Genomic DNA, 144,179 nt, shown 5'->3' with positions numbered 1-144,179 from the left:
AAGGGAAAAATGAGCATTTGTTTCTTTGTGAAAACTTACAAATATGGCACATTACCATTTCATATCTCATATGATTTAGTGGAAAATAAATTAGACAAAAATGATAAATTCCCCAAAAGGATCAAGTAACTCAAAGTTACTTGATTGAAGTCCAAACCATATCGAATAGCGTTTGAATTCATATCCAACCACACATTATTCAATAATGCGTGTTAAGAGAGATTAATTTGTGATACTATATCACATTTCCTTTGGCTTATGTCAAAGTCTTCACTTTGATAATCCCATCACGACTAAATCGTGATTCCTTGAACTCTTTGAAATTCTTCAAAGATTTCTCCTTTTACCTTATTAAGTGAACATATTAGCGTCAACTTAAATCGTTGGTAAAAGAAAATGATCAACCTATTTTGGATCGATGATATACAACCTCGATTTCCTTTTCAACCAAAAGACACGAGACATCTTGCTTTGAATACAAGATACGCATATACCATTAACAATCTAATGGTTTCAAGAGTACTCGATAACTCTTTGCGTTCATCTTTCCAAAATATAAGGTTTAATCTTGGGTTACCAATTTGAATCTTACATCATCTTCATGATATATCATTCTAGTTTTGGTTTAGAATATAATCACCTTGATAATGGGCTAGCCATACATCAAATCGTGGTGTATAGGGTCACAAAAAGTGAAAACCTCTTTTGTATCTTAACAAGTTTATATTCTTATTTAGAGTTTATGCACTTAATAGTCACAATTAAGTACTACTTTAAATCCAAAAACTAGATTGAGTACACAATTACTCTATCTCTCGATATTGTTGTTGCTAGTCGTCATATTCTAATCACTCTATGTATCTAGTACAATGATGAAAAACCTCCACTGGTTTCTAATATTGACGAAGTGGTACTAGCAAAATTTATGTTTAATTAAATAAACATTTAAAGAAGAAGGTCCCATTAGATGTCCCACAACTAACTTGTTGATTCTTCAATAATTTGGGGTAGTTTCCTTTCTCGTGTCCAACATTTAAGACAATGGAAACTATATCGGTCGGGATTGATAGGTTTAGCATCGTCATTCTCAACAACTTTACCTTTAACATTACCTTGTATCAATTCCATTATAATCTTTACTTTTTGAACCTCGTCCTCATCTTAACGGTTTAAGAGAACGCTCCCACTCATTTCAATGAGTCTTTGCTTTGAGAAGCAAAAATTGAATTCATGAAGATTACTCTTCATTTGTTCGTTTTAGTCTTAAAACTTTCATTGAAGTGGTTGCGTTATTTTGGTCAATTACGAATTCTTACAAATCTAATTACCAAAACAATTTATCGCTTCAAGGTACTTAATTCAATTAAGTATATGAAAAAAAAAACAATCCATTGTAAATAGATGTGTTAGTCTAGAATCAAAAACCTGTTTGATAATGAATAACTTTAATCTAATCTATACTCTTTTACAAGAGATCCTTAGCAATGGTTCATTTGAGGTTTTAGAAGCAAATTCATATTTGTCTTTAGTTACGATATTTTAATGGAGATTTGAATCAAAAACGAAATGATATCGTATATGAATTGTGGTAAAGAAATAGAACAATATGATAACGGAATAATGGAAAACTTAACATTTATCGTTTTATTAATACTTGTAAATAACAAGTAAAGCATTTACATAGTGACCTCTACCCAACTATGATAAATGATTCCAAGACCCAAATTCATATTAACTTGGGCACGGTGTGGCCGATGAAACCCTTATCAATATAACTCGGCGGATTAACGCTTTAATCGATTCTACTTTTAGAACTCTTGGTCGATAATATTACATTAACATATATCTTTAACCCAAAACACATTCAACAAGGGGACGGTGTGGCCGATAAAACCCTTATCGAAAAACTTTTGTTGAGTTCAATCCAAATTTCGAATAAATGTGTCCATGATCCAAACCCACATTAACTTGGGCACGGTGTGGCCGATGAAACCCTTATCAACATGAATTCGGTGGATAGACATTTATCACCCACTTCCCCTACGTAACAAGGTTTGTACCCCGGTGTGGCCGAGTGCACTCCCTCACGAAATAGGTTTTCATGGTTTCTACTATTTGGTAAGGCTATGTCTCAATTAATTGTTTTAGCGAGAGGTCATGTCAATTTATCATCTATCACGTTTTAAGTGAACTAAAGCGGTGAACTACGATAATTTTAATTGACACGGTCGATAAACTCGATAAAATGACAATGCATGTTTAGTTATGGCGATTTAGCGATGCATGTGACATAAAATAAAATGCAAGCATAAACATAAATAAATCCTAGTATGGCCTTTCCTAAAATAGAAAAACTCTTTAACTATTACATATTCGGAAACCAACTCCATTGGTCCCTGAACTTCGGTTGTGGCACGCATATCGAGGTAACACCGTCTTTATGTATCGCCATTCTTGAAGAAATCCGTCTTTAGGAACTCCGGAATGAATAAAATTACATAATAAATTACATAATTTCCTATTATACATTTGTAACTAAAATAAAATAAATCTATTAAATTACAAAACGGTGATACGAGATCACAATAAAATTACAACCGAATCGATATTCCCATACATTTCGGGAAATACCAATTAAAATCTAAGGCCATACTAAGTAAAATTACATAATTCAAAATTACATAAATTAAAATTATGACAATCATAAAGAAAAATGCAGCATTATAATATGTATGAACATGCTTCATTTTATGCTAAATCGCCTTTAATTAGCCAATATCGTATATTACTCGGTTTTTACGGATTTGCGTGATTTCAACATTTTATAATCACAAAAATTACATAAATTCATATTTATGCACTAGTTAATTACCCTAACCACTTAGGACTCAAAATTTAGTCTTCACTAATAAATTGACCATAATTAACTCAAAATTCTAAAATTGTTCATTAATAGTCCAAAATTACAAAAATAAGCTATTAAACTTCAAATAAATCACTAAACTTCAAATAAATTTGAAATTTGAAATTTAAACTCATGAACATTCTGGAAAAATACCATGACACTCATAATGTTCAAAATCTTAGGTTAAAAATTTCGAAATTTTCCGGAAAAACAATGTTGCGGTTTATCGGTTTTAAATAAAATAATCATAAAACATGATAAAAATTATATCCATTAACTTTTCAATTTTATATCTGAAAATGATAATAAAATGCAACATTTGATGTTTTTCTTAAGTCATAGATTATGTTTTATTAATTTTTCACTAATAATGTCACTATTTATGCTATTTTTCTTCAAAAATCCATAAATCATGCAAAAAGACTTCTTTATAGCCAATTATTTTACACACATCTTGTAAAATTGTATGTGACAACATATTAAATTTCCATGACCATATTCGAAATTTAACTCATATTAACCTATTTTTCACCTAAATCCGAATTTAATAATGAAAAATCCATTTTTCGAGCATAAAAACTCATAAAATTATGAAAATTTCCAGATCATCTAAAAATAATATATGTGAAAACATATCCAAAAACCACTGGAAAATTCGAAGTATAGCAAATTTTAGACCGAAAATGACATTTTTACTCATAAAATCATATTTAAATGTCATTATAGTATAATATGAACAATAAAAATCCGTAAAATTAACCAAAATATCCTAAAACATTTTAGGACCAGAAATATTAACATGCATGGATGAATTTCGTGATATATCATAATAACACAAAATATACAAGTTTTATATGTTATTCTTTATAACTCGGAAAAACTTTTTAACCGATTTGCATGCAAAAACCTGGCTCTGATACCAATTGAAGGAAATGTAGATCTATATACATACTAACATACTCATATATGTCGAAATTAATTTGTCATAAAATTAAATGTGGATTTTATGCATGCAAACATTAAAAACAATTAGAGAAGAAATCATATTCTTACATTTGATGTATCGGTTTTATGGGCACAAAAGAAATCTCCTTTTCTTTTGTTCTTGAGCTTTCCATTAATGGATGAACATACATGACCTCAAAATAGAAGCCCTCCAATTAGTTGCACCCAAAACTATCCCTTAATCCCACAAACTAACATGTACTAGATGTTTATATTGTGGTTTACCTTAAATTCTATTACTAATACTCATATACTACTACTAGTAATCTTAGTAATTCATATGAACAATTTGAATCAAATACTCATCTTTTTGATGAAAATTGAGGAGAGAGAAGAGAGAATATTCATGAACATTTTGCATGGTTTTTGAATGGTAGTGTGAGGAAAAATAAAGCAACCAACACTACTCAATTAAGAGTGTGTGTGCCGCCCAACTCTAGCCCAAAGGAGCATCATTGCTTTTCTTTTTCTCTTATCAAAAATATAGGTGTGTAAGAAAGTGGAGTAGGTTGTAAGACTAGTCAAGAGTAGTCATCATGATGTTTATTTTATCAAATAAAATAAAACAACCAAAACCCACTAACACACCCTCCATTTTCGGTCCATTCACTTAAAATGGACTACCATTTTATTTTGTCAATTTGTCATTTGTCACACAATATGTCACATGTAGTATGCTACATGTTATTAATTAATTTTAATGCATATTTATCACATAAATATCATTTTATGAATTAATTAAATTACATACAACAAATTGACAAGTGATACTTGATCACATAAATAAAATGGGTCATATAGTTATAATTCACAACTTCTTGTAATTATAATTAACCATTCATTCTTATCTTTATTGTTTGTCAAACAATAAATAATTTTAGCAACAAAGCATTTCATTACTAAAATAAATCTTATTTAATCCCATTACAATAAGATGTCAATATTCTCTCTCACAAATCGAATTGTTCAATTTTAAGGAATTAATTAATCTGTATCGGTATACAACTAATTAACCTTTTCAATTAAGGGAATCGTCCTTTAGGTGTGACCTCGAAGGATCAATCGATCACCACCGTCAAGCACGACAAAGAATGTCAAACTCTAGCCAGCCAATCATTACCGATATGTGTGGACCAGTTGACTATATATATATGTAATGTATCATCCCTTCCGTATTCTTGAAATGAGATTTAATAATGATATTTAAATCATATGATCGCACTATTGTTGAGGACACATTTCCCAACATTTAGACCACCATCTTTCTACACATTCTACATATAATTCTCTCTAAATTTAGTAGTTAGTTTAGATTAGCTCTTAGTTTAGTTTAGTTTAGATTTTATTTATGTTATTTATATTTCCCATTTACACTTCCATATTATAAAACAATTCACATTTACAAGTTTAATATATTATAATTATTGTCCTTCCATCTCCATTTCCATATTTCAAGGTAATTTTTATTTACATTTCCATTATGTTTATCATTTTATTTGTCATTAGTTTAGTTTGCATTTACATTATGTTAGAGTAGTTTACCTTGTTCAGGGAATGAAGGAAGTCATGCATAAAAAGTATTTGTAACATGATAAACTAGGATGATATAATTTTGTCTAATTGTTTCTATCACATGTTTGCACCATAATGTTTAATCTTTGTTTAAGGCCATATTCATTAATTAAGTTTGTTCATTCGTTCTAAAGTCGAGAGACACGGAATTGAATTAGACTAAACATGTGTAGTAGGACGACCTAGTCATGGACGAGAGTTTCTCTAGGACCCGGTCTATGGTTGACACTAATGTCGTAAGGTGGGTGTCTCTAAGCCTAAACAAATTAACATTTATCAACTCCTATGTTTAATTTGAGCATTTACATAGTTTGCATGTGTGACCCGACCTCCCTAGACATTTTATTTTTATTGTTGTTTTTACTTTACATCAAAACAATCAACCAAAACAAACGTTAATCTACCAAGATAAAATTCACTCCATAACAACTAATTAACAACTCCCGTCTCTTTGTGGTTCGACCCCTACGTACTACGTTAATTTGTGTCTAGGGTATAAATATTATTTTTGCATAGGTGTGCGATAGCCTATCAAATTTTGGCGCCGTTGCCGGGGAGACGGTTTTGTTTGTTATTAGTTTTTGAATTTTATCTTTTTATTTTGTCTCGAGGAACACTTGTTCCTTGAGATTCATCTCACCATTTTCTTGTAGTTTTAGTGCCTATTTTGTAGGTAATAAAGCTTGACCTTACATAATGAGTTACGAATTTATTCCACAACTCCAAGATGAGCCTTTTCCTAACTATCTTGATCGATTCTACAACTTTTGTGATGGTCTCATCTCCCTCGGACATGTCCTTGATGGGGATTACTTGGATCATTTCGTGCTTGGTGGCATGGATTCCGAGACCCGGGGATTGACTCTAAAGTTGAGTAATGAGAATCTCTACTACATGGTCGGTTCAGAACTTTGGAATTTCTTAGATTTCATGCCTTTCGAATGTAGGGAATTAGCACGCCAATTCCATTATTGGCGCATCAAAGAAGAACTTAAAGTGTTATAGGCTCGTTTGGAAAAAAATTCTCAAGAAAAACCGAGACGACGTGAGCCTATCTTCTCTCGTTTTGCTTTTCTACCTCCCCAATGTGAGTCTTTTCAATCTAATGATTTTGAATTATTGGATGATGATGACGATGGTCCGACTCTTTCTTTTAAAATTCCCCTTGATGTCACCCCAATGGAAAATTTAGAGACTGATGTTGAAGAAAATGACCTTGTAGTAGATGAGACACTCACCATGGATGATGTTGGGACCGAATATAATGAAAAGGATGAGGTTTTACCCGATACCTTAGACTCCTTTGAGAATCCTTTCGTGGTGGATGTAGTTGACCCCTTTGAGGTTGATGGAGGACTTAGCGATTTTCATTTAAAGGATAAGTGGGATGAACCCCCCATTTGTGATGAGTCCTGCCACTTAGAGTTTTCATACCACCAATTTGAGACCATTCATGATTATAATTTATGCACTAACGGTTATTTTTATGGTCTTAAGCATGATGCTCCTTATCTTGCTGACGAGGGGAGTATGGTGGTAATATTTGAAGTCTTTCTTGCGCCCATCGATAAGATTTATAAATTTTTACCCTTGCTCTTTCATGTTTTGATCTTATCAATTGCGTACATATGTTTTCATGTTGCTCATGCGCAGGTATATGATAGACTTCTAAGGGCATTGACATGCTTTTTAGAGGATGATGGAGGATTCATTAGAAAATAACTAGTTTGTTTTTGTTTTAATTTTTACGCAATTTCATGTTTTATTAGAATTAGGAATAAATTTTAGACTAATTAGCTATTTTGAGTTGTGACTTGTAGGTGTTTGAAGAGGAGAAGAGGCGTTTTGAAGGATAGCATACTACCCCATGTTGTAACCCCGTTCGGGGTCGTAACATTTCCGTTTTCAAGCCAAAAAAAAAAAAGTCAACTGTCAACCCCCCTGATCGGGGTTGACCACCCCGATCGGGGTCGTGGTTTTCTTCCTTATTATGCGTTTTAATAAAAGACGGGATATGCTAATATTTTCCATATGCTTCAAAAGCAAAGGTCGGCACTCCTTCTCTCTATTTTTCTTCATTTCTCAATCAAATCACCTCCAAAAACCTCTATTAGCATCAAGGACCTCGTACCCACCAGAATTTTGACCCATTTTTTTCGATGAGATGCTAAGTGGAGGAATCCCCTAATGTTTATGCTAGCTTGGGGGAGGCTAGTAAGTCTAATAAGTTTTCTTTGCTTTGCATTTTAGTTTAATTTCTCGCAACCCATTAAATATGATCTCTTGTCCTCTTGTTTATGTGTTTTGCGCCATTTTTATGGTTTAATCGGGTAATTTGATTGTTAGCACATTGAGGAAAATGTTGTGTTTAGCTTGGGGGATATTGCATTTGCATATTAGTTAGTTTGCATTTAGTTAGTATAGATTTAGTGAGAATTTTTGAAAATTTGTGTGAATTTTTGCTTCTAATCTTTTGCTTGTCCTACTTATGCCCCTTTGTTTATCCCATGTTTAGCTTGATAGCTTTTGATTCACTATGATTGACGGGATTTAGCATGCATGGGGATGTCTTGACATAGTAGGTGGAAGATGAATTTTGGACCAAGTAAGCTTGATCTTGACTTTTGGCAAGCCACAAGATGGTAAGGTAGGGCTTCCTTAGGCCGGTGCATCCATACCCGGTCTCACTTAGGTGAGTGATAGGTCTCCTTATGGTGGGTGTTACATTAAGACGCATAAGTATGGTCTTCTTTTCATCTCTTTTAAGCATTACTCTCATTTTGCTATGCATTTTAGAAGCCAAATTCACATTGATAAATTTGCCAATTTTCTAGCCCCATTTCACATGTTATTATTCCCTAGCAACATTAAAAATAGCCTACCCTTGTTAAAGCTAGTAGCTATGTTTTTTTGGTGATGGGATGCTCAAAATTGGGATGTTCTTTAAAATTTATGTCATTGTGAATTTGTTTGCCGGATGTCATTGTTTTCCGGTTGTGCTATGAAAGAAAGAATTAGAGTTGAAGAAAAAGAAAAAGAAAAAGAAAGAAAAAATGAAAAAAAGGATGAGGAAAAAATGAAAAGAAAAGAAAAAAAGAAAATAAAAGATTTGTTTGATGAAGTTAATGTTAATAATAAGTGGTAGAAGAAGAAGTAGTTAAGATTTCTCATATGGTTAATTATATATTTTGGAGAAATTCTTAAGGTTTGTAATGTAAGAAGTCATTTGTCTTCTAATTGGGTTATTTTGGGTTGGAATGAGCATTTTCAAATGGTTTTGTTGCTAGCTTAGCATTAGCTCCACATATCCATAATTATTTGTCCCCCTTATGTCCCATATCACAATAAAGCCTTCTTCTAACCCTTTGGCTTTACATTTTGCTTGCGTTTGATTGTTTTGGCTTATGATTTGATTGATTACCATATTAGATTGCGGGCACACTCTCATGAGTCGAGGATTGTTGAGTGATTAATCACAAAATGTCCTTTTACACAAAATTGAGTTATGAGTGGATTGTGAGAGTCCGAAAGTCAAAAGATCATGGAAGAGCCGAAAAGTTTACTTGAAATCGACCACGCTACTCCGTCGTGTAAATCTCAACCATGACGTTTCTTATCCTTATGCCCATGTTGTTTAGGGATTTGGATCATTTTGCTTGTTAGCTATTTTGGGATTTGCAATGTTGGGATGATTTCTTGCTTGAGGACAAACAAGAGTTTAGCTTGGGGGAGTTTGATAAGTCCAATTTATATACATTTTATCCCCATATTTTAGATCCAATTTACATGTCATTATGCACTAACCTTAGTGATATTGAGCTAATATTTGCTTTCTAGTTCTATTTGTATGTTTTGTCATGTTTTGTAGGTATAAGAGCTTTTAGGAGCTTAATCCTACACATTTGCAAGTAAACTAGAAGTTTGGCTTACAAAGAAGTAAGATGGACAAACTTGAAGTGATGCTTGGACTTGTATGAACAAATGTTGTGGATTGAAAAGAGAAAATGGAAATCAAAGTCAAAGGAAGTCAAGCCCAAATGCAAAGTCCACACAAATTTCCTAGGATTGTCAAAATGGGATGCTTCATAAGATGCTAAAATGATTTCAATACCGGAGATTAAAGGCACATTAACAACAAACTTTGGATTCCACAAGACTTTAATCAAGCATTAAATGGAAAATACCCGGACAATGCTAACCCCGATCGGGGTTGCCAGCCCCGATCGGGGTCGTGTGATTTTTGGTTCTTTACGTTTCACTTTGTGTTCCTATAAATAGGAGCTTTGGTCGACACCTTTAGACCACCATCTTTCTACACATTCTACATATAATTCTCTCTAAATTTAGTAGTTAGTTTAGATTAGCTCCTAGTTTAGTTTAGTTTAGATTTTATTTATGTTATTTACATTTCCCATTTACACTTCCATATTGATACGTGCATTTTATATAGTCTTTTTAGCCTATTTTATGCACGCATCTCTATGCTTTTATCGTGGTTTTATGCTACGAAATGCCCCGAATATGCTACTTTGGGTTATTATGTCTTATTTGCAGGTATGGACCCGAAAGGAGTGAAATCAAGCTATTTACCGCCCGTTTTGCATGCATTTGGAGGAAGAGATAATTTGGAGCGGGAAATATTGCTGTCTTGGGATACGTGAAGCTATTTCGGGAGCTGAAAGGACAAGTCAAAGTCAAACTAGCGTGAATGATGAGCTGCTGAAGTCAAGTTTTACTCGATCGAGCACTTAACTAGTCGATCGAGTGGTTGTAGGTCATTAAATAAGTCGATCGAGCACTATTCTAAGTCGATCGACCAGTTGCTTAATTATGCTTACTCGATCGAGAGCTTTTCTTGCTCGATCGAACGGTTTTGGGTCAAGTTTGCTCGATCGAGTGGTTTAATCCACTCGATCGAGTGGATTTCGCTGATGGGTTGGGCTTTTTGCTCTAATTCCGTCGTTAGGTTTAATCCTACTCCTATTTTCTTATAAATAGGAGTTAGGATGTCATTTGTAATCATCGAAGGATCACGTTGCTCTTCTCCTCTCTCTCAGACTGTTACTTTACACTGTTACTTTGTTCTTCCATTTCCGGACTATTTAATTCAGTAATCTCTCTCCCTTTTTCTCCTTAATTTCTTAATGTTATTTATTGTTTCCCCTTTATTTCTTGTTCTCCCTTTAATTATGCATAGCTAATTCCCCCTAGTATGTTAGGATTAGGGAAGCCGTGGTAGCGATGTTTTAATTGACTTATATTGATTAGTCTTGCGATAGGAATTGTATTGGGCAATTTAATTGTTATCCGGTCGAATGAATGCATGCAGGAGACCATAAATCTAGTTAACCCCGACCTGGATCGAAAGATTGGAAGGGAAGACTTGCTTAATTACAATAGGTTATTGCAGTGAGGACGAAAGTTAAGCTGTTTACGCTCTAGGGCGGTTTAAGGACCGAAAGGTGACGACCATAGCTCTTCTTATCAATAGTCTAATCGCCTTAGTATTCCCGATAGTATAAGATCTGATAGCTGCCACGGTAGACCGACTCCTAGCATACTTCCTTTCTCTTATTCTTAATTTCCTTTATTCCCTTCTCTTGCCTTTAGTTCAGTAAGTTTAGTTAGCTTAAATCAATTCAACCCCCAATCGTGACATTAGACAGATAGATAGACAAATAGATAGTACACCGCCTCCCTGTGGAGATCGACCCTACTTACCGACTTCATTAGTTGTACTTAGGTATTTATTTTTGGTACGAAACGACAAATATCAAATTTTGGCGCCGTTCTTGCGGGGAGGCAATCTATTTATTTATTTGTTTAATTTTATCTTTTTTAGCCTCGGGATTTTTCCCTTGAGGCCGTTTTAATCTTTTGTTTAGTCTTTGTTTTGATAGGCCTTACAGGTACTACCTAGACAATTCTAGGTGAAAGACAGTCAAAGGGAAGGCTTGAGTACCTTTGACCCATCACCAATGTCCCATTATATGGAACAAATGTAGGTGATCTCACGGGAGATGTGGTTCTGCACGAGCACAATGCACCGTAGTTGTGCCGCCACATCCACCCTATCAATGGCCACCGCAACAAGACCCTCCAGATATACAAGAAGAAGAAATTGCGGAGCTGAAATCTTATTTGGAGACACTTGCATCTCAAGTGCAAGCTCAGCAAGATTTTAATAGACAATTCCACGCTCAATTCCTTGAGCTCGAGTCTGTAGTTGCTCAGATAGCAGCTGAGATGGAGCTAGAAGAGATCGCGGAGTGGACATATTCAGTGGTGACGCTCGTATCACAAATGCAAGAGAGAAGTAAAAATATGGACGCTCGATTCCGTGAGCTCGAGTCCGTAGTTGCTCGATTAGCACCGAGATGCAAGAAGAAGAGGTATACCTTCTTTGAGAGCGGTTTCTCCCCGAGAAAACCGTGTTGCCCAATCTTGAGGATGACCTCTATGACTCGGATGACGAGTTCCTATCATATTTCACCGTCCCACGCGAAGATTTCAGCCAGACGAGGAATCACTCGATCGAGTGACTAAGACTAGTCGATCGAGTGATTTTCCAGAGAAAAGCAAATTTCGATCAAGAGAAATTGTCTCGATCGAGTGGAATTCAGGAGGAAGTTGGTCGATCGAGTGACTATCCTACTCGATCGACTGACTTGGCCATTGGGAGCATTGATGCGTTACTTGGGGTCGTTTTAGACGATAATTTTGATGATAATAACGGATACGGTGAGTCCCCCTTATTCAAAGCCGAGCTGGATGCGCTTGAGGCTGAGATTTACGGGACGAATTCCACTGAGGGCGACGAAAGGACAGCTGAGTCAGAATTTGCTCCTAGCACGGATGAGGTATTACATTCCTTTGTCAGTGATTCCGTCGTTGAGAGCAACCAACCTGAGGTAGTAAATGGTAATTTTATTATTGTTTGTATACTGCCTCGTCTGATTCATGCTTTTCCTTTTAATGTTTTACCCCCTCCCATGTGGACGAATAAATTAGCAATTATTCACCATCCTTGTCGTCTCAATTTTGTCAATCTGAAATGGAGCCCTACTTTATTGACAATCGCTCCCGCGCTTCTTTATTTTGTGGATAAATTTAGGAGCGCACATAGGAAACTTGTTAGACTTAAATGTTTACATATTTTTATTTCCTATTTCTGTAATCCACTTTTGTGCTACTTATGCTTTTGTGTAGCACATGCGCAGCTATTTGCCAGGTTGCTGCGCGCTTTGAGCTGTTTTGATTGTATTTGATTAGAGAGGCTCAAAGAAAAAGAAGGTCAAGCTGGGACCTGACTGAAGCTAGCGCTATCCGGGAGGCAACCCGGCGATTTTAATTTTGCTTTTTATTTACTTCCAGTTGTAATAAATGGTTTTTATACCATAGACGGTCTCAGTTAAGCTTGTCTTTGTTAGTTGCGGGCTGTTTTAATTGTATTTTGCAGGAATTCATCGAGCATCACTCGATCGAGTGGTTTTTCCTACTCGATCGAGCACTGTAGCTAAAGGATTCACTCGATCGAGTGGAATACTTACTCGATCGACCACGTGCAGAATGAGAAGCTACTCGATCGACCAAGATTCCTTTCGATCGAGCAGTTTTTGGATGCCCTTTCACACTTTTGACTTGGATTAGCTTCCTGAGACGGTTTTCCGGGCCCTTAGCAACCTCCCATTTCATGGTCGGTTTGGGGAGGTCCCCTTATTCGCGCTATCTTGTAAGTTTTTCCGTATTCACTCTCTTCTCCTTTAGTTTGCATTTCCTTTCCATGTTTTGGTACAATGGGGGCATTGTACGGTTTGGTTTGGGGAGGTTATGCATCCATATCTGTGTCTGCATATTGTTTTTACTGCATTTCAGTTATCACGTTTAATTTTATGCTTGCATTGTTGTTTATTTTTGTTAAAATTCATAAAATTCCATAAAAATTAAAAAATTGTTAAAATTCAAAAATTTCACGTTTAATTTAGCATATAGGTTGAGTCGGAACGGTAGATTTCAATGATGAAATTGCACTGCAACTGTCCTTTTGCTTAAGCCTTGCATTAAACTGTTATCTTTTAGCTTTGTCTTTTGCATAATCTACGAGTTTATGTTAAAATTTAGCTGAACATATAGACTTGACCTGAAATTTTGGCAACCTACTTATAAATTCTAAGGATTAGAACCGTATAAGCTGGTGTCATTTATGACCAGTTTCATGTAGGATTGTGAGTAGTTACTCCTTGCATAACATGTATCATCAATTTGCATGTATACGAAATTCAATTGCTTTTTGTCGTCATACATTCGGGTTAGTGGTTGGTATCACATGCAGGGAGGTGCTTACAATTTCCCCTTTATTTCATTTTTACCCATTTAACTCCACATTAGCCAAATTTGCCAGTTGACCCTTAGCTACATCCAAATTTAGCCTGCCTTGTCAAGCTAGTTTAGATTGTTTCTGCGGTATTTTGTCTATTGTATCAAGTTTGGCCTGTATTCTATTGAATCGGAGTTGGTAATTTATGAAGAAAAGGAGGTTGATGAAAAAAAAAGACGTGAAAAAGAAGAAAAAAAAAAGACGTGAAAAATTCGAAGAAAAGAAAAAGAAACCGAAAGAAATAGAAAAAAAATAGAAAAAGAAAAAAAAAGAATGTTGTTTGATGAGACGGTTTATGCTCCTATGCTTTATTTACATTATTTGAGGAGTAAGTTCAGTCTGGTTTAGTGAGATTTTATGCCAATTGAAGGGCATGTGCTTAATTCATAATTGCCTAAGAATCGGATGTTGATATATGGTTTTGTTTAGGTACTAGCTTGGCCGCCTATACCTCCACATTTCCATAAATGTTTTGCCTTTTCTTACCCATTGCCTCACTTTACCATATTTTTGTAAGCCCTCGGCTGTGACAGGACCTTGTTTGGTTGGAATGTGTGTACGGTAGTTAGAATTGTCTATCATATTAGTTGCATGCATGTTATGTGGGTCGTATTTTAGGTGAGCGACTATTTTTCCTTCTCTCTTATACATATATGTTCACCCTTTGCTTCATGAGAGAAAGAGTGACCCGCGAGAGTCCATCATTAAAGGTCTTGCAAGGTCGACGGTTCAGCTTTGTTTATAAACATCCTATAACTCGTTTGCATTTGACTGTTGAGCTATAAGTGTTAGTATGCTTGCATTAAATTGGCTTAAGTGGGCATTTGTAGCTAGCTCTGAGTTATCTTTTTCCGTTCCTTTAGTTGCATTTTAGTTTACTCTAGGACGAGTAAAGGTTTGGTTTGGGGAGATTTGATACGTGCATTTTATATAGTCTTTTTAGCCTATTTTATGCACGCATCTCTATGCTTTTATCGTGGTTTTATGCTACGAAATGCCCCGAATATGCTACTTTGGGTTATTATGTCTTATTTGCAGGTATGGACCCGAAAGGAGTGAAATCAAGCTATTTACCGCCCGTTTTGCATGCATTTGGAGGAAGAGATAATTTGGAGCGGGAAATATTGCTGTCTTGGGATGCGTGAAGCTATTTCGGGAGCTGAAAGGACAAGTCAAAGTCAAACTAGCGTGAATGATGAGCTGCTGAAGTCAAGTTTTACTCGATCGAGCACTTAACTAGTCGATCGAGTGGTTGTAGGTCATTAAATAAGTCGATCGAGCACTATTCTAAGTCGATCGACCAGTTGCTTAATTATGCTTACTCGATCGAGAGCTTTTCTTGCTCGATCGAACGGTTTTGGGTCAAGTTTGCTCGATCGAGTGGTTTAATCCACTCGATCGAGTGGATTTCGCTGATGGGTTGGGCTTTTTGCTCTAATTCCGTCGTTAGGTTTAATCCTACTCCTATTTTCTTATAAATAGGAGTTAGGATGTCATTTGTAATCATCGAAGGATCACGTTGCTCTTCTCCTCTCTCTCAGACTGTTACTTTACACTGTTACTTTGTTCTTCCATTTCCGGACTATTTAATTCAGTAATTTCTCTCCCTTTTTCTCCTTAATTTCTTAATGTTATTTACTGTTTCCCCTTTATTTCTTGTTCTCCCTTTAATTATGCATAGCTAATTCCCCCTAGTATGTTAGGATTAGGGAAGCCGTGGTAGCGATGTTTTAATTGACTTATATTGATTAGTCTTGCGATAGGAATTGTATTGGGCAATTTAATTGTTATCCGGTCGAATGAATGCATGCAGGAGACCATAAATCTAGTTAACCCCGACCTGGATCGAAAGATTGGAAGGGAAGACTTGCTTAATTACAATAGGGTATTGCAGTGAGGACGAAAGTTAAGCTGTTTACGCTCTAGGGCGGTTTAAGGACCGAAAGGTGACGACCATAGCTCTTCTTATCAATAGTCTAATCGCCTTAGTATTCCCGATAGTATAAGATCTGATAGCTGCCACGGTAGACCGACTCCTAGCATACTTCCTTTCTCTTATTCTTAATTTCCTTTATTCCCTTCTCTTGCCTTTAGTTCAGTAAGTTTAGTTAGCTTAAATCAATTCAACCCCCAATCGTGACATTAGACAGATAGATAGACAAATAGATAGTACACCGCCTCCCTGTGGAGATCGACCCTACTTACCGCTGACTTCTGTTAGTTGTACTTAGGTATTTATTTTTGGTACGAAACGACAGTATCACATATTATAAAACAATTCACATTTACAAGTTTAATATATTACAATTATTGTCCTTCCATCTCCATTTCCATTTCCATAATTCAAGGTAATTTTTATTTACATTTCCATTATGTTTATCATTTTATTTGTCATTAGTTTAGTTTGCATTTACATTATATTAGAGTAGTTTATCTTGTCTAGGGAATGAAGGGAGCCATGCATAAAAAGTATTTGTAACATGATAAACTAGGATGATATAATTTTGTCTAATTGTTTCTATCACATATTTGCACCATAATGTTTAATATTTGTTTAAGGCCATATTCATTGATTAAGTTTGTTCATTCGTTCTAAAGTCGGGAGGCACGAAATTGAATTAGACTAAGCATGTGAAGTAGGACGACCTAGTCATGGACGAGAGTTTCTCTAGGACCCGGTCTATGGTTGACACTAATGCCGTAAGGTGGGTGTCTCTAAGCCTAAACAAATTAACATTTATCAACTCCTATGTTTAATTTGAGCATTTACATAGTTTGCATGTGTGACCCGACCTCCCTAGACATTTTCTTTTTATTGTTGTTTTTACTTTACATCAAACCAATTAACCAAAACAAACGTTAATCTACCAAGATAAAATTCACTCCATAACAACTAATTAACAACTCCCGTCTCTTTGTAGTTCGACCCCTACGTACTACGTTAATTTGTGTCTAGGGTATAAATATTATTTTTGCATAGGTGTGCGATAGCCTATCAACGGAAAAGGGTTTAGGGTTGGATTAGGTGTCAATGACCCTAAACCCTTTTCCTTAGATAAGTTAAAATAGTAACACTGTTACTATCAGCATATATAAGGATTATTAATTTAAAAGGTATTAATATTAGAGAAAAATGTGAAGTTAGATGGATAAAACAAACATACTATAGTTGAAATGTTAAGTTTCCATGTCAATTCTTGAATGAAAAATTATTGTTTCATCATCAGAAATTGATTACTTTTTGCTATGGTATGTTATTGTCATAGCAACAGAGTATCCTACTATTTCTTGATATGACATGTAACTGTAACAACATGGGAGTATCAGACTACTATTTTTTTTAAGATGCTTTTGGAGCTGCTTCTTCAGCTATGCGAAGAGGGCATGTTCTCTTGTCGTGGTCAACTTTTTCTTTGTAGTATGCACATAGTCTCTTTGACTTTGCTGCATTTCAATGGCTTGTGTTTTTGCTGACGTTAAAATCTTTTTCCGTTGCCCTTGTTGTGTGCTTTAACCGATGGTCGGATAATGACTTCAGACGAAGAGCTGCAGCCCAAGAGCATCTCCACTTCTTGATCTTTTGTAAGTGGTGTAACAGATAACTTCTCGCGGAACTCAACTAGGAGGGATGCTAATTCGTCCATGTGAACCGTAGGCAAAGTTTTGAGAACTCCAACGGTTGCACTTAACTCTGCCCATAGCTTGCACACATGGCTGTTATCAAAGTGAGCTATATTTGAATCCTCGATGACATTCCCATTGGAATCAAGCCTGATAATGAAACAACAAGTTACTGTTTTATATGGTAACAATGTTACTGTAATAAATTATTGGAGTGAGGGCTCAAATTAAAATAGTAAACCTGAGTTCATAATAAAACACTGTTACTGTCACAATATATTTGAGTAAGAAATTTTAAAGGGGGAGAAAGGAGATGTGTCAGTAATAATGTTTTAGAATCTAAACTGTTAGTTGCGTGAGAGTTTTTGGTCCAACGATCTAAAATGTACTTGTTAGTATTTGACGAATTCCTTTGCCCTTGTACACCCACGCAATATGTCTGCAAAGTAACCCTATTCTTTCGAAGAGTTTGTAAGCACATTCTGCATCCGTGGTTGAAAGGTTGAATGTCACCTTGAAAGTTTTGTTTGATTCAGCATCTTCCACAAAAATTATCCGCAGATTGTCTTCCTTGTCAAAGTCAGCGACACCACATAACATAGCAGCCTTTACTTCCACTTGGAACATCTTAAACACCGCATGTGTGTATACAATAGCACCATGTTTTTCTAAATGTATGGTTGTGACTAGGTTAGGTAATGAGTGGTCGCTGTCATAATCATCACACCTTTGTGTGTAGCGCTGCTGGTCCATAACAGTTTGGAACCTAGTAATAATGTAACAAGGGCACAACAATATATGAATTATGTAACAATAATGATACAATAATGGTGCTACTATAACGTAATTTGTTTACAGAGATTGTAACCAAAGGAACAGAGATGTTTGTTTACCTCATCCAAAACTCGACCAATGTACCAAAGTGATTCTCATACCGCTTGAAAAAAGAATTAGCACTTTCGGATCGTTGTGTTGTTCTTAATATGCAGCCCATGAGAAGGTCACGATGTTAGGCAAGAATCGAATGATTTCGGTCAGTGAACATTGTAGATAACCAGTCATTATCTTCCAGTTGAAAATCTGAAATAAGTTTATGCCACTTTTCTTCAAACTCAAACGGTTCCAAATCAGAGTCTCAGGCGACATCGTTGAAGCGAGTAATAAAGTCGGTGTCTTTGCAAAGTGCCGAACCCACTTTGTTTGTGATCTTTTGCGTTATATGCCACATGCAATAATGATGCCGAACTTGCTTGAAGACAGAGGGAAATGCCTTTTTTATACCCCGAAATTAAAGCAAACGATAATGGTTGTAAATGTAGATGGTAACGAAAGTAGCGAGGTAGTAAACTTGTGAATTGAATTTTGTAGGTGAGTAGGTGATGGTAATAGTCGACCAAACATTAATCTAATAGTATGCCAACATTTACCCCGAAATTAAAGCAAATATCAATGAGTAAAAGTGGTTATTAAAACATCTTGTCTTACGATAAATTTATGTATAATCGTCTTTCAAAAGTGTTCAAGGAAATATTTCTTTGGAAATTGGAAGTGGTGTTCAATGGAGATTGATTCAGTCACTAGTGTATGATATGTTTGAATTGTATAAATAAAATGTTGAAGGTCCTAATTCAGTCACTAGTGCTGTTATTGAAAATTGAAGTTGCAGAAGATAACAATAACACTACAATAACACGAGAATAATACTCCAATAACACACGGATAACACTACAATAATAATACCATAATAATACTACAATAACAGCATAATAACATGGGAAAAAAAGAGTGAAAAAATCAAAATAGTAAAAAAAAAAAAGCAAAGTGACACCGGAATAACATCACAATACCACCAGAATGACAGCACAATAACACGTGGTAAAAAAATAGTAAATAAATCAAAGTAGTAAAAAATCAAAGTGACACTGGAATAACATCACAATAACACCATAATAACAGCACAATAACATGTGGTAAAAAAAAGAGTAAAAATATCAAAGTAGTAAAAGAAATCTAAGTGACACTGGAATAACATCACAATAACACCAGAATAACAATAATATCAGAATAACAACACAATAACACGTGGTAAAAAAAAATCAAAGTTGTAAAAAAAACCAAAGTAAAAAAAGGCACAATAATAGCATAATAACACGAGGTAAAAAAAAAGAGTAAAAACAATTAAAGTAAAAAATCAGAGTAACTCCAGAAAAACAAGTGGTACAAAAAGAAAAAAAAACATAATGGGGGGATGTTTGGTTCAGTCACTAAATGTATGAGGTATGGGTTTGGAATGAGCCAAACCCATACCAAGTGTTTGTTTGGCGAATTCGCGGGTTTCATACTCATACCTCAAACCCATGAGGTATGGGGTTCTCATACCCAAGGAGGGGGGTGGGTATGAGATTGATACCCATAGGTATGATTCCTGATTCCAATCCAATACCCATACGCGAAACAAACGCCCCCTGAGAAAATTAGAGAAAAACATAAGAATTTAAGAATAACACTACAATAAGAGTGTGAGCACAAACTTATCATAAGAAACCAAATTCACAAGATCACAACTCTATATAGAGAGGGGTTGTCATAAGTCTCTCACATTTTAAAAGATCATAAGTCTTATTACGAGTCTTTGATGAAGGGGATGGAGGGATGAGATTACATCTCATTGAAGGCCTACAAAATAAAGGGGATGGAGGGATGATATTATTATAACTGAATACTATTCAATAAAATTTAGGCAAATTTACCAAAAATAACCCAACCTTTGATATGTCTTCCAGAAATAACCCAACCTTTTAACTTAAACAATAATAATCCAACCTTTGTATTTTTGTCACAAAAATATCTCAAAATCTCACCTAAACTAATTTCTACCTAATATTGAGAAATGATGTTTTGTAAAATAGTTTCATAAATCTTTATATAAAGTTAATAACACTACATAAAATCAAATAATAAAGTAGAAAATTAAAAAGATCCAAACTTTCATCTTCGCCAAACTTTTTATTCATTGACAAATCACAAACATGGCTATCAACTCTACAAATTTTCGCTAACATTAAAAAAGTTTGAAACTTGCAATCTTTTCCAAACTATTTTCTTTTTCAAAAAATTATATATTTGTTTTATTAATTAATTTTCCATTTATAACTAAGGAAATTATAATTTTTCAAATTTTTTGGTTATGATTTTTTTTTAAGTATGATATCGCAAAATAAACTTTATATAAAGATTTATGAAACTATTTTACAAAATATCATTTCCCAATATTAGGTAGAAATTAGTTTAGGTGAGATTTTGGGATATTTTTGTAACAAAAATACAAAGGTTGGATTATTATTGTTTAAGTTAAAAGGTTGGGTTATTTTTGGAAGACATATTAAAGGTTGGATTATTTTTGTTAAATTTGCCTAAAATTTATAACTTGTATTTATATAGATTATATATCTAGTTCCAACAACAAATGTTTGACATCTCGTGTGTTTGTGTTAACTAAAGGTTAGCAATCGTCCTGATGAGATTTTGAGAAGTATTTGGAAGCAGTCTACAACAAGAAAAGATGATTGTGTTAGATGACAATGATATCCCAATCGTACCTTAGGTATGATAACTATTGTTAACCTTTACTTATCACATTTTATTTTCTTTTTGATGGGTTTGTATCCCTTACTTTACATACCCTTTTTTCCACCTCTTTTATTGATCAAGTATTTAAACAGACGAATCTTGGTTGATTTACAATACAACAAGGTTGTGTACATTTGTTCCCCTCTTACGCTGCCATTAGTAAGAGCCTTTTCTGGCATTGGTTTAAAGTTGTTGTTCTTAATCCAAATACGGAATACTTTATATATAACCACATTTTACTAAACGTTTGCCACTGCTAATTAGTATTTTGTCACGAATATTGTAGGTTTGTTAGCGTTTTGCAACGATTATTGTTATTATTGTTTTCTATTTGTTTCTTTTTTTTTATTATGCTCCATCGATCTCGGTTATTTATCTACCATATATTGTTATTCATTAAAAAAAATTGATATGTGTAATTAATTCAACCTAAAAGAATATTTTCGAAATATAAATTTCTATATTTTTATTTTTATTTGCGAACTATAATTCAAGGTAGATTGAACGTTTAGCATTCTCCACTACAGTGTATTTTTGTTTAGTATATTTTCCCTCTCTTTGTAATACAATTCTTTTTAAAATATCTTTGCAATACAATTTTTTGTATTGTACGATAATTTGACTTTAGAAACTTCGTTTTATTAAACTATATTATTCTTACAATTGCATGCAGTCAAATGTGGGTATGTACTAAAAAAACTCTTTGACATATTAGACGAAATGTATAAGTTAATTAAATTAGGAAGTTTATAACAAAAAGTGGGAGCTTAATATATAAACAATTTAAAATTAGGGTATTATAATTTTTATTTTCGTTTCATTTATTCTAACAATTAACATCGTAATTTAATGTTGAGTTTGGATATTGATTATTTAATTTTTCTAATTTATATCGATAATTAAAACGCCAAAGTTAATTGTTTAATTTGCTATTATTAATTTGCATTTAACATTTACAAAAATGCATTAGTTTCTCATAGCATTAAATTAGAATGATGTATTTTTTTCTTTATCTTATTCTAACGATAATTAGAAATTTAAATTTTAGTAAGTATCTTAATTTTTGATTGTTGTTTAAATTATTTTAAAGTTAAATAGGTCAAAATTTAATATTTATTATGCTAGTTATTTGCATTCAATGTTTACAAATTCATTTTTCTTTTTATTTTTTTTTTCAAAATAAAAAATGGTCATGTGGCTTGATAAGTTGCTCTTAAATAGTTGAATGGTGAAATATGATGATTTAGATTGTCTTTTTTTATTATATTTATAGATAGATGTGTACTAGTTTGTCAATGTATGTATCACAAATATGGAAAACGGTTTCACCATAATATCAAGTTTATATATTTATGAAAAGGATTCAAGGCTAAATGGGTTAAGAATTATGATTTGGATGATTAATCATATATTATATTAAAGCTGAAACCACCAGCTCCTTTGATCGCCACGTGTCACCACTTATTTATACGCTACGTGTAATTTGCTAAATTTTTAAGACGTAAATTTTAAAAAATCATATATTATATTAAAGCTGAAACCATCAGCTCCTTTGATCGCCACGTGTCAACACTTATTTATACGCCACGTGTAATTTGCTGATTTTTTAAGACGTAAATTAAAAAAATAAAAATAAATGTAGAGACAATCACGTAAAATATTTTTATTCCATATAAAGTCAAACTATAAGACTAACAAATGGCGCGATCTTAGCTTATAATTGAATTATTTAAGGAAAAATCATAAACTAACAATATATTGATTAGGAAGATTTAATAATGAGTAGAATTATTCTGTAGAATATTTTAGTAGAAATTTTTTCTGTAGAATATTTTAGTAGAATATTACAGTAGAATATTCCGGTATTAAAATGACATCACTATATAACAAATTATGAAGAATTAATATTAGTAAAATATTTTGGTAAGATTGTTTCCTATTTCAACTCTACTTAATTTGGGTAAAGATATTTAAGAATAATAATTCTCCGTCAAACATGAATGAAAAATTTAGTCAAACATATAGTCAAATATAACATATAACATATGATATGATGATATGATATTCTTTTTGAGATGTAACAATTTTTTTGCAAAAGTAAACGTCAATTCCCTTACCCAAGTACGTGATTGTGCTTGACATATAACGTACGATCATATATTATATTAAAGCTGAAGTCGGAAGGTCACGTGTCAATGGCAAAAGCATTTGTCCACGTGTCACTTCTAGATTCGAATGCTATCTTTTAGTTAAGTTTGAAATTTTTTCCTATCTACTCCGTATAAAATCACTGCAATTTGAATAGGTCATCATATCATTGATATTATACGTTACTTTTTTTTAACTACTAGACTCCACACTTGCGGGACGTTACTTTTATTCCCATTATTGTAGGATTTCCATTTTTTTTTATTGCATCACTCAATCACTAAGCCTTACGAGTCAATTACGGCAACTGAATATATGTTGAACAATTACTACTAATTTAACAATTTTAAATAATATTAATATATTTACTTCCTAAGATTAAGTGGATTCTCTATGTTATTCCCAACTCTATAATAACATCCTAAAATATAATCTTTGTAATTTCGTAATTCAACTCTACTTAATTTAGGTAAAGATATTTAAGAATAATAATTCTCTGTCAAAAATGAATGAAAAATTTAGTCAAACAAATATAGTTAAATATAACATATGATATGATGATATAATATTCTTTTTGAGATGTAACATTTTGTTTATAAAAGTAAACGTCAATTCTCTTACTCAGGTACGTGATTGTCCTTAACATATAACGTAGGATCATATATTATATTAAAGCTGAAGTCCGAAGGTCACGTGTCAATGGCAAAAGCATTTATCCACGTGTAACTTCTAGATTCGAATGCTATCTTTTAGTTAAGTTTGAAAATTTTTCCTATCTACTCCGTATAAAATCACTGCAATTTGAATAGGTCATCATATATTCATATCACTAATATTATACGTTACTTTTTTTAACCACTAGACTCTACCCTTGTGGGCTATACGTTACTTTTATTCCCATTATTGTAGGATTTCCTTCTTTTTTTATGACGAGGGGATTGAATCCCCCCGGGTCCATGCATTCCCGCACCACCACATGGACCATGTAAGCCACCCCTTTTGGGGGCTGCAGTGGCCAAGTGATAATCGCCCCAGCTGGGAGTCAAACCCGAGACCTCTCAACTCTTGCACTTCTGCAAGTTTCAAGGTTTAACCCGACTACCACTAGACTAACATCACTTGGTTAATTTCCTTTTTTTTTTATTGCATCACTCAATCACTAAGCCTTACGAGTTAATTACGACAACTGAATATATGTTGAATAATTACTACTAATTTAACAATTTTAAATAATATTAATATATTTACTTCCTAAGATTAAGCGGAACTCTATCTCGGAGAGATATCTTATTCCCAACTCTATAATAACATCCTAAAATATAATCTTAGTAATTTCGTAATTGCTACTAAGATAGTTTATTACTTCAATTTTGAGATTATGTCAGTCAGATAATGTATATTTTAACATTTTACATACAACTATATTAACTTTTATTAGCGAAAACAAATCTTTATTTGACCGTTTGTAAAATGTCTGAATTCAACGTTTGGTTACTTAAAACAAATGAGTATTTAAAATACTCAATGTAAATGTTTAAAGAATATGTATTTTAGATTTTCTGGTAAAAACTATAAGCATCAATTTCATTGCTCAATCCTTATTCTCCACATATGATAGTTAATGCAGCAAATTATTTTCATATGTTAATGTTTCCGTCTTATTTTTTTATCATGCTTTGTGTTTTCCTTTTAATTCAGTTTATATTGATTGAATGATTTTGTCGTACTTTCAATGGGGTGGATTTTGAAATCAGATCTTTTGATACAACAAATTTTCAATATAATCATCTTAATTATAGAATGACTTTCTTGCAACAAATATGCCCTACTCCCTTTCATTTGGGAAATACTTACAAAATAAGATTTAAAGAGTAAAATATACTCAAATATATAATTCGATATCCCAAAAAAAATAAAAATAAAGTATGTTTATGTCATATTAGGAAAAAAACAAATCAAACACTGTTGGAAATATAGTATCACTATAGGGGCGAAGATATAATTAGAGAATATTTGTTGTTGTGTCGTGGTATGGAGGCCACTGAATGAGAAACGAAATCGCCCCGACTACCTTACAAATCGATATAGGCGTCGTCCCCCAAGGTCACACAACACTCCTAAAAGTTGTGTACATAACCATTAGGAGTTGGAACTCATATGGTATGCTCAAAATTATCATAGAGAAGTAGTAGAGATATATGGAAGATGTGTGTGTCAAATGACTACATCCGATCCTTCTCATATTTATAGTGATTAATTAGCACTATAAAGAGGCATAACCACTATCATAAACATGAAGTTAGTGGGGTTATAAACATGCATTTAGTGGAGAGAGTGTAGAGATTCTCTTACGAGTTAATGTAAGGCTTCTCTACAATGCAATGTATCTAGACAACATTACTAGCCTTTTGCATTACTTCCAACAATCCCCCGCTAATGCAAATGATAGACAAAATTCTGAGCATATTAATAAGAATTGATACTTAAGCATTAATATCTTTCGATTTGAATTAACACATAGTGAAATGGAACAATTCTTTCATCACCTAGAGAGTGAACGAATCTTGAACTCCTAGACTCCGGGGTAAATTCCAAACACATATCTCACCTTAAGTTCCAGACGAGTTCCACGATACAATTCAACAATTTATGGCCGAATGAACCTTGGGATTCTCACGAGTGCTCTAGAGAGATAGCCTAGTCTCTCATAGAAGGAGGCCAATCCTTCACACTCACGTAGGTGATTCCAACAAGTCTATCTCCATATAAATCACTCACGCATGAGCTATAGAATCATTAAGAGCTCTAAGGCTCAACCTCTCAACATAGCGGTGAATCCATCAGGTCCTTCTCAATAAGACCACCCAAATAAAGGGATATAGATTCATTAAAAGCTCTAAGGCTCAACCTTTCAACATTGCGGTGAATCCATCAAGTCCTTCTCAATAGGACCACCCAAATAAAGGGATATAGATTCATTAAGAGAAATATCTTAACCTCTATCATTACGGGGATCTCATAAAGTCCGTCTCACAAGGACCACCCAATTTTGGGCTATAAGACCATTAAGAGCTATATGCTTAACCTTCCAAAATAGTGTACATGTCATAGGAATGGGAAGTGTACACAAGTATGAGTTATCTATGGCTTCGTTAGACCACCCTTGCATAACAAGTTCCGGTATCCACCATAAATTCCTCAACTAATAGGCTTTTACCCCAATCCCCTCGACAATTTTAGGACTTCTTTCTTTCTTAGTTCATTAGCTTAAATATGCTCCACTCAAATTTCACAAAGATAATAATTTGTGAGCATATTATTCTCAATCAACTTTCTCAAATCTCAAATCTACATAAAATGTGTAAATCTGCAAGTCATTATACACATTATTTTAGCATTATTAAGTTGATATTAGCATTATGCTAAAGATAAACATTACGCAAAACTCCATGCCCTCACAATTAAATAGTAGCTAATAATAGCTTCACAATCAACCCGCATCTTACCCAGCAAGATTAAGAGTAACATAATATGCTTACACAATAGACAAGGTTATAATAGTCTTCTCAATAGACTTAAAACAAAGTCACCATTAAAGATGGAAATGTATAGTACTCACCATAGATCTCACCTTGTCGATCGTCATTACCTTTTGGTCGATCCAATATCTTTCTAGATATCCAACATAATGCAATTCTTAATATTGCACCTTAGGCACTTCACCAAATGTGAATGATAACTTTGGTAATGAATACACAAACAAAATGTACTTAGCTGCATAAGCTACATTGAAGCAACTATAATTATAAATACACAAATTCTTGTTTGTGACAGACACTATCCGTCACAAACAAGAGACGGGTACCATTTTACCTCATAAAGTACCCACTTTTTCTCTCTCTGTAACACTATTCATGTTGTCCCCTTTCTCCACTAACCCATTTTGTTACCATTTTATCTCACAAAATATCCGTCACAAATGGTAACCCGTCACAAGGGAGACCAATTGTTATAAATATTAGACTTCTCACAATAGTCAAAACATATTCTCTTATAACTCATTAACATCACTGTTCTAATTAAATAGAGAGCTCCACTCTCATGTCGTTTAAAAGAACAAATAATATTCTTTATTATTTTCTCTTATTGACATAGAATAAAGCATACACGTAGTGTTTGTGATTTTGCACCCAAAATCATATTATTTACTAAAAGCTCTATATACATCATCATTCTTATATTAAAAAACAACGAATTTCGATGATTGTTTCACTTATATTTACTCTTTGCAAAACCACAATATTTTACAAAAAAGAATTTGACTTCTTACCAACATAAAATCAATCATCATAATCTCATATAGTGTGGTGTAAGCAAAATGTAACATAAATAATTGAACCTTACGCAACCATTATTTATTGACATAGCCATTATCCAACAAATTAATACTTCTAATTTTGGCTCAATTAGTCACGTATAAAATATGCGATTATCATTTTCTCTACACCCCCACAACCAAAGATATACATACTCTTCACAAATTATAAGATATCAACTCTAAACTTGATGAATAAATTTATCAAATAAGTTGAACGTCTTCCCCCACATGTTGTCACGCCACAAATTAGTGACAAACATAATCGTTCAAACAAAATTTACACATTATTCATTCATTCATAATCTCAACTTTTTTTGAATCACATAGTCATTGACAAATAATATTTTCCATAATCTACTTTTATGAAGTTTTGACAAATAATCATTTCCAATTTTTGTCACACATTTCCAAGATATTATATCAATTTAGAAAAAAAATATTTAATCCCCACATTTGGTTCATAACTCAAATATTAATTTTAGTCTGTCTCATAATCAAAACTAAATAACCAATCCAAATGTGTGAAATATTTTGATTAATAAACATATTGTACACATAACAATATCTTGGACACTTCATCATTCTAGCTATACATGTCAATCAAAAATCTTGGAATAATTTCATTCACATATTCTTGAAATCAATTATCAAAGAGTAATTTTGCCAAGATTATAGACATATCATACCAAATAAAGTAGTAGCTTAAACATACGAACGATTAAGGCATGTATAATTTGACCAAACCTTCATATTTATCATCATAAATATTTTTAAAGGAAAGTCTCGAGAACATACCTTAACCACAAGAATGGAATTGAGCAATAAAATTATAGATAATACCATTCTTTTATAAGTCTTCATAAAAACTTTCAGCATACTACCATGATATTGTTGTCCATTTTAAGGATGGTACATGACCGAGTATGCTCACGGCTTCAACTACAAAGTTGTAGCCCTTTTTCTTATCTTTCCAACGCCATCTTACACGCCTCAAACAAAGCTCTAGAGACCGAGTTATGGCCAAAATACCAAACTGATGTCTCACCCTCCGCCGCCTGATTCTTATACACGAAGAACAATATTTTTGACCAATATAAATAATTCCAATGACAAAAATAATGAACACAACAACAATAATAGCGATAAAATTTCGTTTCTCAATTGTTGGAAATATAGTATCACTATTGGGGCGAAGATATAATTAGAGAATATTTGTTGTTGTGTCGTGGTATGGAGGCCACTGGATGAGAAATGAAATCGCCCGACTACGGTACAAATCGATATAGGCGTCGTCCCCCAAGGTCACACAACACTCCTAAAAGTTGTGTACTCAACCATTAGGAGTTGGAACTCATATGGTATGCTCAAAATTATCATAGAGAAGTAGTAGAGATATATGGAAGATGTGTGTGTCAAATGACTACATCCTTCTCATATTTATAGTGATTAATTAACACTATAAAGAGGCATAACCACTATCATAAACATGGAGTTAGTGGGGTTATAAACATGCATTTAGTGGAGAGAGTGTAGAGATTCTCTTACGAGGTAATGTAAGGCTTCTCTACAATGCAATGTATCTAGACAACATTACTAACCTTTTGCAGTACTTCCAACAAACACTAATTAGATCGTACATTTAAAACGGTGAACAATACTGAAAAGTATTAAAAACCAAAGGTCTTTTAAGAACAAAAATGTAATTGAATGGTATTCAAAACTCGATTGGTTTTTGATATTTATTTTTTTCATTATTTTTGTAGCACTTACCATTCTCGTAAAAAACAAAAAAAAAATCATTTTCTCATATTCTTTTTCTTTTAAAAAAAATTGTAGGCAAATTCAATAATTATGCACCCAAATTAACAGTTGACCAAGTAATATTTTTTTTTTTCAATCCTAAAGCATCAACTTATCACTTTATTGTATCAATTTTAAAATTAAGGTTCAAAAAATATTTTGTTATTTACTTCAAACTAGATTAGACCCCGTGCATTAAATGCACGGCTTATATAGTTTATTTGATTTATACTAAATTAGATATATAATAGTGGTATCTCATTAGTTTTTAATTTTTCTCATGATTGCATTTTGCTTTGAGAACTAAAAAGTTGAAATTGAAAATTGATTAAAAGAATTGAGTAGCATGTTGAAATGTATTTTTGTAAATATTTTTTTATACCGTGTCTCAAAAGTAACTAAAACGGTTTATATGTTGTTTTATACATAGTATGAGTCAAGTCATTCTCAAATAATAGAATCGGTAAAATATTTAGTAAATCATAGTTTGATACAATTTTTTTATTAAAATATTTTAATTAAAAGATTATAGATTGGGGTTAGTTAAAAAAATATAATTTGATGAAAAGATTAATTTTTTTGAAAAGATAAGTTAATGAAATAAATTATATAATTATTAGTTACCTTACTTAGTTAATTTATATATAATTGTTATTAGCTACCTTATTTAGAAAGATGCTTTTTGGAGAGAAAATTTGTAAGGTTGCCTATTCATTTACTAAATAGGGGATTAGAGTTTTATAGGGGGGAAAGGTGTCTCGGGAGAGGGGTGTTGGGGAAGAGCGAGAGGTTGTGGACAAATGAATAGGACTTGAGGAAGGGTCGGTAATGGGTGGTTGGGATGACGGTTGTGAAGAGGTTCATGTGTTGGGCATTGGAATTGGATGGTTAGATTGGCGAGGGGGGTTGGTTAAGTTTATCGACGAGGGAGGTGAGCAAGAGCGGGAGGATGAAGGGTCTAAGTGGCGGTTGGAGGAAGGGAGAGTATGGCACAACGTAGGGGGAAAGGGGACGGGTGGAGATGGGGGAAGGCTAGGGTTGGTGAGAGTAAGGGTCAAGGTTGGTTGGTGGTTAGGTGATGGCGACGGGTGTGGTGGTTTGATAAAGTTGAAAGAGAGAATTAAATGATTTGGATTTTAATATAAGATAAGTAAAGTGAAAAATTATGTAAGTGATTAAATAAATCATATACATAAAAAAAAAAGCAACACCTTTAAGGAAAGATAGATAAAGATAACTGTTTAATCAAATTTTAGAATTTTAATTCTTAAGATGAATATAATTAACATTTGAGAAGACAAAATAATAACCGTAAATCTCCCTTAAAACTCATATAATTTAACAAGATGAAAAGAAAAAAAATCACAAAATACTAATGAACTAGTATTGGTGCCCGATCGCCCGGGCTACCTGTACTCACCATTAATATTTGTTTTCATTAAATAAAATTATTTAAAGTCGTATACCCCACAAATTTATCATTAATATATTTTTTATAACATATCCTAAAATTACGATGAAATAAATTTTGAGACAAATTCACTACTCCCGCTATTAATATTTTACTCTTATTAATGAAACAATAGCAATAACATTTCACTACTTGCCCGTAATGATTGTTACTTTCACTACTCCCGCCATAATTATTGTTACTGTCACTATTGTCGCATTAATATTGATACTTTCAGTACTCCAGCAATAATTATTGTTACTTTCACTACTGCCGTATTAATATTGATTATTTCATTACTCCCGTTGTTGTTTCTACCACTCTCACTAATCTCGTTGATAATATTGTTACTTTTACTATTCAAATGAGTGATTACTATCATATAACTATATCCAATGTTACTACAATTCTTTTATTTACTGACGAAATTACTTTTCCTACTTAGGCATGCAATTTTAAGAGGATTATATATTGATATAAATATATTACATATATGCATTAAACCATATCGAAAGAATTATGCAATATTATATACTGATATAAATATATTACATATATGCATTAAACCATATCGAAAGAATTATGCAATATTATATATTATGGAATCTAACTTGAATTATTTATAACCTAATTATTATATTTTGGTATGTTAAGTAATTAATATTTCTATACATCTAATCTAATAAACTATAAAGTTTAATAAAATTGCATAAATTTAAATTTAATATATAATTTTATGATGATAATAATTAATACCATAAGTGTGCATGTTTATAATAATTAATTATTTTATTTTAAAAAAATTGACCATCTTCTAGTCTTCTATAAATATTTAGGAAAATTACTAAGCATGTTCTTTTTTTTTTTTTTTTTTTTGAGAAAAGATCATTATCATTAATAAAAAGTCATACGACATCTACAACAAATGCCAAGCTCAATCGGATACAAATCGATTACAACCATAGAAAATAAATTCTTGTTCAAAGAATGAAACACTGCAACAGAGTCTCTATCATCGATTCGCCGCAAAAGGCTTTCATCCATCAGAGGGTCTCCGAATCTTCCTTGACGAGTATCCATTTCTTCTGACGTGATTGATTGTAGCCATGAATCGGACAAAATATGTAAAACCATATAACGATCTATAACAACGCTGATCTTCTGCTGACTTATTAGAAAACTGCAAATGAACCAGAAAACGAAAGCTCTCAAACTGAGAGAAGGACACCACCGATAGACGGGGACGGAGCCCTCAGAAAGAGAGACACAACAAAAACGAAAGCGGAAATTAAACAAAAACATAAAGGAAAATAGATTGCAAACTATTGATTGAAAAATAAAGCAATTTTGGGGCTTACCATCGATTGATGATCGATGGGAGCCCCGTATAATTGATGGAGGCTAGGATTTTTAGAAAGAGTTTTTTTTTAGAGAGAAGTAGAAAATAGTAGGGTTAATATAGTTAATCGTTAAGCATCTTCTTTCTTTTAGTTTCCTTGAAATTGATCATCTTAATTAATTATTTTATTTTAAGGAAATTGACCATATTTAGGAAAATTACCAAGTTTATATATAATTTAATTTAACCCAAACTATATAATATTTGCATTGAGAACCCTTAATCGGGTCCATCACACGGTGCTAGTGATTTAAAACTATATAGTATAATTAATTTGTATAACTTTCTTTAATTACATTGAAGTTCCTTGGTTTCTAGAATTAATATATAGTATTGATTGATTGATTGATTGATTGATTGATTGATTAACCTTACATCTTCACTCCAAAAGTTATATATTTAAGTTCTACGTTGCCATCCGTGCAGTGCACGGGCTCAAAAACTAGTTAATTATAAAGTAATATATTTAAACATCATTTGTTTCCATTTCGTTCGAAAGTAAGTAAATCTTCACTTAATATAAAAAAAAATGCTCGTGCCTCTTCGTTTGAATCGGTCTTAGGCTGAATTCCTTGAACCTTGACTTATACCTAGGCTATCCTCTTTTTTACAAGTCCTCGATGATATTCAACCTAATGTTGATAAAGTCTCAAGGCAAATTTAGAATCTGAGGCAAGTTATCCACTTGGAAAAACCAGCTTTCTTTCAAAAACGAGTAAAATTTGTCTCTAGGTTACATTAAATGATTCGGAGTTCGGACCCCCGATCCCCGAACCAGGTTCGTCGTACCCGAACTGGAGTCGTTCGCGAACCACGTTGCCGGAGTTCGCGACCGAGGCCGTTCAGAGCCACGAACTGTGTTGACAGAGAGAGTTAAGACCATATAGCTTTGCCGGGGAAGGAGTTAGAGCATACACATTGAAGAGTATGTTATCTTTCTCTTATTTCCTCTCTTTCCTTCTATATTTTTGACACCTCATTTCCCACTATCTCCATCCTCTTATTTATCCTCTCTTAAATTTTTAATGACCAAAAAATAAAAAATAAACAAATTATATGCCACATTGTGGAAATGCATGACTAATTGGCACAAGGGCCTAGGTTGTACTTCCTCTAAAAATAGAGGAAGTCTTCCTCTTCCTCTTTCAAAGAAGATGTCTAAATTGATCCCACATTGAAGAGGACATCCTCTTAGATGAGAGAAGGTACTAAGAGGATGCATCATCCTCTTCAATGTGGGTGCTCTTAAGACCATTTAACACGAAGTATTTTCTAAACTTATATCCAACCCTAAATCCTTACTCTTACTTTTCCAAAGATTATTTTGTATAAATCATAACTACTAAATTTGAAATTGATATGAACATGTTCTTTATAAACAAATTAAATCATAATCTCGTGAATTTTACGGGTTTAAAACTAGTTAAAGTTGAATATACGTATCGAATTTCATTCCTACCGTCTCCAAAGGGCAAATAAAAAAAGAAGCAAGAAATATACGTGGTTTGCAGGCTATTACGTACACCCGAGAGTTTACCTAGTGCACATCGAAAGTAGCGGCTTGGGTTCTCTCGTCACAACAAAAAAAAAAAAAAAAAAAAAAAAAAAAAAAATCCACATTAACGGAAATTTAGCATAATTAAAGGCTCTAATTATAAATTCATTCCATTCAAATTTAGTGATTACCTATATTTACATGAAGAGATCAAACCGAACTTTTCCACAAACATTTGCACAATTAATGTGAATTTTTTTTATGGTTTTTCAGAATTTATTCTTCTTTTCCACACATCATTTATTGAAAAGTATAACCATGGAAATTATTGAAGCATTTGAAGATAAATTAAGCAATTGCACCATGCAATCTCAATGGCTTCAAGCCACCATCTTAGGTAACATTATTTTCTCGTCATTTTCAATTTCATTATGTTATTAATCCATAGCAAATAAAATTTTGTTTCGAGATGTAGGAAAATCGTGAGTATTATTAGTAACGGAGTCAAGATTCACAGTTTTGCCACTAAACGCTATAATTGTTTGTAGCGTTCAGTGGCTAAACTTATGTAAAACCGCCTTACACAATTATTTGTATTGTTTGTCAAGGACGAATCTAGGATATTAATTGTCGTTGTTATTATAGGGGTGAGCGAGAAAATGAAGGAAGTTACGAATCTACTAGAAGACGATGATTGGTTTTCGACACAGAATGTAGAAACATATAACAGCCGAAAAGAAGCAATAACAGAATTAGTTAAGGAACTTTGCACATCATATTACTCCTTAGCAGAGGAGTACGATCATCACTTGCAATCGACAAAACAAAAGATAATTGTTTCAACGAGTTGGGATGATTCGCAGAATGATGAGAAACCGGAATCAGTTGTGGAATCAGTCGTAGAACATTCCGACATTGATGAATTAGAAGAAGACGTAGATGAAAACTCGACGTTAAATGAGAGTAATAAGCCAGAGAAAATAGTGATGGTTAATTCTATGAAATTACAATTTACGAAACTTGTAGAAGCGAATCAGGAGCTTCAATTGGAGTTGGTGAGAAGAAACGATGCGAAAAGAGAGTTGATAAGTAAGCTGCAAGAAGAGGTAAGTCGATTAGTGGCGGAAAAGGATGCATTGAAGCGTCATTTAAGTTATATTGAACGACGCAAGCCTAACTTGACGTCTTCAAGTCGGGGAGTTTTAGATCGGCTTTTTAGATGCTCTTTTTAATAAGCTTAGGTTTGCTTATCGGAAATTTCAGTCAGTCCATGTATGTACGTCTCGAGACGCAACGAAATTCATACGTAAATCGTAATGCTACTTTCATAGTAATAAGTAAAAGGTATTTTAGAAACGGAAGGAGTTACAATGAAACAAATTAAATAACTAGAACATAATCTAGTAAATATAAGACACTCTAATTAATTAAAATCGATACATGTTGAAAACAAATTAAAATTTACTGAAATAATTAATCAGGGATATTAATCTTGTAGCGTATGCTTTAAGCTATAATTTTGTTTAGTTTGGCCGTTGCAGTAATGTGGTTAGTCGAGGCTTTTCGTCGTAGAGTAGCTGTCTTTGATCTTGTTCTTTCAAGACATCTATCGAACTTGCGATCACTAGAGCCATACCAAAATTCGTCCTCTCCGTTATCATAATCAATAAAACCATCTTCATATCTTGACGATGATTGCTTCTTCAACTCGGGTTCACTTTGATTATTCCCATTGTTGTCCTTTTCTTCCTTGACGACGACCACCTCCGAGGCAACAGCCTCTTTATGATGCTTCTTCTTAGGGTACTTTCGTTGCTTGACCTTCAAGGTAACATGACCATTATCCTTAGGAGTACTCTTCATCAAAGGTAGTAGTAGTGACGATGATATGTCGTCGTAAATATTAGAGGCATTATCATCCATGAGATTAGATAACAAGAAAAAGGGATTATCTCTTGAACACTCCATCATCATCATGTTTATGATCGAGGTTGTAATTTGTTGGCTGAGGTAAGACGAATGACCTAATAATATTAAGGTGAAGACTAATTGTAAGATGGATGAATGAATATTGGTGTTAATAGATACGGAGGAGTAAAGTATTTATAGGAGGAACGTAGGGAAAGTTTCCTAATTATTAGAAGAGTACTCCGATCCTAATTAGAAAAGTATTGGCATTAGTTGAAAAAAAAAAAAAGGGAAGTTCTCTAGTTGAAACTAGGCAACTTTGTATTTTGGGCGATGGAACGGAATTAGATGTTATACCAATGTGGAAATGGATTTTAAATTTCATAGTTGTTTTAGGTGTTGTTTGGCCTAGTTTATGTGAAATAGCTTTTACTTTCTAGAATGAGTTTTTTCATAAACTACTTTTTGAAAAAGTTGTGGTTGTTTGGCCTAACTTTTGTAAAAGTAGTTTCTTAACAAATTGATGTGTTTGGCCTACTACTGCTTTTTTGTTTTTTTTTTTAGTTTCCATAATCCTAAGAGTTTTTGGGAGAAGTAGAAGCAGAAGCATCAATTTGGTGCTTCTGTTTCTAGTAGCTTTTTATTAACTTCTGACTTTTAAAAAATAGTTTTTTATCTCCCTAAATTATAGTGTTTGGCCTAACTTCTACTTTTACAATTAGAAAAGCACTTAGAAAGCTTGGCCAAACACCCCCTTATATTTGTTTGGTTGGACTAGACCTGGCAAATGTCGTGTTCGTGTTTGTGTCACATGTAAGCGGGTCACGAACCCTTTAACTCATACCTGACCCAATTAAATATCGTATCGTGTTGACCCACTTACATAAATGGGTCATTAAGTCTCAACCCAAACCCGTTAATTTCGTGTCGAGCTCGTGTCGTGTTTTCGTGTCATATAAATATTTGGAAAGTTTATTTATATATATTTAGGTAATAAGAGTACTAGTATACACCCCGTGCAATTTATGCACGATATATATAGTGTTTTACCATTTTAGTGTATTATTTATAAATTTTAAATTGATAATTCATTTATTTTTCGTGTTACTCATCATTGTATTTTGATTTAAAAAATAAAATTAAAATCATGAGAAGTCATGACTCGACGATTTTAAATGAAAGTTTTTCTTCTACTGAGAAAGTAATGATGTTATTTTGTTAAATTTTATAATAACATGGAGTACTTTTTTAGGCACAACTTCTTATCATAAAATGTTGATGAATTTTATCGTAAATTCTTTAAAAAATAAATATAATTTTCTTAATTCTTATCATAAAAAAACTGAAATAAACTTGTGCGGAAGGTAAAATATTGAATGTTAAAAATATTTTCATGTGGTTTTTAGTATTTGAGGTTTTTTTTTTTGACATGTTTGGCCTAACTTGTTGAAAATGAGTTTTTGTTTTTTAATTTTTTAAAAGTGTTTTTCAAAAGCAAAAGCAATTTTTTGGCTTTTGAGAAATTTTGCTTTAGCTTCTAAACAATGATGTGTTTGGCCAAAAACACTTTTAAAAGTCCGGCCAAACACACCCTCAGTATTTTTATTTAATTTTTTTAAAAAAAAATATTTGTTCTTCTCTCCTTTATTACACTTTTTTACCAACCACTTTCTTATATATTTTACTTGGTTTACTTTTAAGGCATTCCGGATCTTTAATTCTATTTCGGTTTTCAAAATCGTTTTAATCTCTATTCTCGATTTTAATTTTAAGTTTTTATAAAACAAATCCGGAATTCGATTTTAAAACTTGTAAGTTTACCTTGACTTTGTATTACATTTCGCTCTCCCTTTTGTTTTTCATTGTTCTCTTTTCTATTCGCTTTTTGAGGTGTGCGTTCACCCATGAGCGGTTCTAAAGGATGATTCATGTCAGCCGACCCCAAATCATTTTGGGATTAAGGCTCTGATGATGTTGTTGTAAAAGATTATGCCCATTATAACCCATCCGATTATAATATCCATAGTAAAAAATACTACGCTAATTTTAGGAAATATATTTTAGGCGGGAAAAATGGGAGTTTCTCCTATTCTTTTAGTAGATAAGGGGAAGGGGATGAAGAGAAAATAAGATTAATTTAGTAAACATGTCATTCGTGTCGGTTGCGTGTTTGGAGAGGTGAACCCAAACGCGACCCAGTTAAATCGCGTGTCGTGTTCGTGTCGGTCGATCCACTTGCATAAATGGGACATTAAACTTCAACCCAAACCCATTAATTTCGTGTCGGGTTTGTGCTGTGTTTCCGTGTCTTGTCATTATTTTACAGCTTTAGGTTCGACCTTGAAAATTGCAATAGAATGGGATAAAATAATATGGAACGGAGTTTGAATCTTGGAGCCATGCAAGGGTTGGGTATGAGATTCAAGAGGGTTGCAATGGAGTTAGAATCCATCAAGTATCTAACTCCATTCTAAAATGTTCCAAGCAAACATCGGAATGAAAAATTCTTAGGTTCTCCGGGAGGACCATTATTAACGTGTCCTCCCTAACCAATAAGAAGTATTCAGGCCTATTTAAAAGCAATAATTATAAAGGTAAATAAATATAAGACAAATATAGGCATGAAGGCTTCTTATTGGTTAGGGATGACACATTAATGATTCTCCTCACATAAGACATAAGAATTTTTCCATTGTAATGGATTGAATCCATTCTAAAAACTGCAACAACCATTCAATCAATTATAGTCTTATTTATTAATTTCTCCTCTCTTATTTTGTATAACTATGCCGAGTAGGGTTTACACGCAGAGAATAAGGTAAATTAATTAAATTAGGTTCTATTTTTTAAAATCCATAACACTTTTAATTAGATAGTAACTGCAATGAGATGTTTTTTTGTATTGGGTTTGTAAATAAGAACCTCTAGAAAAAGTTTATCGCATTGCAAAATAAAGTTTGTTCTTAAATGAACAAATTAAGTTTGAAAAGTAGAATTAAGTTTTTCCAAATAAACAAGAAGAATTATTAGACATCCCAAATTAATAGTAGGTCATTAAAGGATTGTTAGAACTTTATGTTCTTCCTTTGTTACAAAAAGTGCTTACTCATCAAGATTGTCAAAATACTAACATGGCAATAAAAAAAATTTCCATTGCACTTACACTTAGGAAAAATAAATTTTAACTCGGTTAAATCTAAGAAAGTACTCTGTATTCAGTATAAGGTGTGAGTATTGCGTAAAATAAAACATTTTGTTTCAGTAACCTAACATCATCGGGGTGTTTTAGATCGGATTTTTACATTTTGAGTCATCTGAAAACATAATTTTTATGTTTGTTACCCGAATGGGTAGAGGCGGTGTACAAATCATGGTCCTATATCTCGCCACAAACGGAGCCAAATACCTTGTTCAACAGGAAAGGTCTTAGCCTAATAGTTTAGACGAAAGTATATGAACAATAAGTCTCAGGTTCGAATTTTTCGCTCTCCCTGTCATTGTAGCCAGTAGCGAATCTAGGATTTACGAAATAGGAGTGTTTAGTAAAATTCATAACATAAAAAAACGCTAATATATAATTACTCGATCAGGCCCGCCGAGACATTTAACAAAGAATATGAATGGGAATATGTTTATGGTTAGACGGTATTACAATAACTTACGGGACATCATTTTACAATAAAAAACGAAAGATACACACATTTGTAAAGATCTCACTTTAAAGTTTTTCCTAAATAAAAAAAATGCTTACACAATCATAATAAATGAAAAAATCACTTTAAACTAAGGCAAAAAATTTCAGGAAAAAATTATTGAAAAAAGGTAAGACCGTCTAGTAATGAACTCATTTTGCATGCCATGGTCCATTGGGCTATGTAAAATTGAACGAAAAAAAATGCAGTTGTTACTTGGGGCTTGATTCTAGGTCACTAGGACGGTGGATGATAGTTTCTACCAGTGAGTCACCAAGATTTGATATTGTTGGGTTCCTTATGTTGATGATAACATGCCCATTTGATTTGTGTTATCTTAGTTTACCTTTTCAGGATTAATGATGTAATCAAGCTTGGATTAAGAAGTGTTGAAGTTGTTATTATCCCATTGTAATTAGTCGTGTGTCATCTAATGTACAAGCGAGAAAGTTAAGTATAGTAGAGTAATAGAAACAGTCCAGACGACTGTTGCTTTCACACGCAAACAGCTGTTTGGATTATGCCACAACTCGAGAAACTTGAAGCCCCTTTTTATCTTTCAAAAGCTTTCACGTGATTATCTTTTTTCAAAGATAAAATATCAGATTTTTATTAAGGAGTAGTCTTCTTTAAAGAGTGGTTTGAATTATTCAAAATGTTTCCTCTTTATGCAAATTCAATCCCTTGGTTTTTAAGAAAACAAAAGTTGCTTTTTGCCATATTTGTGTTAACTTGTCATCATATGACTTGTCTCACATCCTTTGTTTTTCTGATTTTGCATGAGCATTTAAGGTTATCTTTCAAACCTTCTTTCCCTATTCTTACCTTTGCAAAAGACTCCTTTTTGGTGCTAGTTTTGGGTGGTTGCTATTGCCCTTTACATGCAAGGTCTTTGACCCTTCAAAACCCTAGCAATCCCTTCACTCACCTCCTCTATAAATACCGAGTCCCTCCCTCATTAAATCCCCAAGACTTTTCTGAATTAATTCTTTCATGTTTTGCAAATTGTTTTAAAGCTTAAAACCGTGTTCTTTGCAAAATCCTTTAAAAAGTCTTCAAGTGTCTTTCAGTTTCTACAGTCGTGGCTACTGTTGCTTCTTTATACTAAACTCTCTTGCTTAAAAGTGTTGATCTTGTAAAAGTTGTCCACCTCTATTCTTTGTTAAGAATGTGTTAGTGGAAACTTGATCCTTTACATTTTAAGTGTGTTAGTAGAGTTTAAGACGGAGTAGTCTTTTACTCTTGACAACCGGAGTAGGTTGTGTGTTGGCAATCGGAGTAGATTGCGAGTTGGCTTGTCATAGAACGGAGTAGTTCTTGTACTAGCTTTGCAACCGGAGTAGGTTGGCGTCTTTTATTACAAGGGTCTTTTAGTTTTCGGAGTAGATCACTAAAGGAAAGTAATAAAAAGGTAGATTGGACGTAGGCACTTGAGTTTCTTGCCGAACCAATTCAAAAATCCCGTGTTCAAGTGCTTACTTTATTTCCGCTGCTTTATACTTTGTTTGTTTGTTTTGTTTCGCTTAAAATTAGAAGTAACAGTTCATCATACTGTCGCATTTGGTCTGCAGTCACAATTCACAAACTGAGACAAATAGATACAGGCAGAACGATTGTTGCTTTCATACTTCAGCAAACACTCATCGTAATACTTGTTCAATCTTTCAATATTATTCAAAGTATTCTCTAATCTCCTTTGTTCACTTAACTTACTTTAATCCAATAAAGTTGAAGTTATAAATTTTAAAAGGGTACCTAATTCACCCCCTCCCCCTCTTAGGTACTTGAATCCATAAACTCAACAATTGGTATCAGAGCCTCGTGCTCTTGATAGAGGCTAATCCCCTTAGAGTTTGATTCGTGGGTAATGGATTCCGAGAAACACTCCAAGATCCCGGTCTTTACCGGTTCGAATTTTGGATGGTGGAAACTCAAAATGGAACATTACATCAAAAGTATCGATTATCAATGTTGGAACATCATCCAAAATGGACCTCTTGTCATTGAGGAAACCGATATTCTTAACGGTTTCACCAAGACAAAAGAGGAAAGAAATTACAATGAGAACGACTTCAAGCTTGCCGAAAAGAATTCCAAAGCAATGTCGATTCTTCAACGTTGTGTTGGTGAGGGGGAAGTTAGTCGAATCTCCGGGTGTCCTACGGCAAAATCCATTTGGGATTCCCTTGTACTTGCATATGAAAGGACGTCCCAAGTAAGAAAACACCGTATTGACCTTCTCATGCAACAATATGAAATGTTTAGAATGTCAAAGGACGAGTCTTTAAATAATTTTTCTTCTCGTTTTTCTTGTATAATTAATGAGCTTCAAAGTCTAGGAAGGAATTTCGAGTCCGAGGACATCATTCGAAAAATCCTTCGTAGTCTAACCCCTAAATGGCAACCTAAAGTCACCGCCATAGAGGAAGCTAAAGATTTGTCAACCCTATCTCTTCATGAACTAATGGGATCACTAATAGCTCACGAGTTTAATCTCGATAAGCATTCTAGTGAGTCATCAAAGGGAAAGAGTCTCGCCCTCACATCTTCTCCAAGTGATGAAGAAGATGAGGAGGAAGACGAGTTTGCTATGTTCACAAGAAACTTAGCCGGGTTGGTAAATGGACAAGGTAACAAAAAGTTCACTAATAATTACTCGAAAAAGCGCTTTCCTAAGAGACGACCTACTTCCACCGTGGGATGCTTTAAATGTGGTGACAAAACTCATCAAATTAAAGAATGTCCCAAGTGGGAGGAAATCAAATCTAAGGAGAGAAGAGAAAAGGTTAAAAAAGACTATAAACATAGAGTCATGAGTGCTATATGGGGAATGTCCGACTCCGAGGAAGATGAGGAACTCATCGAGGAGGAACTTGAGGCTAAAATGTGTCTTGCAAATCATGGTAAAGAAAAAGTCTCTAAAACCTCAAAACTTGAACACTTAAGATGCCTCATGGCTAACCCCGACGATTCCGACTCCGATTCCGACAACGAGGTAAATCATCTAAAGGCCAAGGCTAGAACTTACTCCAAAGAGAAAGTATGTAAGCTTCTTGATCAACTTCTTGATAAGTGTCGGTCTCAAACAAATAAGCTTGATATAATGCAAAATGAGATTGAGGAAATTGCTCAAGAGAATTTTAATCTGAAAAATGAACTAAAAGCAACAGATCACGTTCTTCACTTCGAGGCATATAATGAAGTCAAAAGAGTCAACAAGTTAAACAAGCATTTGACTAAAGAACTAGAGCGTCTTAGGTTGACCCCCACGGACGTCTCTGACCTTGAGAATGTCAACACAACTTTGGTGATGCAAGTTTCCCAACTAACCAAGGAACGTGATGACATTTTGAAGGACAAAGATGCTCTTGAAAATGAGATCTATGACCTTGTAGTTGAAGTTGTAGACTTAAGAGAAACAGTCTCTAAGACTGTTGCTTCTGACCACGACTTAGACAAGTTTAAAAGAAAAGGTGAATGGTTGGAAAATGAAAATGAGTGTCTCAAAAGTGAGGTTGTTTGTCTCAAGAACGAAATAGAAGATCTCCATGATAGGCTTACTTTCTTTCAAAAAGGTATGCCCGAATGTAGCACTTCTAGGTCTTCTTCTCACCATAGATCCGATGAAGTCGTTGATCTAAGCAAGAGACTTGACGAGATGACATCTAAATATGAGGACTCCAAAGAAAGAATCATTTATCTCGTGTCTAAACTCAACAATCACACCCATGACTTCATTGTTGAGAAAACATTGTCCATAGAAAGTGCTAAAGATGATGAACTTAAAAGAGAAAAGGAAAAGAATTTGCATCTTCTCTCACGTGTCCATGACTTGACCAATGAACTTGTTAATGCTAAGAACATCACTGAAAAATGGGAAGGAAGTCAAACCGTGTTAAACTTCCTCACGAATCAAACTGAGAAATGCGATAAAACTGCTGGTTTGGGGTTCAAATGGAACAGTCAGACTGACTGTTGCATCCAGAAGCCTAAAAACGATTTTAGAGGAAGGAAGTATGTAGGTCTTCCCGAATATATCATTTGCCATTATTGTGGTGACAACGGTCATGTTTTTAATGGATGTACAAAACGATTTGATGACATTGACAAGAACACCAAAGCATTAAATGAAATGAACATTAAGAAAGACACCACAAGTTATGTTGATCACAAAAAGGGACCCAAATTCATTTGGGTTCCTAAACTCAAAAACTAATCTTGTGTAGGGCTTGGTGAGAGGCGGCCGCAATTGGTACTTGGATAGTGGATGCTCTCGTCACATGACGGGTGATAGAAGCCAATTCCTCTCACTTAAAGCGTATAATGGTGGCACGGTAAGGTTTGGTGACAACAAGAAAGGTGAAGTAATTGGTATTGGAAAAGTTGGTAAGTCATCCTTACTTTGTGTCGACAATGTGCGGCTTGTCAAAGGTTTGAAACATAATCTCCTTAGTATTTCTCAACTTTGTGATAAGGGTAATGTTGTTGAATTTCATGCTAATGTGTGTCGAATTTTTGATGCCATTACTAATGAACTAATACTCGAAGGAAGACGTGTCAAAGATGTTTACTTAACTAATTTGAACTCTCTATCTGGTCACACCATGTCTTGCATGAGTGTAATGAACAATGATCCTTGGTTATGGCATAAAAGGTTTGGTCATGTTAGTACAAAAACTCTTAATACCCTTAAAAGACTTGATTTGGTTGAAGGCATTCCTAATATAAAATTTGAAATTGATAAAGTATGTGATGAATGTGCTAGAGGTAAACATGTTAAAAGTTCCTTCAAATCCAAAAGAATTATGAGTACATCTCAACCTTTGCAACTTTTACATATCGACTTGTGTGGACCAATGAGAACTAGAAGTAGAGGTGGTAGTCGTTATGTGTGTGTAATTGTTGATGATTACTCTAGGTTTGTTTGGGCACTCTTCCTAAGCTCTAAGGATGAGACATTTGATGAGTTTCTAATTTGGTTAAAGAAGATTCAAAATAAACTTGGTTTAAAACTTGTTTCAATGAGAACCGATCATGGAACCGAATTCGAAAACTCATCATTTGGTGCTTATTGTTATGACAATGGTATAGACCATAACTTCTCGGCTCCTAGAACCCCACAACAAAATGGTGTGGTTGAAAGGATGAATAGAACCCTTGAAGGAATGGCTAGAACAATGTTATTAACTAGTAAGTTGCCTAAGAACTTTTGGGCCGAAGCGGTAAATACCACTTGCTACATTTATAATCGTGTCATGATAAGGAGTATTTTAAATAAAACTCCCTATGAATCATTGCGTGGAAGAAAACCCAACATTTCATATTTTAGATGTTTTGGAAGCAAATGTTTTGTTCACAACAATGGTAAAAACAACTTGGGTAAGTTCGATCCACGTAGTGATGAAGGAGTATTTATTGGATACTCCGATCAAAGCAAGGCCTATAAAGTTTACAATAAACGAACCTTGTTAATTGAAGAAAGCATCCATGTCATTTTTGATGAATCTAGTGTGCTTGGACAGGTACAAAACATGGATAATGATGATGAAGACGAGGATGATGAGTTTGAGATTGGTCTTGTTCGAAAAGACTTCGTGTTCACGGATGAAGAAGCTCCCAAAGACCGAATTGCAACAGATACGAGAGACTGTCACCTTCAAAGGAGAGCAAAGAACTCGGGGGGAACACGTAATACTTGATTCCTCTCTGGAAGCAACAGACCCAACGACTTGTTGCATCCACCTCCAAATCAAGTAACCCAAAACAGTGAGGATGAAGAACCTTCCAGGCCAATAGAAACAGATCCATCTGGATCGATCTTTGTTGAGGGGAACAAGAAACCATTGTTCCAAAGAAGTGGAAACATCAAAGCTCTCATCCACTCTCTAATCTCACAAGTGATCTTAACTCGGGAATTCGAACAAGATCATCCGTCAACCATCTCGCTCACCTCAATGAGTATTGTGCCCACAATGCGTTCCTTTCTCAAATTGAACCTTCAAATGTAACAATCGCCTTGATGGATGCGGATTGGGTGCTTGCCATGCAAGATGAGCTCAATCAATTCAAAAGAAATGAGGTATGGCACTTAGTCCCTAGACCGCCTAATCGTACCATTATTGGTACTAGGTGGGTCTTTCGCAACAAGCTTGATGACTCGGGAGAAATCGTAAGGAACAAGGCTAGACTAGTGGTGCAAGGTTATAACCAACAAGAGGGTATTGATTACGATGAAACCTATGCACCGGTAGCTAGACTTGAGGCCATACGATTGCTTATAGCTTTTGCGGCTCACAAAGGCATTAAACTCTTCCAAATGGATGTCAAAACCGCTTTCTTAAATGGATATTTGGAAGAAGATGTCTTTGTAGAGCAACCACCGGGTTTTGAGAACAATGATTTGCCTAACCATGTTTTCAAATTAGACAAAGCTCTTTATGGTTTAAAACAAGCACCAAGATGTTGGTATGATAGATTGTCTAAATTTCTTATCGAAAATGGTTTTAAAAGAGGCTCCGTTGACAAAACATTGTTCTTGAAGCAACAGTCAGACGAACTGTTGGTTGTACAAGTATATGTTGATGACATTATATTTGGTGCAACAAATGAACTCCTTTACTTATATTTTTCGGAACTAATGAAATCGGAGTTTGAAATAAGCATGATGGGTGAGCTAGGATTCTTCCTTGGGCTCCAAATTAAGCAATCAAAGGATGGAATCATGATCCATCAACAAAAGTATATCAAAGAAATGCTTAAGAAATTTGGGATGACTAATGGTAAGCCTCATGATACACCTATGGTAGCCGGGTCCAAATTGGACAAGGATGAACTCGGTAAGAATGTTAGTGATAAGGTGTATAGAGGTATGATAGGCTCACTTCTCTACTTGACCGCAAGTCGTCCCGACATTCTCTTTAGCGTTTGTTTATGTGCTAGGTTCCAAGCAAATCCGAAAGAATCACATTTCAAAGCCGTTAAACGAATTCTTCGGTATTTGATTGGAACACAAAATCTTTACCTATGGTACCCTTTACATTGTCCTTTTGATCTTATAGGCTTTTCGGACGCGGACTATGCGGGGTGCACGGTGGATAGAAAGAGTACCTCCGGAATTGCAACGTTCTTGGGTCCTTGCTTGACCTCTTGGGCCTCAAAGAAACAAAACACGGTAGCTCTTTCTACGGCCGAAAGTGAGTACGTTAGCGCGGCACATTGTTGTTCTCAACTCCTTTGGGTAAAACAACAACTCTCGGATTTTGGTATTATTTTTGACTCCATTCCTTTAATGTGTGATAATACGAGTGCAATAAATATTTCCAAAAATCCTATTCAACACTCTAAAACCAAACATATTGATATTCGTCACCATTTTATTCGTGATCATGTGGAAAAAGGACATATTAAACTTATCTTTTGCAAGACCGAAAATCAAATTGCCGATATTTTTACTAAGCCACTTGCAAGAGAACATTTTGAGAAATTTAGACATGAAATTGGGTTAATTAATAGCTTGTGATTTTTAGTGTGAGTATTACAAAATTCCTTAATTGATTAAATTAAACTTGGATATATGTTATTAAGTGTTCTAAGTGCATTGACATCATGTTTGGACCAAAATTGACACCGTATTTGTGAGTCGGTAATCACTCAACCTCATATCTAAATTTACGTTTATTATATGCTACCTTGCGTTTTTATTTCGAGTAATTGAATTTGTTTAAGTCGGGCCAACCACCTCTCTTACATCATTAAATGGGCCATTAAATTCCTCAACCCACTACCTATCACTACCCGTCCAAATCGCCTAAACCCAATTACCCTTCCATCTCCCAAAATCCATTAACACCATCAAAGCTAAACTACCCTTAACTCACAATGGTAAAAACCTCCTTTAACACAACCATACCCATTAAACCCACAAAAATTACCTCCCCTGTCACATCAAATCCGCCCACATCACCAACCCCAACCATGCCTCCAGTCAAAACATCTTACGCCTTTCCTCCACAAACCTCAAACACGACATCAACAAACCCAGATCCACCTAGCCCTCAACCATCACCAAAACCCACTGACCCTCCATCATCCGACGACATACCCATCTCCACAATGGTAGGACGACGCACTCGTGGTGGTCGGAAGAAAAGCTCCACTGTTCCGAGCTCCTCCTCTGAACCGGTTACTGTTTTGGTTGAAGATGTTGAAGATGAAACCGAATTTGACTTGAATGAAAATCCGTCGAAATCCGGCGAGTCCGACTCGACTCCGGCGAAAAAGAACAACAGAAGAAAAGAAAAAGCCTCCTCCTCTCAATTACCCCCAATATCAGAAACTCTCGAGCAAAGTAATGTTGATAACCCGACTATTGATACCCCAATTGAAAATCCCAGTGAACCTCCTCACAAAAAATCGAAACCATTGAAGAAAAAGCTTGTATATCTTGCTCCCTCCGACCCGGTATCCCTAACCTCGAAGTGGGATCTAGCCATTGTTTGGGCTCACCTTGAGAGTATCGACCTCCCTACTTCCATTTACAAAAATTGTGAAAGGTTGATGAACATCAAAGCAATTCACTCTCCTCGGATGTATAATCAAACATGGTTCGAGCCGCCTGCTTTTCACTCTGTCCGTGATATGGTTTTAGCTCAAGGTTGGGAGAAGCTGTTGGAAATGCGTGAGCCGGTGTTTGTGAGCGAGGTGTTTCAGTTCTTCGCAACTGTTCGGGTTGATAAATCTGGTGAATTCCTTACGGCAAAGGTGAATGGTAAGCCACTTAAACTTTCTCAAACTGATTTCGCTACAGCCCTTGGTATTCCAGTCGGAGGTTATGACAAACTTCCCTCCGAAACTTGGGTAGCTTTACCTTATGCCTCACCTCTAAATATCGCCCAAACCGTTTGTCCCAAAACCGTTTCACCCGGACCCGTGAGCAACACCCAAATCCCACCTCCTCTTCGAATTATTTTCAATATGCTTTGTAGGTCAATTTACCCTTCGGGTGATAGAGGAAAACTCACCATTGCCTTACAATATTTAATCTATCACATTGCTACCCATAAGAAGGTGAACCTAGTTGGGCTAATGTTTAAACGTTTTCATCTTATCTCGACCAAGCTTCGTCGACCTTCTTCTAGCTTGATTCATTTACCCTATGGAATGTGGTTATCGGTTGTGCTCAAGGCACACGGGGTTTTAGTGAATACTAGCTTGGGTTCATTGGATATGTGTGATGTTATGAGTGATGGGCAAATGGGGAAGATGCTTATCAAGGTTGAGAATGATGAGTTAATTTCTGTGAAAATTAAGAAGGACCCGGAAGTTGGGTCATCTAGTCAAGGGAATACGGGTAATATGCGGGATGTACTCAATGCCGTGGCTGAGTTAGGTGCGTGGATTAGGGAAGATGCTCGTCAAAAGGACTTGGCAATCTCGGCCCTTGCTTCTACTTTGGACCTCATCCGTGGTGAGGTGGATATTATTTCCACCCTTGTGTCAACAAAAGAGGTTGGTGAAGATGCTAATGTGGATGATGATCCGTTGGGTAGTGGCTCGGATGGTGAACAAGCCTCCTCTCCTTAGCCTTTCCATTTCCTCTCGGCCTATTAACCCTTACCCGTACCCCCTTATTTTGTCCCACCGGTTGTGCCTTTCTAAGACTTGTTTTATTGCTTGTTATTTTGAACATTTGGTGGTGTATGTTAAACTCTATTTAGCTTTGTTGAACTTTGATTAACATATGCTTAATCCTTGTTGATGTTGACCTTGTTACCTTATCACACTTCCATGTGTCTTTTTGTGTTTTCTTATGAAATATCTGCACTCTAATGCTTGTGACATCCCTATCCTTTTGATGATGTCAAGAGGGGGAAAAGGTAAACTCATGCTTTAAAATCTCCTTGCTTATTGATTAAACTAATGGCTTGTCTAACCTTCTTAGCTTGATTCTTGTTTTGGGGCAATGTAAAATTGTCAAGGTAAGGTAAGGTAATATTGTCCCTTCTCTATCATTTGATCTTGCTTGCTAAAATCTTGAATTAAGGTGTTTACATTGCTTATACATTCGTTTGGGGCTTGTCATCATCAAAGGGGGAATTTGTTGGGTTCCTTATGTTGATGATAACATGCCCATTTGATTTGTGTTATCTTAGTTTACCTTTTCAGGATTAATGATGTAATCAAGCTTGGATTAAGAAGTGTTGAAGTTGTTATTATCCCATTGTAATTAGTCGTGTGTCATCTAATGTACAAGCGAGAAAGTTAAGTATAGTAGAGTAATAGAAACAGTCCAGACGACTGTTGCTTTCACACGCAAACAGCTGTTTGGATTATGCCACAACTCGAGAAACTTGAAGCCCCTTTTTATCTTTCAAAGCTTTCACGTGATTATCTTTTTTCAAAGATAAAATATCAGATTTTTATTAAGGAGTAGTCTTCTTTAAAGAGTGGTTTGAATTATTCAAAATGTTTCCTCTTTATGCAAATTCAATCCCTTGGTTTTTAAGAAAACAAAAGTTGCTTTTTGCCATATTTGTGTTAACTTGTCATCATATGACTTGTCTCACATCCTTTGTTTTTCTGATTTTGCATGAGCATTTAAGGTTATCTTTCAAACCTTCTTTCTCTATTCTTACCTTTGCAAAAGACTCCTTTTTGGTGCTAGTTTTGGGTGGTTGCTATTGCCCTTCACATGCAAGGTCTTTGACCCTTCAAAACCCTAGCAATCCCTTCACTCACCTCCTCTATAAATACCGAGTCCCTCCCTCATTAAATCCCCAAGACTTTTCTGAATTAATTCTTTCATGTTTTGCAAATTGTTTTAAAGCTTAAAACCGTGTTCTTTGCAAAATCCTTTAAAAAGTCTTCAAGTGTCTTTCAGTTTCTACAGTCGTGGCTACTGTTGCTTCTCTATACTAAACTCTCTTGCTTAAAAGTGTTGATCTTGTAAAAGTTGTCCACCTCTATTCTTTGTTAAGAATGTGTTAGTGGAAACTTGATCCTTTACATTTTAAGTGTGTTAGTAGAGTTTAAGACGGAGTAGTCTTTTACTCTTGACAACCGGAGTAGGTTGTGTGTTGGCAATCGGAGTAGATTGCGAGTTGGCTTGTCATAGAACGGAGTAGTTCTTGTACTAGCTTTGCAACCGGAGTAGGTTGGCGTCTTTTATTACAAGGGTCTTTTAGTTTTCGGAGTAGATCACTAAAGGAAAGTAATAAAAAGGTAGATTGGACGTAGGCACTTGAGTTTCTTGCCGAACCAATTCAAAAATCCCGTGTTCAAGTGCTTACTTTATTTCCGCTGCTTTATACTTTGTTTGTTTGTTTTGTTTCGCTTAAAATTAGAAGTAACAGTTCATCATACCGTCGCATTTGGTCTGCAGTCACAATTCACAAACTGAGACAAATAGATACAGTCAGAACGATTGTTGCTTTCATACTTCAGCAAACACTCATCGTAATACTTGTTCAATCTTTCAATATTATTCAAAGTATTCTCTAATCTCCTTTGTTCACTTAACTTACTTTAATCCAATAAAGTTGAAGTTATAAATTTTAAAAGGGTACCTAATTCACCCCCTCCCCCTCTTAGGTACTTGAATCCATAAACTCAACAGATATTATATTAGCACACACAATTATATACTCCCTCCATACCAATCCAAAGGTAACATAGGGAAAATGGGGGAAACCAAGAAAAAAGTGTAAATGTGGGGGCAAAAGAGGAAGGCAAGCTTAAAATGCAAAAATATAAACAAGGACAACTTGGTTTTTATGTAAATATATGGATGAAATGAGGGTATTTTTGTCATTTTTCAGTTCATTTATGGTATGTTACCTTTGGATTGGTATGGACATTTAAGGGAAGTGTTATCTTTGGATTGGTACGGAGGGAGTATGAGTTATTTCTCAAATTAATGGGGTGAGGATTTAGTATTCACCCCATCACCCCCTATAAATCCGCCCCTAATTGTAGCTCATCTAACAAAAAAAGCTACAATCACAAATTCACAACAAGCTCATACAAATCTTCAAAATATAAAGAACAAAAACTGATGATCCCTAACTTCTGATATATACAAATACTAGGTTTGATGTTTGGTCTCGCTCGAACTACCTCTATTTATCGTTAACTGGGTCAGATTTGGGTTGGTCATTTCGGGTTTGAAGACTTCGGGTCGGGTCATTTTGGGTTCAACTTATTTTCGGGTTAACTATTATCAAGTTATTTATGAATAAATTGATAATAATTCGTAGTGGTTAAGACGGAGGTATTGTGGACAATAGGTTCCAGGTTCGAATCCCCCCTCCCCTTTATTGTAATGCGACTTTGTGCTGCGCGCTTCGATTGACCAAAAAAAAAAAAAAAAACAAACATTCGAGTCGGGTCAATTCGGGATCAGGTCTAATTCGGGCCTTAACTTTGGATATCGGGCCAATTAAATACCCATTCCTCCCGCTTGTAATGGCACGACCAATTAAATACCCCTTTCTCCCGCTTGTAACACTAATCTTTTATCTTCTTAAATATTGTGCCATTAATCAAATAAACAATGACAAACCCCCAAAATTCATCAAGTATCAACAATCAGTTGACCCAAATTTCAGAATTCAAGTTCTTGCCACCCGAAATCTGGTTTGAGATTCTCGCAAAATTGCCAGTGAAAACCCTAAAATTGCCAGTGAAAACCCTATTAAAATTCAGGTGCGTATGTAAATCTTGGTGCTCTATTATCGATGATCCTAATTTTATTCACATTCATTTTCAACTTTCCCAGGTTTCTGCGAATCACAATAGATCATTTTTAACATTTGATAGTTTGGATTATCGCGAACATCAACACTTAGGATGTTTATTGAATGTTCGTCATTCCAAAACCCTTCGAGAAACCGGTCTCATTTTCAGGAAATACGATTTGTACTCTTATATTAGTATAGCTAGCTATAATGGGTTGATCCTTGTTAGTAAATATGAGGGTTATCATCTAAAAGAATTGCGATTATGGAACCCTTGTATTCGTAAATCATTGGCAATTCCCGCTTGTCCATTTTCGCCGTCTTTGTTGGAGAATTGCCAATATGTGTTTGGGTACGCTTCTGTTAGTAAGGATTATAAAGTCGTTGCGATTGCATTGGGGAAAGATGTGGGTTAAGATGCTAAGAAGATGTATCTTGCAGTTTATACACTCCGTGATCAACAATGGACTGTTAGAAATGATGGGTTGAGTTTCGATTTTCCAAATACTTGGAAGTTTCTGCCATTTTATTGTTTAGGGACTGCTGTTTTCTTGAAAGGAGTGGTATATTGGCTTGGGATTATTGATCAAGATAGGAATGGATATAGTCATTTGGGTTCCTTTGACTTTGATAAGGAAGAAATCGCTTTTTCGGAATTGCCAGCTAGTTGGGATGAAAGAGGGTCAATTTGGTTTCTGTTTCTTCTTGGGGAATCACTAGCGATTTTCAGAATTTCTAAGGTTGCTTCCAGCATATGGGTGCTAGAACAGGATAACAGAAAGGGGACATGGACTCAAAGGTTCTCAGGGAAATCAAGTCCGGATGGTTATCGAGTATTTAGACTTATGGATAACACAAAGGTTTTGTTTTGTGAGAGTGATGGTGGCTATTTTATTTGTGGGAATAAGTCGTATAATATAGCTAGTTGTGAAGTGCAAGAGTCGTATAATATGGCTAGTTCGCCTAGTTGTATAATACAACTAGAAATGTACTTGGAGAGCTTGGTGTTGTCTAAAGGATACGGAGCACTTGATTTGAGGGTTTTCCCATAAATGAGTGAATACTACTGCTGCTGGATATGTCAATTGCTACTAACTCGATTTGTATTATTCGGACATATTCTCATAGCTTTTTAATTTTTCTTTGTTTGGCAGTCCAGCGGCTTTGTGTGCCTAGAATTCTGCAGACGGGTTTGTAAGTTGTATCAGTGTATGGTATACTATGTATATGCATGTGTCTGTTACTTATACTGCACCTCTGCAGACTGCAGCGTATATGAAACTCGCTGTCCTGCTTGGGAAGTAATCTGAAGTTGGATAACTTGATGTACATCTGTGATGTTTGCATGCTGAGAAGTATAATATCGTTCCAACTGATCAGACTTGGTTACTTGATTTTTTCTGGCTACTAATTTTGACGTGTTAGCAGGAAACTCATTGAGAAACCTGGAGTATATGATTGTTCTTGAATCGGAGCTGCAAATGATGATTTCAAGTTTCACGTCTTGTGTGAATGTGATTCATTTGCAGGCGCAATGATTTCAACTTCTGATGTACTGTTTAGGTTGCTAGATTTGTTACCATAGTTCATTGTTCACGTAACTTCTGATCCTACTGTGTGCCACAAGACGCCCTTATCAGTCTGGATTCGATTCGTAGGGGTCAAAGTTAATTAAAGCTGTTAACAATCTGGTTTCGGTTTGTAGGGGTCAAAGGTAATTACAAAGTTAACTACTGTACGTGCCATAAGACGCCACGCGAAGGACATATACAGTTTTATAATGCCCTTATCCTTCTGGAAGCGATTCGTAGGGGTCAAAGTTAATTATCGCTATTATCAATCTGGTATCGCTTTGTGGGGGTCAAACGTAAATTACAAAGCTAATTAAGTTATGGTATTTCGAGTTATAACTGAAGTTACAGTAAATAGGGTAAAACAGGCCTAACACAAATCATCTAAACCGCGCTACTATCCATACCCTGATAAACAAACTTCAATATGCACTTGAGTAGGAGGTCCGAAGTACAACCCGGAAATCTTAATAATAAAAAAGCTAAACCAAAGGAAATTGCAATTAAATTAAACAAATTAAATACGAGTAACTTAGAACATACTGAAATCGAAACATGTTTAAATCAAATTAGAATTTACTGAAATAATCAGAGGGATATTACTCTTTAAGCTATAATTTTGTTTAGTTTGGCAGTTGCAGTAATGTGGTTAGTCACGATTTTTCGTCGTAGAGTAGCTGCCATTGATCTTGCTCTTTCACGACATCTATCGAACTTGCGATCACCAGACCCATACCAAAATTCGTCCTCTCCGTCATCATATTCAATAACACCATCTTCATATCTCGACGACAATTCCTTCTTCAACTTGGATTCACTTTGATTCTTCCCATTGTTGTCCTTTTCTTCTTTAACGACGGCCACCTCCGAGGTAACAGCCTCTTTTTTCTGCTTCTTAGGGCGCTTTCGTTGCTTGAACTTCAAGGTAACATGATCATTATCCTTAGGTTTCTTCTTTAACTGTAGTAATGATATCTCGTAAATATTAGCATTGTCATCGTCCAGATTCGATAACAAGAAAAAGGGATTAGCTCTTGCACACTCCATAACGCAAGATGAATGAATGAGTTAATAATAATAATAATAAGGTGAAAGATGATATTGGTGTACGTTATACATAGTAGAGTATTTATAGGAGGAACCTAGAGCAGATAGTTTCCTAATTACAACTAGAATTGGAAAACGGAAATTCTCAATTTTAAACTAAAGGTAACTTTGTGTCTAGAATTTACCATATTTTCTGCGTGAAAATCAAAAAAAAAAAAAAAAAAAAAAAAAAAAAAAAAAAAAAAAAAACTAGAATTGGAAAGTTCGGGTCAATATTATTATTGACGAAATTTCTAAAACCGAGTTACCTAATTTCAATTAAACTTTCCTTTTTTAACTACTGCAATGTTTTTCTAATTAGGATTTGGATTACTCTTCGAATTAGGAAACTATCTGTAGGTTCGTCCTATAAATAATCTACTTTGTATAACACCAATATCATTCATCTTAAATCTTAAAATTACATCAAAATCAAATATTCTATCTTACGTAGTTAGGCTTCAAGAAATACAAATTATTACAAACCCAAAAAAAAAATTCAATTTAACCCTAGAACATCAAAAACAAGATGATGATGGAGTGTTCAAGAGATAATCCCTTTTTCTTGTTATCTAATCTCATGGATGATAATGCTACTAATATTCACGACATATCGTCACTACTACTACCTTTAATGAAGAGTACTCCTAAGGATAATAATGGTCATGTTACCTTGAAGGTCAAGCAACGAAAGTACCCTAAGAAGCATCAAAAAGAGGGTTTTGCTTCGGAGGTGGTCGTCGTTAAGGAAGAAAAGGACAACAATGGGAATATTCAAAGTGAACCCGAGTTGAAGAAGGAATTATCGTCGAGATATGAAGATGGTTTTACGGATTTTGATAACGGAGAGGACGAATTTTGGTATGGGTCTAGTGATCGCAAGGTCGATAGATGTCAAGAAAGAGCAAGATCAAAGACAGCTACTCTACGACAAAAAGCCGCGACTAAGCAAATTACTGCAACAGCCAAACTAAACAGAATTATGGGTTAAAGGTAGCATACGTCCCAGGACTAGTAATGTCTCTGTTGAAGATATTACGGTATATTGTAATATATACCGTAATCGTAATAATATTATATTATAGAATAAGAATATTATGCTACTACTATTAGAAGATACGATTATTATATTTAGATCTTTATCCGTACTATAAATACGGAGCTATTGTAAGTGTTGAAGGGTACGAACAATTATCAATAATACTATGCTTTCCGCTCTCTTCGATTTCTAATATGGTATCAGAGCCTCACGCTCTTGAGGCCTAAATACACAATATTTTGCCGCCTGCCGGTGGGCATATGATATACAACGCCCACCGGCGGGATTTCAATACCGATTTCAATCTACTCGTACTTTCATCTTTATTTAAAAAAAAAAAAAAAAAAAAAAAAAAAAAATCGACGAATCCAAGGAAACCACACCAATCTTTCACGCCACTTGATGGTGTGATACTGTGATGTCAATTTGATAGTAGCATTGGAGTAATCAATGGTGGTTTTGATTTACTTCTTTGCCATTCAACATTTAAACGGATGATTTTCCGTTAAATCGAAATTTGTCAGATTCGAAAACTTTGACATTTCTGACACGAAATTTTAGCGAGCTCGAAAGACGAAAAAAAACAAGATCGACTTTCTCGTTTCGTTTGAATTTTAACGGGTTCGAAAAGCTACGACGTTCCCGTCCGACGATTTACAGGTTCGAAAAGATTGACGTTTCTGTAGAAGATTTGAAGATCGAAAATTGAAGATCATCGGATTTTTCTCCTTTCCAAATTTGGCAAACCCATGGAAATTTGATAAATTACCATGAGTTTGAGGGGGGATGTTACGAGATATCGGTATATGTCGAGATATCGACATATTCATATTTAGGAAATACGGTATCGTGATATATCGTAGAGAATAATATTGATATTATATTTTATAGTGTTTCCGGTAATAGGAGATCTTAAGTCTACTATATATACGACATCTTATTGTATTGGTAGAACCACGATTGATTATCAATAATACAACGAATCTATCTTTATGAATTCTCCTTCTCCGATTTCTAATATATTAGAAATCGGAGAGAGCGGAAAGCATAGTATTATTGATAATTGTTCGTACCCTTCAACACTTACAATAGCTCCGTATTTATAGTACGGATAAAGATCTAAATATAATAATCGTATCTTCTAATAGTAGTAGCATAATATTCTTATTCTATAATATAATATTATTACGATTACGGTATATATTACAATATACCGTAATATCTTCAACATCCCCCCTCAAACCCATGGTAATTTGTCTAAATTTCCATGGGTTTGCAAGGTAGACAAAGAGAAGCGGCTCTCTTTTCGAATTGGTTTCGTCGGGCGGGAACGTCGTCGCTTTTCGAACCCACCAAATCGTTGAAATTTCGTTGTCAAGAACGTCGCATTTTTTCGAACTTGACAAATATTGGTGCGTAACTCGCCAGTCGATGCGTATAGGACTCGCCAGACCGAGTTCGTGTAAATCGCCAATAATTATGAAAAGACCAAACTTTGTTGACCTTCTTTTGAAGAGGATGGATTCAACAGGGAATAGAAATATAATCATACGAAATACTACGGAAAAGATAAACATTTTTTTTTTTTTTTTGCAAGTAATTAATTCTAATTTGCAAGTAATTTGTATGGATTTCAATAATTTGGTATTATCTTTATTTACTAGAATAGTTGTTTAATTTGTTTCATTGTAACTCCTTGTGTTTCAATTAGTAATACCATGAGTAATACCGAGTATCATGTTTGTTAATAGAAATATGGACGCGATCAGTGGCATGTATTTAATCCATCTCGTACAATCTTTCTCATCGAGGGATGACGATATCCAGGGTTTTGATTATATACGTTGGTTGCCCGTAGAAATCTCATCCATGATAAACTTAATCCTTTTGAAAGTAATTTATTTTAGTAGTATTGGGCAATGATCAACAGGGACAAGATTCAACAATGTTTGTGCATAGCCAAAAAAACGATTATATATACCATCAAGATGTAAAATAATATTGTACAACCATATAAAAATTTAATCGAAGTTATGTGTATGGAATACTTGTCTAGGATTTTAGCTGCTATAGCTCATCAGGACTCTTTCAAGTTTCACCGACTTTGCAATCCTCTGCAATTAAACCATTAATTATTTGTTGATGACCTTCTTATGTTCTGTAAGGGGGATGAATCATCTATTATGTGGCTATTGAGAGGATTTGCCACATTCTCTGCTGCTTCAGGTGTGGAGTTAATTTAAATAAAGAGAAAACTAATACTTATTTCAATGGAGTGGCTGCTGGTATTGTGACTGATATCCTTCAAGTCTCGGGTTTTAAAAAGTGTAAGTTGCCTTTTAAATATCTTGGGATACCAATTTCCTCTAAGAAATTAACTAAGAATGAAGGCTTGAAGCTGAAGGACAGGATTGTAGCTCGCATTAGAGGGTTGGGGACTAGGAAATTGTCATATGCTGGTAGGCTTGTGTTGGTTAATTCTGTTCTGTCTACAATGCACTCTTACTGGTCCTCTATTTTTCTCATTCCTAATGGCATCATGAAGAGGATTGAAGCTTATTGTAGGAATTTTCTATGGGGTGGGGCAGCTGAATACAAAAAAGTTCCTAATGTCAGTTGGGGGATTTGTTGTCTACCAAAAGAGGAAGAGGGATTGGGTATTAAACAGACAAAGAATTGGAACAAGACTCAATTGGGAAAGTATGCTTGGTGGGTGGCATCAAAAACAGACCATCTATAGGTTCGATGGATTAATCATGTTTATATGAAAGGGGGAGATTGGACAGCTTATGTTTCTCCCTCTGACTGTAGTTGGTCATGGAGGAAAATTAGTCACATTTTCTCCACTTTCAAACAAGCATACACTAACAATATATGGTTGAATACTGATGCTGAGTATACTGTTGCTGATGGATATAATTGGTCAAGGCAGACTGCTCCCAAAATATCATTGAGGTATGTTTGCTGGAACAGACTCAATGTCCCAAAGCATTCGTTTATTTTTTGGGCTTGGATACATCACAGGCTGCTCACAAAGGATAGAGTGATTGCTATGGGTTTACAGATTGATGGCAACTGTGATTTATGTATGGCAGCACCTAAAACTCATGATCATTTGCTCTGTGACTGTGTCTTTAGTGGGAAGTGTCTGAAGATTTTGCAGGACCTGATTTGTGCGCAGTTCCCATTAAAGGACTTGGTTGATTGGTATAGAAATGGAAGGGAAAAATCAAAGCTGGTGAGGAATTATATTGGAGCATGTCATGTTGCTCTGTTGTATGCACTGTGGAAAGCTAGAAATGATGCACAGATGCATCAGGTGGGTACTAGGCCTGAAGTCATTATCCAACAGCTTAGGAGGGAGATCAAAGCCAGATTAATGAGGATGAATGCAAGCACTATGAAGCCACGTGACTGTAGGTGGTTGGCGAATTTGACTATTTAATTGATATTTTTATACAGTTTTTGCAAAATATAGGCACTGGTTGTAACAATTTTGACACTGTGTATTTTTTTTTTTGAGATCAATATACTTTACCTTACACAAAAAAAAAAAAGGTAATAATGATCGTTAATAAAATTATGTTAGCATAAAATTTTCTTACAATCCTCTTTACACAATAAAGGTTAAAACATCCTTAGGGAATCCACAATAGATGAACCTCTTTAGAGGTTAGTCACTTGACACATCACCAAATTAACAAACCTCTTCAATAACAAACTTATACATAACAATAGACAAACCTTTTCAAAGTTCATGTTATAGGACCCACTTCAAATTATCCATTTTTTTCTCTCATATGTTGGGTGCTTTTTATGGACCACCACTTGCCATGTCATCCCACAAACCTGTATACAAATATGTAACAATTCTCATCTATGAACCTCAAACCTCATCTCCAACAATAGAGAGCTTTGTAATAAATCTCTAAAAAGTAGACAAACCTTTATTAATAGGGTTTTTCTAATGCGTGCCCTAAGGGCACACATTAATAACCTAAATGTGGTAAGATTTGAAGAGATTCTCATCAAATATTCAAGTATAAACTCATTTTTACCATAATTAGTGAGAATCTCTTGCAAATCTTACCACATTTAGGTTATTAATGTGTGCCCGTAGGGCACACGTTAGAAAAACCCTTATTAATAAACCTTTATTATTGATGCTCTTACACTATGAAGCCCAGGTAGTCTGATAGACGGGCAAGAAAAACATTGGCCCACTTAGTTAGTGGGTTTGGCAATGTTACGGTTAGATCTCCAATGATTGTCTAGTTTCTTGTAGGAAATAGTTAGATGGGCTTTGTGCCTTTGCTTAACCCAATTGCTAAATATTGTCGACAAATTACTTTAAAACGTCCATAATTTTAATAAAATACTCAAATTATCTTTCTCACCCATAATATTTCTATAAACTATCGATAACGACAACCAATTAAATTGATAAATCGTCGTTTTGATTTTAAAAAATGTCAATCCATGCATTCTAAGTCGCTTGACTTATCTTTTTCAATAGGTGGATCAAATTGTAGATTCTTTAATTGTTGTTATTCTTTATTCGTTGTTCGATTCGATTCATCGATAAAATTGTTTTCCGATAGTATAAGTTACATGTTTGGGATGAGACGGCTAATTTGGTAAGTTCATTAAACTTGTTGATGATTCAAAATAATGTATCGATTACCTTAAGCAATTGAGATTATATTCCACGGTTAAAACATGAAAATAATACGAAACATGAAAATAGGACAAACGATCTACCCGTACCCGGATCGCGACACGTAATTTACTGGTCTATGTGACAAAGTCTATCTACAACAAACCAAACATTCTATCATTGGAGATGAGAGCGAAACTTGGCCAAACCCACCATCATTTAATGTCAATCTATTTATTATTGCCAGTCTACAAAACTATCTAGGCTTTTTATAGTACGAGCACTTCACTTCGAGTATGTTTGATCAGAGGTGATAATGAGATGAAACAGCTAGCGAGCAATTTTAGCTCAGCTCGGTTAAAATTCTATTAAAATTTGGTTCGTGCAAGCTTGGTTTGAGCTTGGGAGCCGAATTAATATTGGCCCGGTTTGAAAAGCTTGCGAACGACTTAAACATATGTGATAAGATAATATACTTATTTTTATTTTATATCATGATTATATCTTCATATAACAATATTAAGTGTTTTCAAAAGTTTGTCTGGTAATCATATTTATGAAAATATCAAAAGAAAACTAAAATAACTTAACAATTATATATGGGCTCAAATTGAGTTGATCTAGGCTCGAGCTCGGTTTAGCTCGCGAGCATGGTCATGAGCTCAATTTTTTGAAGCTTGGGTGAGGTAGAGATCGGCTCGAGCTCGAGTTTTGTTTCATAAGCACAAGTCGAGCAAATCCAAGATCGGACTCGACTCAGTATCAGTTATTATCACCCCAATTTGATCAAATTATTGAATCATCACCTCATTTCATTTAGTTTAGCTAAATTCAGTTTATTGTTCGGATCGTTTTTGTTTAAGTCACCTATAACCCTTATGGGGATTTTATAGAATAAAATACCGTATTTATGCCCATTTAACACCAAATAGAACATAACTTCTTTTTCATAATGAAATGTAAATACATTAGGAATTAGTATGAAATAAAATTACTAAAATTGTCAAAATACTACTTAAAATTAAGAGAATACGTATATAAAAACACAGTAGTAATTTTATGCACTCCTTTTACGAAACAAAATACATTTTTTCTTCTCAAAAACAGATTTAACATTAGAGAAAAAAAAACAATAATTATTTGAATTCAAATTTGTGAAATTTTCAAAAATGTCAAATACAAGTTGGGTTAGGGCCACATCCCAATCTTTTTTTTTTTTTTAAAAAAAAAAGCACCCAAAGGCATATTAAATAAGCAATAAATCAGCGATTACAGCATTGTTCACAATCAAAGGTATAACATCCGACTTAGAGCTGATCAAAAGCGGGCTTGGGCCGGGCCTAGCTGCTAAAAAAGTGTCCGGCAGGCCGTATTTAATAGCCCGAGCCCGCTAAGCGGGCCATTTTCCACTGTCCGTACCCGCCCACTTCAAGAGAGCGGGCTGGCCCGTGGGCCTGACTAAAATAAAATACAAAAATTAGTGTTTTTATTAAAACACGAGTTTGTTATAGCTACATCCCCTAAATCTTAACAATTATCTTTAAAAGTCTACCCTTAAAAAAATATACTAATTTTCAAAAGATAAGTTTACTAATTTTGGAAAAAACACAAATTTGGCAATGTTCTACTACAAACATCAAAAGTTCATTTTTGCCTCGGTATTTGTGCGGCACTGTTAGCGGTTACATACACTCCCGTGTAAATACTTGAAAGGTACTATTTTTATACGACAATCCCGTTAGCATGTCCAATCTCGGAGAATCTTTATACGACAAGTATAAATACCGACAATCTCCCACTTATACGTAAGACAGAAGTATTCATTTGCGCTACCTAATTGATTTAGAGTGTACAAATTGCAAATGAAATGAGCATAGAACGTCTGAGATTGAGGGTTTGAGGACTTTTATGAGGTTCTTAATAATAAGCGGGCTAGCGGTCGCCCATGAGCAATTTTGTTTAGTCCAAGCCCGTCCATTTATTCTAGCGGGCCGAATTTTCTTGTCCGTTACCCGTTTAATTTTTGATTTTTCTTGTCCAAACCCGCTATTTTAGCGGGCCAAACGGGCTGGGCCGAACGGGTCGGCCCGCACTTGATCAACTCTATATTCCGAATACACACTACGACTCAAAACTCTAAAAACAAAATGAGCTAAAACATAAGTGACAGTGTTATTAACTCTAATTTGACCTCATTATACAAGTCGAGTTAGGGGCACATCCCAATCTCTAATTAACCTCATTATTTTGCTTAGTGATTGAGGTGACCACAAGCCAGAATTATTAGTATACACTCCCACTAGTATCAACATGGCCATTATTCGTCCATAAACATGCCCCATAATAATACAAGAAAACGTAGATCTAATCAAGTTTGATCAAATATGATTAGTTTATAGAATCAACCAAACATCGTCTTCCGGGAATAGGGTTCAACATCGGATACGCTCCCTTAAACTATATAGTATTAAGCTATGGCGGATATTATTTAACTCCGAGGTTGACCTCTTCTGCTCTAATCTCGGTCGTCGCCAACCCGGTTGTGCTCTAATTAAGTACGTCTATTCCTTCACACCGACACGGTTATAGCTTATTAAAAACTTACTTACGTCTGAAAATTCCAAGATAGTTTGATTAAAAATTTAAAATAGATAGATTTATTTGAACAAAAAGGTTTGTAAAAGATATCCTTTCACAACTACCTTTTCGCTTAAACAGATCTGTTTTACATTAATTTTGTGTAAAATCGACCTTACTGAAAAATAACCGTAAAAAAAGATGGCGAAATAGTGTTGTGCAAAACTTAGCGAGTGGAGGTTTAGAATAGAGCACAAAATCTCATTGAAGACGGCGATATCCGTTACAAGCTTGTGAGGGATACGATTTCCTCTCACAAAATACCCATGTGTGGTGAGTGGGGAAGCACATGGGGGGTGCCCCACCTTGTCCCCTCTCCTTTTTTGTGAGAGGTCGCCCGTCACAAGCAAAACGCTATGAGAATAGAGATGCCACTTTACGGTGCTATCTAATTTTAGAAGGGACGTTCTATTTCCTACACATTACTTTACTAAATCCTACCCAAATTTCCAACTGTTTCCAACTTTGCCCCTTCATTTCATACACACACAAGAAAAAGAAAACTAACCCTAAATTAAATCTCAACCCCGACCACCCCCATGGCCCCATCCCACTCCACAGACAGCGTCGACCACTACTTCCGCATCCCCACTGTCCCCCACTGTGGGCATGAATTGGAGTTTCATGCCCATTGTATTTTTCGTTTCTCGTTCGCTCGGATGTTAATGAGCCGAGTCGAGCCCGAGCTTGGCCTTGCTCGGCATTTGCTCATAGAGTAAAACTCGAGCTTGAGCCGATCTCGAGCTTATCCGAGCTTAATTCGTTAAGCTCTCGAGCCGATCCCGATCACACGAGCCAAGATTTGACCGAGCTGAGCTTGAAATGCTCGCGAGCTATCTCATCTCATTAGCACCCTACTCAAATGAAACTCAAATCCTTATAAGGTTGTTTTGAACTAAAATAATTAGAAAATGACCCGCTATTTTTGCAAAAATCCGAAACTATATCAATAAGTTATTTAAGAATTTATTTATTAAAGTAGTTTTACAATGACATTACCATAATTCACATTGTCTCTTATAAGTTAAGTCATGTTCTTTTGAGCTAAATTGAACTTAATCGAGCTTAATAAGTCAGCTAAACTGAATAGAATTGAAATAGGTAAAGGCGAATGACAGAGATTAAGGTGAAAAGAACAAGATTATATAAACACTGAACAAAACCGCTATAAATTCATAACCTTATAAGACTAAGGTCTCATTTGGTTGCCATACGGGAATTAATATCCCATGATTTTACAAAACACGTGAATTGGCCAATTCATGTGAATTGCCCAAAACTCGTTTGGTTGACATCTTAGAATTAAATTGACACAGGAGTTTCCAATTACATAGGGAGGGCTAGGTAATTAAACTCCTCCATTATGGAGGAGTTGGGAATTCATGGGAAAAAAAAATCCCATGATTTGGGGGTAACCAAACATCCTTCATTTTTCCAAATCACGGGATTTTTCAATTCACCCATTTTTAAGAGGGTAACCAAACGAGATCTAAGTAATAACTCTTGTCCACAAAACATTTAAATAATTTTTAAAATATTTGATAATCATCAATCATGAATATGGGATAAACATAATTAAAAAGCAGGTTGGCAAATTGTACGCGTACTCTTCCACATGACCCGGAGTTTTAACCGGTGTAACCATTACCTTCGACCGGCTACAAATGCGCCGAACGTAACCACGCATGTTTGTACGAAACCTCACCTTGTCATTTTGGTTCAATACAAGAAATCAGTGTTTCTTTGACTCTCTTTGTCTTTGCAGCTGTTGTGCTATTTTAAATTATAAAATCAAGGTTATTTGCTTAATTATTTTGTAATTTTTTAATCAATGATGATTATCCCAAAACAAACCCTTTCGTGTGTTAAAGGACTACAATAACGTGCACTTTTTTTTTTTTTTTTTACTAGGAGTATCATGAAATTAGTTTTTAGGCTCTTTACGCTGAAGCCGTGTAAACTAAACAAAATAATTAAATTAAAGTATTTGATTGAATTAAATTCGATTTACTTAACTTAAGTTAACTAGCTGAACTAGATTTCAGAAACCATTTTTTTTCTCATATCATTTTATATGTTTCTTGTAATACAACTATTGTTGATTATGACCAAAAATGACTTTTAATTGTTTAGTACCTAGTTTTATAATGAGTATAGCTATTTTATTGTTTACAGAATTACAGTGATCATTTTATTAGCACAAATATTACTATACAACCAGTTGTATAATAAGCATTGTACAACCCTATACATTAATCCGAGCTTATGTGCAATTTTATTGAGTTTTGTAAAAGTTATTTTTTTTATGTTTGAGTGTGTGATTTCAAAAACTTTAAAGCATAGCTCAGATTCTTTTTAACAAAGCTCGAAAACTTTAGTACACAGCTCGGATTCTACACCATACAACCGTATACAACTGGTTGTATAATCTACTAATTGTTTTATTAGTGAACTATTTTATATCATTCGTGACAGTTTTAGTACTATTTTTATTTTTAATTAGATTGTAAAAAAAACTTGGGAAATTTATCGTAGTATCTTTTATATAGACGGTAAATTGACACACACAGACAAAAGGGTTTTACAAACTACAATGTAATTTAAATTTCTGCAGGCTAATTCGTCAAATCAAGTTAATTTACCGAAATTATGCCATGTAATCTTTAATTGGATCCAATCATATTGACTCAAATTCAAATTTAATTACTTCTCGCATAAATATAACCTAAAACATTTGTTTTTTTACCAATTCAATTTTATAGAAAGTGTAATTTTTTTTAAAAATTCATTAAGTCCACTATGAATTGCTACGAAAGACAAAAATGTGTAAACTTGTACAAGTATGTCCGAAACTCCGAATGATGTGCAAATTTGTCAACAGCCAATAATAGGATTTTGTGTGCACGTTCTTGTCAACGTTATATTTGTATTTTTGTATTACTATAATCTTATTTTTTGACTATAAAATGGTCAGAAGTTAGTCCATAATTCTTACAAATTAAACAGCAAACAAACTACTAATAACACAGTTTAATTACAATGAACTCAAAAAAGATGCAGATTTGCACTTCTATTCTTGTACTTGTTTTATTTTCAGTGTTTTCGAGTCTTGAAGCTGAGCTTCAAGTCGGGTTTTATAACTATTCATGTCCGTCAGCTGAAAAAATTGTTCGAGAAGAAGTTGCGTTAGCCTTCGCTACTAACCCTGGGATCGCTCCTGGTCTTGTTCGACTCCATTTTCATGATTGCTTTGTTAGGGTAAGCTTACGATCATCGATATCTCTTGCATGCATTTGTATAAAAAAAATGAATGTTTATCGTAATAATGACCCATAATGAAAATTGCGTCATAGACTGTCTTGTAATTACTGCATGACAGAGGAAACATTAAGAGTCTTTTACCATTGAAAATATAAACTACAAGTAATATTAGAATAAAACTAAATTTGTAATCGTAATTATTGTTTTTATTTTCAGGGATGTGATGGATCAGTTCTCATCGACTCCACTACTAATAACACGGCTGAGAAAGATTCACCAGCGAACAATCCAAGTTTAAGAGGATTCGAAGTAATTGACAATGCAAAGAAGAGGATCGAAGCTAGATGCAAAAAGACCGTTTCTTGTGCTGATATATTGGCTTTTGCAGCAAGAGACAGTGTCAAGATAGTAAGTATACTCACAAGTGTTTACACTACTCATGCATACACAATTAAAACTCCTATAAAATCGATTATATATGTACAATTTTAAATGAAATTAAAGCATATTGTTAATTTGTATGAAATTATAATTTCAGACACAAGGGTTGTTTTATTCCGTTCCGTCTGGTAGAAGGGATGGCAGAATTTCATTAACCGCGGATGCGTTCCCAAATCTCCCTGGACCTCAATTACACCTTAATTTGCTCAACACAAGTTTCTTAAGCAAAGGTCTATCTCTTGACGACATGGTCGTCCTTTCAGGTAACCAAAATATTCACTCGTAACATTTTAGGGTGTCTTAGTCATTTTTTGAATAACCAGAAGAACTACTACTTCTACTTCGGGTTATTAACCTCAGTATTGTTCTCCAATGTCGGAAACTTGCAAATAAAACAGGAGCACATACAATAGGACGGTCTCATTGCACAACGCTCACACAAGTCGACAACAGATTATACAACTTCAGCGGAACAAATGGGCCGGATCCTACCTTAAACTCAACATATGCAGCACAATTACAGCAAGCTTGCCCACAAGCAAGCACTGACACGACTACCGTGGTTCCCATGGATCCGGATACTCCGTTGAAGACGGATACTAGATACTATGCCAACATTTTAGCTAACAAGGGATTATTTACTTCTGATCACGCTCTTTTGACTGACCCTACCACAGCTAGCTCCGTAAAAAGGTTTGCCAAGGATAAGTTGTTCTGGTTAAATAAATTTACGGCTGCCATGGTAAAGATGGGTAAAATTCAAGTTCTTGAGGGTACTGATGGAGAGATCCGTTTAAATTGTCGGGTTATCAACTAAGTTAGAAGAATGCTGTGTTCATTCATCAAGTTTATTGTTTTAATTTCAATCTAGACCACAGTCTGATAAAAATGTATCCTTATTTTTGTTTTCGTTTCGTTTTTCCAAATATTACAATGTTGTAACTATTTTCTATAATCTATCAAGTTTAAACACTTGTAGAAAGTTCAAAAGGGAATGAATGTGGCAGTCTTAACCCTTGAGCAATTTTCGACTTGGACATTAAAACTGGAATGAATCATCGGTAGGACATAATATATTTAGGTCTGGTTCTCGGTCCTAAGTTATGCAACATTCAATAATAACATGACTAGTGAGTTGGAATCATACCTTCTCATATAAATCATGGAAGCTTGTTTTACCAGTAATCATCACAAGAACAACATCCATCTCGAAAATGATGAAATCTACTCGAATCCCTCACAGTAATTTCCCTGTCAACTATCTTCGAGATTATCTTAATGGCAGCATGACAATCTGCACAAGCCCTTAAGTTCTTCATTATCAAAATTGGTGCGCCTTCTGGCGTGCTGATCAACGCAAATGCAATAGCGATGCGTTCACTGTGGTATTTCAGGGACTCTGCTTTCATTTCTTCATCCCAGTCATGATGTACACAGCTCGTATCTGGTTTGTACCCTTCTTCCTCCATCCTCTTTGAAAGACATTCAATTTTTTTCCTGATTTCTTCCCATCTTGGATGGTTCTTGTCATTTGCTGAGAAAGTATGCGTCTTGTGGGCAATCTCAACCCAACTATATCCCGGTACCTTCTTAACGCCTCGTTCCCTCATTGCCATCTTTACTTTGGCTACTTTGTCCCATTGCCCGGATACTGCATAGATATTTGACATGTTCACATAAGGAGCAGCGTCTCTGATCTCCATATTAAATAGTTTTTCCGACACTTCTTTGGCAAGCTCTAGGTTCTTATGGATCCTACACGAGTTTAGAATCGATGACAGCATTATCTCGTCAGGGACGCAGGGCATTTCCGCCATTAGCTTCTTCGCCTGTTCAAAAAGCCCATTTCGACAAAAAATATCAACCATTGTGACATAATGCTCTCTCCTAGGCTTGACATTGTATATTTCAGTCATGTTATTGAAATACATTATTCCATCATCGACAAGCCCTCGGTGGCTACAAGCAGTAAGAACATTAAGCAAAGTCACAGAGTCGGGTTGAAAACCCGATGAAACCATGTGCTCAAATGTTCTAATTGTACCTGCACCATCACCATCCTGAGCAAATGCAGAAATCATAGCGTTCCAAGACACGATATTCCTGTTAGGCATCTCGTGAAAAGCCCTATCAGCATCTTTCATAGAACCACATTTTGCATACATATCTAATAATGCACATCCACAGAAGACATTGGAAATGAACCCTAACTTGAGTACAGATGAATGCAATTGTTTTCCAAGTGTTATCGATGCCAGACTGGCAGTAGCCCTTAAGATGCTAGCAAAGGTCGCCTGATCTGGGCCGACTTTAGCCCTACCCATTTCAACGAATACATTCAAGCCTTCCTCATGGTACCCCTGCTGAACGAAAGCCGAAATCATGGATGTCCACGGAACTGTACCCCTGTGAGATTGAGATCTGAAGATGATATTCGCTTCCTCAAACCTACCGCATCTAGCGTACATATCTATAAGAGAGTTTTCTATTTGAAGTTCAGATGACGATGTTGTCATAATACACTGGCAATGAATTTGTCTACCTATATCTAAGTTAAGCGTGTAAGCGGCTAAACTTAACAAAGTCGAGAAAGGGAAATTCCTTTTGTCAAATCCCGCGTTTTGCAGTTCCTTGAAAAGGGCGAGAGCCTTCCCATACTCCGCTTCCCATGAAAGACCGGAGATGACAATGTTGTACGAAACACCATCAACTTTTGGCATTTCAGCGAACAGTCTTTCCGAGAAATCAACATGATCATTCTTTGAGTAAAAATCGAGCAAAGCATTAGCCACAAAAACATTCCAAACAAAGTTCATCTTTACGATAAAAGCATGAATCTGCTGACCAAAAAACAAATCCCTAAGCCCAACACCAGCTCCAAGAATAGACGCAAACGTGAACTCAGAAGGTCGAAAACCCGCTTTCTGCATACCCAAAAAGAGTTCAATCCCTTCCCTATTCATTCCATCACTTGTATACCCAGTAATCATTGCATTATAACTAACCGAATCTCTCTCCGACATTTCATTAAACAATTTAAAACCCAAACCCAAGTAACAACACTTGCAATAACAGTCCACCAGAGTATTGCACACTGTCTTAGCTGAACTAAACCCTAATTTCACAACATGGGCATGAACCTGAACCATTTCATTCATCGTCTGTTCATCGTCAAAACCCGATAACAGCGTCGCAAAAGTAACATGATCAGGCATAGTCCCACTGTCATACATTCCAACATAAAGCTTAAAAGCTTCAATGGGGTTGTTATACTTAACATACCCACCAATCAAAATTGTCCACGTCACATTAGTCCGAGAAACCATGTCATCAAACAATTTCCTTGCATTAGTAAGGTCACCTGATCTGACATAACCTGAAATTAAAGTGTTAATAGTGAAAATGTTTCTGTTAGGCATTTCATCAAACAGTTGGCGTGCTTTAGAAAGTTGTCCACTTTTGAGTAGCTTTTCCATTTGGAAATTGGATCGTGTCGTGTTCGGGTCAAAACCCGTTTTGATGATTCGGGCGTCGATGACATTTTGGGGGTTGGATTGTGGTCTAATTGATTGACGGGTTTTAATTGAGGATGAAATTTTGTAGACTGCATTTGACCAATATTTTTGGTTCATAGGAGATTGGTGTGTGACTCTGTGTCACTAACTAGAGCGTTTTCTTCTTGCAAGTGTAGAGGGGCGATCGGTTACTCGGGTCGGTTATGAGTTTATGACTGAGTCGAGCTAAAACAAGTAGGGTCATCTCGGGTTAGGGTTATGCCTTGTTAATTAATCAGTGCGAGTCGAGTCTGGTTCATGTGGGGCCGTAGTCGGGTTAGGTTTTTATCGGGTAACGAGTTTGGTCAAGCATACATTTTAGTTTATCCGAAGTTTTTGACTAACAAAAATTTCATGCTAATGTTATTTTTACTTTTTAGGTGCATTTATTTTAGTTTTATATTAAACCAGTTAAAAATTGGCAATATGATCTTATTTGACGCATTATTAAGTTTTGTTATCAGGATCAACCAGGTTGAGTGTCATTATTAGTCGAAAGTCATCTTGAGTTGTTGCTCAGAGAACGAGTTATAGCGGTTTAAATTTATACTCAAAGCTAGTCTACACAATAGACGTTGATTACAAACCCGACTTCCATTATTCCATCTATTATATATACATAGATATATCATATATACATATATAGTAAACATAACTCAATCAATCCATGAGAAATAATTTAAGATCCTAGTGGTAGACACCACTCTTGTAAGGAGCCTCACAAAATTGACCTCCAAGATCATCACATGCCTCTCCCATTAACACACTGCAAATATGTCACATTTTTACAATTAGTTTCACAATACTACAAGTATAAACTCGACATAAGGACAAATGAGAGGGTGACACTTAACATCGTCATAATTAAATACGAAGTATTTGTATTATTACCTCTTAGATTGACTATTGTAATCAAAGTAGTCCCTGTCAACCTGTTCAATGGTAACTTTTTTGTTACCCTTCTCTTCTGATTTACTGAGTTTCACTTCAGGATACATATTTGCAGAACAAGCATCTCCTCCTACTGTCTCGCATGCTTCTGCAGGAAACACCCTACATACACATGACGTACTAAATGAAAATACGTAAACAAATGACTGATCAAAGATAACCAAGGGAAAAATGACGAAAGTTGAAGCTTACGAAGTTGGAGAGTTGTAGTTAACAGATAATGGTTCAAAGGAACCCGAAACGGCCTTAAGGGGAGAGGCATGGGTGGTAGTAAAGAAGGGTTGTTTGTGAGGGGAGTTTACTCTTATTACACCATTTTTTGAAGGAAAAAATGGTTGGACTATGCATGTTGATGCAGTCTGCATTTTTGGTCTAGGGTTTTAATTTGTTATTTTTTAGCAATATAATTTGTATGTTGATTTTTGGTTTAGTGAATAGTATAGTATAAGAGTTAGTTGAATTTATAGTGAAAGAAATGGTGTTTATTTTTTTAAAGGATAATATTGATTTTGGATAAGGGTAGGAGCTTACATGGCAAAGATTATTTGCCAAGGGATGAGGAAAACTTACCAAGTACCCATCATCTTGGAGTTATTTGACATTATTATCATTTTGATGTTGAAATGTCATAACAAAATATCTAGGACACTCTTGAGAATTTGTGATCAATAATTGTTTAAATGTGTAAATATGTTTCGAGTATAGCTGTTTCGAGTCAATCAGACCAGAGCAAATATGTCTGGATCTTAAATTCTTAACCATAGCTAAGGCTCTGTTTGGGAGAAAAATGATTACGCATCTGAGGTAGTACCTCAGACCTTGTAGTTTTTAAATGAGCATATACACATTTTTTCTGAGCATATTACCATTTATAAATATAGTTTTTGAGCAATATTATATTTTTTTTTAGTGTAATTTTTAGTAAATGTGCTCAAAAACTTTATATTAAAGCAGAACTCAAAAATTTTAAAATAAAACTCAGAAAATAAACAATAAGAGATACTACCTCAGATGTATAGTCTATGAACTGGTCCGTTTGGCAAGGTATTTCAGGTACCTGATTTGGTCAAAGTAGCTTATTTGACCAAAATTTCAGATACCTTATTTTTTTGTAAGCGTTTGGCAAGTAACTTATTAAACCAAATAAATTACCTGAAATGAAATGCTACCTAAAGTAGCATTTGAGATTTCATGTACCTGATTTGATTTTCCGTTTTTACCCTTTAAATCTATACTATTAAATAATTATCATATCATTTTACGTCATTTCATCAAAAGCAGTTACCTTTTCAGTTGGTTTTCCAAACATTTTTTTATATAATCAGCTACCTTATCAGTTCTTAATTTTCAACTACTTTATCAGTTCTCTTTTCAGGTTTCAGTTAGTTTTTACTAAACAGAGCCTAAGTGTGTAACCGTATCATGCTAATGAGAAAATGGCCCAGATCAGGCGACCATAAATATGCAGAATTCAAGACGAGACAAAGAAAAATAAATTTCATCTGTTAAATACTTCCTAACTTTCTGAAGTTTTACAAACGTACATCACAACAGTAGTAGAGGGCAGAGGCTACCAAATCTCCCAATCTTCATGCTCCAAAAAATAAAAAATAGAAAGAACAAAATACATCAGCTCGAAATCTAGAATGCCATTTTGTGACCTAACATGGTATAGTTATAGACTTGCCAGTTATAAGTCTGCTACACTAGTACACTGTCACTAACTCACTATCCTACAATATGTTTCCAGATTCAGAGCCTCACCAGTCGTTTGATTGTCGATGAGAAGCTCCCCAAACAATCCAACACAACATCCAAACTCGTGCTTATATAAGACGGTCTTACATGTGAGACCAACCCATTTACCAAATATTTAGCGGGGAAATACATATGTATAGAGTCGGTGTCACCTGTGAGATGGACTCATACACGTCTCACTGCGGAAAACAGCTCCCAGGCCAAAAACATTGATCAGTCTGCAGATCTCGTAGAATGTCTTACACAAACCAAATCATCCAATTTATTACCATCAACCTTATACAAAGAAACTCCTTCCATTTGCTTGTAGTATTCTTGAGCTTCCTCTCTTAGGTTCTCAAAAGGCATCAACTCCCACTTACTGTAGTTTGACGTTTTCCTGACCTCACTCATGTCTGGAGTACCAGAGACGGGCCCATTGTAGTCTGCGCCTTTCTCACCCCAGAACTTGCAATTTCTGAACTGTCCAGCATCATTAAACTGACCCGTTGTCTCGTGCTGCTTTAAACGTATTGCAGCACCATGAGCTCTCTTGATCGCATCTCGACTTGGTATGTCCGACCAGTCTTCGTTCCTTTGAGCCCTCATTGGGGAATGTATCCTTATAACCTGTGTTGAAAAGAAGCAAAAACCGATGATCCAGAGTACACATGCTGACATGCATAACAAAGGGGGAGTTGTTGATTATTTAAAAGTACTCCCTGAGTCACTGTCTCTCCCCCAGCCAATAATTTACGTATTCCATTTTGGCCCTTCTCAACCAATCGATTACGTTCTTATTTAGGCAAGTTTTGTATGGTGGAGCACTATTGTGGGACACTAGCCGATTTGCACATGCTTACATCAAACTTTGATCCAGAAACAACGGTAAATTAATGACTATTGGCTGGGACCGAGGAAATAATAATCACATACCCCCAGGCATTCCAGTAGCTGATAGTATGCTCTTCCTTGAAGTGGATTGTGGCCCTTCTTTGGTTCGGAGAAATATCTGGTCCTATAGGAATGGAAATGTCATCATTAATTAAAAAATTCTTCATACACCATTATTTTATATAGGTAAATGTAGGTATGAGAGTGATGAAAATGAAAGTATGGCCACATAAACGTTTAGTGAGCAAATTACCAACTACGGGGTACAAAACAGATTGAGCAACATAACGGCTGTTGTAATTTGCAAATATGACCTCAAATCCTAAATGCTTAAAACAAATCAGGATTTAACATGTACTTGATCTTGCAGTTATTTTCCTCCACTATTTGAAGAAACTGAAACCATGAAAGTATTTAAAGCTAAATGAATTGCAGTCACACTGACATGTCAATTTGCAAACAGAAAAAAGTAAAAGAGTTGATTGTTGGGGGGAAAAAAACTCGATGCCAAATAATTTTGGGATTAAGGTTGTGATGTCGAAAAATAAAACTCACCATTCTTTGTAGCCAGGGTCAACAGTGAAACCATATATGTCAACAATGTCACACATTGAAAGTGCTAGTTCTATAGATTTCATCCCTGTCCCTTTGGCCCCTCTTCGCAGCACAATTCCCTGGAACAGATAAACAGGATTTGCGATACTCTGCCACAAGAAAGAAAAGTTTAGTTAAAATTAACAAATATTGATGCATAATAGCCGTAACAAATTTCTCGGCAACAGATAGATACATGAATTCACTGCTTATCTTATCTCTAAACACATGATAGAAACCAGATAATAAATGTTTTCATTTCCGATAGACAGACCCAACCCTTGTACAAAACTTTTATGACAGATGATGGAACACACGTCTTTGGAAGGAATGTAAAGCCTATTAACTCATAAAAAACAGCAATAATCCTAACATTTACAAGACTTAACAGTCGAACCTTTCAAATAAAAAGGTCCTAAATCTTCCCATGTAAATAGGGCAGACTCAGAAAGCAAAGATATGGATAATGAGGAGAGATAAATAAGCAATGAGGTATATGCTTCGCTTGTGCTTCATTACTCGAACATCAATAACAATAGTTCTATCGCATTGTTTTAAGTCAATTGCAACACAAGGCCAATGTAGAAAGAATACTGAACCAGCATTACAACAAAGAACAATCATATAAACTCAATAAAATATAAAATCACCTTTATCATCTCATTGAAATCCCTGTGAATCACACTTTTAATGATGAATACTTCTTCAGCTGCACGAAATTCAAGTAGGTCAGAATTATTGCCCATATTCTCCACAAAACTGCAATGTCACCAACCCTCACTTACAAATATTACTTCTGTTTTCAGTTTTTCACAAAGAGTGTTTCAACTGTCTTCATACTTATCTCCCAAAATGAGAACAAAAAGGGATGGAAAAACTGAATAGAATTAAAAGATACATGTAAATGGGCATCTGCCCCCTAGACCCTTGTCAATCACAAGTTTCAAGGCTGTAGTTCACGAGAGTTGAGAGGCATGCCTTTGCATTTGCTTCACAAGGAGTAACTTTGACATTTAATCATAGGGGGAAGGATAAACGAGAAACTATTAACCAAACATTAAAAAAGACTTCCAACTTACGCGCTCCTTTCAGAATTTTAATCATGTTACGAGCAACACCTCTGACTCCAAGGCGAAAAGTCCTCTTCAGGCCAACATATTTCGCATATTTCTGCATTATACCATGAAAGGAAATGAGATAGCGCCTTCGTACCCACCTCATGATTTAAAAAAAAAAAAAAAAAAAAAAAACAGAAACCGGAGAAAGAAGGATGGAAAAGAGAATGCAAATTTTGAAAGTAGGCAAAAACAGGCACACATGATGCAGTGCTAGGTTCAGTAGTAACTGTGCAACATGTGGTAGAAGGTTTTAATTATCACACATTGATTTGCCAAAACTGAGATTGTCTATGTATCTGTAGTGTTTAAAACTTCAGCTGCGAAATTATTAAATTTTAACATCAGAAGATTGACCATTTTTCATAGGAATAAATAAAACTCAGATACTTTTTTAACAAAAAAAGGGTTTCGAGGAGGAAAGTGATGACAATAGTGATACGTGCATAATATATAGTCTTTTTAGCCTATTTTAGCACGTACTTCTATGCATTTTTATACTGTTTTTATAGTATTTTGCCCCGAATTGGCTACTTTGGTTCGTTTTGTCCATTTTGTAGAAATGAACGCGAAAGTAGTGGAATCGTACTCTTTTTCGTCCTTTTTGCATGCATTTAGAGGAGACGGGATTTTTCCAGAGTGAGATACTGCGTTGGGAAGCGTCAAGGCACGGTTTACGAGGCAGTCGGGCGTGGACTTGAGCTTTTTTGAAGACAAGGACTCGATCGAGCAGTTTTACCACTCGATCGAGTGGTTTTTACGTCCCCGGTTGGTCGATCGAGTCGTTTTCTACTCGATCCAGAAGTTGATGAAAGTTGAGTTACTCGATCGAGTAACTATCTACTCGATCGAGTAGATTATGCTGAGGTTTTGCTCGATCGAGTGGTTTTATTCCACTCGATCGAGTGGTTTTCTCTGTTATGGGCTTTTATTTAGCCCGTGAGTGTTTTATTTCGTTAAACTTATTAACTTTTCTATTTAAGCACGCTTTACTAGGTCATTAGGATCTATCTTCCATTATCTAATTTAGCTACTGTCAAAAACTTTACTGCGTTGCTTTTCCTCATTTACTGTAACCTTGTTCTCGGATTTATTTTGCTCGGATTTTGTGTTCTTTAGGCCGGATTCGCACGATTGTAATTCCTTTCTCTTCTCTTATAATAATCAATCGTTTGTTTGCTTTAATTTCTTATTTACTTCGTTTATTCCTTGCTCTAATTTACTCTTTATGCAATTTAATTATAGTTTTAATATGTTGAATGCTGGTAATTTATCTGCTGTTAGTTTTGATAGTTTAATTAGCGATATGAGTAACTAAACCCCTTTCATGTTGGGATTAGGGGTCTGCGGTAGGAATGTGACGATGTAGTAAATGAATTAGATGAATTAATTGTGAGATCCTGTCACCATAGCAATTTAATTGTATTTATCGACTTAGTTGAGTGCACGCTTCTGAGTCATCTCTTTAATCTGGCTAAAATTAATCCTAGATCGAAAGATTGGACTAAATAGGCCTGCTATGAACAGTAGACTACCCTAATGAGAATGAAAGTTAAGTTAGTGGTGTTTTAGGATAGAAAGTGGACCGAAAGGACCTTTCCACATCCGTCTTACATTAATTCGTCTGAGTTGTTTACAGTTGAGTCACTGGACTGCCGTAGTGACCCGAAATCCTGACATGTCCCTTCTCTCTTGATAGTTAATCCTATTCTCTTGCCTTTACTGCTCTTGTCTCTATTTCTCTTCCTTTAAACTTCGTAGTTTAGAAAACAATTCAAACACCCCCCCCCCCTATTTGTGACCAAATAGACGGACTTCTACAGATATCTTGCCTCCCTGAGGAGATCGACCTGACTTCCCTAGCTATATAGTTAGTTTAGTTAGTTTATTTTTGACAGGTACACGACTGACGTGTCAAATAGTAACCAAGCCGCAGTCTACAGAGCAAATACGCATGGTAAGAAACAGTTGCTGCATTAGAGTTTAAACACTATACTTAATCTAAGAGAAGTGAATTATCCGATATTCTTATGTACTGCGTCTGCAATTACCTCATTAACGGGAGCCTCGTTGTCTCGTATCACTGCATCATGACTGTCAATTTCTTCACCAAATTCTGTCAATAATAGATCTCCAGAATTCCCAACAACCGCACATCTTTCAAATTGCCGTGGATGAAAAGGGGGTTTTGCCGGCAAGATTGGACTAAGAAGCTCATCACAAAGGGACTGATTGTAGCATTTTTTAGCTCCTCTGACCGAGCAGAAAAGAACAAAAGAACGTAAACCATTTCAGTGAAACACTAACACAAGCAAATCAACTTTAGATACGGCACACATAGAATTGAATTAAATGTTAAAAGGAAAACAAATAGGCGAAAGTTTCTTCAGGCTCAGAATCATACAATTGGGCTATCCTTTTTGCTGCATAGTCAAACCATCCATCTGGACGGACATCTAGATACTCTCGCGTCAATACTGTTGTAACATTGCGATACTGCAATAAACACCAGCTTTATTGAGTAAAAGACTAAAAGTTAAAGGACCGTAATACATACACTGCTAAATCAGAAGTGCGACCTGTTCCCAAAGCAAAATTGCTTCACAGACATCATATTCATACTCCAACGGTTCCTTCTTCTTAAACTGCTGATTGACCTGAACATCAAATTACAACATATTGCTCATCAAATTAGTTGATCAAATTACTTTCTTAAAAACAACAAGGCAGATGCAATAACTAAACAAGATATAGTGATGTACCCATGTGCTATTAGTCCCTTCAGGATACTTAAGTTTTAATTTGCAGTGGTCAATAATATCAGCAGTAAGCCCAAGTCCTCTGTTTGCCTACATACACTTCTCAAAATAGTAAGTATTGTAATAATACAGGTGGCATAATGAAGTGCAAATAACAAGTAGCTGATCCAGCAAGATATTGCTTACACATTATATGAGATATAAAGTATAACCATCAGCTTCAACAAACGCCGTTGTTTACAACAGCAACAACAACAACATCAGAGCCTTAATCCCAAAATGATTTGGGGTCGGCTGACATGAATCATCCTTTAGAACCGTCCATGGGTGAACGCACACCTCAAAAATGCGAAAAAATAGAAAAGAAAAAGTGAAAAACAAAAGGGGAGTGAAACATAATACAAAAGCCGGGTAAACTTATAGGTTTTAAAAATCGAAGTCCGGATTTCTTTTATAAAAACTTAGAGTTAGAATTGGGTTTGAAAGAAATGGAAGGAAAATTAAGCCAAATCAAGTCATCCAACATAGGAGAGATTTGGAAGGAAAATAACATGACTCCATGTCCCCTCCTCCCCTTCCATCCTACTATTATATCCATAAAAGTGTAACCATTCCATGATATAATAGGTAAAAGCATCAGTGTTCAGTGGAGTGACATGCCATAAGAGTAAATTGAGAGTGGGACTGTCGACAATTTAACGTTGTCCTAAAACACAAGTATGAAATGGAGGACACAAGAAACTGTCAAATGTCCCATAGAAGAGCACGGAAAAGTGAGAACTCGACTCAGTGAAAGGATATTAGCACACGCCTCGAAGAAAAACAACATGTTTGGACTCATCATCTATACTCCATATACGCAAACTAGTTATGACAGACCTTGAGAAAGGAAAAAAGACCTAATCAAATATGTATTCATGTCTCTCGCTTCTTTGTAATTAGAATAACGCTGATGCTACATTCTGAAATCAAGATCGACTGATAGACATTTCAAACGATGGGAGCATCAAGAAAATTCTAGGAGACGGGTACATAACATATGAAGTAATAGTAGTATTATAGGAATATACCAAACAAATACTCCTATGATACTCTACACACCACCATCCACCGTAAAGGTGACCAACATGTATTCCGAGTTATATGATTGCCATTTAATTCAATACCCACCAATGCAAAGATTACAAATTTCACACTTTTGAATGAAAGGAGGCATGATTGAAAATTGAAGATGTCCTCAAAATTCAAAATTGAATCACCATTTGCATACAAACCAACACAAGATTACTACTAGTACTACTCCAATATACTACTCCCTCCGTCCGAATCATTTGTTTACCTTTGATTAAAATACCCCTCACAATGAATATAAAAGTAAACAAATGAATGAGACAGAAAGAGTATCACAAACATTGAGCAATTAACAACAACAAAATCAAGTGAAAAGAAGTATAAGCTTACCACACATTGTTGAACACTAGTTTGAAACTGTGATAATACTTCCACCTCCAATCTATTAGAAAGATCTATCTTTTTTACTCCACCTGCCAAAACCAAAACAACCCAGAAAAATTCAGCAACCAAATTCCAGCAAAACCCATTAAAACTCATGAAATTAGAACCTAAATAAACCCAAAAAAAACCCAGAAATATTCAGCAAGCAAATTCCAATGAAACCCAGAAAAATCAAGCAAAAATAAGGGATTAAAAGAGAGAACAAACCGCTAAAGATGGAAGATTGAATGAAAAAGACAAAGAGACAAAAACAAACAAGCACAGCAACAAGATGCATGCTTGAATGTTTGCGTTTGGAATGAATGTTACTGTGATTTGAACCCATCATTATTTTGATCTGTACTTATGAAATGAGGTTTACCCAAATGCTGAAGCAATTTTGATTCTGTAAATAACACTTTAACATATATGGTTTTAGCTTAAAATTGTGATGAATTACGATATTAGTGATTGATTAATCTTCCTCATTCACTTTGCAAAATTGTTATGGAGGATTTGTTTTGTGTTAATTTTTACGTTGAGGCCAGAGAGCCCCGACTAGATCCGATGAAAACAAAGGATTGATGGTAACTTTTTTTTTTTTTAGCAGGGTGTTTGGTTGACGTGAGACTAGAGTAGGCAGTGGGCCGTGCTGGGTTGGCCCGCGTGTCGTGTCTTCCCCCAAAATTGGCCCGGTCCAGGCACGGATATTGGGCTCCTCGGGTCGTGCCGTGCCAGGCCCACTGATCCAAATCTAAGCCGCGGCCCGCTCAAGGCACGACCATTTTCGTGCTCGGGCGTGCCTGGCCCATGGGCTTTTCGTGTCTTGTTCGTGGGCGGACCCTTTAATATTTATTTTATTTAAAAAAATACGTAATATAATTGATATATTTTTAGTACTTTTTGTTTAATAAATGATGATTAATGATTCAAATATATACTCCCTCCCAGTCACTATAATGTTCCCTCTTTCCCAAAACGGATTATTCAAGTAATGTTCCCCTTTCTATTTTTAGAAACTTTTACTCTTATTTTATTCATTTCTCTCTCCTATCACCAAACCCCACACAACTCTTTTACTCTTATTTTATTATTTTCCTTTATGTTTTGGCCCCACAATTCTTTATTTAACTACTAATAATTCATCCCTCTCTCCTATCACCAACCCCACCCAACTCTTTTACTCCTATTTTAATACTTTTCCTTAAGTATCGTGTCATTATCAAAGGGGAACATTATGACGACTGGGAGGGAGTATTTTATTAAATATTAATGTACTTTTTGTTTAATAAATGATGATTAATGGTTTAAATATATATTTTGTTAAATATTAATATACTTTTTGTTTAATAAATAATGATCAACGGGCCATTCTTGGTAGGGCCGGACAAGCCCGTCGTGCAGTGCGTCTTGGCTCCCACTGTGTCTCCAGCCGTGCCTAGGCACGGATTTCTGAAGAAAATCGCGTCGAAGCCCATCTCAAGCCTAGTCGTGCCGTGCATTTTCGGAACTCGTAAACACGAGTTATGCCCTTTCAAAATTTTCGGATCAAAAATTTGGATATTTTAGACAAAATGTCAAATTTTAACGGGCTAAATTCTCGCCTTCTTGAACAACGAAAAAAAATTGATAAATAGAGAAAAAGATAGGTGAAATCAAAATCTCGCAAAGAGTGTGACAGTGTGTGTCTGCTCATTTGGGAAAAACGCATATTCACACAGAAACTCCATGCATAATTTGCTAAACCTCCATTTCTGATTTCTCCAATCAAATCCCTTAATTAAATTAATACCCATACAATTCTGTACAAATAAATTCAACATTTCTTAATTAATTTTGTCAGAATATGCAACAAATCGCGGATCAACTGCAAATGAAGTGAAAAAATCATTCAATTTCATGCAACATTCTGAAACTTGAACAAATTCTCGAATTATATATCTCAGTAAGTCAATTTTATGTCTTTTTATTTTCTTTGAGTACTAAAATTGTTCAATTTCATGAAAGTTGAGATCTTTGTGTTGGAATCCAATTACGGAATTACCCATCAAAGAAAATGAGAGAAAATGGGGATTAATTTTGGTAATTTAATTAATTTCCAGTTTACTGTTATGATTTCTTATTTGGGTTTGTAATGTGATTGAAAAATCCCATTTTTTTGTGTGATTTTGATGTTTGCATCAGTGAATTTATGACCTAGCTGTCAGTTTACATCTTGGGTTATTCGGAAACAGCCTCGTTGGGTAGCTAACACATGGGTATGGGTAAGGCTGCGTACATCCGACCACCTCTTTTCCCGCAATTTGCCGGAGCCATTGAGGCACAAGAGTAATGTTTGCTCGGATCTTCTTGTTTTGCTGCAGTAGTTGGATTATTTTGTTTTCTTCAGTTTCATGATAATATGGGTAAATGGAGTTATAAGTGTTAGGGATTGATTTTGACGAACAATAAATTTGACAAAACAAATACGGACCGAATCGACTCTTGCTTTCCTAATAGAATAATTCGACCCTTATTCTTGTGCCTGGGTGGTACCGAATTTTTCTACTGAGATAAGACGGTCCCCTCTGTCTTTGGCACTCAAAGATCAGAGACGTAATATAGAAATATTGTGTGCAGTTTGTTAAACGTTGTTGATGTCAGAAGAATTTTCTATATCTTTCTTCTTCTCTTCCTCTTTGTATATATAGAGAGAATACAGGGAAGGGAGGGGAAGTTATTGTGAAGAGTTGCAACTCTTCACAACCAGGGATACGTTGAATTAATTTCCCTTGAAATTAATTCAGTGTAGACACGGAATTAAGTTCCGTTTCCCGCGATATTTAATTAATTCCAAAGTTGCAATTTATTATTCAGAAATTACCCACTAACGAACCAACCTTAATTACGCAAAATGAAAACTGGTAATTACTCTTAAATCACCAACAATAAGAAGTACTCCCTCTCCCCGTCATTTGTTTACCTATTTCATTCTTGGGTGTCTCCGTCCGAAGATGTAGCAAATTACCCCCATAACAGCATAACTTATGAACTACAAGCCCCCTAAGTTTCACTTGTAGCAAATTAGCCCCACAACTTTCAAAAAAATGTGCAATTAAGTACAAACCAAGGTTTTAACCATTTTTTTTAACTAAAACCTATTTTTTTCTATTATAAAAACTATTATAAATATATTTCTTAAGTAAATAAATATAATATTTACATATTCAACGAAAAATGCGAACCAATTTTAGTGTAAACAAAAATTCGGTCATGTAACTTTTCATTGTAATATCATTAATAATTCTCATATTAGGAACATTTTTCGCCAAAATAAATAAAAAAAATATTTAAACATGTTTTTGTAATAAACAAGAATTTTAGGATTAAAATATAATCAATAATTTTGATTTTCAATAATAGTAAAATATTTAATTAACAAATTTTATTCTTAAAAATAAGATATGTGGTTAATTACACATTAAGAGAAACTTATGGGGTTGATTTGCTACATTTATAAGCTTAGGTGCTTGATTGCACATAGTATCAAACTTATGGGGGTGATTTGCTATATTTCTCCAGTTCATTGTTTACCTTTCTATTTTGGGAATGCTTTTGATGAACAATTTGATCCTCCACATTCAATTTAGTTCACTAGTCGTCAAATAATTGGTCCTCTCCTCTTTCCTTGGTCTTTGTGCCAAAACCAAAGGTAAACAAATGACCGGGACAGAGGGAGTAGATGTCAGTAGCTGTTTAAAGATTTAATCTTTGCTGTTTATTACCTTATGGAGGGTTCTTATGGATAACATTTGATCTTAAACCTTCCTATATAAGATTGATTTCACGCTGTGTTATTTGCGATTATTAAACATTGGAGATTCATTAACATTGGAGATTCATTTGTAGTTAGTACCTAGCGGCTTGCCCCATGGTAGTAAATCATTGTTTGAAACTACAGTCGTCACGGCCTGATTTTGGTTGTTACGCCACAGGTTCAACTGATGCCACGTCAAAATGTGGTCGCAGTAACTTTCAAAAAATATTGAACTTGTTTTCAACGTGGTTTCACAATCCAAATCTGAGACCATGCATTGTGTTTTTTTCTTATACTGAGGCTACTATTTTTGTATGTGACTTTGCCAGGAGGATACACACTTTCTATATATATGGATGTAAATAAGTTTCCAGCTCTTCAGAAAGTAGATGTTGCAAAGAGTATGGTTGCTAATAATGACTACACGGGAGCAAGATCTATATTGCTTGAACTTCATTATCAATATCCATCTCTCGGGAACCTTCAGCAAATGATAACTGTATGTGATGTATTATGTGCAGCAGAATTGACTATTTCAGAGGGTCTACTCGACTGCTACTGGGTTCTTCAAATTACTCCTAAGGCTTCCATTCCTCATATAAAGTCGCAACACAAGAAGCTTGTTGCTGTTTTGGAAGGGATTAAGGATGAATTTCCTGGGGCTGTCACTGCTTTGAAGTTAGTCCATGATGCATGTTTCATTCTTTCGAACCGACTTAAACGTTTAATCTTTGATTCAAAGAGGTTGACCAGCTGGGATTTTTCTGAGCCTGCGCCGGAGACTGAAAATGCAGGGTGTAATAGAGGCAAGAATATGGCTCAAGAACAAGATACCCTTTCCGAACATGATGTAGAAGATGTAGGTGAAAAATCTCCGAAAGTCATTGATCTTGAAGGACCTGATAAACTACCAGAAGATGGGGAAGGTCATAATTTTGAGGACATTGCTCATGATGCGTGTTGGCCAAATGATGGAGTTGGCTCCTCTTTGAAGACAGTACCGAGCAACAACGATCCAATTTCTGTGAATGCCGTTGCATCTACCGTGCACCCTGGTCTTTCCTCTGAGAAGGCAATACCACTTTTAAGAGCCGCATCCGGACATGAAGATGAGGGTCTCTACGACAACGAAAGCAACAGTGAAGCTAAGATTTTCGAAGTTGGCCAAATTTGGGCAGCATTGGACAACGAAAACTTGCCTCGGAGGTATGCTCGCATCAATTCCATCTCAGATTCACCTTTCAGATTAGATGTTACTTGGTTGAGACCTGCGCCGGAAACTGAAAATGAAGAGAAATGGTGTGAAGCAGAGCTTCCTGTGGTTTGCGGATTATTCACCTTGCAGGAGGATGAGGAGTCGGTGATTGACAAGTCGATTTTTTCTCACTGGGTCTCTTATACAGCAAATCCGACATACGACGAGTTTCGTGTTCACCCACAAGAAGATGAAATTTGGGCAATATATGAGGACTGGAGACCTTTTGAATGGTTTGACAATCCTGAATCTAGAAAAGGATGTAACTTTCAAATCATACAAATCCTATACCTCAAGGAAGAGGAGTGTGTGCTTGTGGTGGTACCCGTTAAACTCGATGGTTCCGGAAACATCTGCAGGATAGACACTAAAGATGGTGAAGAAAGTTTTGAAATCCCTTTGAGTTGTTTCTATAGATTTTCTCATCGTCTCCCATCATACGAACTCAAAGACATTGAGAAGGGTCCCAGTCCATGTGGGTCCCTGGAACAAGATCGCTTGTCAAACCCTCAAAGCTCCCAATCCCTCCCTTCATTACCAGTACCGCTCTTAAATGGAAGTTCACTGAAAGCTGAATGGACAGCTGCAGATTTTACACCCGGTCAGGTATGGGCCATTTATGATGGGCCTGACCAAATGCCAAGGCGGTACACAGTAGTAAACAGTTTGATGTCAAATAAAATAGTTAGCGTGAACTTATTGGAACCTCATCCTATGCGCGAAGAAGAGATCTGTTGGGTTGAAGAGAACTTGCCGCTTGGCTGTGGAGTTTTTAGAGTAGGTGCAAGAACGGCTACTTTGCAGATGAGCAAATTCTCTCATTGTGTAAACTGTGACCGAAGTACTAAGCAGTCATTTTACCGTATTTACCCCAAGAAAGGAGAGGTTTGGGCCATGTACAGAAATTGGAATACCAAATGGAAGAGACACGATTTTGATCATTCAGGTTGTCGAATCGTTCAGATCACGTCGGATTTCTGTGAGCAAGCGGGTGTACAAGTTGCTAGCTTAGAACAAGTTCCTGGATTCAAAACTTTCTTCCAAAAGCAAGTTTGTGATGGATTTGCCTTGAATCGGGCAGTGCGAAGAACTGAAATGCTAAGCTTTTCACACCGAGTTGAGGCATTTGTTGTCCCGGGTATCCAAGCACATGGAATCCCAGAGTGTTCTTGGCACCTAGAGCCTGATGCGCTGCCTTTAGTTTTTTCAAACTGAGTCTTGACATTGGGACGATCAAAGTCGATCTCTAGTACAGCTAATGGTTCCGTATATGTAAATCGAAACCATTTCATAGTTGGCATTTCTGTCCATGCCCTTGTTATCAATTTGATGTAGACTTCGCTTTCTCGGGATTATATTAACAGGGCCGCGTTATGTCCTGGGTGGTGTGGTCTGACTCTTCTCAGCAGATTAATGTCATGCTTCATTCACAGGTCGGTTTTTAAGTACTCTTGATCGTTGTCCAATGTTACGTGTTCTATGTTGGAAAGTGCTCCTATTGCGGAGTTAATAACCATGTTTTTGGCAGGTTTCATGACCATGTTCGAGAATAGGTTATTGATACAAATAGCTGTGTCCGGGAGTATTGTTAGATTATCCAGTCGGCTTATTTAGTCGCATATAGTCCTTTAGGTGTTCTGCATTATGATTATCTTCATCATCTGCATCGACTATACAAAGGCTATTTATGTATCTTAACTTTTAGGGTAAATTGATAACTTATACCCATTATAATACACTTTTTCAGATCTTATACCTAAGATAACTTTTTTTCAAAACTTATACCGAAAATCTTATTTTTTTCCAAAATTAATACCAAATCTCAAACAAAGACACAAAATGACGGTTTTGCCCTTACTAATTAACATATCCACTCGTCATCCACAACATTAATCACTAAACTCTCTCATCCACTACACCCACCTTGCGACCACCACGACAACTCACCTCCCCCTGGTGACATCACCACAGTGTTGGGGCAGCCACCAAATTTGCTCTCTCGTCGGCATTGTCACAAACGTCCACCCACAATCCATATTAACCTTATCAAAATATACCCTGTTCTTAAAGACCAGCACATCTTCTATTCGCCTAATGGGTTAAAACCTTAAACTAAAACTAGTCTGCAAGCGCTAAAATTTATACAGCCAATTAGTTTTAAGTCTTTAACCACAAAAGGTGCCTTGGATGTCCCATAAAAAACAATCAACAAAATCTCATTTGTGACGGCACGTATCCGTCATTTTGGAGTGACGGATACCATTTTCTCTCACAAATGACCCAAATAGAGGAGAGAGGGAAGCACATGGAGGTGCCCCCACCTTGTCCCCTATTCGTTTTGTGAGTGGCATTAGCCGTCACTTGCTCCGACCCGTCTTTAGCCAGACTAATTGAAAAACAATACACTATGTGTGTGAACATAAATATGCCCCTTACACCTTAGAGCTTTACACCAAACCCAGGTAAACTCTACTGCCAAATGAATAAACAAGAAATCTAGTGTAACACGAACAAACAACCAGTCACCGTTCATCCTTGTTAATAACATTAGATCTGGAATTTTGAAGTGAGGGGAGGGATTTACAGTGGTGACTGGTGAAGGAGGGTTTTATTTGGCAGGGGCGGTGGTTAAGGTTTGTCAATCCAATCACCGTTCATCCTTGTTCTTGGAGGTTTGATGGGATATGGGACGGCGTTGAGAGGAAACCCCTGGAGGACATGTGGGGGAAGTGACGCCGGCGGGATGGCACTTGCAGCGACAATCCCGATACCGGTGGTGGTGTAGGTGGGGGAGGATGTGAGTGGTGGTGATGGTGATGGGGTTTGTGGTGGATAATGAATTCATACGGTGGGGATGGGTTATTGGTTAATGACAGGCAAAAATGTGGTGATAGGTAAATTAGTAAGGGTAAAATGGTCATTTTATGAGATTTGGTATTGAGTATGAAAGAAATGAGGATTTTGGGTATAAGTTTTAAAAGAAAGTTATCTTAGGTATAAGATTTAAAAAACTCTATTATACTAGGTATAAGTTATCAATTTACCCTAACTTTTATGAAAGATAACTTAGAGATTGTAATTTTAAGTTTTTACCAATGGATGCCATCAGCGCGTAAAGTGTCAAAATCTAGAATTTACAATACTAATTGAAGTTAACTAGTAAAGTTTGGATAGTAATCTCTTTCGATAAACTAGCAATTGATCAACCAAAAGGCTAAAAATGCCTCTCAATGCAATTACTGAACATGTTTAATTCGCACGAGTATAGTTACAAAGGAACATATTGGTACAATTTAGACATTTTATTCGCAGCATGTTACACTCAAAACTCTGGCCAAAGATAGCTTTGTGCAGAGCTAAATTGAAATTATGGATTTCCGGTGGCAATCAATGAACTATTTTCACATGTCAAGGATTTTGCGGGAGACGGGGTTGAATTCAATGAGCAAGGTACGGATTTCCATGGGGGCGAGTTGTACAACCAGCTGAGCCGGATCAATTGGTCCTCCCCTCACTACCTTGTGTTCCTTAGCAGAGGCGCCTTCTGACTTCCATACTAATCTCTTCTTCACCATTTCTGTCCGCTCTTGATTGGCGGATAAGCTTGTCTCAGTAACTTTTCCAATCTGGTCAAATTTAGGACAGTAAAATATGAGTATTTATCAGGATTTAACCATCACCAAGTCATTGAAGTAAGACCAGACATAACTAGCCTGACTTGATACCCCAAGTAGACCAAAACAGAAGGAACATGACTCAAGCTTAGTGGGACTGGTCCCAAAATGGCCAACTCGAAATCACACTTTTCTACATATAAAAATAATAAAGAGGACTCAAAACGACTGAGCTCAGACCCCTTTGACCCAACCCGTAAGCCTTTATCATTGACCTGAAATGAAACTAACCAATGCCAAATTACCCGGATAACATTAAGGAAATATACCCAAACTTCACAAATTATCTGACCATACTGAGTCACTGACCGTATCCAAAGCATAACACAATTGCCCGACCTGAGCTAACCAAATGTGAGTGACAGTCTGATTAGAGTATATCAAAAGGCATGAATATGATTAGATTTGGACAAACCCAAACCCGATAAATTTATCTAAAATATTTGAACTGATATCCAATCGAATGCCTAAAATGAGTAAACCCAAGCTTAAATGAAACTGAATTGAATCCAACCGATATAATTTAAATGAAGACTCAAATTTTCTTATAAATAACCTCTAATTATGAGTTGGATTAGTTGCTCCATTTGACCATAATATTAAAAAATATTTTATATATTACATAATGATGGATATTTTGAATGTCGACCCAAGTTCTTCACTTCCAACCAATGAAGGTAAAATTCAAATCTCAACTCATCTGACTTGAACTATAACCGACTTGTAATAGATAAAACCGATTAAGACGAGTGACCTACTTGAACTTGAACTTCGTCGAACCTAAATCCAAAAGGCTCAAGGCTCGCCCAAATGAAATGATCCAATTTAACTCGATCTGGAGCAATGGATATCCCGTTTGCCAAGTCTAGGCGGGGCCTGAGCCCTATGGCAGGACATAGACATAGGGAAGACTGAAGGTCTTGAGGTGAGCTTTTATTGTTCGAATTTAAAATTCACATCAAAACCCTAAAAATTTTCTCCAATGACCGCCCTACATTTGTACCATAGTTTTTAGTTTTTTATCCATGACCTACTGGTGGACAAAATCTCTTACCTTCTTTGTTGGAAAAAGTCTTTTGAGTTCGACATTTGCCATACTTGACAGCTCCTTATCTTCTCCAACCTTTAATCACAACCAGGCAAGAACAGGGTATTAAAAAAGCTATGATTGGAATATTGGATAAACCATGAACATCTCAAGGTACAGACAAGAAATAGAAATATACATAGAAGTTCTGTAGAACACTAGCTCGACATTGAAAAATTCAATATTCAAAGCTAGCTATTATATCTCTGCTCCCAAAAGATAAATGCAACTGGAATACTCAAACAACAACAACAACAACAACAACAGAGCCTTAATCCCAAAATGATTTGGGGTCGGCTGACATGAATCATCTTTTAGAACCGTCCATGGGTGAACGCACACCTCAAAAATGCGAAAAAAATAGAAAAGAAAAAGTGAAAAACAAAAGGGGAGTGAAACATAAAACAACAGTCGGAAGATGCTAAGGACAGACCTCATATAGATGTGCTAGCCGAACCAAGACTTTTCCATCAGCAAGTTCCTGCTTATTAAACGTAAATTAATAATGAAATAATGCAAGGAGAATAAAAACCATCATTGTCTACGTAAAGACTTGAAACACAACAAAATAACTCATCACATGAAGTGCCTGTTACCTGGAGCGTTATTAGAGCAACATTTTCAGGGAAAGTGTAAGATGGATCAATGGCTGTAAAGGAGGGTTCATGAGAATTCTGCCATTTATCATCATCCTGTAAGACCATCATGTTTGTTAAAATAAGACTCCAACGGCCAAAATATTACAGTAGTTGCTATTATGAGATTTATGTTTTCCACCTGCTCACTGAATGCCAAGAGAAATGGAGAGTAAATTTGTTGACCAAATGAACGCCTCCATTTCGCGCCCTCTCCAAGAGGGTCAATTCTGAAATAAAGTTTTCCCTGGACCTGCGAAATAAAGCAGAACATAAAACTAGTATATCATGAAAGTGTGTATGACTAGTAAATAGTCATACTAGTAATCAATTGCCAACGTGTGACGGTGTGAGGATATAGGGAGGCGCATAGGAAGTCAAAGTTTGCCGGTAAAGCCATAGAACGGTGGTAGACTGGTAGTGGTACTCGTGACCTGGGTTTGAAACCCTTCCATCATCAAAACTGCTCTAGCGACTCCCAGCTCCCTTTACCCAAAAACAGGAAGTCAACAACCAGACATATATAAACTACTTTGACCTCGTTTTGGACTTTGTATAATCGTTTTTGTCAGGAGTATTACTCAATTGCATAGACTCTGATCCTCACATTCTCATGATGAGAAAAGGGACAACTCTTCCAACAGTCAATATCCCATGTTAATATTGCTTTGTTTTTAAAAAACCTCGGGAGAAATTACCATGGGATATTGCTTTGTTTTTAATTAACCCTATCATAGCACTAGCTCGTATCTCGAATCTAAAAAGTCAAAATACAATCTTTTTTTCATTGTTCTACAGTATCCGGTAAACAAGTACAGACTACGGAGTAAATTTATGGTACAGAATCATCAAATGATAATGATGCAATTCCACAGCATAAAATTAAGGAACTGCGAAATAAGGCTAATAAAAAATAACTCCCACTTTGGGGGATGCTGCAACAGAATTCCCTGGGTGTTCAAGAACTTCAAGTAGTTTCAACTGTAATAAAGTAACAGAGGAGAATAGGTAGGTTGCTTACAGTTAAACCTATGCACTTATCATGTGCGCAAACTGTTTCATTAAGGGCCTCTGCAACACCTCTGCCGTCGTCTTTGAGCAACCGCCTACACATGAACCAACCCAAATTACCAAGAAAAAAGAAAAAGTGACGCTCCACCCGTGTAAGCTGCAATAATGTAATTTACTATAAAGTAAAAAAGAAATCAGTTACCTATGGAGCATCATCTCTATCTCACCATCCTTTATGCTAGACCCTCCAATAGCTCTATCCACCATGACTGAAAATTCGTTCACATCATCTTGCAGATATATTCCCAAATTGATCTAAGAAAAGTAGCAAGATTGGTGGAAATTAGTAGATTCTTTGAGAAATAATGATTTTGTTGGATGACCAGCTCCTTATTCAAAATTCCAATGCAGCAAGATCCAAGGATGTTATGACTCTATATGCAATAGAAAAAACTACAACTAATTTCCACTAAAGAACAAGGGTAAAAGCTGGAAATCTGAAACGCGGAAGTAAATCTCACGGACTACATTGGAAGTACACAAGTTTCATAACTTCCACAATTCAAGCGATTCTCTTGTCATATTTTTCAGGAAGAATTGTTCAACCTCTACCTAATCGATTACATAGCAAGAAGTTCCTGTCTTCCTAGTCGAATTTCCAGCTTTCATCTTTTGTATGTATCACAGACACTTTCAATGAGAAAGAAAAGCACAAACACAGAGCAGCCGTGAGGCCTTGATAGTTGAAATATGCCAATAGCAATGAAACAAAGTAATTAAAGGAAGAGGCACAGATAATTATGAGATAGGTGGTCGCAAAACGTACCGGATAATAATTGCCAGCAACAGGTTGGTTCACTTGCAGATCCCAATCCGATCTATAATCTCGTATCTGTAAATAAATGAGAAGTCATTTTTCCATATCGTGAAAAACAAAGTTTTTTGTACAAAAACATGCCTTACTGCACCCGTGTGAGTCAATGAGAAGTCAATTTTCCCAAAGGCTCCATCTATGACAGGGTAAGGGGGATCAAATGTATGCAACTGTACCCGTGTGAGTACAACTGCCTGTCTGCCTTACTGCCTTTACCATCAGATTCAGTATAGCAAATATGTAAGTAGTATATCAACAAAAATGGAGTCAGAGCACTTGAACATCATACCCTTTTGATGAAATCACGTCCATTTGAATCTGTGTAGAATATTTTATTTGACATCAAATCACCTGTGAATTTTGCCACAACTTCTTTACCAACCCCATCATCAACAGGTATAGGCCCAACCTGACAACAAAGGATTGTCCATAAGAGTACCATCAACATTAATGTACAGAGCAATAAGAGACTTCATTTTCGTAAACTTCATTTGAGCAATAATTTACTCAGATAGCACAGTTCACTCTCGGGTAATCATCCATAACAGTAAACAAAAGCCAATGACTTAGGTATATGAATGATACACCACTCTACCAGGATATTTCATACAAATAGAGCTACATTTGTCTGTTGAGTTCTAATTTCTCCCAATAAAAAATTAACTCAAGAAGGAAGAGATCAGCTGTTTAAGCTCACCACATATTCAACTTCAACATGCTCCTTGTCCTTGTAAACTCTTGTTATCTAAAGCAAAATTGCAAGAAACTACAACATCAGACAGCTTCAAACCAGGAGCTAAAACAGAATAAACTAGTGTGTGATATACAGCACATCACATAGTAAAAAAAATAAAATAAAATAAAAAAAGACATTCAGCTAAATGGAAAAAATCAAAACAAGATTTGACAGATGTGGAAAAGGCATCATGTTGCAGTGTTTTTGTACTACTGCTCCCACCCTTTTCAAATCTCTCGTGCTAATTATTGTGCAATTTTAATCTTTGCACATAGTGACGTCCCTGGATCGATATGTTCAGCAGGAAGTACTTGCTTGATTTTTGGGTCTTTCCATTCTTATAGATTTTTGCATTTCTAGTAGAGCCAAAGACTAACTATTTTTGGCTTTGAAATCAGACTGAATAAGTAAGATGACACATTAAATTGTTTGTGCTTCATATATTGTGAAGTAGGTGGGTCGGTTGTTCAGACTTCCAACATAATTATCATTATGATTCATCAGGGCCTCTTTGTTTATGCACATCTGACCCCCATCACATCGCTTTAGGTGCGAGCCTTTGAGTTAGTGAATAATGTTGTTGCTGCATTCTTAATGATGGTTGATTCAAAAGAAAAACAGCAAAACGTCCTATTTCTCTCAAAGTTTCGTGTCTTTTCATTTCTATTCTTGTGGGTTGTCAACTGCTCATCCTATAACTCAGGCATGTCTGAATTATTATAACCCTATGCAAATTGCACAGGTATGCAAATTCAAACATGGTCACACGAGGATACTTGGCATATTTCCCCTCTTCCAGGCCATCCTTGGTCAGCATTCAAGCCCAGCAAGAAAGGAACTTATGTGAAGAACTTGAGACCCAGCTCAGCCATGGATGTAGCAGTGGCTTGATGGAAACCCAGAGTCTTTACTCGTTTCATGGCAGTGGCTGGATTGAATCCTTTGTGGAACAAATGCCGGCGGAAGAGGGCCATCAGGCACTGGGTAGTTGTCCTTTCCTAGAACCAACAAGGCATTCTAACAGCCTACTCGTGTACATAAAATGCCGGCGGAAGAGGGCCGTCAGGCACTAGTTTATCTGGGGCGGTCCTTTCCTAGAACCAACAAGGCATTCTAACAGCCTACTCGGGTACATAGAATATTCCGCCAGTGCCGCTCCAGTATAAAGAGGCAAAGTGTAAAAAAAACTTGATTATGTTTTGAAGCTCTTTTATTGTAATGCTCGAGTGACTAGTTATTTTAAGTGGTGGGATTGCTTATCTTCCAACTAGGGTAATGTTTTGTTTTAATCATAGTTTTAAACCGATGCATAGGAAGTCTCATGTCTTTTCACGTCTATTCTTATGGGTTGTCAGCTGCTCATCCTATTAACTCAGGCATGTCTGACTATGTAGAGACAAAAAAATGAAAAGGAAAAAAAAGAGCTGTTGCTGGAAGCACCTGATGTAACCATGAATTGATCTGTTGATGCACTTCATCTATCAGAGGACCTCGCATAACAGTTGATGCAACCTTCAAAGCAACAACCAGAGTGCTAATGTCAAAACTTTTCTATGATATTGCAGCTTAACTAACATAGCGTGTTAAAATCATTCAATACCGTTTCCTCTGGACCTATGTCATATGTGCCATTTGGCCGAAATACATATGCCCCAGATGCCTGTAACAATCAATATGAAAAGAAGTTTACTTTCTAATTGGAACTGCGGAATCTAGCAGCGATAATGCCTAGCTAATAAAAGCTGCAGGACTTACTTGAGTATCTTTATCCGTTCCATTAAATCCGGCATAGTAACTGTAGGACACTTCTAGAGATTTTGTATCCTTCGTATGAGAACATAGAGGATCTTAGAAACACTGAAGTTGAAATTCTCAGAAAGACCAAAATAAAATAACAGAACTTTTTAAAATGATCTTACAATAACTTAAATGTAAATTACATCACGGCTAGTCGGCTAGAACTCTAGAAGGGTCACTTGCACTAATAATATAAAGCATGTTACAAAGTACTCCTCCAGATTTCACATATTTCTTCCGCTTTCGTATTTATTATTACAAGAATTGTGAAGCTGGATTAGAATTATCAATACTTACGTTTTTGTTTGAATTTGCACTTCAAGGATGAATATAATACTACCGGTCCTTGAGGAGTAAATAAAAAGAAAAAAATGTAAGTAATGATATTTCTAATACTAGTTCTCATATTCTTGCAAGTATTTATTAATGGGACGTATTAGTGAATCGAATGGAGTAATAAGGATCATCGTTGACGATAGAATGATCACTGATCATATTAAATATACAAGGGGTGACTTTAAGGTAAAGTGGTTTTACAAGAAGTTAGTGTAAGATATTTTTACCATATTTCTCCTATTATTGTGATAAGTTAGCCTCCCATTCTTAGAGAAAGTAAGTTTCAAAGCGCCTGGGCCAACAGAAAAGGTAGATCTATCACGCTCTTGGTATCTGTGGACTGATGATCTTGCCAATTTGGTGCCTGCATTCGACACATTGAAAATTAGGATGCTAATTATCAAGCTTGCATATGTGTTTGTTAAAGACAAATTCAAAGAAATGTTTATCTTGCCTTTGCCGAGAGATACAGTAAAAGTACTAAAACCAAGTGGTGGTACAGATGCTGAAAATGCAAGCCAGTACTTAGGTGTATCTTTTGTTGGAACCCCCAAGTATGAGGTAACGTGAAAGTTTCTCATGCTCAATTGAACATCAGATACAGGAAGTACTTGTGACTCAATCTCCCTTCCTTCGTAATCACGAACCATAACATTTTCAGAGGTGACCTGTAGCAGGTCTCATCATCTTAAATTGTTCACAAGAAGCAGGATATTAAAAACATCACTATGTGCTTCAAATACTTTAATCAAGCGTTAGTGCCATATATCCGTAGGATCAAACGACTAACAATGAGAAAATAAATGCATTCAATTTGGTGCTCACAGGAAGTCGAATAATATCTTCTCTCTGCCATGCAAGAGGATTATAGACAACCACAACCTGCAAAAGAGTTGCCGTAATGAGATGATTTCAAAAAAATCTGAACAGATATATACCGTAAGTGAAGCAGAACTCCTCTATACCAAGTTTTTCCCACGAGAGAGGCCAATCTCTGATGCTGGACAGTAACTTATATTCATGAGGGGACACTGCACAAATGAAGAAATGCAGGTAGAATAGAGATGAGAAAAGTAATCATTCTATGAAATTGATATCCATCACTAACATTACTATTAGACTAAAGATGGTGACTGAGGTCTCTGTAGTGCTTTTCATATCTTCCAAAGCAAAAAATTGATAGTATAGAGGTCTCTGTAGTGTTAAGTGTTAACTTACAAGAAAGCGGGAGGCGGGAAAAGATTTAAAAAAAATGAGGTTGCTCTAGTGTCATTAAAGTATTTGCAGAGATCTAGTACTGCAAAATTTGACTTCAGTACTATGCTATATAGTACAAATGGCCAAACAGTAAACAAGCTTCTAATCACTTGCCTGCTGAAACTTTGAAGTCAGGTTCGGACAACCAGTTGCTGGGGATGATTGAGTCAAACAACCAATGGACGACGCAACCAATGCCTCAGCCTACAGATTAAGAGATACAAAATCATAACAAGTTGGCTGAAAGCCTGAAAGTCTAATAAAACCAAGAAAAAAGATACAAAGGGTGGCAGCAAAATGATAAGAACCTCTTTGTAACCTATTGAAAGTCTCTTTGCATAATCATTAGCTACATGTTGTTTTTCTGTACCAGTGACAGCATCATGATGTTGAGCAATAGCTAAAGCGTCTGCCAGTGCATCTGTACTGTGGCCCAAATTACTCTTTCCAATAAAATATTCGAGTTGTCTAGCTGCCTGAATTGTCGTTGAACAGTTAACTATAGAGGTTATATGACAACTGGCAAGGGGTTGACATGTCAAAATCTGCTAAACAGAGAATATACCACATAGTAAGCACTCATCTCTCTAACATATCTCTTCAGTGCAGGTCTGCTAGTAAAGTATCCAGTCCAGTATGCATTGATTCTATCTGCATATCTGTTGCCATAAAGAATTTTTTAGACCAAAAAGAAAGGAAATAACAGTAATATTACAAGATGTGAATATATACTGAGTACGTAAACATTTCCTACTCACGGGAAGAAGTCATCAGTTTTTATCGGCCAAGCTTCATTGGCGGCATATTTTGCATCAGTATATATAGATGGAGTTGAATATAGTGCATTGACACGTCCATCCTGAAAGCAGTTATCCATCAAAACCCGATGTCATGATAATAAATGAACTGTGGTTAGAGCCGGCAATAAACAATAGCAAAGCACCTAATCATAAAAAAGAAATAGTCACGACTACTGAAGATGAAATACTCCGAAGTTGGATTACTCAGACCATCATCCATTAACCGACGACTACACCAGGAAAAGAATCAGGTCGACCACATCATGGCTACATAGTAGTTTTTAAAACTCGCATGAATAAAGAATTAACAAACAAACAAAAACCTCGGGTAGAAGAACTACAATGTGTGCAGAAACAATGAGCGAAGTAGCCAGAGTAATGATTACCAAGTTAACATAATGAATAAACTTGTCCATCTGCCGAAACCACGTGTGTGCATATTGGTACTTAAAATCAGTTCCCATCGTCCACATAATATGATTTGTCCTAGTAACATTTGCCTGGAAATGCGCAAAAGACAATATCAGCTTCACCTTCTTGAAAAGTGAATAGAGCCCCCACTCATCCGGAAAAAAAAGCACACATTTATTCTTTTGTTTGGGGAGTGGTGAACAGGATGTAACATAGCGAGACTATATAATAAATGCATCTTTATGACATAAACCAAACAGCAAAAAACTTATTTGGAAAACCTAGTATAGCACTTGCACTGATACACAGTGTACACTACGAGTCTACGACAACAATGCCCTCATAAATACCATGCACATTTATGTAGTTATCTTATGCACGCAATGTGCCTATTGTCGAGAAAAACCGGGCAAGAAAGTAGAAGTGTATTTATCCATCATTAATACAGGAAGCCTGTAGATGAACTATCTCACTCTTGCCACAATAGGACAGTCTTTTTATCTAACAGTTTTCTCTCGCATTAGCAAGATCACTAAGGCCCACTGAGCTTCACGTGAAAATGTGTTTTGAGTGGCGGTGAGCAGAAGGCAAACAGCTGTGTGTGTGTTATGACGGAGAACTTTAAGTAAATCAATACATATGAGTCGAGCATCAATACCTACCTGAGATAAAGCAACATCAACGAAGTCATTTACTCGTTGTTGGACATTGTAGTCAAATAAGTCAGGGTCATCCTTCAAAATAAAGAAGAGTATGTCAGATACTCAACCACACAATATTGGATGTATATACAGGAGCAGATCGATTCTTTTTCTTCCCGTACGAAAAGAAGTACCATATTGACTGTATATATAAGAGCAGAATGTTTTACTTGAACAATTGGGGAGTCATCATTGACTTCGAAATAAAATCCAGTAGGAGGCTCATAGTTGCCTTTCCAAAAAGCACCAGTAAAAATCTACAAGAGATAGTTAGCTCAAATTTCTTAGATCGGATAAGCTAACTAGAGTGAGAGTGTGAGACTAATAGAACACAAGAAAATAACATGTTACTTGCCTGAGCAGACGAGCCTAAACTTTCAGACCCTTGCCAAACAACTTCAAGGCTCTTATCGTTCATGCGTTTCTCTCTGTCCTGGTAATCTATTCTTGCAAAGAACAGAGAATCAAATCCAACCTACACTAACACAGAATATTTCATAAGAAATTATCACATTAAAAAGAGAGTACGAGCAGATAATTGACGCTGTTGGGTTTGGATATGATTTTAAGTAAGCATGAGCAAACAGTAGCTGTAGGGTATAGATAAGCAAACCTCTGCTCCTAACAAGTACGCTTGCACAGCTGAGTGTCCAAAGGGGTCAATTTGCCACCCAATTCTTGGTATTACCCCAAATTCTTTCTTAAGAAACTGGTGTCCAAGAGTTGTCTGGTCAATCATATCAATATAATGTGGAGTTGCCTCATCATGCATGACCATGCCCCCGTTTCTGAAGAGCAAATCAGCAAAATAATTAAATCCTCACACCCTATGCAGTCTCAATTGAAAGCGCAAACTTTCTAAGATAATTACCAGAACAGAAGTTTTTAACATATTTTTTGGATTCTCTTGAGATCAATTGGTGAGAGAAACTCAACTGAGGTTTCATCAACTCATTAGTAGCAGGGCACACAAAATCAGCATGGCTTTAGTTTGATACAAGCTTGGGGAATACAATCTGAGATTTAACATCCTTTTTAAATACGGAGTTACTTATCTAACTTCGATATGTAATCACTAATCCCTCCATTTGTTCATCCCCGAATGATATCACCTTTGCTATATCACGTAGTCCTAGAATAAAATCACAACTCACAAATCAAAGATTCAACATCCATTCTAAGCAATTTATTTATAATCCCTCCATTTGTCCAATCCGAAGTGATTTCTAAATAACTTATTCAACCTCCTGTCCCCTGATAGATATCTGTTATTCCCTAACCAGATGGGTAGTTGTTTTTTTCCAATGAAATAAAATGGGGGGAAAGGCACTGCATTAAGAAAGTGGCTAATGCCTTAACTTCATGGTATGAAGAAGGGGTCCTTTTTTGTTTGGGGGAACGGAATGAGCTCGTAAAAATAAAGCCCAATAGTTGTAACAACTAACAAATACTTTCCGTTTGACATTTTAGACTATAAGGCCTCTAAAAATTTCTCTAATCTCGTGGAAAAACCTAACGCCATTACAGTTATGTTGATTAGCATTTAACAAACATTGTCAAGCTAAGCGACAGGCAATGCCTAACATAAATAGGGTATTCAATTCTGTTTGCCCCATAGTTCGATTTTGCTAGCTTAAGAACGAAGGTGATTTCTTCGAACATCATAAAGAGTTATAGGTAAAATAGGTATAGCAGAAAAATAAAGAGTTAAAAACGTTGGGCACCGAATTACACGAATTCAAGTTGACCAGATTTGACCAGGTCCTTGACTATGTTTTGCATAGGCTCATTCTGCTCCCTCCACCACCTCTGAAAAAATGCCTGCATTTTACCACTATTCGGTTTCATAAACAATTACACAATTTTAAAAAAAAAAAAACTTACATTTCGTTTCTTTAGGACAAATTATCACATAAATAATCTCATAATACATCTAGACTACACAGAAGTAACTCCTCTAATTTCCAAAATTTCCACTCCACCTAAATCATTTACTCCTTACTCTACAAGGAAAATAATAATCCCTCTGAATTGTACTAATGTTCTCCCAGTTGAATTTTCAGTGTCTCTAAAACAACTCATTTACCATATTTTTTACTTCCAGCATTTATATATTTTTCTTAGCTGAAAATATAAAATTTAGCGGACATTTTTTTTTTCACAATATATATACTCGGTAACTTCTACACCCTATGTCCCGGTCATTTGTTGTCCTATTCCATTTTGGGGTGTCTGAGTCAATTGTTGTCTTTTCTATTTTAAGAATGAACTCGGTGAGCAATTTGATCATTCACACTCAATTTCTTCCACTTGTCATTTAGTAATTGGCCCCCTTCCCTTTTCTTCGTCTTTGTGCCAAAACCAAAGGACAACAATTGATCGGGACGGAGGGAGTATATTATATATTTTTTAACAAATTACTGTCAAAATTGACTTCAAATAACCAAATGAACGAGCATTAGATTACCACAAATAACATTATACCTCAAGTGGTACAATAGCATCATACAACCAAGTTATATCTTATCGAGCTTATGTGTAATTGTCTTGAGCTTTCCTAAAGTTAATTTTTTTATGTTTGAGTGAGTGAGTTCAGAAATTTTATGGTATAGCTCGACTTCTTTAAAACAAAACTCGAAAACTTTATTATATAGCTCGGGTTCTAGAGCATACAACTAGATACAACTGGTTGTAGGATCTATTAATTGTTAGATTACCGAGGGAATATTTATTTACACAACATCTTATACGAATCCGAGCATCATTGTATAATTGAAAGACGAATATAGATACTAGTGATTAAAATTTAAACAATGCTGTAAGTTTTAGAAGCTCGTCTCATACAATAAGTCCGTCTCGTGTAAAACCGAACTAATTAAAGAGTCAACATTAAACGCAGAAAATCACTCTAAAAAAAAGCAGAAAAACGCAGAAAATAGATACTGGCGATTGAACTAATTAAGCTCGTCTCAGAACTGCGCTATAGCAATTTCAGCGTCAAAAAAGGCAGAAAATCACCTGTTCAACATAGATAAACTTGCGATTACGATCAGCAAGTAATGCCGGAATCAACGAATCGAGTACATTTTGAACACATGCTCCCTGCACCAAACATATTCATCAACCTCAACGTTAACATAATTAACATTACATTAACATTAACATTAAAATAATCAAATAGTCGATAATTACACAAGATTAAATCAACAAAACATAATGATACGTACCTGAATAGAGTTATTAGTGCCGACGTAGTATTGGTCAACGGTTTTAAGCCAACCAGCATCATCATGAGTATGCGGAACTAAATGAACATTCAACTTTCCAGTAACTAACTTCCCCGTCGTATTATACATCGTAAACCTAGAATCAACGACAACCGCCATTAACGCCACCGCAATCACCACCGCAACCGCCGCCGCAGCCATTACCGAGTGATTAATTAAGATTAATTAATCGAATAAATGAGATAATCATGAAGTTAGGGTTAAGTAGAAGAGTAGAGTGAGGTGATTGAGTGAGATTTTTGGGGATGAAGATGAAGCTTTGAAGCTAAGAGTCGGTCAACTTGGTGATAGTGAGTAGTGACTGATGATGAGTTTGATCGTTATCTGAAATGGAAGTTGGTACGCGTCGTTTTGGTTGTCATGCGTGGTTAGACACGTCGTTTTCTAGTGTGTGTGGGGAATAGTATATTGGTTGTTGCCACGTCAAACGTACGAGTTGATGTTGGAGGGAAAAGGACGTCCGATGGAGTGAGTGACAAAAGATATGGGACAACCTTAGATTTGAATTTTCGTTGGAATATTCTACTACCTCTGTCCTCAGTAAATAGTCTACACTTACTTTATTTTGTGAGGAAAAATAAACTAAATATAAATTATAGATAAAGTAAGTGTAAACTTTTTCGTAATTGCTATTTCCTACTCACATTTTACTTAATCCTACACAAAATTATTAACTATTTTTGACTTTACCCTTCTCAATTCATACCCACAAAAAAAAATTAAACCTAATTGAACCCTCACCCCAGCCACCCCTTTTCCCCTTACCCACCGCAAACCACCATGGTCAGTCGCCATCGACAAACGGCGACCACCGCTCGCAAGTGAATTAATCTAGGTAATGCCATTGCTAAATAGCTTAGACAATCTTATCGGAAATCGCCATTGAAACATACCAAGCACAAGTTGTTGTTCTTCATCGATTATTTTTCCATTTGTGAATTGTGTATTGTTATTAATTAAGAAATTACTAATTTTGTCTTGTTGTTGATTGGAAATCGCCATTGAAACATACTAAACACAAGTGGTTTACTCAATGATGATTTTGAGATCTATTATGCGGAAATACGAATGAGCAACACCGGTGGCGGACAGTGGGGATGCGGTTGGTCGTCGACGACGCAGTGGGGAAGCGGTGGTCAACGCCGGTCGGTGGTGCCTGACTACGATGAAGTGGGGTGGGGATGGGGTTTTTGATTAAGGGGTTAATTTTCTTTTCCCATTTTTGTGTTTGAAATGGGAGAGGTAAAGGCGGAAAAAGTCGAGAATTTGTGTAGTATTTAGTAAAATGTTGCGTAGGAAATAGCACATCCCATTATTAATGGGGATGGAGGAACAAGTAATTCCACTTGTTGTAAATAGGGTGTAAATTATCCAACACCCTATTTTACAATCCCACGCATTTTGCTAGTTTTTTCCATCACTGCCCTTTATTTAAAAAAAAAAAAAAAACACCCACCCACTCAACCCCGGCAGTCGGTCTTCCCGCAACCCTAATCAACTTCCCGCAACCCTAATCAACTTCCACCAGCATCGGTCGCCTACCCTCGGCGCCGACCTCTCCCCCTCGCCGTCACTACATCCCAGCCTCACAGTCGATCAAACACCTTCATCGCAACTGCAGGTTGGATCGAATGGTGATTGCAGCTTAGTCGAGGCAATGAACATGGCGCAGAGAGGGTGATCAGCGCGGTTATGGGGGCGGGAAGGGGAGATCAGCGTGGGGATGGGGCGGTGAGGGGTGGTCGGCGGTGGTAGGGGTGGGATAGGGGTTGTTCGTTGTTGGAGGTTTTTTTTGGGTTTTTGATTTCTCCATTTGGTAAGAGCGAGGAATTAGGTTAAGAAATGAAAGGGGTAAACTCGAAATAAGACGAAAAAATGTGCGGAATTTAGTAAAGTTATGTACGGGATTTAGCAAGTCCCTTGTTTTTATTATAAGGAATAATGTTCAATACATTTGCGCCTTTTTGGTTGATCAAATGCCCCCCAAATGCAATTATTGAACATGTTTTATTCTCAAGAGTACAAGTACAAAGCAACATACGGGTGCAATCTAGACACTTTATTCGCACCGTGTGCCCGCAAAGCTAAACTGAAATAAGGATTTCCGGTGGCGACCAATGAACTATTTCCGCATGTCAGAGATTTTGCGGGATATGGGGTTGAATTCAATGAGCAAAGTACGGATTTCCATGGGCGCGAGTTGTACAACCAGCTGAGCCGGATCAATAGGCCCTCCCCTCACTACCTTGTCTTCCTTAACAGAGGCGCCTTGCGACTTCCATACTAATCTCTTCTTCACCATTTCCGACCGCTCCTGATTGGCCGATAAGCTTGTCTCAACCACTTTGCCAATCTGGTCAAATTTAAAACAGTAAAATAAGAGTATTTATTGGGGCTTAACAATCAGCAAGTAATTGAAGTAACTACTCCGATTCAATACCCCAATTACACCAAAACAGAACTGAACATGACTCGAAGCTTAGTTGGACTGGTTTGAAAGCCTTGATTTTAAACCCTAAGTACACCATAACAGACAAGCCAGGTTTGACCTTAAAATCTGATCTGACCTAACTTTGTAAGACCCAAAACCTGACTCGATCTGGCTCAAGACCACCCGCCAAACAATTACCTGATCCTAAATGACACAAAGTAGCTAATTCGAAATCACACTTTTCTACATAAAAATAACAAAGAGGGCGGAAATGACTAAGCTCAGAACCGTTTGACCCACCCTGTAAGCCTTAATCAGTGACTCAAAATGAAACTAACCCATGCCCCCACCTGGATAATATACAGGAAATATACCCACACTTTGAAAAATTATTCGACCAAACTGACCGTATCCAAGACATAACATAATTGTCCGACCTGAGCTAACTCAATCTGAGTGACAGTCTGGATTAGAGTATATCAAAAGGCATGGATATGTTTAGATTTGGCAAAACAAACCCCAAACCCAATAAATCTATCTAAAGTATTTGGATTGATATCCAATCGAATACCTAAAATGACCGACTTAAATCACACTCACTACCCGATTCAACCTGAATAGAACCGGAACTGGACCAAATTTGGCATACCCAAAGTAAACCTGAGCTCGAATGAAACTGAATTGAATCCAACCGGTTTAACTTAAATCAAAAGACTAAAATTTTCATATAGATAACCTCTTATTATATGAGTTGGATAATAGTTGCTCCATTTGACCATAATAATAATAAAAAAAAAATTATACACTTATATACTGTGATGCATATTTTCGAGTCAAGATCCTCTCCATTTCCTAGAAAGAAATGGAGAGGCCATTTCCTATCAATGGATCGGATTGCATCTTGCTAATATCGAACGGTTAACGATTTATGCAAGGAAATAAAGGTTTAATAGGGTGTAGAGGGTAAAATATTATTAAATGGGTTTGTGAGAGGAAATGGAGAGAAAGAAATGGAGAGGATCTTAATTGCATATTTTCAATGTCAAGTTTTTCACCTCCAACCTAAAATTCGAATCTCACCTCATCTGACGTGAACTAATACCAACTTGTAATAGCTAAAACCGTTTAAGATGAGTGATCTACTTGAACTTAATCGAACCTAAATCCAAAAGGTTCAACGCTCGCCCAAATGAAAACGATCCAATTTAACTTGAGCCGGAGCAACGGATATCCAGGTTGCCAAGTCTAGGTGGGTCATGCGCCCTATGGCAGGACATAGGACATAGGACATAGGACATAGGACATAGGGAAGACTGGAGGTCTTGGGGTGAACTTTTATGTTCGAATTTAAAATTCACATCAAAAGTCAAAACCCTAAAGTTTTACTCCAATGACTGTCCTACATTTGTACTGTAGTATTTTTACTCATGACCTACTGGTGCCACAAAATCTCTTACCTCCTTTGTCGGAAAAAGTCTTTTGAGATCGACATTTGCCATGCTTGACAGCTCCTTATCTTCTCCAACCTTTAGTCACAACCAGGCAAGAACAGGGTATTTAATACATATGATTGGATAAAGCATGAGCATCTCAAGGCACGGGACAAGGAACACAAATAAAGTACATAGAAGTTCTGCATGATACTAGCTCGACATTGATAAATTCAATATTCAAAGCTAGCTATTACATCTCTGCTCCCAAAAGATAAATGTAACTGGAATACTCAAAAAGGTAGTAAAGCTCTATGCAGGTGAACTAGAGACGGGTCTAAGCAAAAACAGCTGATTACAAGATTCTAAGGACGGACCTCATATAGATGTGCTAGCCGAACCAAGACTTTTCCATCAGCAAGTTCCTGCTTATTAAACGTAAATTAATAAATGAAATGATGCAAGGAGAATAAAAACCATAATTGCCAACATAAATACTTAAAACACAACCAAATAACACATCACATGAAATGCCAGTTACCTGGAGCGTTATTAGAGCAACATTTTCAGGAAAAGAGTAAGATGGATCAATGGCTGTAAAGGAGGGTTCATGAGAATTCTGCCATTTATCATCATCCTGTAAGACCATCATGTTTGTTAAAATAAGACTCCAACGGCCAAAATATTACAGTAGTTGCTATTATGAGATTTATCTTTTCCACCTGCTCACTGAATGCCAAGAGAAATGGAGAGTAAAGTTGTTGACCAAATGAACGCCTCCATTTCGCACCCTCTCCAAGAGGGTCAATTCTGAAATAAAGCTTTCCCTGGACCTGCGAAATGAAGCAAAACATAAAACTAGTATATCATGACCGTGTCCGTGTGTATGACTAGTAAATAGTAATACTAGTAATCAATTGCCAACATGTAAGGAAATAGGGAGGCGCATAGGAAGTCAACTGTTGCCGGCAAAGTCATGGAGCGGTGGTAGTGGTACTCATGACCTGGGTTTGATCACCAAAACTGCCTTGTGGCTCCCAGCTCCCTTTACCCAAAAACAGGAAGCCAACAACCAGGCATATATTAACTACTTTGAGCTTGTTTTGGACTTGGTATACTCCCTCCTAATCACTCGTTTCTTCCCTTTTCTTTTTGGCAGAAAAAATAAGGAAAGGGTAAAAGATGACACACTTCCTATTCTACCCTTACACCTAATTTACCCTCTTCATAATCCCTCACCTTGACCTCCGAAATCCCCTCTTCATACGCCTATTACCCTGACCACCAAAATCTCCTCACATTGAATATGCCCCGACTCCGTCAAACCATTCCCCACCTCCAAATCGCCACTGTCCGCTTCACTTCGTTCCCCCTTTTGCTTGATCTCGTATTGTTGCCAGTCAGTGGTGGCGTGGTGCGGTGTGATTGTTCGGTCACGTGGCGATGAGGGGAGGTTAAAATGGTAGTATAACTAAGAGAGGACAGGTGTTGGTGGTGATGGGAGCGGATCAGAGGGTGGTTGAGGTGGTCTCAGGCGAAGAGGGTGTTGTTATTGGTGGTGCTAGGGCAGGTTAAGGTTGACATAAGGCTGTAGGATGTGGTGGAGGTTGAGTTGTTAGTAGGGTGTGTTTAAGGGTATTCTGATCCATTTGTGTGATATTGTATGTAGGGAAGAAATGAGTGACTTGGCGGGAGTAATTGTTTTTGTCAGGAGGTATTACTCAATTGCATACGATGTCAATGAGACTTTGATCCTCACATTTTTCACGATGAGAAAAGGAGCAACTCTTCCAACAGTCAAAAACTCTAAAAGGGTAAAAGGCATTAATATATACAGCAACTTGATCTAAGCCAGCAAGAATGCAGTTTTATCTCTGAAAATTTATTTATGTATTAGAGGCGCATTGCAAAAGCAAGTATCAAAGAGTGCGTTTTGCCAAAGTCCATTTCGTACAACTGTCTTCACTGCCGCTCCTTTTAATCTTTAGCCCTCAGGAGATGTTGCCATAGGATATTGCTTTGTTTTAATTAACTCTGTCATAGCACTAGCTCGTATCATGAATCTAAAAGGTCAAAATACAATCTTACTTTCATTGTTCTACAGTATCTGGTAAACAAGTAAATTTTATGGTACATAATCATCAAACGATAAAGATGCAACTCCACAGCATACAAATTAAGGAACTGCAAAAAGAAGACTAATGAAGAATAAGCCGCACTTTAGGGTGGGGGCTGGAACAGATTTCCCTTGGTGTTCAAGTAGTTTCAACTGTAATCAAGTAACAAAGGAAAATAGTAGGCTACTTACAGTTAAGCCTATGCACTCGGGTGTGCAAACTTCTTCATTAAGGGCCTCACCAACACCTTTGCCGTCATCTCTGAGCAACCGTCTACACATGAACGAACCCAAATTACTACGAATAAAGAAAAAGTGACTCTCCAGTCATGTAATCTGCAATAATGTAATTCAATTTAAAGGTTTAAAAAAAAAAAAAAAAAAAAAAAAAAAAAAAAACAGCTACCTATGGAGCATTATCTCTATCTGTCCATCCTTTATGCTAGACCCTCCAATAGCTCTATCCACCATGACTGAAAATTCGTTCACATCATCGTGCAGATATATCCCCAGATTAATCTGAAATAAGTAGCACGATTGTATTGGGAAATTAGCAGATTCTTTGAGAAATAATGATTTTGTTAGATGACCAGCTCCTCGTCATTATGGAAAAGTTCAATGCAGCAAGATCCAAAGATGTTAGGACTTTGTATGCAATAGAGAAAGATGAACTAAAAACAAGGGTAAAAGCTGGAAATCTGAAAGTTGGCCGCAAAAACATACAGGATAATAATTCCCGGCAACAGGTTGGTTCACTTGCAGATCCCAGTCTGATCTATAATCTCGCATCTGTAAATAAGTGAGAAGTCATTCTTCCATATCATGAACACAGTTTTTTGCACAATAACATTACATAAATGCCTCAAAGGCTCCATCTAACCATCTATGATAGGATAAGGGGGATCAAATGTATGCAACTGTACCCGTGTGAGTACATCTGCCTTACTGGCTTTACCACCAGATGCACAATAATGCATATATGCAAGAAAGTAGGATATCAACACAAATGGAGCCAGAGCACTTGAACATCATACCCTTTTGATGAAATCACGTCCATTTGAATCCGTGTAGAATATTTTATTTGACAATAAATCACTTGTGAATTTTGCCACAACTTCTTTACCAACCCAATCATCAACAGGTATAGGCCCAACCTGATAACAAAGGATTGTCCATAAGAGTACCATCAACATTGATGTACAGAGCAATAAGAGACTTCATTTTCGTAAACTTCATTTGAGGAATAATTTACTCAGATAGCACAGTTCACTATCTGGGGTAATCATCCATAACAGTAAACAAAAGCAAATGGCTTAGATATACGAATGATACACCACCCTACCAGGATATTTCATACAAATAGAGATACATTTTTTGTGTTGAGTATTATTTCTCCCAATACAAAACTAACTCAAGAAGGAAGAGGCGGCTGTTTAGCTCACCACATATTCAACTTCAACATGCTCCTTGTCCTTGTAAACTCTTGTTATCTAAAGCAAAATTGCAAGAAACTACATCATTAGACAACTTCAGACGAGGAGCTAAAACAGAAGAAACTAGTATGTGAGATACAGTACGTCACATAGTTAAAAAAAAAAAAAAAAAAAAAAAAACAAGACATTTAGCTAAGAAAAAATCATATCAAGATTTGACAAATGTGGAAAAGGCCCGAGTTCCATTTGGGTGGGGATTGTCCGACCCCCACTCGCTAGGTAGTTAGACTTTCTCCTTTGACAGCCTCATCCTACTGATTGTCCAAACGTGAGGGGTGCGCACTAACTTAGCACATATATATATATATACCTCTAGACCGTGCAAGGGTAGGACATTGGCACACATGGTGAAAAATATGGATTTTGAATGGTTTGATTATTGTTATTGGATTTACATCAATACTGGTTTTGGAATTGTTTTGGAATATAATTCTGTTTCCACTCTGGTTTTGGAGCTTTGTTAATTTATAATATCGTTTTAAATTATCATTATTTCTTGTTTCCTTAACTCCTTACTCACCTCTGTGCTGACATCCTTTTTGTTTTGGGTTGTTCCCCCTCTGGAACTTGTACCTATTCGTGATTTTTGATAGAGTTGATAAGTGTACACTTGAATGCTGCATGGGTGCATATTGGTTCCGGGGAGTAGTACGAGCGAGGAAGGATTTTGAACAATGAACTCAATTTGAATTTATTTAGAACTTGTTATTTTAATTATTTAGATCTACTAGTTTCGGACTTAATAACTCTGTTTTAAATTTTGTGAGAAGTAAAGACTTCCACTGAAACATAATTGTTTTAACGTTTTTGACATCTACTCATATATATTGTCTCTATATCTACCTTGAGGTTGGTTCTACAGCTAAGTGCGGAGTGACGTTGTTGGATTTTCTGTATTTGTTTATTATTTTGTGGTCGGAAAATCCAGGGATGTTACAGGAAGTCTCATGTCTTTTCATTACTATTCTTGTGGGTTGTCAGTTGCTCATCCTATAACTCGGCCACTCAGGCATGTCTGACTGTATAGCGACGAAAAATGAGAAAGAAAAATAAATAGCTGTTGCCGGAAGCACCTGATTTAACCATGAATTGATCCGTTGATGCACTTCATCTATCAGAGGACCTCGCAAAACAGTTGATGCAACCTTCATGGCAACAACCAGAGTGCTAATGTCAAAAAACTTTTTTATGATATTGCAGCTTAACTAACATTTAGTGTGTTAACATCAATCAATACCATTTCCTCTGGATCTATGTCATGTGCATCATCGTCATTTGGCCGAAATACATATGCCCCAGATGCCTGTAATAATCCATATGAAAAGAAGTTTACTTTCTAACTGGAACTGCGAAATCTAGCAGAGATAATGCCTTGCTAATAAAAGCTGCAGGACTTACCTGATCATCTCCAGTATATCCTTCATAGTAACTGTAGGACACATTTATAGATTTTGTATCCTTCATATGGAAAGATAGAGGATGTTAGAAACACTGAATGTGAAATTATTATAGAGACCAAAATAAGACGTTAATACCACTTCTTAAAATGATTTTACAATAAGTTGATGTAAATTGCATCACGACTAGAAGGGTCACTTACACTAATAATATTAAAACAGGTTACAAAGTACTCCCCCAGATTTCATATATTTCTTCCACTTTCGTATTTATCCAAGAATTGTGAAGCTGGATTAGAAATATCAATACTTACTTCAAGGATGAATGTAATACTACCCCTCCTTGAGGAGTAAATAAAAGAAAAAAACATAAGTAATGATATTTCTAATACTAATTAGTAGTGAATCGAATGGATTAATAAGGATCATCGTTGATGATAAAATGATCACTGATCATATTTAATATACAAGGGGTGACTTGAAGGTAAAGTGGTTTTATAAGAAGTTAGTGTAAGATAGTTTTACCATATTTCTTCTATTATTGTGATAAGTTAGCTTCCCATTCTTAGAGAAAGTAAGTTTCAATGCGCCTGGGCCAACAGCAAAGGTAGATTTATCATGCTCTTGGTATCTGTGGACTGATGATCTTGCCAATTTGGTGCCTGCGTGCAACACATTGAGAATTAGAATGCTAATTATCAAGCTTCCATATGCGCTTTTTAAAGACAAATTAAAAGAAATGTTTATCTTGCCTTTGACGGGAGATATGGTAAAAGTACTAAAACCAAGTGGTGGTACAGATGCTGAAAATGCAAGCCAGTACTTAGGTGTATCTTTTGCTGGAACCCCCAAGTATGAGGGAACGTGAAAGTCTCTCATGCTCAATTGAACATCAGATATAGGAAGTAATTGTGACTCAATTTCCTTTCCTTCGTAATCACGAACCATAACATTTTCAGAGATGACCTGCAGCAGGTCTCATCATCTTAAATTGGGTTCACAGAAGTTAAATGCACAATATATACAAATATGAAGCCTTTTAACTACTCAGCTCTGAAATAAAGTAGAATTTAAAAAAAAAATTCATACGTGCTGTCTGAACAATCTTTCAGAAGAATAATCCAGTACGAAATATACGAACTCTCACAAATAATTTCCATAAGACAACATTTGTGCTAGCACCTCAAAGGCATTAGGTCCTTGACGATGAAAAGATTAGGGGGTTGGATGTGCAAAGACTTAACTTATGTTGAAAACATAGATAGACTGAGACTATTTCTGAATCACCAATACTAGCTTCACTATGTGCTACAAATACTTTAATGAAGCATTAGTGACATAGCCCGTAGAATCTAACGGCCAACAATGAAAAAATTGTCCTTCCAAGAAAAGTACATTCAATTCGGTGCTTACAGGAAATCGAATAATATCTTCTCTCTGCCATGCAAGAGGATTATAGACAACCACAATCTGCAAAAGACTTGCCGTAATGAGATGATTTTAAAAAAAATCTGAACAGATATATACTGTATGTGAAGCAGAACTCCTCTATACCAAGTTTTTCCCACGAGCGAGGTCAATCTCTGACGCTGGACAGTAACTTATATTCATGAGCGGACACTGCACAAATGAAGAAATGTAGGTAGAATAGAGATGAGAAAAGTAATCAATCTCCTATTAAATTGATATCTGTCACCAACATTAGTATTAGACTAAAGATGGTGACTGAGGTCTCTGTAGTATTTTTCATATCTTCCAAAGCAGAAAATTAATAGTACAGAATACCTATGCACTTTGTATATATTCGTAACACCTCATATATATTTTTCTAGGATTCCTATTGAATTTGCGTGGAAAAGCTTTGTTTATTTGACATCTATTTGAAGTCGGGCAACCGGATGTACGCAGCCTTACCCTTGTGTTAGCAACACCAAGAGGTTGTTTCCGAATGACCCAGTATGAAAATTGCGTCAAGAACTACATTTGAGGACCGCTACTTCACAAGAAAAAGAAGTGCAGCCACTTTAGGAGCCATTTTGTTTTATTCCATCATAATCAAAAACCAAAGAGTAATGAGTTCTTGGCTCCATTCGAAATATGAAACAAATCTAATGGTATGAGACTGGCAAAAAATTGATATAACAGAAGAAAAAGTAACCATATTAAACTTCAAAAATAATGCAGTATTTCAATTGTAGAGTTATAGTGTTAAACTTAGGAGAGAGCAAGAGGCCGGGAAAAAAAATGAGGAGTCATTAAAGTCTTTGCAGAGATCTAGTGCTGCAAAATTTGACTTCAATACTATAATAAGATATACTCCATAGTACAAATGACCAAACAGTGAACAAGCTTTTAATCTCTTGCCTGCTGAAACTTTGTAGTCAGGTTCAGACAACCAGTTGCTGGTGATGATTGAGTCAAACAATCAATGGATGATGCAACCAATGCCTCAGCCTAGACATTAAGAGAGGCAAAATCATAACAAGTTGGCTGAAAGCTTGAAAGTCCAATAAAACCAAGAAAAACTATATGAAGGGTGGCAACAATTGATAAGAACCTCTTTGTAACCCATTGAAAGTCTCTTTGCATAATCATTAGCCACATGTTGCTTTTCTGTACCAGTGACAGCATCATGATGTTGAGCAATAGCTAAAGCGTCCGCTAGTGCATCTGTACTGTGGCCCAAATTACTCTTTCCAACAAAATATTCAAGTTGTCTGGCTGCCTGAATTGTCATTAAACAGTTAACTATAGAGGTTATATGACAACTGCCAATGGGTTGACATGTCAAAAGCTGCAAAACAGAGAACATACCAGATAGTATGCACTCATCTCTCTAACATATCGCTTCAATGCAGGTCTGCTAGTATAGTATCCAGTCCAGTATGCATTGATATGATCTGCATATCTGTTGCCATAAAGAATTTTTATAGTATAGTTACCTAATTAGGACCCAAAAAAAAGGAAATAACTGTAATATAACAAGATGTGAATATACTGTGAGCACGTTAACATTTCCTACGTACGGGAAAAAGTCATCAGTTTTTATTGGCCAAGCTTCATTGGCGGCATATTTTGCATCAGTATATATAGATGGAGTTGAATATAGTGCATTGACACGTCCATCCTGAAAGCAGTTATAAGAAATGAATGAGGGAATCCATGTTTTTAAAATCCATCAAAAACCGATATGCCATGCTAATAAATGAACTGTGGTTAGAGCCGGCAATAAACAATAGCAAAGCACTAATCATTAAAAAATGTCTTGACTACTGAAGATAATACTCCGAAGTTGATTAGTCAGACTATCATCCATTAACCAACGACTATACCAGGAATAGAATTAGGTCGGCTACATCACGGCTACATAATAGGTTTAAAAACTCGCATGAGTAAAGAATTCACAAACAAACAAACAAAAACCACCAGTAGAAGAACTACAATGTGCTCAGAAATAATGAGCGAAGTAGCCAGAGTAATGATTACCAAGTTAACATAATGAATCAACTTGTCCATCTCCCGAAACCACGTCTCTGCATACTGGTACTTAAAATCCGTTCCCATCGTCCACATTATATGATTTGTCCTAGTAACATTTGCCTGGAAATGTGCAAAAGCCAATATCAGCTTCAGCTTCTTGAAAACTGAATAGCGAGCCCCCACTCATCCAAAAAAAAAACATTTAATTTTTTGTTTGGGGAGTGGTGACATGTGAGTGACATAGAGAGACTGTGCAATACATGCATCTTTGTGAGAGAAAAACCCAACAGTAAAAACTTATTTGCAAGAACTAGTATAGCACTTGCACTGATACACAGTGTACACTACAAGTCTACGACAACAATGCCCTCACCATGCACATTTATCTAATTATCTTACGCACACAATGCGCCCATTGTCGAGAAAAGTCATGCACAAAAGTAAAAAACATGTTTATCCATCAATAATAAAAGAAGCATGTAGATGAACTATCGACTGTTATCACAATAGGACAGTCTCTTTATCTAATAGTTTTCTCTCTCATTAGCGATATCACTAAAACCCACTGAGCGTCTGAGCTTCATGTGAAGATATTTTTGAGTGGCGATGAGCAGAAGGCGAACAGCTGTATGTGTTATGACAGAGAACTTTAACTAAATCAATACATATGAGTTGAGCATCAATATTTACCTGAGATAAAGCAGCATCAATGAAGTCATTAACTCGTTCTTGAACATTGTAGTCAGAGAAGTCAGGGTCATCCTTCAAAATAATATAAGAGTATGTCAGATATTCAACCACACAATATTGGATGTACATACAGGAGCAGATCGATTCTTTTTCTTCCCGGATCAAACGAAGTACCATATTGACTGTATATATAAGAGTAGAATGTTTACTTGAATAATTTTGGAGTCATCATTGACTTCAAAATAAAATCCAGCGGGGGGTTCATAGTAGCCTTCCCAAAAAGCACCGGTAAAAATCTACAAGAGATATTTAGAAATTTCTTAGCTCTGATAGGCTAACTAGAGTGAGAGTGTGAGGCTAATAGAACATAAGAAAATAAACATGTTACTTGCCTGAGCAGTTGAGCCTAAGCTTTCAGACCCTTGCCAAACAAATTCAAGGCTCTTATCATTTTTGCGTTTCTCTCTGTCCTGGTAATCTATTCTTGCAAAGAAGAGAGAATCAAATCCAGCCTGCACTAGCATAGAAAAATTTCATAAGAAATTATGACACTAAAACGATGGTATGCACAAATATTTGATGCTGTTCGGTTGAATATGGTTTCAAGCAAGCATGAGCAAACAGTAGCGGTAGGGTATAGACTAGCTAACCTCTGCTCCTAACAAGTAGGCTTGCACAGCTGAATGTCCAAAGGGGTCAATTTGCCACCCAATTCTTGGTATCGCCCCAAATTCTTTCTTAAGAAACTGGTGTCCAAGAGTTGTCTGGTCAATCATGTCAATATAATGTGGAGTTGCCTCATCATGCATGACCATGCCCCCGTTTCTGAAGAACAAATAAGCAAAAGAATTAAATCCTCGCACCCCATGCAGTCTCAATTGAAAGGTCTAACTTTCTGAGACAATTACCAGAACAGAAGTTTTTAACATATTTTTCGGATTCTCACCAGATCAACCGTGAGAGAAACTCAACTGAGATTTCATCAACTAATTAGTTGCAGGGCACACAAAATCAGCATGGTTTAGTTTGAAACAAGCTTGGGGAATACAAGCTGAGACTTAACATCCTTCCTAATACGAAGTAACTTAATAACTTCGATATGTAATCCATCCATTTGTCCATCCCCAAGTGATATCACCTTTACTATATCACTTTGTCCTAGAATAAAATACCAACTCCCAAATCGAAGATTTGACATCCATTCTAAGCAACTCATTTACCTTCGATATGTTATCCCTCCATTTGTCCATTCTGAAGTGATTCTAAATAATTTATTCAACCCACTGACAGATCTCTATTTCTAAATAACTTCGATATGTAATCCATCCATTCTAAATAAGTTATTTCGTGTTTGGGGAAGGGAATAAGCTCGTAAGAATAAAGGCTAATATAGTCGTAACACACTAACACATACTGAATTAGCTGATCCAGTAGTCCACTTGACATCTTTTAAGTATTACGGAGTAACATTTTAGACTATAAGGCCACTAGAAATTTCTTTACTTTCATAGAAAAAACTAAAGCCATTGCAGTTAGGTTGATTATCATTCAACAAGCATGGTCAAGCTAAGCGACATGCAATGCCTAAAGTAAATACGGTTTTAAATTCTGTTTACCCTAAACATCATAGTATCATACAGATTATACGTAAAATGGGTATAAATAGCACCAAAAAAAAATATACACGAATTCAAGTTGACCATATTTGACCAGGTCCTTGACTATGTTTTGCATTGCCTCATTTTGCTCCCTCCACCATCTCTGAAAAAATGCCTGCATTTTACCATTATTCAACTTCATAAACAATTACATAAATAGTGAAAAAAACACTTAAATATCATTTGTTTAGCACAAGTAATTATTACCTTTATGTCAAATCTATCATCAATGAACTCATTAACCAAGTAATTAACTTCCCCGATAATTATCACCCAATTAAATTTTACCCCCAAATTATTCCATGGATTTCAGACAAGCCCTATATTGTAAGTATTCATTACCGTTGTGTCGTCGTGTTTAAAATGCATATACACCTATTATTTTCATTCTTATATATGAATGGCTCTTAAAATTTTAACAATACACATTTTACTCATTACACTACACTTTTAACAATTTTACCCCTATCACAATCTCATTCACTACTCGTGTACTGCGTTCAAAAGAAAAAATGGAAAAAAAAAGAGAAAAAACAACCACACACTTTGTACAGTACATTACACCCCACCGGCCACCACCTAGCCAACCACCACTAAACACCACCGCAGCTCAGCCCAGCCCACCGCCGAATCTTTGAACGTCGAGCGGCCGCCACGCATTCTGCCACCTTAGTCAGACCAACCATGCCGGAACAGTTGACCACCGATCTCTCCGTCACACCCCTCCCTCACGGTCCACCTTCCTCTCCCACCACCGCTGTCTATTTCGGGTTGTCTCCCTCGCCGATCATCGTCATCCCATTGTTCACCCTCGCCGCCATCCTAACACCACCCAACAACCCCGAAATACCACAAACCATCAATAAAACTAAAAAATTCTTACAAAACCATAAAAAGCCCTCAACTTGATCGATAATTCGAAATTAGCGAATTAGAAACTTATTTCATAGAGAGATCATTATATAGAATTGATGAAATTGATTGATTTGGTAAAGTTGTTTTACCAGGTGGAAATTAGGGATATTCTACACCTTAATTTTTCGACTTTCTACATGGTACTTTGAATATTTACAAATCAGGTTTTTAGAACCATACATGATACCCTTAATTGTTATTATCACTAAGTTTACCCCTAAACTTTATTTTTCATCAATTACTCAGTTTTAGGCGTTAGGTAACGACTTAAACGCGTAACCAAACTTGTCATTTATTATCTCATGATATAAGTGCTCCAGTAGGCTCAGTATCCATCTTGATCCTAATATTTATTGATATATATGGGCTAAAAAAAATTTGACGGAAAATTTATCGATTCCTTGCCAAATTAGCACGTCCAAAGATGGATATTGAGCCTAATAGATTTCTTATGTCATAGGATGATAAATGACTAGCTTGGTATGTCTAGGGTATGACCAACATATCTCATCCTTTCGAATGAGAGAGGTAAGTTGAAGCCCCAACTTTCAAACCACCTCGAAAGAGTTGGACATTCATGTCCAATAGAAGTCATGAAGTCGGCAACTTTGTTGGCTTCACGATAGTAATGTTTAATTCACTTCATCGAAAAAACGAATATCTAATTTTACATCCTTGATAAATTCACGAGATAAAGGTACGGGGACACACAATTTCTTTGCATTTGAACTAAGAGCAATTGCAATGGAAAGTTTTTTACTTGAGTTTGTCAATAAGAACTTTTAGAATAAAGTTCTTCTCATTGCAAGAGTCATTGCATTTATTAAAATAAGAACTTCTTTGTTAGTTTCCAAAATATTAAATAGGTTGATGGAGTAAGATAATTAATAGTGGGTCTTAATTAAGAATTAAGAAAAAGTTCTTCCATCGTAGGGTAAAGTTCTTAAATTTAGTAATTAGTAAAAAAATGACTTGGGAATGAAGTTCTTTCATTGCAATTGCTCTAAGAAGGTGGGCCCTACGGTATCAGATTAAAGCTGGTAACAATAGTAATGGGTAGTTTTTGCTCTGGGTTTTGTCACAAGAACTTTAGTTAGGTGAGTTTGTCCATTGTGACAAAAAGTTTTTGTTCTTGGGTTCTTCATTTGACAAACTTGATTTGAACTAGTTTGTCCCAAAAACCAAAGAAATTGACCAATAAATATATATCTTTATTTTGATTGTATTTATTACCATTAAAAGTTTGAAGTTTGTGGATTTGTCAAAATATGCCATGGAATGAAAAACTTTATTTTAAGAACTATCATTGCACTTTGTCATGTGCACCAAAATCCCGTGTCCCGGTACCTTTACTTTTTAGTAAATGAACATAATTATCATTATTATTATTATTATTATTATTATTTTTTATTTTTTTTTTTGAGAATATGTTTTTTTTCGGAAAAATAATAGAAATCACGTATTCTTTTGGTAGATAAGACATTTCAACGTCCAAAAAAACCAGAAAATCACCTGTTCAACATAGATAAACTTGCGATTACGATCAGCAAGTAACGCCGGCATCAACGAGTCGAGTATATTCTGAACACATGCTGCCTACACAAACACATGCATCAACATCAACATTACATTAACATTAACTTAATCAAATACTACCTTTGTCTAAAAAAAACTTAATCAAATACTCGACAATATACAAGATTTAATCAATCAACAAAATGTAATTAAACCTGAATAGAGTTGTAAGCGCCGACGTAGTATTGGTAAAAGGTTTTAAGCCAACCAACATCATCATGACTATGAGGAACTAAATGAACATTCAATTTTCCAGTAACTAACTTCCCCGTCGTATTATACACCGTAACCCTAGCATCGACGACAGCCAGCATTAACACCACCGCAATCACCGCCGTCATCGACGCCGCAACCGCCGCCGTAGCCATAATTGAGTGATTGATTAAGATTAATTAATTGAATGAAAGAGATAATCATGAAATTTGGGTTAAGTAGAAGAGTAGAGTGAGGAATGAGAAGATTGAGTGACATTTTTGGGGATGAAGCTTTAAAGCAAAGAGTCAGTTAACTTAGTGAATGGTGATAGTGACTGCTGTATGATCGTTATTTGGAATGGAGGTTAATACGCATCGTTTTGGTTTGCATGCGTGGGTAGACGCATCGTTTTCTCTGTGTGGGGGGAATAGTATAGTGGTGAATGGTGATTTCCATGTTTTTTTGCGAAAAAAACGTGTGAGAAAGGAAGTGACAAATGATGGACATCTTCACACTAGATTTTCCGTTGGATTATGCTCCTTAAATTATTGAGATTAATAATGTCCGTTGGTTAACCTTAAAACGGATCATATCCGTCTTAAATGTAAAACAGTATGTCTTATTATAGTCGGACAATATCCGTCTAAAGCTGTAGATGGATAGTGACTCTCTCACAATATGCATTATCCATTTCTCATCTACTTGCACTATCCGCTCTCATTTTATAAAAAGGACATTATCCGTCTACAGCTTTAGACAGTAGTATCCGTCTAAATTGAAAATTTGTGAATTTAAAATTGTTCAAATATTATGTTCCATATAATTACATGGTATAAGACTGTTATTTTTTTAGTCTCATCTATATATTTCACCTGTTTTATTGTTTAAGACGAATTTATAAAACTATTTTTATAATTTGATTTTTTACCAAAAAAAATTACAAGTTAAATGTCTAGGTTAGGATAAGGTTTCTTATTTTGCCATTATTCAATTTATTTATATTGAATAAGTTTATTATAGTAAGAAGTAAAGCTCAAATAATGGTTCGTTTACAAAAATGTAGGGCACATGGCATTAACTTTAGAAGACGTTTGATCTATTGTAAAATTGTTTTACAACGTATAAATGGCCTTATGAGTAGGGATGGCAATGGGTCGGGGACCCGACCCACATCCTAAGGGTTAGACCCTAATGGGTCGGGTATGGGTTTCATATTTTCAGACCCAATCGGTATGGATCGGGTATGGGTCTTAAGAAAATATTTCGGGTCCGGGTCCGGGTCTAAGTTATGAGACCCATACCCGACCCTTAGACCCTTTATTAAAAAAAAAAAAAAAATCAAAATCACAACTTTTCTGAATTCATACTGGCAGACCGTAGAAACCAAAGCAACTAAAGTCTATTTCTCTTCCTTCATCCCGTAAAGTGATAAAACTCAACCAAACTCTTCTGACAATACCACCACTCCACCACTGACACAAGGAAACCAACAATACCACCACTCCACCACTGACAAAAGGAAACCACCACCACAGCACTGATACGCGATTAACAACCACCTCTCTAATAGGTGGCGACCGACAATCACAATTGACGGCAGTCAACGACGGTCAGATGGAGACGGCTATCAAGTACGGTATTGGTTTTAGGGTTCCGAGTTTGATTCTTTCACATGTATTTGGAGGTAAAATTAATTTAGGTTTTCTTTATCTTTCTTAATCTCTTTGATATGTATATTGGATTTGGTAGTGTACAATAGAGATTAATAAACTCATAATGTTAAAGTAGTATGAATTTTTTTTTTCATATTATAGACCCCATAGCTGTTAATCATGTTATTAAAGTGGCTGAAACTCAGACCCGCGGGTAGACCCGGGCCCGACCCTTACCCATAGGGTCCGGGTATGGGTCCTCAAATATTAGACCCTTGCGGGTCTGGGTCGGGTACGGCCGTACGGGTCCAAAGAGAAAATCTCGGGTCCGGGTGGACCCGACCCATTGTCATCCCTACTTATAAGTTATGACAGCTTATGTATTTTGATTAATAAAGCAACATATATGTAGGTAGTTTAGGTAGCACCGAAATGGACATGGATACAGATAAAGACACGAAACGGACATGTGACACCCAATAAATTTAGGACATGGGACACGTTATTTAAATTTAATAATAAAATATACTTCCTCCATACCACACCAATGGCAACATTGCGAATTTTGGCACTATTCATGGTCGTAGGGAATCTTCGATATTATTCATAATCTATAAGACAAAATATAGTCATGTGAGATTTTGTTTGATTTATCGTCATGAATGTTATAAGAATATCAAATTTTTATAATTTTTAATAATGTGTAACTAAAGATATTCACGTTGCAAAACGTTTCTCGACAAGTGTGAAAAGTCAATGTTACCATTGGTGTAGTATGGGGGGAGTATAACTTATAGTTATATATGTAGGATTTCATTTTTGAAAAAGTATTTGATAATAAATTAAAATAATTGGAGGTAAAACTTAACATTTATTATAATTCATTATCATTTCCAAAACTAAAGTAGCCAAATTTATAATCAATTTTTTTCAACATCTCCTTACTATTTGTCCCCAAGTCAACTTATTTCCCCACCAAATTTCACTATAAAACAACTCACACCATCACCTTATATTCAACTTGATTCCATTTGAAAGTGTGTCCAAATACCATGGATACATGTCGGACACGTGCCCAAATAAAGAAGAAAGTTAGGCATTGCTTTATAAGTGTCCGACACGTTAATAGGCTATCGCACACCTATGCAAAAATAAATACCCTAAACACAAATGAATGTAGTACGTAGGGGTCGAATCCACAGAGAGACGGTAGTTGTTAATTAGTTGTTATGGACTGAATTTTATCTTGAGTCGATTATCGTATGATTGGTTGGTTGGATAATGGAAGAAAACAATAATGATAAAGAAATAGTCTAGAGAGTTCGGGTCACACATGCAAATTATGTAAATGCTCAAATTAAACATAGGAGTTGATAAATCGCTAATTGTGTAGGCTTAGAGACACTCACCTCTTGATATTAGCGTCAACCATAGACCGGGTCCTAGAAAAACTCTCGTTTATGACTAGGTCGTCCTACTACACATACTTAGTCTAATCCGATTCCGTGCCTCTCGACTTATAGAACGAATTAACAAACTTAATCAATGATTATGATCATTAAACAAAGATTAATCGTGACAATACAAACATGTGATAAAAACAATGAAATGATATTATAACATCCTAGTTTAACAATTGCAAGAACTACTTATGCATGGTTTCTCTTATTCCCTAGACAATTGAATTACTTATGCATAATGAAAACTAATCTAATGACATATGAAATGGTAAAGATAAACATACTAACTAGTGATGTAAATGGCAAATGAATAACAAAACAATATTGGAAATAAGATTACCTTAACAATTGGGAATTGACTTGAAAATGAAGAACAAGATAGAACAAATGGAAATAACTTGAAATGTAAATTGTATATAACTTGAATAAAATTGTTTATAACATAATGGAAATGCTAAAGGGAAATCTAATCTAACCTAAACTAAGAACTGAAATGAGAGAATGAAAGTGGTGTAGAAGGTGTGTAAGAAGTGTGTTTTAGGTCCCGGATCAACACCCTTTATATAGGGGTGAAGGGAGTAACGTAAACATCATAAAAAGAGGTAACCTCGACGGGGTCGTGGCGATTTGGCTCCGTCTTCTTAATTCCTCTAGTTAATGCACATAGTATCCAATGTTGATGTTTAATGCCTTGTTTAATCATCCGATAATGATCTTAAAGTATGACATCTAATGTATTCTAGCATCCTAAGCTTCCACCTATTTGGACTTAATTTCTTGGGCTTGACTTTGCATAAGATTTTATTTTGCATTTTCATTTTAATCCATATCTTTATGCATGTAAATCCATGTGATGGGGCATATTCTGCACCCGCTGACCGAGTCAACATATTGAGCAAGGTCAAAGCCAAAGGACAACAAGTCAACGTATTAGACAGCCTAACCGACGCAGCCTGTCGGCCTGTCACTTGGGTCTCGGCTAGGCAACTTCGCCAGCCGGGAGGCATAATCCGCGTACTCACATCCAGTCCCCTCGGCATGGAGTCAACCAGGCCAGCCGCCCTGCCATGGGTCCCTCGGCCGAGGGTAGAACAGTCTTTCCACCTGCTCTGCCACTTGGCCACTTGGCCACTACGTGACAAAAGGTGAAAGTCTATAAATACTCCTCAATCCTCATTGAGAAAAGGATCCGAAAACTATCTAATAATCCACAATTCATCTCACAATTCACTAATCTGGTATAAACTCCCTCATCTCTCTACAATATATTTCGCCAAGTAACACACAGCTTAATCTCTTTAAGTTTACTGACTTGAGCGTCGGAGTGAGTACGCTGGGTACCAAGCCGAGCCCTCAGTTTGTTCATCTTTACAGGAGAGAGCGAAAGGAAGAGATAAGCAAACGACATCATTCCACAAGCTTACGTGGTCACAAAACACTGCTCCGAAATTACACTCGGAACAATTGGCGCCGTCTGTGGGGAAAGATACTAAAAGCTAGTCACCTCCCTTACAAAAAAAAAACAACCAAGAAAAAACCATTTAAACAGCTAAGAAGATGTCAAAACAACAAGAAGTAATTGTAAGTGACGAAACCGCATTCTACCAGGATGAGACTTTCCCAAATTCTGAGATCGGGCAGTCCCCCACCGGCCGGGTCACCGAGCCGGTGAAGTACGGGATGCCAAGAGAGCCAGAAACACCGCTGCCCGCCGGCCAGGTCACTGTCATGGGACATGTGGTCGATGCAGCTAAACTGAAGCTATTCCTGGACCTGATGGGTGGTACGCCGGTTACCCCTGTCACGGCGATAGGGGCGGCAGCGCCTCCACTGGCAATCAGGGCCCACAAAGTGACTCCGAACAACTTGACCGGAGTATTACAAGGAGCTGGGCATGCAAGGACGCCGGCGGTGCCCGTGGTGCTAGTTGCAGACAAAAGTCCTTCCCCCACTCGCGGGAGGACAGCGTCGCCGCGGCACCAACGAGGCCACCCCCGAAGAAATGAAGAAAGAAGTCCGGCTCTCCAAAGTCGGACAACGAGAAGCCCTTCCCGCCACGGGGAGAGAAGCCGGACTAGGAAAGCGAGGAGCCGATCGCCACGTGTCATTCGGCACGTGGTCAGACAGCCCCTCAATGCCTATGTCCTCGAAGTCCCGGTGCCAACCAAGCTGAAGCTGCCGCCCATATCATACAAAGGGGATAGCGACCCGACCGACCATTCCGAGGCTTTCGAGTCGTACATGTCGGTGTGGGAGCAACCCGATGAGGTGTGGTGCCGAGTCTTCCCGACGACCCTGCATGGGATGGCTGAGAGTTGGTACAAGGGGCTACCCAATGGTTCGGTGTACTGTTATGCCGAACTAAGGGACAATTTCTTAGCCCAGTACGCTTGCAACAAGCGAAGGGCCGTGGAAACCTCGGATCTCCTGACTATCCGACAGGGGGAGGACGAGTCCCTCCAGAGCTACGTCAAGAGATTCGACGCTAAGGTTCAGCAAATCCGTGAGCTGAACACCGAACTGGCGGCCTTCGCACTGATGAAAGGCCTGCCGAAAGGCGAGTTCAAAAATGAGCTCATCAAGTGCGAGGACCTCAACCTCGACTCCGCCAGAAAGATGGCCGACCGAGCCATCAAGGTGGAGGACTATCACAAGACCTGGGTAGGCCACAGTGAAGCTGGGCACCCAGAAAGGAGGAGCCGCCGGGACAACGTGGACGAAGGACGCCGTGACATGAATAGGTCACGGCCTGAGAGATTTAACAGGAAACAGAACTCGGCGGGCGCCGGGGGGAGTTCGGGACCATACACCCCGAAGCGGTACAGCGGTCTCACCCCCCTGGTCAAATCACCGGCCGAGGTCTTCGCCCTAAGCAAGAACGAAGGGCAGAAATGGGCAAGGCCCCCCAAGGCGAGGGGGGACGGCGACCTTAGCCAGGTCTGCGACTACCACGGCCAACCCGGCCATAAGACCGACAACTGTCGGCATCTGAAGAACGCCATCGAAGAGCTGATCCGAAAGGGGGCCCTCAGCAAGTATGTGGCTAGAGCCCCAGAAACAAGCTCCGACGGGGCGAATAGAAAATCAGTATTCCAGAGGATGGGAGTGATCCAGGTTGACATCGGAGGAAACGAGAACGGTGGGTCAGCTAATGGGCACAAACGGCACCTGAATGAGCTTTATCAAGCCATCAACTTTGTGCCCACCACAGCGATCCCCGCTTCCACCGTCCCCGATATAACCATCGGAAGGAAGGACTACGAAGGAGTCGTTGCCCCGCACAGCGACCCACTGGTAGTCCACTTGGACATAGCCAACCACTTGGTCAAGAGGTGCCTAATTGATACAGGCGCCTACACGAACATCATGTTCAAGGAATGCTTTCTCAATCTCGGTCTGAAGATTGAAGACCTGAGCCCCTGCACTAACCCGCTGTACAACTTCTCTGGGGCCGGCTTGGTACCCCTGGGGTCAATCAGACTGCCGGTGATGTTCGGCCAAGCCGATGCGGCTAAAAATGTTCTATCTGAGTTCGTTGTGATCGACGGTTCATCCGCCTACAACGTCCTTATAGGCCGTGTCACTTTGAGCGAGGCCGATGCTGTGATGTCCATCCGGGCCCTGACATTGATGTACGTCTCGGACCGGGGGGAGGCATACAAGCTCGTCTCAAAGGACGAGAGAGATGAAATCGTCAACATCCAGGTATCTGCCAGAGGATGCAACATGCAATCCCTCAAAGTGGCAAAGAAGTTAGAGAAGGGGAAAAGCCCATCCTTACAACAGGAGGGTGATCCGATGCACATCAACGTCGGCATGGTCGAAGGAGCCCAGACCGAAGAGGTGGAAATTGACCCAGGGCGCACCGTAACTGTCGGTGCCGGCCTGGAACCAAAATTCAGAGCCGATCTCCTGGACCTGCTGAGGAAGAACAAAGACGTATTCGCGTACTCAACCGCCGAGATGCCAGGCGTGAGCCGGGAGGTGATCGTTCACAAGCTGAACGTACTCTCCACCGCTCGCCCTGTCAAGCAGAAGATGAGGAACTCCTCAGCCGAGAAAGACGAGGCCATCAAGGCTGAGGTAGATAAACTATTAGAGGCGGGCTTTATCATGCCTTGTACTTACCCTGAATGGCTAGCAAATGTTGTAATGGTAAAGAAGTCATCAGGGGCGTGGAGGATGTATGTTGATTTTACAAATCTTAATAAAGCATGCCCTAAAGATTGCTATCCCTTGCCTCGAATAGATAGTTTAATTGACGCAACGGCAGGCTACACTATGCTGAGCCTGCTAGACGCCTTCTCAGGGTACCATCAGGTATTCATGGCCGAAGAAGATATGCCTAAGTGCGCATTCATCACCATACACGGCACATACATGTATAAAATGATGCCGTTCGGTTTGAAAAACGCTGGCGCAACTTACACTAGGCTGGTGGACAAAGTGTTTCAAGATCAAAAAGGGCAAAACATCGAGGCTTACGTCGACGATGCTATTGTAAAAAGCAAGTCTGACAGCGAGCACTTGGCCGACTTGAGCGAGACATTTTGATCACTAAGGAAATATAGAATGAAGCTCAACCCAAAGAAATGCAACTTCGGTGTCCGGGCCGGCAAGTTCCTCGGCGTACTTGTCAGTGCCAGGGGAATTGATGCCAATCCAGAGAAAGTCCAAGCAATACTGGACTTACCGGAGCCGAGGAATCGAAAAGAGGTTATGACGCTGACCGGGAGAATGGCGGCTCTTTCCCGCTTCATCTCTCGGTCGGCTGACAAAAGCACATCGTTCTTTCAAGTGCTGAAAGGGAATAAAAACTTCAGCTGGGGGAGGAACAGAGTGCGGCTTTCAAGCAACTGAAAGCCCTACTACTAAAACTCCCGACCCTGTCCAGGCCGACGCTGGGGGAGACGCTATATCTATATTTAGTAGTTACCTCGGCCACGGTCAGTGCCGTGATTGTTAGGGAAGAAGATAAGCAGCAACACCCAATCTACTTTGTCAGCCATACACTGCTGGACGCCGAAAGGAATTACCCACTGATTGAAAAAGCAGCCCTCGCCGTCGTCGTTGCCGCAAGGAAGTTAAAACCTTACTTCGACGCACATCCCGTGACGGTCTTAACCGACCAGCCATTGGAGAAAGCCTTAGAAAAATTCGAAAAATCAGGCAGGCTTATTAAATGGGCAGTGGAGCTCTCCGGCTTCGGCATTCAGTACAAACCAAGGCCTTCGATAAAGGGGCAGGCACTTGCAGACTTCCTGGCCGAATGCACCTATCAGGAAAAATCAAATCCCGGTGTGTGGGAAGTGTATACCGACGGGTCCTCCACGGCGAACAGCTCAGGAGCCGGCATCCTTATCATCAGCCCAAACGGGGACGAGTTTGAGTACGCCTTGAAGTTTACCTTCTCGGCCTCAAATAACGAATCCGAATACGAGGCGGTGATAACTAGAGTCGAGTTAGCTAGAGCTGTCGGGGCGGAGCATGTTGTGTTGAAGACAGATTCACTCTTAGTGGCTAATCAAATCAGAGGAGAGTATGAGACTTGAGACGATGGGATGATAAGGTATCTGGAGAGGGTAAAAGCTGACACCTCAAAATTGAAGTCTTTCCAGATACGATGCATTCCCGTGTCTCGAGAACAACCGAGCCGAGGCTCTCTCAAAACTTGCCAGTTCAAGCATCAAGAATGTCAGTCGAACCGTGCTGGTGGATATCAGGAATGCTAAAAGCATCACTGAGACCGCCGGCATGGTGGGCGACATCGAGGCCGAGACGACGTGGATGACTCCGATAATGAAATACAAACTTACAAATGAGTTGCCGGAGGACCGCAGTCTCTCGCAGAAGATAAGAAGGATCGCCGCAAGGTACTCAGTGTTCGAAGGAGAGTTGTACAGAAGGTCCGTAATAAGACCACTCTTGAAATGTGTCGGCCCAGCCGACGCGGAGCTAATACTGACAGAGATTCACGAAGGCATCTGTGGACATCACATGGGGGCAAGAACGCTAGCCCACAAAGCTCTCCGAGCCGGCTACTTCTGGTCCACCATGCTTGAGGATTCCAGAGCAAAGACCAAGAAGTGCAAGAATTGTCAGATGCATGCTCCGGTGATACATGCTCCTTCTCGAGACCCGCAACCGGTGCTTAGTCCCCTTCCTTTTGCACAGTGGGGGATGGATTTACTAGGGCCATTTCCGACGGCCTCCGGAGGAAGAAAGTACCTAATTGTCGCCGTTGACTACTTCACCAAATGGGTCGAGGCTGTCGCGGTACCTGCCAAGACCACGGCGGCCGTAAGAAAGGTGATTTGGGAGAACGTTATAACTCGATTTGGGTTGCCCCAAGTCATTGTATTTGACCACGGCCGAGAGTTTTGGAGCGACATGGTAATGAATTGGTTGGAGCAGCTTGTAATCAAATTCGCCTACTCCTCTGTCTGCCACCCTCAGAGCAACGGGCAGGCGGAAGCAGCTAATAAAACAATCCTAAACGGGCTAAAAAAGAAGGTTGAAGATCTAAAGGGAAGGTGGGCTGATGAACTACCCGGCATCCTGTGGTCCCTTAGAACCACGGAGAAAGAAGCAACGGGGTACAGTCCATTCCACCTAGTCTATGGGCCTGAGGCCGTCCAGCCAATTGAAGCAACGGTGCCGACATTCAGAACGCAAACTTTTGACCCAGTCGAAAATGAGGAAGGCCTGAGAACCTCTCTAGACCTGGTCGAAGAAAGTCGAGACACGGCACGGCTCAACTTGGCAGTTTATCAAAACCGGATGAGAAGAGCATACAACCGTAGGGTCCACAAAAGGGACTTAAGAGTGGGAGATCTAGTCCTAAGAAAGTCGGCCGCCACAAACAAAGGAAACGTCCATGGAAAAATGACGGCCAACTGGGAAGGACCCTACAAAGTGGTTGAAGAAATGAGGCCGGGGACATACCGGCTGACAGACATGGAGGGTGTTCCTTTGATGAGCCACTGGAACACGGACAACTTAAGGAAATATTTTGTATAGCGGCGGAGGTGTCCGAGACCGCTGTGGGCACCCCGGCGCGTGATTATACCTTATGAAGAATAATCCAAGTTTTCCATCAAAATACTTGTCCATAGCCATGCCAAAGAAGACGCCACGGCCAAAGCCGGGCAGTCACTACAAGTGCAGTTGATACTCGCGAAAGCGACCAACATGCTTAGGAACGTATAAGTACAGTTGAGACGCAAATCTAGCCGCCTCGGCCAACCGAAGGCCCGGCAGAGAAAGCGATCAATATGTTTACAGATATGAACGCTGTCGCGCCGTAACCTCGATTGCCTCGGCCAAAGCCGGGAGTGACGGGGACACAACGACCGATACGCTAATAGGAACGTATAAGTACAGTTGAGACGCAAATCTAGCCGCCTCGGCCAACCGAAGGCCCGGCAGAGGAAGCGATCAATATGTCTACAGATACGAACGTTGTCGAGCCGTAACCTTGTTTTACCTCGGCCAAAGTCGGGGGCGACGGGGACACAACGACCGATACGCTAAACATGTTCACAACGGCGGTTGGGAAACGCAAATCTGACCGCCTCGGGCGGTGGAGGAAGCGACCGACATGCCAACATGTTAATAAACGTTTAAGTACAGTTGAGACGCGCTTTCTAATTGCCTCGGCTAAGCCGGAAGTAAAAACGAAATAAGCGCTCAATATGTTGAAACGTAAGAAGACAACTTTATTAAGGCAAGATAAACAAACTTTATTACAAAAAATATGTTTACAGGATGAGGCAAAGTAAAGACGACGGCCGTCCCCATAGGGATAGCCTTAACACAACCTACCAAAGTTTTACAAAAAACAAAAAAGTACAACAAAAGGTTACAGACATATCATTTGAAGCGCCAAAAGAATGGCAGGGAGGAAAGGCTCAATAGTTGGCCCCCGAACAGCTAAAGCTATCTGAAGGACCGGGTGAATCTGGTGACGACCGCCCGTCTCCCTATGCCTGTTTCTGCTCGCCACCGGCAGCAGTAGCAGCATCACCATCAGTGGGCGGCCCAGAAGCCGACTTGGTAGCTTCACCTGCCTTCGCCCTCTCAGCTTCCTCCCTGGCCGCCTTCACCTTTTCGGCATGGGCCGCCTTGGCCGCAGCCTCCTCAGCGGCCTTCTTCGCCTCTGCCTCCTCCGCAGCCTTTGTCTCCGCAGCTTCCGCCTTCTCATCAAGAAGCCGGTCAAATTTTTGCCACGGGAAGGAGCCTTCAGGAAAGAGCACTTTAATTACATCCCTGGTAGCATCCTCAGCCTGGTCCCGGTACTGAGCACACATGTTAGGGATGATGACAGTTTGGAGCGTCTCAATGTCCTTCTCCCTCTGAGCAAGGACAGCCTTTGTGTTCTTATGCTCCTTCACCTCGGTGCCGTGCAGGTCCTTCCATCTTCCCCTCTACTCAACCTTGAGCTTGTAGCCGCCATTAAGCTTGTCCTTCTCCTCCCGCAGCTTAGCGGCCTCAACCAACGCAGCCTCAACCTTGGCTCTCTCGGCTAGGACCGCCTTTTCAGCGTCCTCCCTAAGCTTTCGCTCAGCGAGGAGATCCTTCTTGGCAGCCTGGGAATCCACCCTCGACCTCTCGGCCTCCTTCTCAGCAGCGGCAAGATCGAGCCTAAGCCGTTCAAGCGCAGGAGCTGCCTCAGCCATGAGCTTTTCTTGCTCCATAATGTGAGCGCCGGCTATTTCAGTCCACTTCGCCAGCTTCCGGGACAACCTTGCACTCTCCGCCGCAATCTGAGCGGGAGTAACCTTCAGGACTGAGGAGTCGACGGTGACATTTTGATTGCCCGTCTGCACAGGCCGCTTCCCCAGTTGCCGATCAGTAAGAACGACGGCCGGCGACGGTTGATCTACAAAAAATTCAGACAAAGCATCCATGTCAACATTCATTGACATGTCAGAGAGCCTGTCATCAGGAATGCCTAAAGAACCGGCTAAATCCGAGCCGTGGGTTAGATCCGTACCAGTCTTGACCTTCTTGGATAGAGGGCCGGCTGAGTCCTTCTTTCCCCCGGCCTCGGTAACAGCGGCAGCAGGCACTGTTTCTTTTCTCTTCTTCGAAGAAGGAGGAGCCTCCACAACGGTGACCTCCTCTTCAACATCGACGACGACCACCTGCTCCTTTTGGACCACGGGAATCGAAGACTGAGCCGGAGTTGACGCCGTTGCCGCCATAGACGTTGTCGCCGTAGACGTTGTCTTTGGTCTACGACGCGGCACGTTACCGGCAATCTGCGCCTGAGCCGCCGTCACATCCAGTGCCCTCAACTGCTGATCCATAAGCTCGTTTGGGGCCGGTCTGCGATCACGTGGCAAGGCTTTGGGATGCAACTCAACAACTTTCCCGTCCTCGTCAAGTTCTAACCTCTTGAGGATCTCCACGGACAGATTTGGGCCAAATCGGTCTGCAAAAGAAACGAAGCAAAAGTTAAGCAAAAGAAATAAGCCAAGTTCAAATACAGAAACATAAAAAGCAGAGATGGGCCTCACACCGACCCCACTCACCCTGGCTGAGGGCCGGTATGAGACCGACGTGGCAGAGCAGCTCATCCTGAAGAATGATCTGCGTCGGGGGCATCCATCCCTTCGGCGTGCCATCCTTCTCAGCCTCAAACAGCTGCATTGCCCGCTTCTCATCCTCATTAAGATAGACCCTGCTGGCGTCCATCTTGAGCTTACTCCGGGAGACATATTTGTCGTGCTCCCCTTACTCTCGCACCGCAAATTGACGCGGCTTTGGAAGGACCGGGGCAGTGGATAATCCTCCGGCACCTCGACGTATACCCACCGCCCTTTCCAGTCCTTGCATGATGTCAACTTCGAAACGGAAACATAACCCGCCTCGGTCTGTATGCTGTACCACCCCGTGCCACCGAGAGTAGACGGCCGAAGATGATGCAGCCGGCAGAACAAGTTAACCGTTGGGGCCTCCCCCTTAAAGAGACAGAGCCACACAAAGCCAATTATAGTCCTATTGGCCAACGGATGCAGTTGAGCCACGACGACATTTATGGCTTTAATGATGGCCGCAACGTATGCATTCAGAGGAAACCGGAGCCCATACTCCAGGTGTCTGATGTACACGCCGATACAGCCCTTGGGAGGGCAACAGACCGCCTGACCCTCCTCAGGGATAACAATTTTATACCCCCTGCCGAAGGAGTAATGATCTTCAAAAAGGTCAGAACCGGAGCAACTAGCGAACTTATTCGTCCAAGCACGATCAGGGCTGATCGAGCAGGCGTCGCCATGATCCAAGAGCTGTGGCCTCTCTACGACAGAGGGGGTCGCCTCCTCCTCATCATCATCATCAATACCCTCCAGAAATTGTTCATCAATTTCAGGAGAAGGCGACTTAGGACCCCCAAACCCTATCGGGGTGACGACCAGTGGCTCCTCTTCATAAGGATGCGACGGTTCGCCCCCCGGCGCAGAGGTACTGGGTCCAGCATCAGCAGAAGACATGACAACAATTACTTAACAAATAAAAGTTGAAAAATTTTGTTTGATTACCTTGGAAGGAAATGTTACACCGAGTAACGCTTCGAGAAATTAGAGAGAGAAAGAAACTCTTCGAAAAACTAGAGAGAAGAAATTTTTTGAGAAAATGAAGTTTTGCGGTCAAAATGAGGGGCACACTGCTCTATTTATAGAGCAAAGCCCATTCAATGGACCAATCAGAGCAAAGCCCATGAAACGTCCACCAATCAATGTCAAGCCACGTGTCAAGCATGCAGCCACGGAATGTCAATCGACACACAGTAACCACTCTTCTTTGACACGCTTCCTGATATCTACTTGCCAACGGCCAATGGCCAGCTGATCAACCAAGCTTGGCAGCACCGGCCGGGGGCAATCAACAGCACACGGCCCTCAACCTTGGTCTCGGCCAGCGCCTTTTTTCTTTTCCACATTTGATGTCCATTACACATCCATGTGGAGGGGGATATGGTACGGCCTGAACAGAACCAAGCCGATGGAGAAGAAGCCGGAGAAGAAGTTCGAATTGTGCAGAATACGCTCAACACTCATCGCAGGTCCATACCACGGCATAGACTACGCTGGGGACAAATTGATGGGGCATATTCTGCACCCGCTGACCGAGTCAACATATTGAGCAAGGTCAAAGCCAAAGGACAACAAGTCAACGTATTAGACAGCCTAATCGACGCAGCCTGTCGGCCTCTCACTTGGGTCTCGGCTAGGCAACTTCGCCAGCCGGGAGGCATAATCCGCGTACTCACATCCAGTCCCCTCGGCATGGAGTCAACCAGGCCAGCCGGCCTGCCATGGGTCCCTCGGCCGAGGGTAGAACAATCTTTCCACCTGCTCTGCCACTTGGCCACTACGTGACAAAAGGTGAAAGTCTATAAATACTCCTCAATCCTCATTGAGAAAAGGATCCGAAAACTATCTAATAATCCACAATTCATCTCACAATTCACTAATCTGGTATAAACTCCCTCATCTCTCTACAATATATTTCGCCAAGTAACACACAACTTAATCTCTTTAAGTTTACTGACTTGAGCGTCGGAGTGAGTACGCTCGGTACCAAGCCGAGCCCTCAGTTTGTTCATCTTTACAGGAGAGAGCGAAAGGAAGAGACAAGCAAACGACATCATTCCACAAGCTTACGTGGTCACAAAACACTGCTCCGAAATTACACTCGGAACACCATGTAATACTTCAATGTTGGTCCAACTCATGCTCCACACTTAGCCTTGTATACTAGCTCTTGCAACTTTGTTAGAAATAAGCTCCTAAAAGCTCAAGTTCCTACAAAATGTGACAAACCATGCAAAGACAACTAGAATACAACATTAGCTCATAAAACCACTAGATTAGTGCAAATGTCATATATATTAGAGCTAAAGTAGGGGGTTAAAATGTATATAAAATGGACTTATTACACGTTTTAACGCATGTCCGACACGAGTATGCCGATTAGGCGGAGTATCTGTGCTACCTAGACACCTAGTACGTATATGTAGGCTATTATAACATTCAATAGGAATTGTACAATGTATACCGATTTGTGTTAAAAGGAAGGCAAATACATTTTAATAATGGCAAATTAACCAATACACTCTTATATATACCATTTTTAAAAAATTACTTCCTTATAAAAAAATTCAAAATTTACTACCATACAAAGCACATATATGTATAGAACTTGCTAATCAGTCACTTTCTGGTAAAAAAATATGTATACTGATCAAAACACCCCTTATTTAAATACTTCACATTGACATACTCGTCACTTTATTTATTTTTTTTAAAAACTACAAATTTTATGCCATAATAAAAAGTAATAAAGGTGAAAAAAAGGAATAAACTAAGTTAAATTTGGAGTATATTGAAAAATACGGAGTAATAGTGGTGCTAGTGCAAAAGGACTTGCTTATAATTTTTTAAAATTGTAAGTTAGTAGTTCAACCATTCAAGTTGTCTATGTGGATTAGCTTTGCTCATTTAATTTTGAACTAGTAGCTTCATGAAACTACTTGCTTAAATGCACCCACAAGAAAGACATAGCCAATAGGAAAATAATGGTCTCAGTTATAAAATTTTGATTTTATTTTTAGAAATTAAGAACTGAATAAATAAATAGAAGAGAGTGTTAGGTGAGTCTCATCAAACTAGTAAATTGGCTTCATCATTAAAGTAAATTGTAGTTTGAAATTGTTGTAACTCAAAGAAATGATGTGACAAAAGTAAACTAGTACTCCCTCCACATTTTAATATTTTTCCCATCTTATCTATATAAATTCAGAAGACAATACTCATTGTACAGCGCGCCACGTCATAAATACATTTTTTTTTCTTTTTTTTTTTTGGAAAATCCAGGTTATGGTGGGACCCATGAGTGTGCAACGTATTTAATTATTCAGATATCCGTCTTTTCGAACATGCGCTAAATTCCGTGTCGCAACAAATTATATAAAATAATCTTATGGAATACTTCTTCGAATTAATATTATGATAAAATTTTATGCATAACATTTACGCAGAATTAATTACAAATGCGAGTAAATGTGATTAAATTACATAATTTTTAAAACAAAATTACACAATAAAATTACAGAAAGATTACAGTTAGATACGGGATCGAACATACAACGGAAATGAATTACATGTATTTTGTTAATATTATTGTTCCACAAATTCACAATATAATTTTTTAAAACTACAGGGTATAAATTTTTTTTTCAAAAAACAATAATGACGGCATATGTACTTGGAATATAAAATTCGGCATCTTAACTATCAGCCGCGCACACCGAAATTGGCAGGTGGCAATGATAGGAAATCGAGTTAGTATAGTCTTCAACAAGCATTTAAAGCTATTTTTAATTTTTACAAGAGTAGATTACGTTATTTTCTTATAAACCAAATAAGTGTGTGAACACACGTGTTTGAATAAATTTAAACATTAATTATGTACATCGTTGATTTACACCAATTAGATAGGTACAATAGAAATGCAAAAACAAATATACATTAAAAAACATTCATTCTGGCCCAAATACATACCCGTGCAATTTTGCACGGGTTTAAATTAAAACTAGTTTATCTATTATATATGAGTAGTATTTTAATAAAATGGAAAGAACATTAAAATTTAGAGAGAGTATTAAAATATTTTAAGAGGCGTCGTATTGGTGGTTAGACACATCGTTTTCTGTGTGTATGTGGGGAATAGTATATTGGTGGTTTCCATGTTTTTTTGTGAAGAAAACGTGTGAGAAAGTGAGTGATAAATAATGGACAACCTCACACTAGAATTTCTGTTGGAATATGCTCTTCAAATCATTGAGATTAATCGCACCAAAAAAAAAAAATCATTGAGATTAACAATATGGGTTTGTCAACCTTAAACGACTAGTTTTAAACCCGTGCAAAAAATGCACGGGTCGTAATAATAAACGTTATCAATGGATACATGAGCATATAAATAAGCGTGCTTAAATGTTCAATGCGGTGACATTATAAATAAATCTATAATTGAATATTCGATGTACAAGAATTTAAATTACTAATCACTACCATCGTATCAATTAGGTTGTTACAAAGTATATAAGTAATCTAAAATATTGCAAATACTCGACAATGTAGGAGTTGTTTTTTTAAATTACTCCGTACGATATTCAAAATATGTTAGTTAATATGAATATAATTAGATGTAATATTCTCAGATAATAGTAAAAATATACTCCCTCCGTCCCCGGTCATTTGTTTATTTATTCTATTTTGGAACGTCTCTGTCAATTGTTTTCTAATTACTTTATGAATGCTTTTGATGGACAATTTGATCATTTACACTCAATTTGATCTATTTGTCATCTAATAACTGTTTTCATCCTCTTTCCTTGTCTTTTTGTCAAAATTAAAGATAAACAAATGAAAAGGTAAACAAATGACCGAAACGGAGGAAGTAATACAATAATAAATGTACCATTTGTAATAATTTGAATAGTTTCATAGCTCAGACATGAATTCTACATTTAACTTAGATGGACGGGATTGAAAATGACACGATAAAAAAGTTACGTCAGTATGTGTGCGGTAGGTATAGCCATTACATGTTGTATGCACGACATTGTTTAAGACGGTCTTAACTTAGAACCACTCCCAACTTTCATTAATTTTCAACTTTATTTAACTCGGATATCACTTATGAGATCGTCTTAAATTTAAACGGTGTTAAATTAAAAATTGGTGAGAACTTAAAGCTTAATAATAAAATAAATAAATAATAAGAAGAGGCGTGAGGTGAACGGATAATTAGACCGTTTTTATGTCATTAACCTAATAAACCCGTCTCTACATTTTCCTTTAACTCACTAATAACTCATCGACAAACCTAATATACTCGGCACTACATTTTCCTCTAACTCATTAATAACTTATCGGCACTCTCCCTCTGTTTACTCTCGAACATATCCATGGCCTCTCTGGCCCGCTCTATTTCCTCATCGATAATAATCAAATTGCAACAATGAACATTTGATTCGGGTTATATTGAGGACCAGAATTTGGCATAATATTCAAATTGACTCGACCTTATTCAACCTGACCCGAATGCACAATCAACTTAACAGGCCAATTTAATTTACCGCTTTATTGTGTCTATAATACTTATTCATGTGCATTAGGCCCATCCTAATTTGAACATTTGAACAAAGCACCCAAAAAAAAAAAATTGAACATTTGAACATTAATTAAGGGACTTGCTAAATCCTACACAAACTTTTACTAAATCCCGCACAAATTTCACGTCTTTTACAATTTTACCCCTCTCATTTTAAACACACAACCCTACAATAGTTTGGAATAGAGAGTTAGGGCTAGAGAGGACACCACCATGCCCCGTGACAATGCGGAGCCATCGACCACTGGCAACGATGCGGGCCCACATGCCATCGGCGACCGCGCGAGTCCACATGACACCAGCGACGACGATGACTTAGGGCCATAGACCACATGCTACCACTCTAGGCCGCAGACCACTATCGATTCGACGCGCGGGAACGGAGAAGGAGAATTGGGTCGACACGTAGGGGCTGGGAATATGGGTGGTTCGAAGACACGGCGCTGACAGCGGCGGTTAGGGTTTACAGACCACCGACGACGACTGGAGACCGTAAGCCACCGTTCCGATGCGAGGATGTGTGAGAATTGGGGATGGGAGTTGGGTAGATAAGCGAGCGATATGGAGGGTGCGAGGGTGGTGCGGTCACGACTCAATGACGGTGGGGATGAGCAAGGGGAAATAAGGTTGGAGAGCGGTGGCCATGGTGGTGAGGGGGAGGGTGTCGGGGGTCAGGGGAAGAGGCCGTTAGTTTAGGTTTTTTTTTTTTTTTTTTTAATTTTTTTAACAAGAAGGGTAGATTGGGAAAAACTTGATAAAATGTGTAGGATATAGTAAAAGCTCGTGTAGGATTTAGCCATTACGTTAGGGACATGCTAAATCCCGCACACAATTTTACTTAATCCCGCATATTTTTCCCACTTCTCCCGAGTTTACCCCTTTCATTTCACCCTCACTGAGAGAGAGACCCAAAAAAAAAAAAAAAGAAAAAAAACCTGTAACAATTCCCCATTCCCATCATCTTCAACCCCTCACTCCCCTTACCCTTCCCTCCGACCACCACTCCCCCGCCCCCTCACCCAACTCAAACCCCAATATCACCCCATCTCCCTCCCCCAGCTTCGTCTCCCCTCCCCAGCCCACCATGGTCACTGGCAATGACCACCGCAAACGGTTAATTAGAAATTAATAACGCCGTCCATTTATTGTACTGCAAATTCCCCCGTTTGAAAACCTCGTCATATATGCAAAAATTCGATGCGAAACACAAATTGGATAAGTGTTTGACCTAAATGTTCATCAATATGACCAAATCATTGTTACACGGAGTATGAAATAGGGAAAATTTGAAGACGGATAAAATCAGCGAAACAATTACAATATACTACCAATTTAAAGCGGAATACAGATCAAATGCAATTGACGGCGGGAAACGATGAAGATGAAGAAGCGTGGCCTGGTAGTGTGACGGAGATGAAGTAGATTTGTTCAAGCATGATTAAAGCATCAAATCTGGGTTTGAGTTAGGTTTAGTTTTCTTTTTTGTGTGGGTGAAATGGGAGGGGCATATTCGGAAAAATCGGTATTTTTGTGTAGGATTGAGTAAATTAGTGTGTAGGAAATAGCAATTACGTGGACTTGCTAAATCCTACACAAACTTTTACTAAATCCCGCACAAATTTCACGTCTTTTACGATTTTACCCCTCTCATTTTAAACACACAACCCTACAATAGTTTGGAATAGAGAGTTAGGGCTAGAGAGGACACCACCATGCCCCGTGACAATGCGGAGCCATCGACCACTGGCAACGATGCGGGCCCACAGGCCATCGGCGACCGCGCGAGTCCACATGACACCAGCGACGGCGATGACTTAGGGCCATAGACCACATGCTACCACTCTAGGCCGCAGACCACTATCGATTCGACGCGCGGGAACGGAGAAGGAGAATTGGGTCGACACGTAGGGGCTGGGAATATGGGTGGGTTCGAAGACACGGCGCTGACAGCGGCGGTTAGGGTTTACAGACGACCGACGACGACTGGAGACCGTAAGCCACCGTTCCGATGCGAGGATGTGTGAGAATTGGGGATGGGAGTTGGGTAGATAAGCGAGCGATATGGAGGGTGCGAGGGTGGTGCGGTCACGACTCAATGACGGTGGGGATGAGCAAGGGGAAATAAGGTTGGAGAGCGGTGGCCATGGTGGTGAGGGGGAGGGTGTCGGGGGTCAGGGGAAGAGGCCGTTAGTTTAGGTTTTTTTTTTTTTTAATTTTTTTAACAAGAAGGGTAGATTGGGAAAAACTTGATAAAATGTGTAGGATATAGTAAAAGCTCGTGTAGGATTTAGCCATTACGTTAGGGACATGCTAAATCCCGCACACAATTTTACTTAATCCCGCACATTTTTCCCACTTCTCCCGAGTTTACCCCTTTCATTTCACCCTCACTGAGAGAGAGACCCAAAAAAAAAAAGAAAAAAAACCTGTAACAATTCCCCATTCCCATCATCTTCAACCCCTCACTCCCCTTACCCTTCCCTCCGACCACCACTCCCCCGCCCCCTCACCCAACTCAAACCCCAATATCACCCCGTCTCCCTCCCCCAGCCTCGTCTCCCCTCCCCAGCCCACCATGGTCACTGGCAATGACCACCGCAAACGGTTAATTAGAAATTAATAACGCCGTCCATTTATTGTACTGCAAATTCCCCCGTTTGAAAACCTCGTCATATATGCAACAAATTCGATGCAGAAACACAAATTGGATAAGTGTTTGACCTAAATGTTCATCAATATGACCAAATCATTGTTACACGGAGTATGAAATAGGGAAAATTTGAAGACGGATAAAATCAGCGAAACAATTACAATATACTACCAATTTAAAGCGGAATACAGATCAAATGCAATTGACGGCGGGAAACGATGAAGATGAAGAAGCGTGGCCTGGTAGTGTGACGGAGATGAAGTAGATTTGTTCAAGCATGATTAAAGCATCAAATCTGGGTTTGAGTTAGGTTTAGTTTTCTTTTTTGTGTGGGTGAAATGGGAGGGGCATATTCGGAAAAATCGGTATTTTTGTGTAGGATTGAGTAAATTAGTGTGTAGGAAATAGCAATTACGTGGACTTGCTAAATCCTACACAAACTTTTACTAAATCCCGCACAAATTTCACGTCTTTTACGATTTTACCCCTCTCATTTTAAACACACAACCCTACAATAGTTTGGAATAGAGAGTTAGGGCTAGAGAGGACACCACCATGCCCCGTGACAATGCGGAGCCATCGACCACTGGCAACGATGCGGGCCCACAGGCCATCGGCGACCGCGCGAGTCCACATGACACCAGCGACGGCGATGACTTAGGGCCATAGACCACATGCTACCACTCTAGGCCGCAGACCACTATCGATTCGACGCGCGGGAACGGAGAAGGAGAATTGGGTCGACACGTAGGGGCTGGGAATATGGGTGGGTTCGAAGACACGGCGCTGACAGCGGTGGTTAGGGTTTACAGACGACCGACGACGACTGGAGACCGTAAGCCACCGTTCCGATGCGAGGATGTGTGAGAATTGGGGATGGGAGTTGGGTAGATAAGCGAGCGATATGGAGGGTGCGAGGGTGGTGCGGTCACGACTCAATGACGGTGGGGATGAGCAAGGGGAAATAAGGTTGGAGAGCGGTGGCCATGGTGGTGAGGGGGAGGGTGTCGGGGGTCAGGGGAAGAGGCCGTTAGTTTAGGTTTTTTTTTTTTTTTTTTTAATTTTTTTAACAAGAAGGGTAGATTGGGAAAAACTTGATAAAATGTGTAGGATATAGTAAAAGCTCGTGTAGGATTTAGCCATTACGTTAGGGACATGCTAAATCCCGCACACAATTTTACTTAATCCCGCACATTTTTCCCACTTCTCCCGAGTTTACCCCTTTCATTTCACCCTCACTGAGAGAGAGACCCAAAAAAAAAAGAAAAAAAACCTGTAACAATTCCCCATTCCCATCATCTTCAACCCCTCACTCCCCTTACCCTTCCCTCCGACCACCACTCCCCCGCCCCCTCACCCAACTCAAACCCCAATATCACCCCGTCTCCCTCCCCACCTCGTCTCTCCCCCCCGACCCACCATGGTCATCGACAATGACCACCGCAAACGGTTAATTAGAAATTAATAACGCCGTCCATTTATTGTACTGCAAATTCCCCCGTTTGAAAACCTCGTCATATATGCAGCAAATTCGATGCAGAAACACAAATTGGATAAGTGTTTGACCTAAATTAAATGTTCATCAATATGACCAAATCATTGTTACACGGAGTATGAAATAGGGAAAATTTGAAGACGGATAAAATCAGCGAAACAATTACAATATACTACCAATTTAAAGCGGAATACAGATCAAATGCAATTGACGGCGGGAAACGATGAAGATGAAGAAGCGTGGCCTGGTAGTGTGACGGAGATGAAGTAGATTTGTTCAAGCATGATTAAAGCATCAAATCTGGGTTTGAGTTAGGTTTAGTTTTCTTTTTTGTGTGGGTGAAATGGGAGGGGCATATTCGGAAAAATCGGTATTTTTGTGTAGGATTGAGTAAATTAGTGTGTAGGAAATAGCAATTACGTTAAATAATTGACGTTTTCAATTTACGAGGTGAGTCTTTGAATTCAATTTGTACAAAAATTTATCGGTCGAAAAATTATAAAAATTACACTATAAAATTCCTTACGAATAGAGCTTTAATATGAGTATACATTTCAATATATTTAGTCATATATTTTGAGAGATATTGAAGAGAGAAGTGAGTATCTCGAAAAGTGAGAATGACAATTAAAAAAAAAAAACAGAGGGAGTATATATATGCATTTTTTTTCCGCTGATTGAATTTCCTCGAGTATTTTTTTTCCAAAATACTTACCATTTAATGTTTTCACTTTGTTAATTTTTTTGAAGAGGAATATTCTTCATTTCATAACAAAATTTCAATTTATCGCCATCAAAATGTTGTTAGATTTGATGATTGTTAAGGTTATGATATTGTTTATTTTTTAACCGAATTTGTTGATGAGTTTATAAAGAAAAAAAATGTACTGTTTTCTTAGCGAATTTGTTGATTGTTGATCATTTTATAAGGAAAAGAAATTTTATTGTTATTAAGAGGATTAAATATTGATGTATGTATGTATTTATGAGTACTCATGTATGTATTGATTGATGTGGATGAAGAAAAAAAATTAAATCAACTTGAAAACCTGCGTTTGATTTGGGGGAGGGGGGACCACATTTAAAAAATCTTTTTTTTTTTTTTTTTTTTTTTGCCTAAACTTAGGTAGCCAATCACAATCCTCTAAATGTTTCAGCTTTTATATATAGGGGATTATATCCGTCTTAAATGTAAAATGGATTAAATACTACTCCAAATTGATATCGTTTAATGGATAAGAATTTGTTATTTTCTAGGCATTATGTTTTTCGTCTCATCCATCTATTTCACTCGTTTTATGGTTTAAGACGAATTCACGAGACGGTTTTACTTTTATAATTTAATCGTCCCTTTTACCCAAAAAGAAAAAAAAAATGTTAGTAGTTGAGGTGGCGTTTAATTGAAACTGAGGAAGAGGATTGCTATCTACCTTCTCTCTTCTACCTTCTTTTCCACCTTCTCCCTTTATGGCTTTACCCTCTCACACGCAGTTAAATTAATACTCCCTTATATACTAAATAAACTTCCTTATTTCCTTTTTTCGTCTATTCACAATAACTTTCCTATTTCTATTTTTGTTAGGTGTTTGTGTGGTCCAAATTTAATTGTATGTTGAAATTGTGTGTCCTCAAATTTTGTGTATAAGGGAAATGAGGAAGTTTATTTAGAATAGGAGGGAGTATATATATATTGCGTGGGGTCGGATGGGAGGTGAATGAGGCAAATTATATAGTATTTTAACTGTTTATTAGAGGAGAAGGTAGAAGAGAATGTGAAAAAGAGAAGGTAGATAGAAATTTTCAATTAAGAAATAAAATGAAATCAGGAAAGGGATCTAAGGGAAGGGATTATCTATATCATGCTAATATGTTTGGCTGACATTTAAAAGGAAAAGGAATCAACGAACGAGTTTTTAAAATAATGTTGAAAAATAAAAAATTTATCGTTTCGGGTCGGTATTAAAACTAATTGTTGAAATGGTGTCCATGTAGGTTTGTCATTCCCAAACCTAGTTAACCCACCCCCTAACCCAGCATCCCCTTCCCATTCAACTCTCACCCTTTACACAGTTTATCCCTTCACCACCTCCGGCTACCCCACCTCCGACAACTCCATCTCCGTCATATCCCCACCATAAAATCCCACCTCCGACCACCTCCTCCATCGTTCACTCCCCTCCCCAACAATCCCGACCCCCTTTCTCCTCCAACCCGAACACAACGATCGTCTATCACTTCCTATCAATTAACAACCTTCACCACCACCGCATCGCCAAGGCTACCCTATTATCGCCCGCAAAGACTTATATCCGGGACAACATCACGAAAGATGCGACCTTCATCGTCGCCGCCTTATACAGTGATGCCTCTCTATTTCCGACCACCGTGGAAAGGGAATATGCCTCATCGGCTTGCAAATGTCGTGAGACAGAGCTGTGGTGGGGATGGTTTTTGGTGGTCGCGGTGGTGGGTTCGGGCGGACAGAGTCGGGTTCGATAGAAGATGTAATATCAGTGGCGGGGTCAGCGACTTAGGCGACATCGGGGGTTGTCGGAGGTGGGATTCTAAGGTGGGGATATGCCGGAGATGGAGTTGTCGGAGGTGGGGTAGCCGGAGGTGTTGAAGGGTAAACGGTAAGGGTGAGAGTTGGAAGAAAAGGGGATGTTGGGTTAGGGGGTGGGTTAATTAGGTTTGGGAATGACAATCCTACATGGACACCATTTCAACAATTAGTTTCAATACCGACCCGAAACGATAAATTTTTTATTTTTGAGCATTATTTTAAAAAATTGTTC

The 144,179-nt window shown here is 37.3% G+C and overlaps 8 protein-coding genes and 1 long non-coding RNA gene across 9 annotated transcripts; 3 read left to right on the top strand and 6 right to left on the bottom strand.

Moving 5' to 3' along the window:
- Nucleotides 1-17,335: 17,335 nt before the first annotated feature.
- LOC141600601 (protein FAR-RED IMPAIRED RESPONSE 1-like) lies at nucleotides 17,336-18,233 on the bottom strand. The gene is made up of 2 exons (XM_074420845.1): nucleotides 17,932-18,233; nucleotides 17,336-17,630 (listed from the first exon to the last, which is right to left on the bottom strand). Exons 1-2 carry the CDS (start codon nucleotides 18,231-18,233, stop codon nucleotides 17,336-17,338), a joined length of 597 nt encoding a protein of 198 aa, XP_074276946.1.
- A 15,771-nt stretch (nucleotides 18,234-34,004) lies between these two features.
- Nucleotides 34,005-35,093, top strand: LOC141602434 (uncharacterized). Its single transcript, XR_012524443.1, has 2 exons — nucleotides 34,005-34,177; nucleotides 34,426-35,093. It is a non-coding gene; the product is annotated as an uncharacterized LOC141602434 (long non-coding RNA).
- Nucleotides 35,094-66,050: 30,957 nt separating this feature from the next.
- LOC141599139 (peroxidase 5-like) lies at nucleotides 66,051-67,776 on the top strand. The gene is made up of 4 exons (XM_074419063.1): nucleotides 66,051-66,362; nucleotides 66,582-66,773; nucleotides 66,904-67,069; nucleotides 67,205-67,776. The coding sequence occupies exons 1-4, from the start codon at nucleotides 66,144-66,146 to the stop codon at nucleotides 67,621-67,623; spliced, it is 996 nt and encodes a 331-aa protein (XP_074275164.1). The 5' UTR covers nucleotides 66,051-66,143; the 3' UTR covers nucleotides 67,624-67,776.
- Nucleotides 67,777-67,940: 164 nt separating this feature from the next.
- On the bottom strand, nucleotides 67,941-70,522 carry LOC141599137 (putative pentatricopeptide repeat-containing protein At2g01510). Its single transcript, XM_074419062.1, has one exon. The coding sequence runs from the start codon at nucleotides 70,436-70,438 to the stop codon at nucleotides 67,982-67,984; it is 2,457 nt and encodes an 818-aa protein (XP_074275163.1). The 5' UTR covers nucleotides 70,439-70,522; the 3' UTR covers nucleotides 67,941-67,981.
- Nucleotides 70,523-70,935: 413 nt separating this feature from the next.
- LOC141599140 (light-regulated protein, chloroplastic) lies at nucleotides 70,936-71,826 on the bottom strand. The gene is made up of 3 exons (XM_074419064.1): nucleotides 71,504-71,826; nucleotides 71,252-71,413; nucleotides 70,936-71,126 (listed from the first exon to the last, which is right to left on the bottom strand). The coding sequence occupies exons 1-3, from the start codon at nucleotides 71,674-71,676 to the stop codon at nucleotides 71,048-71,050; spliced, it is 414 nt and encodes a 137-aa protein (XP_074275165.1). The 5' UTR covers nucleotides 71,677-71,826; the 3' UTR covers nucleotides 70,936-71,047.
- A 971-nt stretch (nucleotides 71,827-72,797) lies between these two features.
- LOC141599136 (sialyltransferase-like protein 1) lies at nucleotides 72,798-80,509 on the bottom strand. The gene is made up of 11 exons (XM_074419061.1): nucleotides 80,133-80,509; nucleotides 79,872-79,954; nucleotides 78,414-78,500; nucleotides 78,231-78,308; nucleotides 78,056-78,147; nucleotides 77,703-77,904; nucleotides 75,616-75,706; nucleotides 75,187-75,245; nucleotides 74,498-74,646; nucleotides 73,985-74,066; nucleotides 72,798-73,678 (listed from the first exon to the last, which is right to left on the bottom strand). Exons 1-11 carry the CDS (start codon nucleotides 80,251-80,253, stop codon nucleotides 73,283-73,285), a joined length of 1,440 nt encoding a protein of 479 aa, XP_074275162.1. The 5' UTR covers nucleotides 80,254-80,509; the 3' UTR covers nucleotides 72,798-73,282.
- Nucleotides 80,510-81,547: 1,038 nt separating this feature from the next.
- Nucleotides 81,548-86,335, top strand: LOC141599133 (uncharacterized). Its single transcript, XM_074419055.1, has 2 exons — nucleotides 81,548-81,849; nucleotides 84,030-86,335. Exon 2 carries the CDS (start codon nucleotides 84,053-84,055, stop codon nucleotides 86,168-86,170), a length of 2,118 nt encoding a protein of 705 aa, XP_074275156.1. The 5' UTR covers nucleotides 81,548-81,849; nucleotides 84,030-84,052; the 3' UTR covers nucleotides 86,171-86,335.
- Nucleotides 86,336-88,136: 1,801 nt separating this feature from the next.
- Nucleotides 88,137-102,123, bottom strand: LOC141599132 (putative alpha-mannosidase At5g13980). The gene is made up of 29 exons (XM_074419054.1): nucleotides 101,502-102,123; nucleotides 101,293-101,376; nucleotides 100,007-100,095; nucleotides 98,888-99,062; nucleotides 98,630-98,749; nucleotides 98,445-98,531; nucleotides 98,236-98,307; nucleotides 97,549-97,662; nucleotides 97,121-97,221; nucleotides 96,928-97,021; nucleotides 96,671-96,838; nucleotides 96,477-96,566; nucleotides 96,071-96,136; nucleotides 95,931-95,987; nucleotides 95,560-95,773; nucleotides 95,333-95,469; nucleotides 94,728-94,796; nucleotides 94,573-94,632; nucleotides 94,413-94,484; nucleotides 92,934-92,981; nucleotides 92,526-92,645; nucleotides 92,189-92,254; nucleotides 91,565-91,677; nucleotides 91,373-91,457; nucleotides 90,494-90,604; nucleotides 90,313-90,408; nucleotides 90,150-90,197; nucleotides 89,684-89,752; nucleotides 88,137-88,581 (listed from the first exon to the last, which is right to left on the bottom strand). The coding sequence occupies exons 1-29, from the start codon at nucleotides 101,700-101,702 to the stop codon at nucleotides 88,357-88,359; spliced, it is 3,051 nt and encodes a 1,016-aa protein (XP_074275155.1). The 5' UTR covers nucleotides 101,703-102,123; the 3' UTR covers nucleotides 88,137-88,356.
- A 1,323-nt stretch (nucleotides 102,124-103,446) lies between these two features.
- On the bottom strand, nucleotides 103,447-119,457 carry LOC141599131 (putative alpha-mannosidase At5g13980). The gene is made up of 29 exons (XM_074419053.1): nucleotides 118,902-119,457; nucleotides 118,684-118,767; nucleotides 116,283-116,371; nucleotides 115,249-115,423; nucleotides 114,991-115,110; nucleotides 114,808-114,894; nucleotides 114,599-114,670; nucleotides 113,915-114,028; nucleotides 113,455-113,555; nucleotides 113,243-113,336; nucleotides 112,986-113,153; nucleotides 112,793-112,882; nucleotides 111,983-112,048; nucleotides 111,842-111,898; nucleotides 111,181-111,394; nucleotides 110,954-111,090; nucleotides 110,430-110,489; nucleotides 110,269-110,334; nucleotides 110,105-110,176; nucleotides 108,981-109,028; nucleotides 108,573-108,692; nucleotides 108,262-108,327; nucleotides 107,945-108,057; nucleotides 107,731-107,812; nucleotides 106,145-106,255; nucleotides 105,964-106,059; nucleotides 105,800-105,847; nucleotides 105,450-105,518; nucleotides 103,447-103,914 (listed from the first exon to the last, which is right to left on the bottom strand). Exons 1-29 carry the CDS (start codon nucleotides 119,112-119,114, stop codon nucleotides 103,684-103,686), a joined length of 3,063 nt encoding a protein of 1,020 aa, XP_074275154.1. The 5' UTR covers nucleotides 119,115-119,457; the 3' UTR covers nucleotides 103,447-103,683.
- Between the last annotated feature and the right edge of the window lie 24,722 nt (nucleotides 119,458-144,179).

Source organism: Silene latifolia, chromosome 9 (genome assembly GCF_048544455.1).
Source record: "Silene latifolia isolate original U9 population chromosome 9, ASM4854445v1, whole genome shotgun sequence".
NCBI lineage: Eukaryota > Viridiplantae > Streptophyta > Magnoliopsida > Caryophyllales > Caryophyllaceae > Silene > Silene latifolia.
Note: the sequence above shows the minus strand (reverse complement) of the source record. Positions and strands in the feature narration are given on the sequence as shown.

Coding starts and splice junctions, on each gene's coding strand:
- LOC141600601 (XM_074420845.1), bottom strand. CDS start 18,233: ATGGACCAGCAGCGCTACACACAAAGGTGTGATGATTATGACAGCGAC. Junction 17,631..17,931: donor AAACTCTTCGAAAGAATAGG/GTTACTTTGCAG, acceptor TTTCATTATCAG/GCTTGATTCCAATGGGAATG.
- LOC141599139 (XM_074419063.1), top strand. CDS start 66,144: ATGAACTCAAAAAAGATGCAGATTTGCACTTCTATTCTTGTACTTGTT. Junction 66,363..66,581: donor TTCATGATTGCTTTGTTAGG/GTAAGCTTACGA, acceptor TTTTATTTTCAG/GGATGTGATGGATCAGTTCT. Junction 66,774..66,903: donor CAAGAGACAGTGTCAAGATA/GTAAGTATACTC, acceptor TTATAATTTCAG/ACACAAGGGTTGTTTTATTC.
- LOC141599137 (XM_074419062.1), bottom strand. CDS start 70,438: ATGAACCAAAAATATTGGTCAAATGCAGTCTACAAAATTTCATCCTCA.
- LOC141599140 (XM_074419064.1), bottom strand. CDS start 71,676: ATGCAGACTGCATCAACATGCATAGTCCAACCATTTTTTCCTTCAAAA. Junction 71,414..71,503: donor AACTACAACTCTCCAACTTC/GTAAGCTTCAAC, acceptor ATGTGTATGTAG/GGTGTTTCCTGCAGAAGCAT. Junction 71,127..71,251: donor TACAATAGTCAATCTAAGAG/GTAATAATACAA, acceptor ACATATTTGCAG/TGTGTTAATGGGAGAGGCAT.
- LOC141599136 (XM_074419061.1), bottom strand. CDS start 80,253: ATGATGGGTTCAAATCACAGTAACATTCATTCCAAACGCAAACATTCA. Junction 78,309..78,413: donor AAGGGACTAATAGCACATGG/GTACATCACTAT, acceptor TTTGATGTTCAG/GTCAATCAGCAGTTTAAGAA. Junction 78,148..78,230: donor CAATTTTGCTTTGGGAACAG/GTCGCACTTCTG, acceptor TGTTTATTGCAG/TATCGCAATGTTACAACAGT.
- LOC141599133 (XM_074419055.1), top strand. CDS start 84,053: ATGGATGTAAATAAGTTTCCAGCTCTTCAGAAAGTAGATGTTGCAAAG.
- LOC141599132 (XM_074419054.1), bottom strand. CDS start 101,702: ATGGCTGCGGCGGCGGTTGCGGTGGTGATTGCGGTGGCGTTAATGGCG. Junction 92,255..92,525: donor GACGTGATTTCATCAAAAGG/GTATGATGTTCA, acceptor ATTTATTTACAG/ATACGAGATTATAGATCGGA. Junction 88,582..89,683: donor GACTTTTTCCAACAAAGAAG/GTAAGAGATTTT, acceptor AAATTTGACCAG/ATTGGAAAAGTTACTGAGAC.
- LOC141599131 (XM_074419053.1), bottom strand. CDS start 119,114: ATGGCTACGGCGGCGGTTGCGGCGTCGATGACGGCGGTGATTGCGGTG. Junction 111,091..111,180: donor TACCATATCTCCCGTCAAAG/GCAAGATAAACA, acceptor TGTTGCACGCAG/GCACCAAATTGGCAAGATCA. Junction 103,915..105,449: donor GACTTTTTCCGACAAAGGAG/GTAAGAGATTTT, acceptor AAATTTGACCAG/ATTGGCAAAGTGGTTGAGAC.